Source organism: Durio zibethinus, chromosome 14 (genome assembly GCF_047325235.1).
Source record: "Durio zibethinus cultivar Kanyao isolate XHJ-2024 chromosome 14, ASM4732523v1, whole genome shotgun sequence".
In the NCBI taxonomy this organism is placed as follows: domain Eukaryota; kingdom Viridiplantae; phylum Streptophyta; class Magnoliopsida; order Malvales; family Malvaceae; genus Durio; species Durio zibethinus.
The window spans coordinates 8,728,186-8,861,331 of NC_143175.1; the positions used below are offsets into that span (position 1 = coordinate 8,728,186).

At 29.1% G+C, this 133,146-nt stretch overlaps 7 protein-coding genes across 8 annotated transcripts; 4 read left to right on the top strand and 3 right to left on the bottom strand.

The window, feature by feature from the left end:
• Positions 1–12,827: 12,827 nt before the first annotated feature.
• On the bottom strand, positions 12,828–15,477 carry LOC111294753 (uncharacterized). The gene is made up of 3 exons (XM_022888141.2): positions 15,303–15,477; positions 14,857–15,162; positions 12,828–13,397 (listed from the first exon to the last, which is right to left on the bottom strand). The coding sequence occupies exons 1-3, from the start codon at positions 15,412–15,414 to the stop codon at positions 13,069–13,071; spliced, it is 747 nt and encodes a 248-aa protein (XP_022743876.2). The 5' UTR covers positions 15,415–15,477; the 3' UTR covers positions 12,828–13,068.
• Positions 15,478–21,757: 6,280 nt separating this feature from the next.
• On the bottom strand, positions 21,758–34,393 carry HIT3 (HIS triad family protein 3). The gene is made up of 5 exons (XM_022887656.2): positions 34,218–34,393; positions 33,977–34,034; positions 26,059–26,148; positions 22,138–22,255; positions 21,758–22,029 (listed from the first exon to the last, which is right to left on the bottom strand). Exons 1-5 carry the CDS (start codon positions 34,346–34,348, stop codon positions 21,962–21,964), a joined length of 465 nt encoding a protein of 154 aa, XP_022743391.2. The 5' UTR covers positions 34,349–34,393; the 3' UTR covers positions 21,758–21,961.
• A 5,331-nt stretch (positions 34,394–39,724) lies between these two features.
• LOC111295139 (nascent polypeptide-associated complex subunit beta-like) lies at positions 39,725–43,438 on the top strand. The gene is made up of 6 exons (XM_022888517.2): positions 39,725–39,873; positions 40,603–40,670; positions 42,499–42,647; positions 42,731–42,787; positions 42,984–43,022; positions 43,118–43,438. The coding sequence occupies exons 2-6, from the start codon at positions 40,603–40,605 to the stop codon at positions 43,291–43,293; spliced, it is 489 nt and encodes a 162-aa protein (XP_022744252.1). The 5' UTR covers positions 39,725–39,873; the 3' UTR covers positions 43,294–43,438.
• Positions 43,439–60,652: 17,214 nt separating this feature from the next.
• On the bottom strand, positions 60,653–62,225 carry LOC111295528 (mitochondrial import receptor subunit TOM7-1-like). 2 transcript variants are annotated; one of them, XM_089743427.1, is made up of 2 exons: positions 62,107–62,225; positions 60,653–61,150 (listed from the first exon to the last, which is right to left on the bottom strand). In XM_089743427.1, the coding sequence occupies exon 2, from the start codon at positions 61,096–61,098 to the stop codon at positions 60,880–60,882; it is 219 nt and encodes a 72-aa protein (XP_089599553.1). In that variant the 5' UTR covers positions 61,099–61,150; positions 62,107–62,225; the 3' UTR covers positions 60,653–60,879. The 2 variants fall into 2 exon arrangements, with proteins under 2 accessions (XP_089599553.1, XP_022744791.1); XM_022889056.2 differs by having other exon boundaries at positions 62,061–62,196.
• A 13,699-nt stretch (positions 62,226–75,924) lies between these two features.
• LOC111295512 (uncharacterized) lies at positions 75,925–81,620 on the top strand. The gene is made up of 6 exons (XM_022889028.2): positions 75,925–76,251; positions 78,228–78,422; positions 78,875–78,991; positions 79,164–79,313; positions 80,740–80,798; positions 81,286–81,620. The coding sequence occupies exons 1-6, from the start codon at positions 76,066–76,068 to the stop codon at positions 81,419–81,421; spliced, it is 843 nt and encodes a 280-aa protein (XP_022744763.2). The 5' UTR covers positions 75,925–76,065; the 3' UTR covers positions 81,422–81,620.
• A 10,307-nt stretch (positions 81,621–91,927) lies between these two features.
• On the top strand, positions 91,928–94,238 carry LOC111293966 (acyl carrier protein 2, mitochondrial-like). Its single transcript, XM_022887051.2, has 2 exons — positions 91,928–92,244; positions 93,831–94,238. The coding sequence occupies exons 1-2, from the start codon at positions 92,023–92,025 to the stop codon at positions 94,005–94,007; spliced, it is 399 nt and encodes a 132-aa protein (XP_022742786.1). The 5' UTR covers positions 91,928–92,022; the 3' UTR covers positions 94,008–94,238.
• A 15,714-nt stretch (positions 94,239–109,952) lies between these two features.
• Positions 109,953–117,372, top strand: LOC111295463 (calreticulin-3-like). The gene is made up of 14 exons (XM_022888960.2): positions 109,953–110,094; positions 111,843–111,950; positions 112,959–113,151; positions 113,958–114,216; positions 114,491–114,547; positions 114,631–114,678; positions 114,931–115,017; positions 115,103–115,160; positions 115,269–115,336; positions 115,421–115,513; positions 115,593–115,649; positions 115,753–115,842; positions 116,475–116,504; positions 117,110–117,372. The coding sequence occupies exons 1-14, from the start codon at positions 109,995–109,997 to the stop codon at positions 117,119–117,121; spliced, it is 1,260 nt and encodes a 419-aa protein (XP_022744695.1). The 5' UTR covers positions 109,953–109,994; the 3' UTR covers positions 117,122–117,372.
• The last annotated feature ends 15,774 nt before the right edge of the window (positions 117,373–133,146 follow it).

A 133,146-nucleotide genomic window follows, 5' to 3' on the forward strand; every position in this document is an offset into this window, starting at 1 on the left:
GTCTTTGCCTCTAACAGTCATTTCCTTATATTTTCACAGGAATACCTTCATATTGGAGTTTGACACAAATATTTGGTATGCTAGGTAAAGGAACATTTCACATTAGCCAAGCACAAAACAATGCCACCAAGAAAAAAAACCCAAGAGGAAGGAGAGGCAATTGTCTTGGTTAGAATAAAAACTCACCTAAGCCAGCATTCTATTCGTTCAGCTCAACCATAGATAAGTCCAAGCATAGAGCAATTTCAATCCCTAACTAAACAAATATAAGCCCTCAAATAGATGCTATAAACCATAACCCAACCATAAGTCTCCAAAGTGCCAAACTTAATCACACCGGATCAAGAAGTTATTGTTGGGCAGCTAAGCTACAAAGAGACGAAAGCCTCCTTAGCCTCCAGAGAAGAAGAGATAATCGATCAAAGACCGAACTCAAATGCAAACTAACCTGTCGGTCGAGAACATCATGACAATTTTGTTCTAGAATAACATTTCTAAAAAAATACATACAAATCAGAGCCAAGCTCCAACATAAAACCAATTGATTTAGCTTATAAAAGATAATACTGATCTATTTGCTTGAACACCATCTAATATGTCCAAAATTGATACCAAGGTAATGGTTCATAGACTATATACTAATTCTGAGGCCAAACCAGTTTAGCAAAAGAAAAAAAAATTTGCCCTTGAAAGATAATAGGCCAAAAAGGAAGAGGTTGACAAATTATTACGAGCTAACTTTATTAAAGAGGTCTACTACCCTGAATGGATAGCTAATGTAGTCACGATCAAAAAGCATAGCAAAAAATGAAGAATGTACATGGACTTTACAGATTTGAATAAAGCCTATCCAAAAGACAACTTCGTCTTCCCTAGCATAGATTGATTGGTAGATGTAGTATTGAGCACGATCTTTTCAACTTCATGGATACTTATTCAAGCTACAATCAAATCAAACTATTGAAAGAAAATGAGGATAAAACATGTTTTATTACCAAGAAAGGCCTTTATCATTACAAGGTTATACCCTTCGGATTAAAGAATGCAGGGGCGACATATCAAAAGTTGGTGAATAAAGTGTTCAAAGACCATATCAACTATAACATGGAGGTATATATGGACTACATGATAGTCAAGAACAAGAGTTTGACCAAGCATTTGGAAGACCTCAAAAAAACCTTTAACATTGTAAAGAATTACAGTATGAAACTTAATTAGAGCAAATATACTTTTGAGGTTACATCGAGCAAGTTCCTTACCTATGTGATCAACCAAAGAGGGATAGGGATAAATCTTGAGAAGGTTCAAGCAATCCTAGAAATAAAGGGGTCGACCTCAATAAAAGAAGTGTAGAGGTTAACAGGCAGAATAGCCATATTTAGTTGATTTATGTCTAAATTGGTAGAATAATATCTATCATTCATCAAAAATCTCAAAAATGTTTGTGACTTCAAATGGACTCATCAATGCCAAAAAAACTTTCGAACTTAAAAAGTTTTTATCTTTCTCGTCTGTCATGTTAAAATCAAATATTGACAAAACACTGTACATGTACTTAGCCAGTATAGATCAGGCTATCAGTTCAATCTTACTCTTAGAAGAAGAGAGGAAACAACAACCAATTTATTTTGTAAGCAAACTATTAATAGGGCCTAAAGTTAACTACAATAGCATAGAAAAATTGGCTTATGCCATTGTCACATGGATAAAAAAACTCAAGCTATACTTTTAAGCTCACACAATTCACGTTTTGACCAATCAGCCACCGAGGTAAGTCTTACAGAAGCCTAAAATGTTAGGAAGACTAATCAAATAGGCAGTAAAGCTCAATGAATTTGATTTAACTTTGTACCTGGATCTATATTAAAATCATAAGTACTGGCAGATTTTATAGTATGGTGCACTTCAATACAACTGAATGATAGCTTGAAAAAAATGAAAAAACTTCAGATAGAGATGATTAGAACCTATATGTTGACGGATCTATTATAAGCCAAGACGAAAGAGCTGGTCTCATTTTGATTAGTTTGGAAAAGCTATAGTACCCATATGCCTTAAGATTCAAGCTCAGAGCATCCAACAATAAAGTGGAATATGAGGCATTGATAGCCGGCCTAAGGTTGGTAGCTGAGCTAAATATTTAACACATAATTACTTATAATGACTTTTAGCTAGTGGTCAATCAGGTAAATAAAAAGTATAGAGCTCGAGAAAATAGAATTCGAAAGCACCTCGATAAAACATTAGTATTGGTCGCTGATTTAAGAAAGTCAAGGTGAAAAAGATACCAAGGTGAAAAAATTTAATAATAGACTCCCTGTCTAAGTTAGCTTTAGAAGTAGCAGTGAGAAGTTCGGACCAAGTTCTAATAGAAGAACTAGAGCATAAAAGCAACGAAAATAAGAACAGGTCATAAAAAAAAAAAAAACTTAGATGACCCCAATCAAAGCATACTTGACCATAATAGTGTTACCTAATGAAAGAGTATGAACTAAGACACTGATTAGAAAGGCATCTCAATACACGATGATTGAAGAAAAATTATACAGAGATCTTTTAGCTTACCTTACCTGAAATGTATTGATGAAGATGAAGTAGAATATGTCTTGTAAAAAATCCATGAAAGAATATGTGAAAGTCATCTTGGACCTCAACCCTTAGCTTATAAAATGCTAAGGTAAGGCTATTACTGGCCCACCATCAAGAGGGATACGACTAAACTAGTGAAAAAATACGACAAATGTCAAAGATTTACCTATGTATAGCATCTTTCCTCAATTGAGTTAACTCCTATCATTAGCCCGTGGCCATTCATGCAATGAAGAATGGATGTCCTCGGACCATTCACCCTGATTACGGGACAAAGAAGATTCATTTTAGTGGTAGTAGATTATTTCATAAAATGGTTGGAAGTTGAAGCACTAGCCACCACTATGAAAGTACAAGTTGAGATGTTTGTATGAAAAAATATAGTCTACAGATTCGGACTCCCTCAGTCTATAATAACAAATAATGGCAAATAATTTGATAATCCAAGGTTCAGGAAATAATGCTCAAATCTTCACATTGATCTTAAGTTATGTGTCACAACAAGTTAATATGTAACAATAAGTTATTGTTATATGTCTGTAAACATTAGTCAACCCATTCTAAATATTTAAAATACTAGTGTAAGCCATTGCATAAATTGAGGATAAGATTGAACTCTTAATGGAGTTTATAATTAAATGTCTATAGCAATGGAGACATAAACAAGAAACTTCACCTATATAAATATAGAAGTGGTGTTGCTTCAACAAGAAAATTAAAAACTTTTTGGAAAATGTTTATGAATAAGGATAAGCATATGACCATAATAGTGCTAAAATAACCTCCGACAGAATATTAAATAAGTATTATGTGTATTATATCTTTAATTTTAACACTAAGAATTGAGGTTTAATCTGCGGACACCATCAACTTTGTTAGAATTCTAAGGTATATACACTAATTAAAAGTTTAAATCGAAAGATACCTTCTTGTATTTATAATATTTATTTGTGTGAAAGGTTAAAGATTAAACACCAACATTTCAAACCAATGGGGGATTGTTCGTAGTTTATAATGTGGTGTATCCTACTTTGAATAAAAAGATCATTTATATGTGGTTTAAAAGAGATTACTTATGTTATTTAAGTAATTGAGCAAAGTGTTGGAGTAAGCCAAGTCATATGGGCTTATTAGGAGTTTTCCTAATGGGTCAGACAATTTTAAAAGTCAAAGATAGGCATTTGGGCACTTGGATTTGTTTGGCAAATAGATTTAATTTTTAAATTATTATTATTATTATTATTTATTTTGAAATATTACTAATTCTGAATAAATATGTTTAAATAGATAAAAACATGATGATACGAATAAACATATCTAAACAAAAAAATATGACTGTTTAAATAAAGTTTATTTAAACAATAAAACATGACTATATAAATGTCATGACTTTTTGAATTGGCTTGATTAGTGACTGTTCATTTATTATAAATAGATCTTTCTGCCTGATCAATTTCACTACTTCTGATTTAAAAAATTTTAAGGCTTTGTTGTATCCTATAAGCATATTTGCCTTTAAGATAATGTTCTTCATGCCTTAAAGTCATATTTTTTTTCTTTCTTACTATTTTTGTTTTCTTAAATTTTCTAACATTTTAAAGGCAATTATAGATACTAAATCTACTGTTGTCTCTACTGCTGCTATGGATTTAGAATCAAGCATGAATGTTCATTTTCAAAATCAAGATGTAATCAAACTTGATCGTTTCAATGGATCAAACTACATTAGGTGGAAGGACAAAATGGTTTTTTTATTGACTGCATTGAAGATGTTTTATGTACTTGATCCAAATTTAGAACCAATTCCAAAATCAACTCCTGAAGATTTTGATGCTATTAAGGCAATTAGAAGCAAACGTGAAGAAGATGAACTAGTCTGTCGATGTTATATTTTGAATTCATTATCTGACCGTCTATATGACCTATACAAAAATATAAAAACACCAAAAAAGATATGGACTACTCTTGAATACAACTACATGAACGAAAAAAAAGGTACAAATAAGTTTTTGGCTTTAAAATACTTTGAATTTCAAATAACTAATGATAAACCAATCATGGACTAAGTGCACGAGTTGCAAATTCTAGTTTCTATGTTAAGTGAGCTAGAAATTAAAGTTCCTGATTTACTTCAAGTTGGAGCTATTTTGTCAAAATTTTTTCTTTCTTGGAATGGATATAGGAAAAAAGTTTTATTTTCAACAGATACTTTCACTATTGAAGAATTTTTAGACTCACATATGGATTAAAGCAAAAAATCGTGCAAAAGATCTTTCTTGGAAGTTTCAATGTGAATTATGTGAATGGAAAAAATTTTGAAAAAACTCACAAGTCTTCTGGATATTTTAAAATAATTTTAAAGTCAAGAAAAATGGATTTAAGAAATTCAAATTTAACAAGAATAAAATGTATTTCCATTGTGGAAAGAAAGGATATTTGATTAAAGATTACAGATTTAAAAATGTTAAAATTAAGATTGGTTCTAGTTCTGAAAGCAAGGCAAATTTGCTTGAGCAAAAAATTAATGAACTTATTGCAATAGTGACTGACATGTAAATTGGAATGATCATCAAAGTTCATATGGCTATTACAAATAAATCATCTGATTAGTGGCTAGATTATGGTGCAACAATTCATGCTTGCAACAACAAAGAGCAGTTTAAGATTTATGAAAAATGCAAGAGACCAGAAAACATCCTTATAGAAAACCATGTTCCTGTCAAAGTGATTGAAAAAAAAACGATTGAATTGAAATTCAACTCATGACAAAAACTAACTTTACTTAATGTTTTCATGTTCTTAAGATTAAAAAGAACCTTGTATTTACAAATCTATTATGTAAAAAAAGCTTTAAGATTGTACTAGAGTTTGATAAAATTATAGTGTCCAAAAATGATATTCCAATGATGGTATGTTTAAACTAAACATTGATGCAATAAATAATTTTTTGCTTATAGTACTAAACATTCTTATTCTTTATGGCATGCTAGTTTAAGATATTTAAATTATCAATATATAAATCATATGACTAAGCACGGTTATATAACATAACAAAAAAAATTATGATATTAAATGTGAAATCTGTATCAAAGCAAAAATGACGAAGAAACATTTTCCTAAAGCTGAAAGAAATATAGAATTATTAGAACTCGTACATTCTTATATTTGTGAGTTAAATGGTTTATTAACAATGGAAGAAAAAAGGTATTTTATAACATTTATAGATGATAGTTCTCATTATATTTTTGTGTATCTAATGAGAACAAAAGATAAAGCTTTTAATAAATTCAAAGAATATAAATTAGTTGTTGAAAATCAAAAGGAGAAAGAAATCAAAATTCTTCAAACTAATAAGGGTGGTGAATATTTTTCAGATTCATTTTCTCTTTTTTGTGAAGATAATAAAATTATTCATCAAAAGACAGCCCCTTATGCACCCCAACAAAATGGTTTAGCTAAAAGAAAAAATAGAACCTTGGTTGATATGGTAAATAGTATGTTGTTAAATGCTAAATTACCTCTAAATCTTCGGGGAGAAGCACTTTTAATAGCATACGACATACATAATAGAATCTTTTAAAGAAATTCTTAAAGACACCATATGAACTTTAGAATCATGGTAGAAAATCAAATTTGGATTATTTTAAAGTGTGGGGGTGCATTGCCTTTTTATAAAATACTTCATCATCATAAATCAAAATTAAATCCTATAGGTATTAAAAGTATTTTTGTTAGTTATGCACAGAATTCAAAAGCGTATAGACTTCTTGATTTAAATACTAATATTATTGTCAAATCTATTCATGTAAAAATTTTTAAAAATAAGTTTATATGTGGTACTGAAATTGATATGGAAAAACAAATTGAAATGATTCCTACGACTGAAAATAAGAGAAAAAAACGTAATGATTCTATTAAACTTAGAAGGAGAAAAAAACTAGAAAAAAGAATCTTTTGCCTTTTGATTTTGTTTTTCCAAATTCTATAGTATTCCTAGTAGAAAGAAATAGAACCAAAGTACTTAAAAAAACACCAATTTTACTAAATGTAGATGAATACCCTAAAACATTTAATGAAGCTGTGACTTCAAGATATGTTGCTTTTTGGAAAGAAGCTATTAATGATGAAATGAACTCAATCATGACCAATAATACATGGGTCTTGGTAGATTTGCTTTCAGATTCTAAACCTATAGGATGTAAATGGGTGTTTAGAAAGAAATATAATACAGATGGTTTTGTACAAACTTTTAAAGCAAGATTAGTTACAAAAGGTTTAAACAAAAAGAAGGCATATATTATTTTGATACATATGCTCCAGTAGCTAAAATAACATCTATTAGAGTTTTTATAGCTTTGGCTTTTATTTATAAATTACATGTGCATCAAATGGATGTTAAGATAGCTTTTTTAAATGGTGACTTAAAGGAAGAAATATACATGGAACAACCAGAAGGTTTTATTCTTCCAAGTAATGAGAATGAAGTTTGTAAATTAATTAAGTCACTCTGTGGGCTAAAGCAAGCTCATAAACAATGGCATGAAAAGTTTGATTCAACCATAGTAGCCAATGATTTTAAACATAATGGAACATATAAAGGCATTTACTCAAAATTTACTAAAGAATATGGAGTTATAATATATCTCTATGTGGATGATATGCTAATTTTTAGTACTAAAATGATTGGCATAAATGAAACCAAAAGGTATATGATTTTTAACTTCAAAATGAAAGATTTAAATAAAGTTGATATCATTTTGGGAATTAAAGTTAAAAGATATAACAAAGGTTTCGTACTTAATCAAAGTCATTATATTAAGAAACTGCTTTAAGTATCTTAATATAAAAGAAGCTAATACTTCATATGATACAAATGTAAAATTAACAGAAAATCAAGGTTATATAATTGCACAACTTGAATATACTAGTGCTATTGGAAGTATTATGTATACTATGCATTGTACTAGGTCAGATATAGCTTTTTCTATTTGCAAGTTATCAAGATATATAAGTAAGCCTACTATAAGTCATTGAAAAGTTATAAGAAGAGTTTTAGGTTATCTTAAAAGAACTAAAGATTTTGGCTTATTTTATTCCGGATATCCAACTATTTTAGAAGGATATTCAGATGCAAGTTGGATCACTAGTATAAATGATAATAAATCCACTTCAGGATGGATGTTTACCTTTGGAGGTGGTGCAATTAGTTGGGCATCTAAGAAACAAACTTGCATTTCACATTCAACTATGGAATCTGAATTTATAGCTTTAGCTGTAGTAGGCAAGGAAGCCGAATGGCTAAAAAATTTATTAATGGATATAGAGTTATGGCCACAATCAAAGACAATCATTTCCTTATACTATGATAATAAAGCTACTATGTCTAGAGCTTATAGTGAAATTTATAATGAAAAATCTAAACATATTAGTCTAAGACATGATTATATTAGAGAATTGATAAAAAATGAGATAATTACCATAATATTTATTAAATCTACTAACAACTTAGCAGATCCTCTTACCAAGGTGCTACCTAAAAATTTGGTAAGAAGCACTACAAGTGAAATGGGTTTAAAATTCCTTTTAGACACCAATAATAGGAACTTAACTTTGAATTAGTAACCTCTAATTGCAAAGTTTAATATGTAACAACAAGTTATTGTTATATGTATGTAAACACTAGTCAACCCATTTTAAATATTTGGAATACCAGTGTAAGCCATTGCGTAAATGAATGATGAGATTGAACTCTTAATGGAGTTTATAATTAAATTTCTATAGCAATAGAGATATAAACAATAAACTTCACCTATATAAACATAGAAATTGTGCTACTTCAACAAGAAAATTGAAAACTTTCTTGTAAATGTTATGAAAAAAGATAAGCACATGACCATAATAGTACTAAAGCAGTTATAAACCTCTTGATAGAATATTAAATAAGTATTATGTGTGTTATATCTTTAATTTTAACACTAAGAGTTAATGTTTAATCTGTGAGCACCATCAACTTTGTTAGAATTCTAAGGTATATACATTAATTGAAGGTTTAAATCAAAAGATACCTTCTTGTATTCATAATATTTATTTGTGTGAAAGGTTAAAGATCAAACACCAACATTCCAAACTAGTGGGGGATTGTTGGTAGTTTAGAATGTGGTATATCCCACATTGAATAGAAAGATCATTTATATGTGGTTTAAAAGAGATTAGTTATGTTATTTAAGTTATTGAGCAAAGTGTTGGAATGAGCCAAGTTATATGGGCTTACTAGGAGTTTTTCTAGTGTGTCAGATAATTTTAAAAGTAAAAAATACGCATTTAGGCATTTGAGGCACTTGGGCATGTTTGGCAAATAAATTTAATTTTTAAATATTATTATTATTATTTATTTATTTCGAAATATTACTGATTCTAAATAAACATATTTGAACAGTGAAAAATATAATAATATGAATAAACATATCTGACCAAAAAAATATGATTGTTTAACTAAAGTTTATTTAAACAATAAAACATAACTATATAGAATATCATGACTTTTTAAATTGGCTTGATTGGTAGCTATTCATTTATTATAAATAGATCTTTATGCCTGACCAATTTTACTATTTTTAATTTAGAGAGTTTTAAGGTTTTGTTATATTTTATAGGCATAATTGCCTTTAAGATAGTATTCTTCACGCCTCTAAGCCATATTTTCTTCTTTCTTACTATTTTTGTTTTCTTAAATTCTCTAACATAAACTAATAGGTCTGAGCTGAGTCATTTTCCTTGGGTTAGGCACTTCCGGTATGAGTACAATATGAGTCTCATTTATGCTCTTCAGGCTATTGTTCCTATTTAAAATCGATAAGTAGAAACTAATAACATCTTTACAAACAATATGCCAAAATTTGTGATTAAACAAAGTATGCATATCGTCTGGTCCCGGGGCTTTCGTTGGGTGAATCTGTTTTGTGGCCTCAAAGATCTTTTCAGGAGTAAATTTTGCCCAAAGGGTATCATTCATCACCTGCGTGACTTGTGGCCTGATGGCCTGTAACACTTCTCCCAAATTGGACTGCCCATGTGTTTGGAAGATTTCTTTAAAATAGTGCACTGCTTGTGATGCCACCTTTTTGCTCTCCCTTGTGCCAACACCCCAGCCATCCTTAAAACCAAGTATTCTATTAACCTTTTTCCGTTGAAAGGCTTACGCATGAAAATATTTTGTATTTCTGTCCCCCTCCCTAAGACAATTCAGCCTAGATTTTTGGAACCAATACATCTTTTCTTTTTCGAGCAAACAATTCAACTTATGGTTTAGTGCCTTCTACTTACGTATCGCCGCCTCATCATTGCCTAGGAATTAGGTGAGTTGTAATTCTTTTGTCAAACTTTCAATCTCCGCATGCATGCCGTGAAATTTCTCTTTCTCTTACGTAACTAAGTTGCCCATCACTTTTGCCAACTCATGTCTTATTCCTCAGTGATGTTCCTCACTCCATGCAATCTTCACAATTTGTTCACACTTGGGTTTGGTCACCCACACAGCCTCGAATTACTTCCCTCTTCCCTTTCTTTTGTGCTTCCTGTTTATTCGATTTCCCACCATGTCAACTAAGATTGGACAATGATCCGAAACCGAACTTGCGAGACGTGTCACCTTGTGATCTGGAAATAACTTCCCCCACTTTCTGTTGGCAACCGCTCGATCCAGCCTCTCACAGGTCCTGCTTGATGCACATGCACTTGTTCCCCTGCTCTATGTGAATTGCGTCCCCATAAAATCGAGGTCAGCCATACCCGTGTCTTGTAGAGCGTTTCGAAACTCTACCATCTGTCATTCGGGTCTGTTGCCCTCTCTCTCCTTCTCGATATCCCATAAAATTTCGTTGAAATCTCCACAGCATAGCCATGTTAGTTGGTTTAAATTAGATAACCGTCTTAGTGTGCTCTATGCATCCGTTCTCTTTATGGGATATCTAAACCTGTAAACCTGTAAAAACCTTTACATTGTCCCCGTAAAAACCTGTAAACCGCCATTCATTTCTACCATCATCTGTGATCACAGTATCAATATGATACTTGGAATAATTGAGCAAACAAACCTTTAAGCGTTCTTTTCAAATCAAAGCTAGCCCTCAACTCCTCCCTATTGCGTCAACTCTAACCAACCCGTACATTTTGCATTTTCTATAAACACTTTTCATTTTGGCTACCATTGAGATATTCTCGCCTATCAAGGCTACCTTGGGGTCTTCTTTCTTTAACAACTTTTGAAGAGCTTGAAATGCTCGTGGGTTCCCAAACCCACGATAGTTCCACTCTAAAACCCTCATGGCTCTCAGCAGGACTGGTCCTCAATCTCCGTCGATAGTTCTGGACTTTCATCTGACTTCCTCCAATGTCTCTTTTTACTTCTTTTCTCCCTACAATCAACTTTCATTTCTGCGACCCCATTCGATTCATGTTTTCTTTTCACTATTTCTGGATTCACACCTTGGCCTTCTACCGTTGCGACTATAGCTAACTTCTTCCATTTCTTCTTTTTTGTCCCAATATTGGTTAGGTCACGTCTTGACATGTAAGTCCCACTGCCCCCGAATCGCTTGCATGCATGGGGTTATGAACGCTACCCTCAACCGTGTTTGTAAGTCACCTTGGTGGTCCCTCTTGTCTTTCAATTGGGCCTCGTTGCTTACTTACTTGATGCCATGAAAAATGCACCCATAAACTTCTGAGATTAAAGTATCAGTCTATCGGGTCGAGTTCTTATCCAGTGTTGGGCCCATTTCCTATATGTTTTCTAAATCATGGTCCCCACTTTCTTCTTCGTCCTCTATGCCAACTTTACGAGCCTTCCATACACTATCTTCATTGCTTATGACGTTTTACCTATAAACTTCTCTTGCCGCGCCATCAAATGGATTCAAAAGTTGATCATCCCTATGTTCACCCTCCGGGTTAACCTCCATTACGCCTGTACTGTCCATCTACAGTTCAAGCGCCACCTCCCACTCTCTGTCACCAAGATTTGCCCATCCTCTTTTGCTTGCTTCCTTCTATGATCATCCCTCACTGGCCTTCCCCTCTCCCAGGATGAATCTTTCCACTTTAAAGGTGACGCCCTAAGCCGTGCGTCATATTGCTTATAATCATCTTTGTCTACGCCCTTCTATATTGGTTTATCACTGTCGTCCTCCACATGACCAAGTTTGTCATAAATGTAGCAAAAACTTGGCAACCGTTCATAGCTAATTCTCCCCCACATTACCTTCTGATTCCCTTCCATCATCATCGAGACAGCTCTACGTAATGGTTTGGTTACATTAATCTCCACCCTTATTCGTAGAAATCTCGACCGCCATCTAGTACTTTCCTTTTGTCCTTCACTATAGCAAATTTAAATAAAAACCTTTTATCTTCTAAATCCACGATCTCAACTTGTTTTACCAGACGCCATAATTGTTTGGGAGTACTTTTTATGGCCTTTTTAATTATAAGGCCTCTTTGTGAGGAGCATGCCCACAAGCCGTGCTTTTTCTTCCCGTCTCCATCTTTTTTTCCCCCATATCGGCCATCACGCCATCCTTTTCATCCTCTGTCAATTTAAGGCCATTCCACAATAGATCCAGCTCTTCTTCCATTTTCTTTTTATTCTATGTATGACGTAACTAATCTAAAAAGCACTAAAAACTCAAAACACTAAAAGAAACTACTATGATTTCCTATCAGAACCACCTATCCTGATAATCCTGAGATGAAACTAAGAAACTCCTTGTAAGCTCACCAAGACTCTTACCCTCCCACAAAGAAACTTAAAGAGACTAAATTGAGATGTTGATTTGACAATAAATATATCTTATATTCACATTGCTTGATTACTTAATTTATTAATAAACTTGCATCTTCATGTTTGAGGGATAACAACCGGAATAGATTTGGATGGAGGGATTTGGAGTGAGAATTGGGAGAAAAGGAGAGAGAAAAGGAAACAAAAAAGAAAAAAATTTGAATTTTTTATTTTTAAGAAATTATATTTTTTCAATTTTAGGCCATGTCAATTTTCCTGGAAACGAAAAATTGAGTTGGTGTTGACTGTATCATTTATCAACAATTTATTTGGATTAAAAGATTATTTAGATACATGTTAAAAGTTAAAAGTTTAATTGAGTACAATAAAAATATAAATTTATTTTAAAAAAATATAGGGATTCATTTAGTATTTTAACCTATATTTCTCGTTTCAAATTTTTAGTATATTGATAATAGCAATGAAAAGGCAATAAAAGAGCTTATTAATCACACTCTTTTTTGAGGTTACACGAGTGGAGAGATTTACAAAATGAGAGAAAGACTATCTCTTAAAGTGTAGTCTAAAATCATATATATTTAAAAAAATTTTGTTAATGATCATATTAAATAATATCTTTTATATAGATGTATACCACCATTAGACTAGCTAAGTGGTACAACATATATGATCCAGATGCGTTAGAAAGACAATCCTCTTCTACATGCTTGAAATGGAAGCGAATAGGTGGAGTAGCACCCTATTTCTCTAACAATCTCGTCAATCAAATCTCCGCAAATGTGATGTTGCAACGCCAACCCTATTCTGCCAATCTCCCGCCTTTCACCCCATGCAATATCCTTGCACACTTCATCCACGCTGTGCACCATGGCCTCGCTTCTCCATAATGCTGAAACTGCATTGTTATCCTGATGATTATTGCTCTTCGTAAATCTATCAAAGAAGTCCTCATCTCCTGGCTTCTTCTTATGTAATTGCTTCTTCTGCTGTTGAAGGTTTCGTCCTAGTCCTAGAGTCAGTACATAACACCATCATTGCACATATACATACATACATACATATATATATATATATATATAGCTTTCGTAGTAAAGAAAATTGGGACTGTATGATATGCATCCCATGATGCGTAAAGGTTTCAACAATGGATTGATCTTTTCAGAAGAAGCAATCAATCCCAGCTATACATTGCATTTCTTTGTTGGGGCTCCTTTAATTATTTCTGCAAAGCTTCCTTTTTCTCTTTTCTTGTTATATAATCATTTTTTTGACTCAGATGCTCAAAGGTAGAACTCGTGGTTCACACTGCTTGAAACAACAACAGCTGAGAAGGTTTCTTTCAAACATTTTTATTTAATTTTTTAAAATAATAATAAAAATAAAAGCATTAATTAAATCAGAAGGAATCTCACTCAATCATACATCTCTTTTAATTTTTGACTACATAAAATTCCTTTATGGTTTATACACGCAAACCAAAAACAGTGTTTTTTTCTTTTAGATATAACCACTTATGACTGCAATTAAAAAAGAAAAGTGAAACAGCTGTCAGTCATTTTTTGTGAAATGCTAGCTGGTCGTACTATATGATTGCATATGGCAATAAAGAGGTTAATTTTGTCTCCCACTACGGTGGTTTTATAATGATGGTAAGGCATGGAATCCGAGACATGAGGCTTCCTGTTCAATGGAACCACCCCTTGCCTGCGGTTGGGTTAAAGTTTTCACTTGTAACTAAAAGAAGAAAAAACTTTCATTTTTATATGTATTTTGTCCTTCAAAAATTAAACGTTCTTAGAAATGAATGACCCCATTTAGCTACCAGCGTGAGCGAATGTTTAGATGAAATGAATCTGATTCACTCAAAGAGATCAGAAATATCGGTAAGCTAAATGATGAATCAAAATGAATCTGATTGACTCAGAGAGCAGAAATTCATGTATATATAATAATAAAATATTGTAACTGATTTAATATACAGAAATTCATTTGAAAATGTTATAATAAAGATATTAATTTATGTTATGAATGATTTTTAAAAAATAATAAAATTTTTTAACAAAATATTTGATTTAAAATTTTTTTAATATAATATTTAAATTATAAATATATTAATTAACATAATAATAAATAATATTTTACATATTATATTTATTAACAGATTTATAATTTATATATCTTATTAAAAATTAAAAAAATATATTTCATTATCATTTAGCTACCATTCCTAATAATTTACCCTGTTTATATTAATTTCCCCTGGCGCATGCATATTTAATATCGTATATGTACAAAAGAAAAGGCAAATGAATGAATGAAATGGAAGTTAGCAGTAGCAGGGATACCAACCGAAAAAAGAAATGCAAAGAAACGGAAGTTAAATTAATTATCAGTAAAAAAAGGAAGAGATTAGTCTGATTTAAAGAAAATGGAGTGAAATCTTGAATTTTCAGCCTCAAAGGACTTACTCTCATTGTTGTTCCCAACGCTGACGCTTGTCTTCACAACTTCAATAACTCTTTGAAGGGCCTTCAACTCCTCATAACACTTCTCCAGTTCTCCTAGCAACTTCACTCTCTCTCCGGCAGTGGATTCTGGGGTCGGAGGAAACTTATCTATTCCCATCAACCTTGCCACAAGCGCATGTGGAGGTTTCTCATCTACGGACTTTGATCGCCGCAGCTCTGCCGGTATTGTTGGACTCCTTGGAAGGGTCACAGCTTTTAGCCTCTGTTCATGGGCTACAGTTGCAGATTGCTTTCGCTGCTTTTTCCCTGAAAATCACAAGTAACGTAATCAATCATTTTCTGCATAGAGCAATTAGTTGTGGAAAATTTATTCTCAATTAAAATATAAACTCCGAATTCTTTGCAGAAAATTAACTAGTGCCAAGCCATCGCCAGAAGGAACGAACCAGAAGTGAGAAATTTAGAGCGTTTGTGGTTTCTGGAAAGAAGGTTGAAAATGGCAGACATGCAAGTAATGGAATTTTGCCTTCGGAGAGAAGACGATGACTGTCTCTCCATCTTCTAAAATTTGACATCTAAGGTGGAAAAAAACTGGAATATTGCGTAGCAAGAGATGGTGCCAACGGCTGTATTTATATATAGAAAGCAGGAAAATTAAGTTCACTTATATTAAAGAATTGCAAAAAGTTACACCACTTATAACTAGGAAAAATAAGTATTTAGGGTTTAAAATTAACTAAAAATACTAAAAAAGTTTCTATACTTTTTTAAATTTCCTAAATAAGAGTTTATCTTTCTATTGTATTTTATTTAATTCTTAAAGTATTATTTTTATTTAATTAAATTTGCATTTTGTATGAAAATTACAAAAATTCGTTAAAAAAATAAGGATTTACTTAAATGACAATAGTATTTTAAGATCTTAATTAAATAAAAATAATACTTTAAAGACTTAATTAAACATTTAATTGAATGAAAGTAATACTACAAAAATAATATTTAAAGATTTAATTAAGTACAATAAGAATGTGAGCTTATATAAAAATTTTTAAAAAGTACAAGAATATTTTAGTACTTTAGCATTAAAAATTTCAGCAATGAAATTAAAAAATTTATCACATTTTCATTAGGATTTATTTGGAAAACGAATTAAACTTTTAAATATTATATATATATATATATATATATATATATAGAGAGAGAGAGAGAGAGAGAGAGAGATGTTGGAATCTTTGAATAACTCACCAATTAGGATCAGCCAATTGACTAAAGTTTTCCTAAACACTATGTTTGGATAAATTTTAATAAAAAAATGAAAGGAAAAAATATACATACATCTTATTTGGATAATTAAAATTAATAAAGAAAAGAAAATGAAAGAAATTTTAATAACCATTGTTTTGATAAAAAGTGAAAAAGAAAGAAAATGATTCATTAAAATAATTTTTCTTTAATTATAACATTTTATTACTTATAATTTTAGAGTATTTTTAGACCATGATATATTTGTTATCTTATTTGATCTCATAATTACTACTATATTAGTGATTTTTAATCAAGTGAAATAAGAAATTATTTTATAAATATGCATTGATGGATGATTGTAAGCTAATCCGACATCTCATAAACTTAAAAAAAATGTCTATTCATACTCAATCATTCATCAAAATTAAATTACCAAAAAATTATAAAAAAAGCTTATATTGGAAGAGACGTATGAAATTTACTTGAAAAAAGAGATACCTTTAAAAAAAATTATAAGATGATTGTGATGTGGTTAAGTTTTTTTACTAGATTTTTAGTATTAATAAAAAGATGAATATAATATCTTTTTATAAATAAAAAATTTTTTTTTTAACTTTTCTTTGTTTAGCTTTTCTCCTAAATTAGGGTATTAAAAAAGTGAAGATTACAAAAAAAATCAAAGGTTATTGAGTTTTCATCTTTTTCTTTTTTTTTAAATTAAAAGTTTATCCAAACAAATGAAAAGTTTTTCTATTTCTATTACTTTCTTTTATTTTTCTTTCCTTTCTCCTCCATCAATCCAAACATAATGAATGGGTAAATACGTAGCAATTTATCTTAGTCATTTAATTTTTGAATTAAACCCTTATTATATAATAATTAAAAGGATAAACTAATCTTGAAATCTTTCCGCAAGAGAGAACATTGCACACCTAAACAAATTAATAATTACTTGAAAACTATGCTCACTTAACTAAACAAAATTATCCTCTCATTTTATTACCAAGAGTAAGCACTACTAGTGAATAAAACTTAGGGATCGAATAAAATAGGGTTAATCGTATTTGTAATTTTTTAACTTTATCAATTGGTATCAGGTGGATGTCATTAGGTAAAATTTCACGTAATAGATGAAAGTATAAAAATAAAATTTATTTCAAAGTTTAGAGAGAAAATATATTACTATCTTGATTTTTTTTATTTTAGATATATTTTATAATAACATTAAATTTAACATAATATTTTTATTTTTTATTGTAATATAATTTATGAGTTAAATATTTCTTATTTTTATTGAAAAATAATTTTTTAAAAATAAAAATTAAGTTAAAATTTTCAAAATCCTTTTGAAACAATAATTCATATCATTTTGAAAAATTAAGTAAAATTTCTATATAGTTTGTAAAAACCAATTTATTAATCTATTCATATTTTTTCTATTGCAAAAAATTTATTTTGAATATATTATTTATTAAAATTTTATATTTATAGAAAATAAAAAATAAAAAATAAAAAACCATAACCGCTCTTACCATCATCTGCAAGAAATCGAGTTATTGAAAACAATATATAGATATATATACATATATATTTTTATATAATTATAAAATTCTTAATAGAAAATAGATTCAGAAATATTTTTTTTATATAGAAAATAGATTAATAAATTTATTTTTAAAATAATATTGAAATTTTACTTAATATTTTAAAATTATATTAAATTTTTATTTAATTTTTTAAATTGATATAAAAATTTTTACTTAATTTTTGAAAATAATATGCAATTTAAAAAAAATATTTTGAAAATTTTAAATTAATTTTAATTTTTAAAAATAAATTTTCTATTAAAAGTATTATTTTGCTAATAAATTATATCATAATAAAAATACAATTATTTTAAATTATAATATTTTATAAATATATTCAAGATGTAAAATATAAAAAAGCACTTTTTTCTTTAATTCTTTTATTTTTGTTTTCCTTTTTTCTTCTTTATACAATATACTTCATAAAATATATTTGAAAAAAAAACAAGAAAAGATATTCAATATTTTTAATAGAAAATATAATTTGTTTGAATAAATGATAATATTTTTTATTATGATTTATCAACAAAACAATATTTAAAAGAAAATAGATTTTTTGTTGTTAAAATGATATATTTATTAAAAAAAAAAAAAGAACTTGAAATGTTTAATTTTATTTTAATTTTTGGAAATTTATTTTCCATTTAAAAAATAAATATTTAACTAGTAAATTATATTACGATAAAATATAAAAATATTATTCAAAATTTAATATTTTAAAAAGCATATCTAAAATATAAAAAAAAAATTAAGATAATAGTATTCTTGATCTCTAAATTTTAAGTGAAATTTTGTTTTGATCTTTCTATTTGTCACATGAGATGCCTGTTGATTTTTTTTCATGTAGCAGTAATTGGCATTTATTATAAATTAGATATAACGATTCATGTATTCATATCATATAAAATATTAAAATTTACATATTTGTTTTATGTTTTACACAAAAATTACGTATTATGATTCATATCGACATAAAAATATAAAATATTTTTTTTATTTAGTTAAACCTATATATAAGAGTGCTATAAAATTTTATTTTGATGTTCATGAAAAAGTGTTCGATAAAATTAGGACTTGTGTGCATTTTGAATGAGCACAAATTCTTGTTTTGCATTGTTCCAAATTCTAGAGCATGTTTAATATGGGTTATGCCATATCCATTCTCTCTTAATTTGTATATATCTTATTAAAGGCATAAACTTGTGATACTAAATATTGCTATAAAATATATGAATTTAATGTAAGACCAAAATTCTAGATCATGATTTTAATTTTCCAAGCTTTATGAATTGTACCAAAGTTTTATTTCATTAGCTTGCTTGTGAATGAGATTCACATATGTTAAAGTTCGAATCATCTTGAGAATATTCATTAATAGCCAATGAATGCATAAATTGAAATCTATCGATTGGTTTGTTGGTCGCTATTTCATTGAATAAGATTCATATGAGAAAATAAGATTGGTAACGGGTCAGATTGTGGTGAATTTTTGCTTGTTTCAAATCTTATCCGATTTTATAATCATAAAACTCATACTTATACTCGACCCAAAATTTTTTTTATTTTTTTATACTCGAACCTGACATTGTATAAATCGTATCTGACCTGATCCGATCCGAAATTAATAAAATATTATTTTTTTAAATATAAAAATTTATTTTTTAAATATAAGTATATATAAATAAAAAATTAAAAAATAATTTTTTATATAATATTGGGTCGGGTTGGGTTTGCCTAAAACCTGAATCCAACCCGACCCCGATTTTCTTTAATAATATCCGACCCAACCCGAAATCTGATTTTTTTTTTAAAACAAATCGACCTTATAGAGTTAGATCGAGTCGGAACCCATTGATTTCGGATTGGGTTGCCTACCCTATAAGAAAGATTTGGGTACAATAACTTTGACTCTAACAAGCTATATTTTATGAAAAAAGCTCCTAAATTTTTATTGCAGTAAAAAAGTTTTTAAATTTTATTTTGCATTGTAATAAACTCTTAAACTTTAATTATAATTAAAAAAATTTTAATATTTAATTTATACTTAAATAAACTATTAACATAAATCAGTCTTTTGTTTGAAGTAAAGGTTTATTTAAATATAAATTAGATGATAATAGCTTATTTGAATACAATAAAAATATAAAACTTATTTTAAAAAATTAGAATATTTCAAAGATTTTTTTAATATTTTAGTCAAATGCAAAGTATTTTTGAAGATATGCTAAAAATACTAAAAGTATTTTAGTTTTTAGAACATGCTTCATATTTTAGTCATATCTTATTAAATAGTTATCATATTTGAGCATATGATATATCAAAAGAAATGTATTTGAATGTTTTTTTTCCAACTATATAAAGTTTATCTAATAATTTTTTGTATGATAAATGATATGAGTGATCCTTAAACTATAGTGAAATATTTATTGTGATATTTAAATTTTAAAAATCTTTAATGTGATACTTAAATTATGAATCTGTTAATTAATATAATAGTCACCCCTAATGTAGTTAACACCAAATTATGATTACATAATAGACAAACAATCCTCTAAATACTATATTAGTTAAAATATTCATAATTCAAATACTATATTAAAAATTTTTAAATTTCAAATATCACATTAAATATTTACTATAATTTAGATATCATTCGTAACATTAATTCTTTTTTATATTCAAAAAATTATTATATTTTTTTGTTGAAGTAAAAATTCTCTTAATGCCAAAATAATTTTAATGCAAGATTATCCATCAATTCCAATTTGTCCAAAGTTATGAAGGCGAAGAATAATTTTAAGCCGTCAAAATCATTTCATTTAACTTCCAAAATTATTTGCAAACGTAGGTTATTAGAATGCAAAATTCCGTGCTTACAAGGAATTGTATATCGAAAAAGCTATAAAAACGTTGAAATTGAAATTATGAAAAAACTTTTTGTTAAGCTTGAAATGGTAAAAGGTTGATAAAAGACTTTGTAAGAGTAAGATTTTCCAATTTTTTAAATCCATTTGTTTTTCATCTCTAACTATGGTGTTTTCAACCTAACAGAATATGCTTTTAACTTTTTCGGACATCCAAGCAATCAACCTTATGCCTCAACTTTTTGTCTAAGCTACGTTTTGGAGTTAACGACTCAAATGAAGCATTTTACGAAGCGGTGCAGGTTAATGGGCTCCGCAACTCGTTTCCATTTGGTTGCCCTCCGCTAAACATATTCTTAACGAAGTAGTAACTCTATCAATTAGGTTTGGATAGAAGGGGACCATTTTGAGCTTTTTAAAAACAAAATCTCCTTCGGATACTTAATTTCTTGTTACAAGGCTTGATTAACTTCTTTTTATAACCTTGCATGTGATAAATGCATGGAACCTTTCTCATTAATCTTGCTCACTTCTTCATATCGGACTTCTAATTCCTGAGTGAGTAAACCAAAGAGAATGGCATTACTCTCGTACAAGTGCCAGCAAAACTTCTTGCTGGACGGTTGATGAACTATCAAATGCAACCAAGTTTGCATTAATGTATTTTTAGGATTGGCTCTTTGAGTGTAGTGTTTGCATAATTCTAAATTTAATCTAAATTAATTTGATAATTCAGTCATTAACAATCATGTTACAATTCTTTTTACTTAGAAATTTTTTTCGTCTTAACCTGCTGCAATATTTTTAATCTTTTTCTTCGGACAATCTCTTGGAATAACTTTTTTTTCAAAGCTTAGTATTTAATGATTTTAAATATGGTAAAGCAATTGCGAAAAAAAAAATATTCTACTACACGATTAGAGGTTTAATTAACTTGAAAAAAATTGAAAAATTAAAGAGAATAATTTAAGAAAGTGCTAACTAAATCCTATTCAGAAGCCGATCAAAGAATGTCAATAAACAAATTGACCGAATTGATGCCATGTGGTTTTATGGTTGTCATCGATTTGATACCATGAGGTTTTATATTTATTATCGAACAAGACGGTCTGACAAACCGATCCAATTTTTAAAAAAGATAGAAGCATTCAAAACCAGTTAATATATATATATATATATATATATATATAAAAAGAAGGAATAATATTAACCAAACCACATCTTCATTCCAAGTAATATTTCCACAAGGTTCATTAGTTTTCCCCTGTTCATGAGCCGGGCGCCTCCAGCACAATGATAGTCACATCGTTTACATGAAAGCTATTTGTAACCAATGTGTCTGCTTTCGATTATTTATCAAAACATTCAATGCGCACTACCATGAAATATGGTCTCAAATATTAACTTCATTTAGCCTGGAGGCCAGTTCATTTGGCGCCCTCCAAGGAGGTGGACATGAATGTGATACACAGATTGACCTGCAACAGAATAATAATACTATATCAATAAAATTCTATAACAGTAGAAATGGGACATTGATATTTCTCAAATTAAATAAAAACATGGAAGAGAAAGAAAACACAAACATCCTTTAGGGCCATCATTAATCACAATCCTGAAGCCATCTTCCAGTCCTTCCTGTTTTGCAACAAGCTTTGCAGTATAAAGAAGGCGGCCAAGGATTTCACAGTGCCTCTCCTCAGCCTACGATGCAGAATTCACAACAATAAGAACAGAGAGGGATATAATCAGGAATTACCAGGATACTCTTTTAAAAGTTTTGGCAAAAACTGAAGCTCCTTTTTTTGACAACAGGTTGGAGGCAACAAGTTTTATAACAGGACAAAACCACAACCCTAAAACAGAAAAAGCTATAAGACTACAGAGGGATCAAATAAGGAGGGTAGAAGTTCTCAACTATAGTAATTAGGGTTACTTAAATGTTTTGGCGAACCAAACTCCTCTGGTCTACAACAGATTGGAGGTAACAAGCAAGTTCCAGCACAGGACAAAGTTTCAGAAGCAGTATTGGATAAACAAAGCCCAATTCAAAGGTCACAACTCAGCTGCAATTATATTAAATATACACCCTATGCTATAAAATGTAGGTAAACCAGTTCAGGACCAGAAGCTTAAATAAGGATCTTCAATCTTTTGGCCACTAAAGAAGCAGCACATTTTCGGTCTAATAAAATAATCACATACTGTGTGCAAGAAGCAAAATAGTGAAAAGTCTGGATGAAAATTTAAAAAATTGAGATACTTGGGTTTGTGGTCTGAAGCGGGCTTTTAATAGCAGCCATCAGTGGCTGCAGCCATTGAAACTGTTATTGCCACATTTAAGGCCAGAATATTATTCACAAATCGCACAATAAGTAGGTATCACAATGATGCATAGTGGTAGATTGCACATAACGGGAAGTTACAGCAGATTTTTATCTTCCTGCATTTCAATTAGAGTAAAAAAAAAAAAAAACTGTTCTTCCAAAAAATAAAAAATCATCAAACATGAGAACAAACTGTCAAGTTCTAAGGTTGGTATCCGCCAATCTAAAATTTTTATCTTTTCTCCTAGAAATTTTCAAACAACCCTCAATAGCAAATGAGAGAGCTTGCTTCCATGGCCACTAATTAATATTTGGTAAGGCAGGTTCAATTTGAATGTAGATGGAAGGAGATTGTCAATCAGCAGTGGTTTGTCTAGGGGAGTGTGCCAGGCTGTGGGCCATGACCAATGAGACTTGAGTGAGATGGAGATGATGAACAGGGGTTTAGATATTTAGCCAAAAATAAAATAGGAAAAACCAAGGCATTGATATGCTAGAACAGGGTACAATGTCATGCTGATGTAGAACAAGTAGGGTCAAAGTGATAGATGATATAAATTTAGAGTGAAAATCATAGACGCAATTAGGGAGAAATGGAGGAAATAGAAGACTTGGGTGAGAAACCAAAATGAATAAGAGGGCGAAAGTAAGAATAATCAATATCTCATAATCTCAAACTAACATCATCCAGAACTTAATCGAACCTAAATAACGTAAGTATTTATAACCAAACTCAAAACTCTACACTTGGAAAAGAATTAAAATGCTAATTAATATAAAATAACCAAATAATCAGAAATAGCCTAGATACATGCAAAGATTACAATCAAACATGTAAAATATAAAATAAAATCATAGATAACTTAATCTCTCAACTAGCATATTTCCATCCTCCACCACTTGCACTGATATCAACATAAAAGGTGTGAAGTCATGGTTAATGGGTTTTAGGGCATGAAAACTAAATTAATTAGAGGAAGAAATTTGAGAATATATAATTGGAGGAAATTTAGGTCGTAAATGAGATTATTCTAGTGGGATTTACAGTTGAAAATTTTTCACCTAAAGAGAAAGATTATTCAAGGGAGTAAATGGAAATATTTTGTTTGTAAATCAATATAGTTTCAAGGGAGGAAATCGAAATATTTTGTTTGTAAATCAATATGGTTATTAATTAATGTATTTTACTTGTCTGGTCAATAAAAGTAGAGGTGGCAAAATCAAACAGAACCAAAGAAACCCGCTCAACAAAGTTCGAACCAAACTTGTCCAAACACCATTTGATCAAAAAAGTAAAAGACCCAAACCCAAAACGACCCAAACTCGGCAAACCAAAAATGAACCGAACCCAAACTCAAACCGAACCAGAAAAGCATGCTAAAATAGTTATATTTTCCATAAAATCTAAAAAATGACTTGACTAGCCCGAGCCTGAACTTGGTCCAAGAACAAAAAGGCCCTAATTTGAAATGAACTGAGCCCAAGAAAATATGGACCCGAAATGACCCAAACCCAAAATGACCCTATCCTAACCAGCCCAAACCCGCTCAACTGTCACCTCTAATTAAAATTAGATAGTTTAATCATTAAACTATTTTTTTAAATATAGTAAATGTACATAAGAACTATAAAAGTCTAAAGCATAATAAATTATCCAAACAATAGAAATCATTAAGTATAAATTTGTTATTTTATTATATTAGTAGCAGTTAAAAACCAACACATAACAAAATAATGTAAAGTCATGAATGTTGTATCCATGATTAGCACCATTAGATCCACAAGCGCATAACTACTACAATTGTTACATGACGACAATTTAAAACCCTGATCTAAAGCTCTAGTTCAAGAACTCATACCTCTAATTTTGATTCTAGTCCAACCTCATTTAGAACCAAATAAATTTATTCCCATGCTAGGACAATACTATTGGCATAATTTTGTCCTTCAACTAATTATTACAGGTACTTTACTAAGAGAGATTCCCAAAGCTATCATTCTGAGTCTAGAAATCCCTAGGTAGATAAAAATAAAAAATTTTATTTTATAGTTTGCCTCATAATAAACCCCAATTTCTTATTTATATCATTTTCTTGCATGATATTTTCCATTTTGACCTTTCAAATTCTTTGCTCAACACATTTTCAATGTCCATGTTAGAATTGAACAAAAAATTATACTCCCTCCCTAACATAAATTGTTGAAATTGACTTACCGGTCAAATTTTACCAATTCAACTATGTTATTGCAAGTGATGATTTATTAAAATTTTAAAAATATATCTTTTTGGCCAAAATAAAATTTAAAAAAAAATGAATTGGAATCATTTCCAAATATATATTTATTATAATTTAATTTAATATAATAAAGATTTAAATTAATTTTGGTCATCAATGAAAAAGTTTTAACCAAATAAAATCAAACTAGGGCAATATTTATGGGATGAAAGGAGTAGTGAATTAGTAGTCACACTTTTATATGGATACTAAATTACCGCATTGTGGCACCTTTGAGTCTTATGTTTCTTTTGCTAGTCTCCCTACAATTGTTTTAGTGATTGTAATAACTTGGTGATGAGCTTTTTAATTCTAGCCTCAATTACACACTACTATTTTGTTCATTGGGAAGGTCATTTATTTTCCTACTCTGGCTTATGGAGGACGAGAGGTATTTGTAAATCTTAAAGCTCCAAAACAATTTCTTTCAACTGGGGTTAATGATGGAAGATTGCTTTAAGGTTTTATTAGGGTTTTTCCTTTTTACGTAGGGATATATTTGGAAATTGAGTTTATGTTAGGGATTTATGGCCTGTACCTATTAATACTTGAAATCAAGTGTTAAGGTTTTACTCCCATTGATTCTCTTCATTCCTCTCCCCTGCTAATCTCTTTGGGACCCTCTAATACTACTCTTTTTATCACCAAAATTCCTCTATTTCTTTCCATTTTCCATTTAATTTTCACTCCAATTTTCATTCTTTTTCTATCCCTCATTCAACATCAAGGGAAAGTGAAACGCACAAGCCAAACCAAATTGACAAAAACTGGACAGCATTAATTTAGCAGTCTATATTTTTTCCAATTTCATGCACAGCCATAATTGTAATTTCCTCCATACCAGGGCATAATGTTCACTGTTCAGTTAGATGACAGAAAACAAAAGCAAGAAAACTAATTATACCTTAGACAATCCAGTTAGGCCATCCTTGGATTTTGGAATTATTAAAATGTGTGTAGGAGCCTGGGGATCTATGTCCCTAAATGCTAAAACCTACAAACAAGAGAAAGGCAAACAAATAAGATGTTAGCGCAAATGAATGGCGAATAAACTTAAAACTAGCAGAAAAAAATTAACATATCAAACTAAACAAACAGCAAAAGAATTTTATAGGAACTTGCCCCAAAACAAAAACAGAGGAAAAAAAATGGTAATTCACACATGCAAATGATGGGATCAATGCATGAATCATTAGATATGGGAAAACAATAAAAACATAAATAACATTCAGAAATAGAAAACAAATTAAGCCATAAAAAGTAAAACTTTCAGCTTTAAATTATGTTTTTATGCATAAATTATAGATATAGCTAAGGGCTTTTTGTGCTTCTCCTAATTAAACAAGTGTGAAATTTTATTCCCACATTTCACTCAATGTTAATCAGATATCAGTGCGAGGGCATTTGGCTCACAGAATCTAACTTTTCCTCTCGGAATCTAACTTTTTGTTATCTAATTCCTTCGTTTAGTTGGGAAATTTCACCCCACACCAAGAATTTTACATTTCCATAAGCGTCAAAAAGAGAGATGGTAGGGGAATTAAAAACTCTCCTTTCCCTAAGGAATTTTTAGATTCCGGAGGGAAAATGAATTTTTTCCCCATTTGACCTCACTTAATTACATTTTTAGACTACATAAATAAACTTATTTCCATATGAAATGTAGTAATTATATATTTTGCTTTTTATGGTTTTGACAATGATTATGGTTTTAAGATTAAAAACACGATTTTTGTTGAAAATATCTTATGTAAAAAATTACTTTTCATCAATAACGACGATGTTTTTAGATAAAACACGTAGTTTTTGTTAAAAAATATGAAAAAAAATATTTTTCAGAATTAAACAAAAAAGACATTTCTAAAATAAAAAACCCGATCTTTGTTGAAATTATGAAAAAGAAATTACTTTTTAGAATTCTTTAGTTTCAACGAAAATAATGTATTATTTACGTATCACAAGTTATAAATGGCACGTGCTATTCATATATCATCAAGGATAATATAGTAAAAGATTTTATTAGATAATTTTATACTTCTCTAACCATACAAAAATCTTACATTCCCTAAGGTCAACAAAACCCAAGAATCTTACATTCCCCTTCAACATACTTTCCTCCGAAATCACTTTCCTTCCTAAAATTTAAGTATCCATGAACCAAATGCCCCTTCAAGTTAACAGAAAGGAAAAACCTAATCTTTGATTGTCACCTATTGACCCATTCAACCTGCCAAATATTCAACCCCGCCAGACTGGAAGTTACGGAAAAACACAAGGGCCCAATGCTAAGCCTACCCCAAAAATGATAACTATTTGCTAGCAAAGGAAGATAAGAAACTGTTGATCCAGATTTTGGAGACCAACCCAAAACCCAACCAACCTAAATTGACTTCAAAAGTTAATAACCCTAACGCTAAACTCGCACAACAATCAATCTAAAATGACTCAAACTCAACCAACCTGTCCATTTGCTACATACTTATAAAAAATAGACTAAAAACAAAAAAAGAAAGAAAGTGGGAAAACATGAACAAATGAAAGAAGATAAAGTTCACTTCATAGTTCCAAATGAAGTAGTTTTTAAAGGTTTAGTAGGATAATAAATTGTTGATGACCTTCTGACCCAAATCCATAAAGAATTTAATTCAAATTTTGTAAAAATATTTGTAAAATGTACCAAAAATCTTATCCGATGTTCTAGAACCTTCAAATTTCATCTAAAAATAATAAAAAAAAATACAGTTTAGAAACAAAAGTATTGCATATTGTGAGAAAACACTTATTTATAGCTGGTTCTAATCTTGTAATCTGTATATTTATATTTGTATCTCTAGAATTAAGTATTTGTATCCCTAGAATTAAGGAAGATTTAGTTTCCTAGTTTAACCCCTAGTTAGTTGTATATAAACCTAAGATTCTTGTATAATTCAATATAAGCAGTTTTTCAACATACATTCAGTTTCCACACTGATTTATTTCTTAGTTTTTCCACATGGTATCAGAGCTTTAAGCTCTTCTTGGGAAGAAAAATTTTTAGCCTTCATTACTGACTTTTTTAGGCCTTCATTGCCGAATCCTGTTTAAGCCTTCATTGCCGAACCCTTTCAAAGAAAGATATCACTATCACCCATTTTGAGAAAATGTTAACTGGGAAAATCACTGGAGTAATATAGATGTCTCAGAAACAAAGAGAGTTCAACAGGGAAGAGATTGAAAAGCTGATAAACTTATTGAAAATCCTTAAAAAGCCTACTATGGTATGTTCTTTGGGTAAAGTTTCTAGTTCAAGTAAAGCTTCCGATTCTCATGGATTAAATATCTCGGCTAAGCCTATTACGAGTTCTTGGGTCATTGACTCAGGAGCCACAGATCACATGACACATTCCCCACAAAAGTTTAGTACATATAGCCTGTGTCCTAGTAATAAGAAAATTGTTGTTGCTGATGGTTCACTTACCACAATGGCAGGATTACGAGATGTTCAAGTTAATCCCTAGTTTGTTCTAAAAAATGTTCTTCATGTTCCTGGATTGTCTACTAATCTGATATCTATACAAAAACTTACCAGAGATATGAATTGCAAAGTAACTTTTTATCCCTCTTATTGTGAATTTCAAGACCAGAGTTCGGGAAAGATGATTGGACTTGTAAGGAGAAGGAGGGACTATACTATCTTGAGACATCAAATAACACAAGTAGTATCAAAAATAGTTTACCTTTGTCATTTCTTTCTGAAAAATCTTCCAATAAATACAAAATCTGACTTTATCATTTTCGTCTTGGACATCCTTCTTTTGGAACCTTGAGAAACATGTTTCCTTGTTTGTTCAAAGAATTAAATGTTGAAGATTTTCATTGTGATATTTGCGAATTTGCAAAACATAAATGTGTGTCTTTCCCAATCAATAACAAAAGAAGTTCTACTCCCTTTTACTTGATTCATAGTGACATTTGGGGTCCCTCTACAATTTTTAATATTTCTAGTGCGAGATGGTTTGTTTCATTCATAGATGATTGTACTAGGGTTTCTTGGATTTTTTTACTTAAATCCAAATCAGATGTGAATAGTGTGTTTTTAAGCTTCCAAAATATGATCCAAAATCAATTTGGAGTAAGAATCAAGAGATTTAGGTCTGATAATGCAAGAGAGTACTTCAACCAAAGTCTATCCACCTATTTCCAAAAAGAGGGGATTATCCATGAGTCATCTTGTGTTAATACTCCATAGCAGAATGAAGTGACATAGAGGAAAAATAGCCATTTACTAGCCACAACCCGAGCCTTTCTTTTTCAAGCAAATGTACCTAAATCTTATTGGGGGAAGCTGTTCTCACTGCCACACACATTATAAATAGGTTACCTTCAAAAGTTTTGGGATTTAAACTCCTATGGAACTACTTTCACAATTTTATCCCAACCTCAATACCACAAACAATCTCACACCTAGGATATTTGGTTGTACATCACTTGTTCATGTCCACAGTCATAACAGGGGAAAGTTGGATCCAAGAGCGATTAAGTGTATTTTTGTGGGGTATTCTTCAACTCAAAAGGGATATAAGTGCTATCATCCTCCTACCAAAAAATTTTGTGTTTGCAGATGTCACTTTTGAAGAAAATAAACCATTTTTTACTCAACCTTATCTTCAAGGGGAGACTTCATTCATGGAAGATAAGGATAAAGACTTTTTTTTGCTTGATTTGCCCCCTTCTTCAACATTTACACCCATTAATTCTTTTGAGTCGAAACCTGTTTCTGCTGAGCCCAAGTCAAACACTGAATTTGAGTCTGAACCCATTCCAAATACGAAAGATGTGACAAAAGATAATATTGTTCTTGATTCTATGAAGGAATTACAGGTGTACTCAAGAAGGAAAGTTCCAGATCCTGAACCAGTGCCAATCCAAGAACTTGATCCTAACTCTAGAAATGAGATAACTACAGTTTTTGACTCTGTTTCTCAAAATAAGCATGAATCTCCTAAAACTATAACTAGTGATTATGATTTGCCTATTGCCATTAGGAAAAGAACCAAAGAATGTACCAAGCATCCACTATACCCAATATCTAATTTTGTGTCATTTGAAAAATTCTCACAATCCCACAAAAATTTTCTTGTGAGCCTAAACACTATTTTTGTTCCAACTACATTATCCGAGGCATTATCTAGTGAGAAATGGAGGCAAGCCATGAAAATAGAAATGGAGGCCTTAGAGAAAAATCAAACATGGGAACTGGTAGAGTTGCCTAAAGGAAAAATTCAGTGGGGTGTAAATGGGTTTTCACTGTAAAATACAAGGCAGATGGTACTGTTGAAAGGTATAAAGCCAGGTTAGTGGCTAAGGGCTACACTCAAACCTATGGAGTGGATTACAAGGAAAACTTTGCTCCAGTTGCCAAGATGAATACAGTTAGGATTTTGTTATCATTGGCTGCAAATTACAATTGGCAGCTTCAACAATTTGATGTAAAGAATGCTTTTTTACATGGTGATTTGGAAGAAGAAATATATATGAAGGTTCTACCGGGATTTGGAGATCATCTAGAAGCAAACAAAGTATGCAGGCTAAAAAAGGCTTTATATGGCCTTAAACAGTCTCCTAGAGCTTGGTTCGGGAGATTTGCCAAAGTAATGCTAGCAATTGGATATAAACAGAGTCAAGGAGATCACACATTGTTTATCAAGCACTCTGATTCGGGAGAGTCACGGTTTTATTAGTGTATGTTAATGATATAATTGTAACTGGAGATGATGAAAAAGAGAGAGAATCTCTAAAACAGTGTTTGGCTAGAGAATTTGAGATAAAAGAGCTTGGGAGATTGAAGTACTTCCCAAGAATTGAAGTAGCTCACTCACGGCATGGTATTTTTATCTCACAACAGAAATATGTGATGGATCTTCTGAAGGAAACTGGGAAGCTTGCATGTAAACCTGCAAATACCCCTATAGATCCTAATCATAAAATTGGAAAAGCTAGTGAAGAGGCTGCTGTAAATGGAGAGATGTACCAAAGATTAGTTAGAAGACTCATTTATCTCTCACATACTAGACCTAATATAGCATATGCTGTGAGTGTGGTAAGTCAATTTATGCATAGTCCTAAAGAAGTGCACCTACAGGCTGTCTACCGTATATTGCACTATTTGAAGGCCAATCCTGGGAGAGGTATCTTATTCAAAAGAAATCCAGGGTTAGTTTTAGAAGCATATACAGATGCTGATTATGCAAGTTCAATAACTAATAGAAGATCCACCTCAGGCTACTGCACTTTCTTAGGTGGTAATCTTGTGACTTGGAGCAGTAAAAAACAAAATGTGGTGGCAAGCTCAAGTGCTAAAGCAGAGTTCAGAGCAATGGCTCAAGGAATTTGTGAACTACTATGGTTAAAGATTATCCTAGAAGACTTGAAGATCAAGTGGGATGGACCAATGAGACTCTACTGTGATAACAAGTCTGCAATAAGCATTGCACACAATCCTGTGCAACATGACAGAACAAAACACATTGAAGCAAACCGGCATTTCATAAAGGAGAAACTAGACAGTAGGTTGATTTGTACACCTTATGTATCAACCAAGGGTCAACTTGCAGATGTGTTGACTAAAGGTCTCAGCAGTGCAACATTTCAAGAAATTATTTCCAAGCTGAGAATGGAAAACACCTATTCACCAGCTTGAGGGGGAGTGTGGGAAAACACTTATTTATAGCTGGTTGTAATCTTGTAATCTGTATATTTATATTTGTATCTCTAGAATTAAGTATTTGTATCCCTAGAATTAAGGAAGATTTAGTTTCCTAGTTTAACCCCGAGTTAGTTGTATATAAACCTAAGATTCTTGTATAATTCAATATAAGCAGTTTTTCAACATACATTCAGTTTTCACACTGATTTATTTCTTAGTTTTTCCACACATATATCTTTGTACTTATAAAATGGATAAAACATAAATGTATATACTGAACACTGAGAAGCTAAAAAAGCTTATGCTATCATTTATCATCAATAATAACATTTGAAGACAAGAAAAATTAAAATCATAATTTTTTTGTTACCAATACAATGAGATCCTTTAATAGAAAGCTTATTATTTCTTCATTAAAAAAACTTAGGCCAAAAGAGTGCTAATGTAAATGTATGAGAAAGATGAAGATTGTAGCTGAAAAAAGGTGCAAGATAAATGGTAAAGAGCAGAAATGCATGAACATTACAAGAATGTGGAACAAAGGATACAAAACTGTTAGATATGACATAAAATGTTTGACAAGGGAGAGAGGAATAGAGATGGTTGGTCAGTATTAAATATGGAAAAAGTGTTTGGCAAATAAGATAAATTGACAGATTACAAAACCTTCACCAATAATGATAGTTTAAAGCTTTGGCCAATCAAAGGAAAAGTCATAGATAAGTAATGATTTTTCTTAAATGCAACATTGAGTTGCCAGATTTCTTCATTAGAAAAGATAAAGTTGGATAAAAAAACAGGAAAATTTGCATTTGAAGCACTTCACTTCGGTACACGACACATGCTGTTTAGGCCTAGTAAATTGGGAAAACAGTGATGTAGAACAAGGAAGGGAAGACAGAAAAATAGTGAACTGAGAGAAAAAAGTAGTGAATGATGAAGAAATCACAGGAATCTAAGGGGAAATCTCATTTCACTATATCCCATGGGTCCTAAAGCTGTTAGAAACTAAAATAGCTTGATATTTCTAAAATACTTCCTAAACCTTATTAACTGGTAAATAAGTAAAACACTGATCAATATAAAATGACTGAAATTTCATAAAATTTAAGAAAACGGCAGTCAACTGCATGAAAATATATAATAAATAAGATAAATCACTAATTATATAATTTCTCCATGCAAACATTCTAGCCAGCATCAATAGGCCCATTAACTAAGCTAAAGTCTGATGCAATTTTGTTATATATTAATGAAATAACAAGTGCGTAAACAACTTAGTCGGTGAAATGAATTAAAGAAAAAAAAAATCCAATAAAGCAAAACAATCGTTCCACTTAGTTTGTTATTTTGTCAAATGCGTTTTGCTTTTCATAGAGTGCTAAAAAAAAAGGTAAATACTACTAAAAAGCAAAATCATAATTGCTTAAAATTGAGCAAATGAATAACAATCCTAACATGATAATTATAAACTAAAGTAAAATCTTGAAAAATGTTCTCCAGAAAAAATTACAGTTTGAATTTGTAATTCTTCAAAAATATTATTTGTGTTAAATCCCAACACGCTTTTCTTTTCGCTTCAAGCATCACCAAATCTATATTCAAAAACTGCTTGTAAGACAAACCAAAAAGAAAAACCTCTACTGTATTCTTCTGAGTTAGATGTGCTATCCTATATATTTGACATGAATTGTTTTAGGCCTTAAGGGGCCAAATTCTCAAAATGTACAAGGCCAAGGTACATTCTCCGACATAAAAGTACAGGGGTTGTTCGCATTTTTACCCTTTTGAAGATAAACACTGAACTACAGCGAGATAAAAGCTCAAAACTAGTGATTTGGAATTGTTACATGCAGCTTAATTACTTGAAATAGAAGACAAAATAAATTCCAAGTCGCTCCCAGAATTTTGGGCGAGGGAAGTTTGTTTTAAGAATCTACAAAAATTTACATATTGACAAACAATTGTCGATAATCTCCTGTTGTAAGAACAAGAACAAAAAAAAATAGGGGTTTAGATACCATGAAACCCTAAGTTTCAAGATGGAAAGTTGGCCATGATTTCTAAAAGATCTTTCCAGCATAGAAATTGACTCCATAGAATTTAACATCAAAGTATAAAAAGATCATTGTAGCACCTTATCATCCTCATACACCACTGTAGATGGGATTTCCTTGTTAATGATTTTGTCAAATCTGAAAAAAAAAAATTAAATGAGAAAGAAAGAACTCGGAGATTCAAATCAAAGTGAATATGGAAGAAACATTTATCGTCGAAAATGATATTAAAAAAAAGATTTTTCTAAAACAAATTTAAGATGAGAGTGAAATTGATGAGAAGAAGAAGAAGAAGAAGAAGAAAGAGAAAAGTGGGCTCACATCGTAGGAGAATCAGAGGGAACAGCAGCAAGGGCAGCTTCTTTCTCCGAAGCCATGAGGGAAGACTCCGATGGCAAACGGGTTAAATGAGACCTCAAAACTAACAGTCGGCTCCTTATCTCATCACTCATCCAGTCATCACTAACCCTACTTTCCAAGGATTCGGCTTATCTCCATTTCACTGTAAAATGGACGGAAGGATCAAGGGACACATCATCAATAAATAGATCTAAGGACAAAATTATGCCACATTATTATGCAGCGATTGTTAAAAGAAAATTTTATCTTACAAAAAATTGGGTATCAGATTCTGCAAAAGCTTTTGCGTTTGTTCCTAAAAGAATTAATTCATCATCACGTGATCGATAGCATCCAATTATTCTGCGTTCTCCCAACTCATAATTATTCTCAACGACGAACATTTAGAAGAATCCTACTTAATTTTGTTTTCATTAGAAAAAAGACTCTTTTTGTTTGTTTCAGAACCCAATTTTTTAGTCATTTTGCAATCAAATTTCTTTTTAACCTAAGATAATAGAATTGTTCATTTTCATTTTAGAGCATTTGAATAATTTAAGAGGTAAATTGTTGACAAATCTTCTAAAAGTTAGATATAGTGAACATTGATATCGCTAAAAAAAAATCTTACTACTAACATCAGTATCAAAGATAATGTGTGTTCTCACTGCTACTGCCAAATCGGGAAAGTGGATATGTGATTATTGGTGCATTGAACTCAAACTTTAAATTTTGTTTGTCTTGTGTTTTTGTCGTTCTCGACAGTCCATCGCTCCTCTGGCCAGTAAAAGATCCGGTAGTCTCTCTATCTTAGGGTTAAGGGTGAATAATTGATCAATTCTGCCAGTTTGATTTTAAAAAATTAATAATTAAATTAATTAATTTTTATTTAATAAATAATTAAATTCATTTAAAATTTTTAAATAATTCTTTATAATTGAATTGATTAAAATAGATTTAATTTTATTAAATAATTAAAAATTTTATTACTATTTATTATGAATAATTATTTAACTATAAATTTAATTTAATAAAATTTAAAATCAAATATCATTTAAATTAAATCATTAATAATTTAATAATTTTTATAATATTTAAAAAAATAAATAAAAATACTTATCTCAATTTTTTTATCTTTATTTATTAAAAAATTAATTAATTTGATCAATTCGATTATTAGTGTTAAAAATTAAAAACTAACTGATTTAATTATTTTAATCAATCCAAAAATCCACTATAATCAAAATCGAATAGCTTAAACTAAATTAATTTTTTTATTAGATTAGTTAAATTGATTTGAATTTATTTCTACTCATCCTTATTTAAAAGTTTATTTGAATAAATGATGAGATTAATTTTGAAATTAAAAATTATTATAATTATTATTAAAAAATTTTATAAAAATTTTTTTATTAAAATTGATATTTAAATTTAACTATACTAAATATGCGGTGATATCTAAACCCTCACTTAGCTAGCCTTAATCAGCTCGCGCGTTTTGCCCTCATACAGCCCCTCTGCCGCACGTTACACCATCCGCCTCCACTCTACTCAGAGTTGAACGTCCACCCCTCTCTCATACTGAGCAATATGTCGAATCCCCTCTACCCGAGCAACCAGAAAATATATGTGTATTTTTATTTTTTCAAATCATCATATCGCCCCTCCTTCCCTAAAGCAAACTTGTCCGATCCTCTCTCTCCCTCCTTTTGCATGCACTGGTACGAGGAAAAACTTAAACAAAATTTACTCGACGTTTTTTATTAAATAAATAAATCAAAATTAAAAATCAAAATCAATATATTAAAAATTTTTTGTTACACAGATTAGGTACATATAATTTGAAAAAAAATTAATAAATTTTGATAAATTTTTTAAATAAATTTTTTTAATAAAAATTTTGACAAAATTTCTATAGTTTAATAAATATTTATCAAATTTAAATTATAAATGACATTTTTAATAATTTTTTTAGATATTATTTATTTTCATATTAAATTTTATTTATTTATCAGTTTAAATTAAAAGAAAAAAAAACACTTCATAAATTTGACCTAAAAAAATTTAAGTTTTATCCCTGGTATAGACCTCTTCATGTCTAGTTTGTATTTTTTTTGTCAAATTATGTAAAAAATCTCTATACTTTGTAAAAATTTAAAATTTAATCCATAGACTATAATTAATATAAATTTAAATTTTATATTTTTTAATTTGATAATCTTAATCTAATCATTAACTACATTAATCTTTTACTTTTAAAAATGCTAATGGGGCTATTGACTTTATGATATAACGTTGACTTTATCAATGTGGTAATTTAGATAGCTTAAATCAATTATTATATTATATAAATTATTCATATACTCATACAAAAATTTAAATTTAGTTTATATACTCGCATGAAGTTTAAAATTTAATCCCTCTAATGTGAAGAAATATTTTAAATTTTTTAAAAATTTTTTAATGTTTTTTTAAATATTAATTTTACTTTTTCAATATTTTAATTTTTTAAATAATTTTTTGTAATCAATTCACCCAAAATATTTATTTCACCATTTGAGCCCTTGTTAGAAGCAAAATGAAATTTTTTTTATCCAATTGATGATTTAATTTGGTGAAAATATATATATAAGGGTTTAACTAATTTAAAATAGAAGATCTAGGGTTTAATTAATTGCAATAATATATTAAGAGTTTAAATGATTATTAAATTTTTTGTTTAAGAACTTTTTTTATCCTTTTGCCTTTTATGTTTTTTAGAAATTTTCTATATTTTTTAACATTTAAATGAAAAAATAAGTAAATAAAACTATAAAGAAGACATGGGTCTCTAAAATTTATTCTATTAGGTATATTTGAAATGAAAGAGCAAAAACTTTAGGTAAAATAGACAAATAACGAAACATGAAAAGTTTCTAATTTTGATTTATTCTTCACTTGAATAAGATAAAAAAATATGTAATTTTTTAAAAATTTATACTTTTTTTAAAAACATAAAATATTTTTAAAATTTTCTAAAAACATTAAAATTAAAAAATACAAAAAAATTTATAAAAATTCCAAAACTTAAAAATAATAAATTTAAATATTTTGTTTAAATAAAATTGTTAAATTTTGAAAAAATACAAAAACTTTCAAAAAATTAAATTAAAAAAATTAAAATATTAAAAAATTTAATATTTCTTAAAACAAAAAAACTATTAAAAAATTTAAATATTTTTATATAAAAAAATTAGATTTCAAAATTTACGTGAGCATAATGATTAAATTTCAACTTTATATAATTTAATAATTGATTTTATTCATCCAATTTGTCATATTAACAACTCTATGCTTATATCATCAAATCAATAATTATATCAATATTTTTAATAATAAAAATTATTAAAATTAATGATTAAATTAAAATTATCAAATCAAAATAATTTATTGACGGTCATACTCAATGATATAGGCTAGAAACTTCAAAGGAGGTGGGCCAGCATATCATCGCGGCTTTATGAGTGGGTCCAGTCCAAAAATATAGTATTAATTTAAATAATAGTTAATTTAGTTAATGTCAAGATTAGTTATGGGATTGGTTAAAAATGATGTCAGGGTTGCTACAACGTCGCAATTTATTATAGATGTTTTAAAAGGAGGAACGATGATTGTATGGGCATCATTCAATACAATTCTTGAATAATCTCTCAAATTCTCAATCTCTTTTTTCTTTCTCTTCTCTAATCATAGATGGGAGATATGAAAATATTAACAAAAACTCATAAATAATACCTTTTAAATCATGTAAAAGGCAATGGTGCAAAGCCTCACATTTTAACATTTTTCATTCAATGGGAATTACAATCTTTAAAAATGTGACAAACACAAATTAAAAAAAAAAAAAAAAAAAAAAACCAAAATAATATGCTAAATGCTAGAAAACCTAAAAACCATAAAGAAGTCATTGAAATATTTAAGGTTGAGCCTTCTATTTATAATAGTGAATAAATGACATAATAATTAAAGTTTTAAAATGAATATTTAATGTAAACTAAGTTATTTGGTCATAACTTGTTGAATCATTGATGGAATAAAAAGGGTCGTTACTTACTAAAAGATTTAAACGTCCAATCGTCCATCTTTAAAATTTAGATTTTGATTAAAAGTGTAAATGATACATTAGTATTTATAAGTTATTCGGGTTCGATTAAAAAAAAACTTAAATTCGATTCGATTATTGTCGAGTCAAGCTCGAGTTCGAGTAATTCGATTTATCGATCGAGCCGAATTTGAGTATTTTTATATCTGACTCAAGTAGCTCGCGAGTCTAATCGAATTTTTATATTTAAATATATTTTTATTATTTTAATTAATAAAATATTTTGAGTCCGAGTTCGAGTCTGAGTTCGAGCATGAATAATCGAACTTTATCGAGTATACGAATCGAGCTTATTTTTACATATTAATCAAACTTAATCGAACGAGCTCGAGTAACTCAAATTCGATCACGAATTGAGTTCAAACTTAAAAAATAAAATTTGATCGAGTTCAAATCAAATATCGAATCTTGAATTATGAGTCGAATTTAAACTTAAATTTTTCACTATTCGACTCAATTCAGTTCGTTACAACCTTAATTCTGACACGAGGTCATTGTCTGCAACCATTGACCACCATATGTAACTTTTAGCTGTTACTCGTCGACGTCTTTTTCACTTCAAAATTTTATCATTTTTTCATCTCAAACCTCTCATCAAATCTCTCGAATTAAAATTTTTTTTTTTTAAAGTGCCTAGAATTTCATTGATTTTTAAATTGAAGTCATAAATAACCAAATAGAAACGATAGAATTTTATTGTAAGTAGTCATGAATAAATAAAACCAAGGAATTAAGAGAATTAAATTTCATTAAAATAGTTTCAAGGTACTATAAGACAAAATCCTTAATATAGTTATAATTTTTTTCTTTTTTTTTCATTTATTTAATTTTTAATCAATTCCAAATGTATTCTCTTTCATGATAATTTTATTCTTTCATAATTTAATTCAAAAATAAAATATATTTATTAAATTATATTATTAACCAAGTTAATTATAATAATTTACTATAATTTTATATTTATTTATTTACTTATTTATTTGATGTTTAAAATTTTGGGATATTAAATATTTATGATTTTAAAAATATATATATACTTGATTAAAATTTTTTATTTGAGATTTTAATATATTAAATTTAATATTATTTATTTGATATTTTAAAATTTTCTTATATAAAAATTCAAAAAAAATCCAATGAACACGAAAAGATAAGTCAAAACACATTCTAACATTTATATATTCTTTTATATATTGTATTTAACCTAAATAACTTTTTTTGGGACGATAAATAATAAAATCAGACAGCCCACGTGCAAGGGCCTCAAACGACCCCACCGCATTGTATGTATCTCTGGCTGTTTGGATTGAATTTCGTCGTTTCGGCGCCTGATACCGTTGGATCAAAAATCTGAAAATCAAGGGAGGAGATAAAAGCCCTAAAGGCATAAACACTGCAGCTCGTTCTCCGCCTGGCTTCCAAAATAACCTCATTTTTCATTGTTCATTGTTTCATCCTTTTATTGCAGTCGCGCCATTCATATTCATACTTATTAAGGTGGGTTCAATGCTTAGTTCTCTGTTTATTTGATTAAGTTGTTACTTTCTTCCGTTTCTGTCATTTCTTTTTCCAACTCTTACTTGGATTTGCTGTTTCTTTTTCTCGTGATTTTGCATCCCACTTAGCCCCTTTGTCTTTAGATCTGGTAACTTGGATTGTTTGGTTTAGTCATATTTTTGGGAAATTTTTAAGTAAAAATTTTTATAGCTTTGAAGTTTAGCTCAGTGCTTGATGAAGATTTCATGTTTACATGTATTCTTCCAGCAGCCTGAATTTATCATTCTTCAGATTTCAAGCTTAACTTAGATTTTAGTGTTTTTCACCTTTGCCTGTTCTTTCCTTTTATTTTGGTCTCAACCTTCGTTATTCTGTTAGGGCTGAGAAGGGTGGTTTGATGAGGAGTTCGTTTGCTTATTGTAATTTCTTTTTTTTATTTTACTTTAATTTCTGCAATATTAGTGGCTATGAACAATTATGGTTATTTGATTTTTTTTTTGAGCCTTCCATGGCTATTATGTCTTGTCAGTGCATGGATGATAGATTGCTGTGTCAGAATTTTACAGTTTTGCTGTTGTCAGAGGTTTTTTTGTTGGATGGATTGTTTCTTATGCTTCATCTTTAGTGTGTTTTATTTATTTCCTTTTTTACTTCTGTTAGGTTTGTTTCTTCAAGTCTTTCTGTGTTTTGATTCTTGTTTGCGGACTTGCTTTTTACTCCTTTGTGCAGATGAATGTGGAGAGGCTCATGAAGATGGCCGGTGCTGTCCGTACTGGCGGAAAGGGTAGCATGAGAAGGTATATTCATGGTTTGAAATTTCCCTAAGGCTAGCTATATGAAGTTTTATGGGGTGAATTCCTAAACCCCCCTATAGATTAGTAAAGCACACAAACAAACCCCCTCCTATTTGAAAATGTTGTTTTACATCCCTTGACTGTTGTCTTTGTGAAACTGTTACTGTCCTTGGACCCATGTTTAAAATTTGCCATCAAAAGTTGCCCTCATGGCATCATCTTAACGTCCAAAATTAATCTAAATTTTTTTTTTTCTCAAAAAAAAAAAAAAATCAATTCAAGGATAGAAACTGAGTAATAAAAGGAGTTGAGGTAGAATGAGAGCAAATTTCTGAGCTTCAAAATTTCCTTCTTCATTGCCTTTATATATATATATATATATATATATATATATATATATATATATTTGGGAGAGAATTACTTATCCTAAAAGAATCAAACAGAGAACAAATTTGATGAATCTCTAGTATCTATGCATGAATCAAACAAAGATTTAGGTGTATAGCATGTATTGACCAAAAATTAACAAATCAAAGAGATAAAAAAATGCAACTATAAAGATCAATAGATAAACGAAAAGAATAAGGATTTATCCAGCATGAATGCACTCGGTACTGGTTATCATGATGAGTTGAGGCTTGGGACTAATTGCATTGCAATTGAACCCATAGTTTCTCTAAGCTTGTAATGAGCGATCCTTTTTATATATTTACATTTGTCCTTACATTCTACCTTTTTGAAGAGAAAATAAAACCCTTTTGATAGTGATAGAACAATATAAGAATTCTTTTTGCTGTGAAGAAAAGAAAGAATTAAAACTATGTTTTTTTTAATATACATATATAAGAGAGAGGAAAAACAAAGTTGAGAATTGGGTAGGGGAAATCTTCCGTGTTTTAGATATGAGATGGGCAACAGAGATTGAGATGGTAGTGGAAAAGAAAAAGAAAGATGCTGCGTCCATTGTGAGTGGAGGGAAGTGGGAGAAGTGAGAAAGGTAAAGAGAGTAAAAAGTGAAAATCCATCCAAAGAAAGAGAAAAATATAATATAGAAAAGGGAAAGCAAAAAATTAAAAGTGATGAGGTTGGCAAAATTTAAGTTGACAAATCTGCAGTTGCTAAAATTTAAGCTGAATGGGCAATGGGTGTTAGGAGAGTAACGATTTGACTACCCAAAATAACAGTAAAGGGGGGTAAAATAACATTTTCAAACAAGAAGGGGTTTTGTGTCTTGTTCTAATGTATTTAGGTTTTGGAATTCAAGTCGGTTATCTTCGAAAATGTGGGGATAAGTTTTTTTTTCTTTCAATTATTTAGGAGGGACTCTTGAATCAACTTTTTTCCTTACCGTGCAATGTTTGGTTAGCGAACATGTCAAGTGCAAGGTTTTATGATATTATTTTCATCTATCCTCTTTGTCATTTGTAACTTCAATTTCTTGGTCATTTTTAACTTTCAATCTGAAGTGCCATTGCCCCCATTGAAATCTTGAAATGTTTTGGTATAGTATAATAATATTTTAAATTTACTTCAATTTTAATTTTCCCACTAAATTGGAAGAAAAAAAATGTTTTGATCTTTAAAAGAAAATTTTGGGAATTTCATTAGTCGATCACTCCTTAAAAGTTTAAACTAGTGGGTGATATTTGCATTAAAAGATCTTTTTTTTTTGTGCAAATTTATTGGGGTAAACGTGAATAAAACAAAAACAAAGATTATTTATTTAATATGACAAGTACCAATTTTCAGGATCTGCCCTGATTGTAAGCCATCTAAAAAGTGGCTGGCTGAATTTTGATCATTATCTTGTTATTTTAACCTCTGTTAATAGAAAGAAGAAGGCTGTCCACAAGACAACTACCACTGATGACAAAAGGCTGCAGAGCACCCTCAAGAGAATAGGAGTAAATGCTATTCCTGCAATTGAGGAAGTCAACATATTCAAGGATGATGTTGTTGTCCAGTTTAGTAACCCAAAAGGTAGATTGCTTAATTGACATGGACCGTGTAATCTATTGAAATGTTTCGCAAGATAAACTAATGTGTGATGGTCTATATTTCAGTTCAAGCTGCTCTTGCTGCCAACACCTGGGTTGTTAGTGGTTCCCCTCAGACAAAGAGTATACCTCTCTTAACTTTAGAGCGTCTGAAAGTTTATCAAATGTTATTTACTATTTACTCTTTGACAATTCTCTACCATTATCCCTAAAGGCTTCAAAGACTAACGGTTTTTCCTCAGCAATTATATGTTTTTCCTTACATTTTAAGCTTAGTTATGCGTCATATTTTGACATGTACTTTATTCCCCGATTCCAGAATTGCAGGATATTCTTCCTGGAATCATCAACCAATTAGGTATGTGCTCCTGGCTCTATTTGGTTTCCTTTTTTTTTTTTGTGATTGTTTAATTTCAAATGGATATCAACTTTTGACCCTTGTAAAATTTTTAGGGCCAGATAATTTGGATAACTTGAGGAAGTTGGCAGAGCAATTCCAGAAGCAGGCACCTGCTGCTGGTGCTGGTGCAACCAACACTCAAGAAGAGGATGATGATGATGATGTACCAGAACTCGTAGCTGGTGAGACCTTCGAAGCTGCAGCAGAAGAAGGTCATGCTGCTAAATAGAGTTTTTAGTGATTTAGTTTTCTGCTGTTTTATGATTCTGATGAATTACTTTTTTTTTTTTTTGGCTTACAATTTACTCTTGATCTGGTTGATACCCTCACTGTGACACTTGATAGTATTAGTATAGTGTTTTGGTTCACAACAAGTCTTCTTTTTTAAGAACTCCGGATATTTTGCTGACAGAATCTTTTTATCAATACCAAGGTTCTTTAAACGTTCAATATGTTTAGTTAATCAAATATGCCAGAATGAAATTATATGATATCAGTTGTTAATAAATCCAATAGAATTACAAAAAACACTTGTGTAAGAAAAAAATTGATACTCCTTTATTTGACTCGGTGTGGAAATTAAGTAAATTATTTTTTACTTTTACTGTTATTTATATTTTTTAAATAACAAACTTTTAACATAGATAAATAACAGTTTTTTTATCCTAGTTTTCATAATGCACAGGTCTAAAAATCCGAATGGTTTGGAATTCAAGTATTCAGAATCCAATGGACCTCGGTGATTTATTATAATGGACTTGTTATCATTTTTTTTATTTATTGCTCACTTAATAAAATTTATTTTTTACTAATAAAATTTTAAATTTAATTTAAGATTTATTTAAAATGATAAGATTTTTATTTATGAAAAATAAAGCTTAATGCAATGGTATGATTAAGAATAGAGAATGTGTTGGAAGAATTGTATCATTAATCACGTGTTATTGTCAATGGGCTTTGATAAGATGGCCTTTCATTTTATTTTTTTTAAAATTTTTTATTTATAATCAATTTTTCTACCTTATTTATTTAAATATAGGAGATTTTTCTTAAGTTATTTTGATTTTTTTGTAATAATTTAAAATTACCTTTTTATTTTAAAAGTATTGAAAATATTACTTTTTTTTAAGAGAATTTGTCGTCAAATTCATTGAATGTTTTATCCAAAAAAACCATTAATTAAAATTATTTTATTCTTTTTTCATTTCAATGTTTTAGAGTTTTCTTTCTTTCTTTTTCATTGAGTTTCACATTTTTATTCTTTTTTAATTTAACCTAAGGTCTCTTTTTAGAAATAAAAGAAAACTATTGCTATTAGAAAATTTTCTAAATTTTCAAATACTATTAGCAAAATCAAGAAAAATCTTTTTGCTTAAAAATTTTCAAAAAATATATTCTTACGACTTTTTAAAAATTTCATCATTAAATTAGTTATCGTTTTCTTGCATGATTAAATGTGATGGATATGATACAAGTAAAATCAATATGATGCAAATGAATTTTCATAATTTTGTTCTCTGTATGTTCCAATTAATTTTTTTTTAGAAAATGTAATCCTTAATTAATTATTTTAAAAAAATCTTCTTTCTAAAAATAATTTTTGAGATTTCTCAATACTTTTGGTAGGATCTCATAACCATTTCTACATAAAAAATTTTTAGAAAAGAATTGATACTTTCAACATTATTTTTTTTACAAATTCCTTTTAGAAAATCTTTATCAAATAGCTATTGTATTTATTATTTTTCATTCATCATAATTTAACCATTTTTTTAACTCAAATATTATTTTCGGTCAACTTCTCAAATCTAAAATCTTGTAATAATAATATAATAATTAGCCCACAAATTATTATCTTATACAATGTTCATGAAATCTAAAATTTTACAAGCGGACTGTTTTATTTATTACGTGTCTTTTTAAAGAAAATAAATGTCTTTTTTTTTTTCAACTTTGACGTTAATGTCTCCTTAACTTTGGGAAAGATGTAACATAACCCAACGAAATAAACAAGAGAGATCAAAGATGAAAGTTATGTAGAGAAGCTTAGAGCTTTGGTGATTATAAGTGATGAAACGAAAAACACGTTTATTTTCTTTAAAGACACACATGATGAATAAAAAAATTTGCTTGTGAAGTTTTTACATTTCACTGATAATGCTTAAGATAATAATCCATAAAAAAGATAGTACTTGACCCCAAACGGGCTTATCCCAAAGAAAATGGACTATGAAAGCTATTCTTGTGCAAATACAAGTTTTGGTTAGCTTATCGATTGGATTGTGGTAGCAAACTATTTCTACATCTTATGCTATTTTGATTTTTCTTCTTTACCTTAAATGATACTATTTAAATGCATGATATATAAACCTTACTTGAAAAATCCTCAATCATTTTCCTCCCATTTTCCTTTCTCTATCAGCATACACTTTCTTTAACCAAAACCCCAAACCACTGCTCACCACTGCCTTTGCGTTTTTTTCTTGTACGTATGTTCGAGCATAGGAGTCATCACTTTATTAATTTATAAATCAAAAATTAAAATTGATTTCAAGGTCTCAAGTCTTATTTTTATTAAAAAAAATTAGATTAAAAATTTGGATACAAGTTTAGGAAGTATTAAAGCTTTTATCCTATTTGGGATAAGTCATCCTTTACTCCACATATAGATTTGTATTATATTATATTATCTTGATTTTAATACAAATATACAATTTATGAACAAATGGATGTTTAACTAGTCATACATACATCTAAATAGATACAAGTGGATTAACAATCTTGAATGGCCTAATAATCATTAAACATGATGCAAGTATACACTTATAACATTAATAGCATAATTAAATAACATAAAATAAATAATTTCAAAAAATAACATAAAATAAATTATAGGAAGTAAAATCATTAATATATCACATAATATAAGCATAAATACTATAAGAGTTAATGTTATGAATAACTCTTAAACTATAGTGAAATGTTCAATATCGTACTTGAATTTAAAAAATTTCTAATGTAGTGTTTAAATTATAAATATATTAGCTAAGGTAGTACTTGTGGGTTGTTTTCTTTTTTCACGTATTATTATTTGAAGCTAGCTACATTAGAGCTAGAAATATATTAGTTAACAATTCATAGTTTAGGTAAATACCATATAATGTTCAGTCATAAGGCATACATTAATAATCTTTCACTCGTACTGATGCCAATCGCCTTGGTATTCAATACCAAACTCCTCCATTTGGCAATCTGGAATGTGACATAGTAAAAAAATTTGTTAGATTATCTTTTGTGGGAACTTGCTATACTTTTGTACCATTTTTTTTAATTATTTTTATGATTGAATGGTAATACTTCAACACATGTTTGGATCATTGATAATACCTTGGCTCCTTTTGCTTATGCAATGGCTCTATTATTCTTAATGTTGCTTGTGACCATAAAATTCAACATTTATATTCTTAATTCAAACTACCACTATTGCCACCTTAAACAAAGAGTTGGATTTAGGTTAGGATTGTAGAATCCATGATCAAGTCATGTTTAAAATTCTTTCCAACAAATCATTTTGTCATGTAAAACAAAACATAATCACTTTGTAACTTGTTATCACCTTTGTCGAATTAATAGCTAATGTTAAATAACCTTTTATATGGTTTTTGACCTTTCCATATACTAGAAAACATATATTATAGTGAATAACATTTGCATATGATAGATGCAATTATCAAAACATATTGTAATATATCTATATGATCTCTCTCATCTTGTGTCCTGAGACACATGATTTCAAAAAGATTCATGTAATGTAATATAGACAAGTATCTTCTTGTTATAGTCTTTTAACATATTGTCTATGTTTATCATATATAACATAGGCAAATATCTACTTTTAGATTCTTTTATGTTAAATCTTTTTTAGCATCTTGACTATACATGTGGATTAAGAGAGTTTAACAACCTTTTAGATATTTTGATCCTTTTAAATCTTTATCCGATTAAATGGTTTGTCTCTTTTATATTCATTATGAAGATTTGCTTTGGATAGCTAAATCTTTTATAGATCATAGCATAAATGCTTGTTTCATATAAGCTATAAGTCATTTAAATAAAGCACCATCAAAACGATAATACTTCTACAAACTTTCTTGTATACACAAAATTCACCATTATCTTTCATGAAATCAAAAATTATTTTGATAGTCTTATAAGAAACTAATGTTCCAACTTTTTATATGTTTACTTAAGTCAACACATGGATCTTTGCAAGTTACGTCTAATTGAAATTCTATTTGAACGTAAAACTTTTAAATTATGTATCAAAATTCCTTTTAAAGAATGTGGTTTTGATAGCTAAATTCCATTTTTGTGGTATGAAAAAGTAGCAAGCAAAACCTCAATAAACTTTAGCATAGCTATATGAGAAAAGGTTTCTCCAAAATTAAAATTTTGCCTTTGTTTGTAACCTTTAGCTATTGGCTTTACTTTGTACATTTCTACATTCCTATCCGTGTCAATTTTCCCTTGAAAATTCACTTGCACTTTTTGAATTTTATACCTTTAGATTGGTCCAACAAAGTTTATACTTAGATTGTTTAAATGGAATCCATTTGTTATTTTATGGCCTTAAGCCATTTATTGAAGTCAATGTTTAAAATTGGTTTCTTATATGTAGTAGGGTTATCATCTATGAGCAATATAAATCTTTGTCCATTAGAAATCTATAATCTTTTAGAGCTTGATGTATCTTACTCAACCTTTGAAGTTCTTATGTACTTTAAGATCTCAGTCGTAAATTCAATGCTTTAGTCAAATGTCATTGTTCCATCAAAATGTTTAATTTGTCTTTCTTAAACTATTTCAACTTTTACTTTATTCCCACAACTTTTTCTTTTAGAAAAATCACATATTTTAAGACAAAATCTTTGTTCAAAAGAATTGTAGAATGTTATATAAACATTTCTCTTTTGGATATCCACAAATTTACTTTTATCTGACTTAGCTCAATGCTTGTTGAATGATGCATGCTTCGTATAAGCCATGTATTCTTGAAATTTTAAATATGATATGTGTGGCATCTCTTTCATTCCATATTGTATATGATACCATGTCAATAGATTTGAATGAAACCTTATTTAGTAGATAAGTATTAGTTTTTAGGCTATATCCCTAAAGAAAGTAAGGAGATTAGAATATTTATCGAGGATCGAACCATATCCAACAAGGTTTGGTTTTTTCATTTGGTAACACTCTTTGGTTATGAAGTTTAAAATGGAGTTTATCATAAGTGAATCTCATTCTTAGCTTAAGTTTTCTCCATCTTGATTGGATCATAATGTTAAAATACATTTTTTAGTTTGCTTCTCAAGGATTGAACCACGTCCAACAAGGTTAGGTTTCTCCATTTGGTAATACTCTTTGGTTATGAAGTTTAAAATGGAGTTCACCATGAGTGAATCTCATTCTCTTTTAAATAACTTGAGAATTCTTAGCTTAAGTGTTCTTCATCTTGATTGGATCATAGTGTTAATATACATTTTCTAGTTTGCTTTTCAATTTCACTTTTAAATTCTTTGAATTTTTCAAAAGATTATATTTATGCTTCATTAAATACACATAACCAGACCTTGATTGATTGATCATAATTCAATGTAATCAATTTAGACTATCCTCCTTTAGCATTTATATTCATTGGACCACATATATATGAGTGCTTAAGTCCAAGTAATGTAATAACCCTATTACCTTTTCTAATAAAAAGTGGCTAGGTCATTTTTTTAGTAAATATGATTCACAAAGTTTTAAAAGATTCATATTAAGTATCAAGATATCCTTATTTATGTAATTTTGTGATTCTTGTTTCGTTGATATGACCAAATATATAATACCACATGTAAGATTGATTTGGTTTATCTAATTTATATTTTTTGGCATTTATTTTTAGAATTTAATTTTTGTATTTTTTTTTAGTTCTTTCATTTTGTGATGCAAATGAGAACTACATTTGGTATCAAATACCTATGAATGAAAAGATTATCTCAATCATAAATCTAAGTGAAGTAGAAGCTTCATTAATAGTTTTCTCATTCAAGATTCCTAATGTGATGGTTAGTACCTTTCATTTTTGTCATTGTTTATTGCACCAATCGACCTTATGGTTTTAGCAGCTTAAATATTTTTGCTTTCTTATTCTTAGAAGAACTATTTTTAATCTTAGATAACGAAACGAAAAGAAAGGTGCACTTTTGGTGTTGCTTTAGAAATATAGACATCATAATAGCCTATATCATCTATGTGGCTTTATAATCATCATCTTTTTGATGTTTAATAAACCTCTAATACCTCGTGTTAATACAACAAGGATAAGTCGAATCAAACATTCAAGTTGTTTTCTTAATTGAAAGCTATTATCAAGTCTTAGTACCAATTTAAAGAGTTTTAGACTATTTGACATCATATATGCCTTAAAGTGATAAATTAGTATTCTACATTTTAATAACCATACAAAACATATATATAAAGAAATAACAAGTTTAAGTTATATTGCATTAAATAAATTTAAACAAGGTTTTAATCTAATAATTGATTACTCCTACCATATTCTTCAAATTAATAACCCATTTTATTAATTCTCGAAAATCTAATTTTTTTTAGTGTACTAGAGAACTCTATTCAGTTTACCATAATCTTGGCTTTACTCAACAAATTATGAAAAGTATAATAAATAGATAACTTTGCTTATTAATAATATTTTTAAATTACTTTAGATCAATTAGGTGATAACTCTTTATCTAATTACATCATATCCAATTCATCCAATCATTATCTTTAGCACTATATGATCAAATATGTTCACATTCGAATCATATAAATTAGTTAAACATAACCCATGAGTTATAACATAAACATATTTTAATAAAATAGACTTTGAGTTTACTTAATGTTTTAAAAAGGGAAAAGTTTTGTTTTTTTATGTCATATGGAAGGCAACTTAATTATGTTGAAAAACATGACTTAATTTTTTATTAGAGATTTTGGTTATTAAGATTATTTAAGTTTTATTGCATGCATAACATATATCATTATCAAACATACATATAAAATCATATCATGCATATTATATAGACATGTTTAGTATTTATCCTATATCAAACATAAATATATATATATAAATCTAGCATGTATACTAATTTACAAGATTATGAACTTTTATTAAGGTAGCTTACTTTGAGCCATTGAAAAAGTTATACGGCCAAAACTTAAAGGATTGCATTAATTAGGCTTCCAAAGCTTTAAATATCCTCAGTGTTTCTACCTTGAATTTTCTTTCTCATACTTACAACTTATTTTTTATCTTAGTTCTAACCTATCTTTTTCTTTTTTTCATGGGACAGCTAATCATGTGTTTTATTAACATAGGGTAAGTGTCTCGCAATGCAAAATTACACTTTTACATTTTCTTTTAATTAACCTTTTAATTTAGTTTTTATTGTGAAATTTTCAATTCCATAACACCAATTCCATTTTAATTCATAATGTCATCTTATTGTGTGACCTATTAGGCTCCTAACATGTTAAATATAAATATAAGATACATCAATTATGAATTTTCTTTATATTTATAGATCATGAGCATATATAGTAATACATCATTACCACCTAAATGTTAAGAAAGTCAAAATGTTTAACTAACCTTTCATTCTATAGTATGTTAGTGTATTTTGATCCTTTTATCATATATCTCAAAAAATTAATAAGCATGGTACAATTAGTCTTACAGTTTCTATATTAATCTTTCAAATCATATTTGTCTTAGCCAAAAATTTCATGGTTAATGTTAGCAGCTAGGAATAAATGAAATGTGTCTCCTCTAATCACTTAAGGTGATGACTTTTATTTGGATAATCCCTTCATCTTTGCATACTTCATGCCATACCTAAAAACTTCATTTTTAGGCATTAAACATCTTGACCCATACAGATGCAATTAAAACATGATAATTCACATATAAAGTGATATAATATAACAAGTCAAAAGTTTACTTATCTTATTGACACATGAGAGTATATTTTATATACACTTGAGTGAAACACCACATGGGACTCTTATAACAAATCATATTCAATAAACTTATTCTTTAACAAGCTCCCACATAGTACCTTAAAACTTCTCTATATTTGATCCTATGAGATTAGTTAATTACTTCATAAGTAAAAAAGTTTAGCATGTACCAATTTTAAGTATTATTGATGCCTCGTTCTTAACAATCAAATGATCAAGAACATCTTTAGGAACAAAACTTTGATGCATAAAGATCTCATAATTATAATACTTTATAATTCTTTTGCAAGACCTATAATATTTCAAGGGATTTATCTATATGAGAGCATTTTACTAAGAATTCTTTTTACTATAATTCTATAATTGCTCAATTACAATTAAGAATTATATAGAGTTCTAACACTTATAAGTGTGGACTTCACATAATATTTTGGTGGATTTTACATAATTTTAAATTTTAGTAGGTTAATTTTAATACAATTATTATAGGGGATATGCTTCATTATCTACATAATTCATTAATATAAATTATTCAATCATTATTATGGATGAAGAAATACCTCATATATTAGTAATAAATAATGTATATTACATGAAATTAATGAATAAGTGTTCTTACAACCAATCACGATTGGCTTGCAAGGTTTAACTCACACTTGGTGCCTCAATGGTGCCCTTATAATGCCTTGAATTTTTTTTTACACTTACAAATTATTTTTTATATTAGGTTCAACCTATGTAATATTAAATCATTTAGAAAAACCTTGAATTACATTCAATGGGAGTAAGATAAGAAAATAATGTTACAAGTTCAAAATTTTAACGATGTGGTAAGATATGCAAATCTTATTTCAAAAATACCATAAAGAAATTAACCATGCATTCAATCATAAGAGATCTTATGTCCATAACCATCTAACCGTACATTCATATTCATAATATAAAAGTAAAACTTATTCATTCTAGTTAATGATCTTACGTGACATTTAAATTAAGCATAAATATAAAAAGGGTGTTGAACTAAAATTACATAATTAGTCAAGCCTTTATCATTTTATTGCAACCAATTAGGCTCTCAAACATTTATTTTCACCAATTAAGCCTTTATTAAACGAATTTTGGTTAAACGACAACACCCATTTCAATCCAATTGATGCTTCAATTGGATGAAAATAGATGTTTAAGAGTTCAATTGGGTAAAAATAAATTTTTATGGGTTCAACTAATCTAAAAAAAAAAAAAATTTATTGCTTGATTAATTGTAACAAAATGTTAAGATTTAAATGGTTATTGAATTTTTGTTCAAGGGTTCTTTTTACCGTTTAGCCTTTAAATTAATATCAATATCATATATTTATCATATTAAATCAAACTTTGTGATGTTAGGCTTTGTTTGATCCAAATAACTCATTATTTACGTCCAAACAAGATTTGGTGTTCATAACTAATTATATCTCATATGTTTAGGATTAATGGTTTATATTGTAATCATTAGTCTTAAACCTTTAAGGATTATTAATTTAGTTTAGATTCTTAATTCATATAAGGCCTAAACCATTTAAGATTATTAATTAATTAAAATTGAAATCCAACTGCTAATATTTGAAAATCCTATCAAACTAAGATTTATAGTTCTTTGTACAATTAGTAATCTTAATTAAACTATTTATGATTATTAATTCAACTAGGGCTCTTAATTTAATCTAGTCATACACATCCTAACTTAATTTAGGTATCAAATTATTAAGATTCAAGTCAAACTACAAATCATGAGAAGTTTTAGTCAAACTAGGATTAGTAGTTGTAAGTATAATAAAAATTTTAAACCATTTAAGAATTTCAATTTAGTTTAGAACCTTAATTAAATATGATTTATTAGCTCCTAATGCAATTAGAAAAATCAAGTCAATAAAATGAGCAAGGTTGATTTAGGATTTTGATAAGTTCTAATCAAATTAAGAGATGCAAGTGACATCATTTTAGGATTTATTGTATTTTAGGTTTGGCAGCTTATGCTGCATCTTATAGCCTTCAATTTTAGGGTTTAAACCCTTAAAATGCATTGATTTGCTTCTGATCAAGTTCTTTAAAGCACAATTAAAAATTCATTTAGTTTTAAGCAAAACAACTTACATAACTTAATGAGCAAGAAAGCAAATCTTAAAATATTGGAAACAAGTTTCTTTAGATTTCTAACATTGATTATCAAGTTCATTTTCATTAAAATCTTAGTGAAAAAGTTATTAGTCTTAACAATTAATAATACTAGTTGCATTTAGAAAATCTAATATCATAAAATTAGGGTAAGTTGTATAACCTAACCCAATTAGGACACTATTGCATCATAACCTCAAGCATTAGTAAAATTTAGACTACTTGTTTGAACAAGAAAATCAAGTAAAGAAATTCATCAATTTTATATCAATGATCATCATATAATATACAATCACAAGTTAAAATCTCATAGCAATCAGAAAACCCCATATTGAGATCCAAAAACGTTTTTTAGTCAGTAGCTACATAGCATCAAACATTGCTCGAATATTGACTTCATGTTTGAACAGGAAACCAAGTAAAAAAAATTATCAATTTTTAAATCAATGATTTTATCCAGTATAAACTCATAGATGAAAATTTAAAGACAATAAAAAAAACCTAAAGTCAAAATCGAATTTATTTGCATCTACATGATAGAATCACATTTGCCCTATTTAGTATGCAAATTGACTTATGTTTATGCAAGCAAACCATGCCCTTAATTCTCAAATTTTATACCCATTATTTTTTGTCAATATCGTATCATAGGTTAAAATTCAAAGCAATCAAAGTACTTTTAAAGATTGAACCAAAATTTGTTTGCAACATTATGATGGAGAACATTAAACAACATGCTAACCGACTTTATCCAAATCATGCTAAGACATTAAATTTGATATTATTAAAGAATCAGATAAAAAATTCTTGGAAAACTACTTTTTTTTTAATCTCATGCAACACAATTGGTACATTGTAATAAAAATAATTTTGATATTAAGAACAAGTAATTGGTTTGTTAAATTAAACAAATCATTTGAGGCTTTGATACTACTGTTAGAAATTGATCATGCATTTAACATGTAAACACAGTGGCATCTAAAATTTTTCAATTCCTGAAATAAAGGACCACATGTTGATAACATAGTATAAAACAAAAAATTATTTACTTTGATTCTTAACTTGTGCCAGGCACAAATTAATCTTCCAAAATCATTATGTTAGATTGTCGTAATTCTTTAACTATCTAAGTGCCTAACCTCTAATGAAAATCCACATAAATAAAGAGTGAAAGAGCCTTTCTGAAAGATAAGATGTTGAAAGATGAGAAGAATTTTGCTTGAATACTAAGCTAATAGTATTTGTTTGCTTCTTTTAATTTTCTTAGGGTTTTTCAACACATTAAGATGAATAATTTGTATAATAAGAAAGGTGTCCAGGCCTTCTTTAAATAGAAAAGCTGTCAATCTAAGCTTATTCCAAAGAGGTTTTGTTTTTTTTTACTATTTTCCTAAGACTTTTAATTTATATAATTTAATCTTTAAAGTTCTTAATTTTTTTTAAATTAAGTCTAGTTTAATTTTACCTATTTTAATGTTTTATAAGCCACACTTCTTGTGTTTGTGATCCATTAGATCTTAACATGTAGACAATAAATATAAAAATTAGGGTTAACTTCAAAAATATATCGAGTGGTTAAGGCCGAAATGAAAGTATCCCTTGAGGTTTAGAACATGACATTTAACTACCTTATGATTTGTTATATTATTCTTTTACCCGAATCTATTACTTTTTTCATTTTTTTAAGTTTTTTAATTTATTTTCTTTTTTTTTTCATCTGAATCATATTCTCTTTCTAAATATTCATACTCTCTCTCTAAAATTTTTTTTTTATAAAATCAAACCAATTCTCTCCTTAAACTTAAACAAACCCATAAATAGCAATCTTCAAATCACCAAAATCTTCACACCACCACCACAATTACAAGTTCACATTACTATCAAACTTAATTGAATTCATACTCTTTCTCTAAATATTCATACTTTCTCTCTCTAAAAATTCTTTATCTCTCTCTAAAAATTCATACTCTCTGTCTTAACCACCCATAACCATTGCCCTAGTTGCTTAATGCCACCACTAATTCGACCTAAATTACATAGGAATCAACAACATATGTCTTTACTAAGCCTCTACATCCAAAATCTAATCACCATTATTGTCCAACCAAAACACAGACTCAATTTCCAAACTCTACCCAGCCATGAAATCCATATTCCTCTAGTAACCAAAGCGTAAAACTGCCTAGCAACCAAAGCAAACATATTTTGTTTAGGCAAACAACTTCATAGGCAGACATAATCAGAAATTTAAAAACCCATTTGGCTGAAAATTGAGGAGATCAAACCGTTTTTAGAAATAACTTTTGGGCAGACATTAGAATTGGTGGATGATTGACGATGGTGATTGGTGGTGGCTGATAGCGATTGTGACGATGAAGGTATGCCAAGTTTTGAAAATGCATTGAATGAGTTAAGGATAAAGTCTGGTAGTGATGTGAACTTGTAATGGTGGTGGTGATGTAAAGATTTTGATAGTTTGAAGATTGTTGTTTATGAATTAGTCTGAGCTTAGAGAGAGAATTGATTTAGTTTTAGAGAGACAGTATGCATTTTTTAAAGTAAGACTATGAATTTAGATGAAAAAGAAGGAAAAAATTACAAAAAAAAAAAAGAAAAAAGTAATAGTTTTGGGTAAAAAAATAATAAAACAATCATAAGATAGTTAAGTGTCACATTCTAAATCTTAAGAGATACTTTAATTTTGGTTCACATCGTATATATTTGAAGTTAATTCTAAAAGTTATAATCCTTATTTAATTTGGATAAGATGAATCAACCCTTTTAAATTTGTCAATAATTCTCTAATTAATTAATTTTATATTCATAAATGATAGTTGCCATTTATAAATGAGTCATGACCAACTAATCATAAAAAAAGTCAATGAGATTTGATTAACTTATATATGCTTAATTTTGTGGTACAATTATTATGCTTTCATAACTTAAAATATCATGTTAACATTGATATAGATTAGTATATCTATTTTTTATTTATTAATACTTTTCTTACTTTTTGACTTTTTCTTTTAATTTTCTTGATTTTTTTTTGTCTACGTTCAATTTATAGATTTTTTTGATAATTTGAGGATCTTACTATAATATAAATTATTAATAAATAATTAATATAATTTTTGTGATTTTTTATTTTACTACCAATTATCCATTTTTGCATTTTCATTCATGTCGATTCACAATTAGGAATAAAATCCAAACTCGATTTCACAATCAATTAAAATATTTAACTCTAAAATAATCAAATCCTAAATAAATTATAAAGATAATAAATCAAAATTTCTTTTTCTTACTCCCAAAACAATATCGTTTCTACCTAATATTTAAACAAAAAACATCATTTTCATCATTTTTTTTAAATCTTTTCTCCCTTAACCCTTTCCTTTGTGGTTGCAAATATCCAATTTTCAATCATTAGGATCATTATCGATAATCATCCGCCATCATCGTTTGAGCCTAACTGGTGTCAAATTTCATCCGAGAAGCACCTAATTGATCTTCTCAACCTCCCTTGCAATTCTATAGTTTAAAATTAAAAAAAAAAAAAAAAGAAAAAGAAAGAAAAAGCCCTTCTTTCTCATGAGAAACTTGAACAACTCAAAAAAAAAAATAAAATCTAAATCTACTATTGTTGCTGAGCGACTTTTTGTCCTTTCCTTTTACCATTTACTCACTTTTCCACCTAAATGTCCATATACCTCTTGGAAAACTGAAAACTTAAAATGGTAAAATCAAAATCCACAAATTAAAATTTTAATTATTTGGATAAAAGTTTAAAAATAAAAAATTACAATTATCTCAAAATATAAAAAAGAAATAAATAAATGAATATCATGCAAAAACAAAAAAAAAAAAGTAAATAAAAATCAGTTTCAAAATTCATTTTCTCATTCTACTTAAAAAAACTAATTTTTAATTATAATTTTATTAATATGTATATATACTTTTTACTGTATGAATTAACATTTAATTAATAATATCACCTTATGACATGACACCAACTCGATGGAGGATTTAGTTATTAGTATAAATGAGTGACAGAAATAACCAGAGTAAACAATCAATTTTTAAACCTTTTACCCAAAATTAGATTCAATAATTTAGAATATGACACAAAAATAATATGAAAAAAATACATGAATATAATATGATTTAAAATTTTAACAAAAATTATATATGTATTTAACAAAAATAAAAAATTATATTTTATATTTTTTGTGTGTACATGATTTATAACATGTAATTTTTATATAAAACACAATATGAATATACGAATTATTTGTATTACACGATATAAATACACGAATTATCAGATCTACTAAAAAAAAAGGTATAATATAAAAAACATAACAAGCTTGGTAGTCTAAAGATCTATTTGGATAGACGTTGATATTAACACTGATGAAACTAAAATTAATGATAGATGTGAAATTAATTATTATAATAATTAAATTTCTTACTATAACTGTGAGATTAAAATTAAATCAAAGATAAAATATATGTTTAAATGTAAAAGTAATGATGATGTGATGAATTGCAGTGAAAAGAAAAAATAATTATTAAAGACATTAAATTAAAAATTATATATAAAAAATTTAAATTATTTGATATTTATAAAATTAATAAATTATTAAAGAAATTATTAAACTATTTTCTATGAAAAATAACAATTTTATTAATAAAAATTAAATATTTAATTTTACAAAATAAATCATTTAAAAATTTAAGTAAAAAATTTTAAAAAAAAAGAAAAAAATTGTTGAAAAAAATAAAAAAAAGGATAATAATAGAAAATGCGCCGTGATTGTCTTCACTTGACCCATAATGGTACAATCTTTAGCTTAAGATTTATTTAAATGAACGGTTAAATTAGTTTCTATAAAGTTAAAAATATCGGTGACCGTAAAATTAATTATTGTAATAATAAAATTGAGTATTATAATAATAAAATTAAATCAATAATAAGATATATATATATTTTAATACAAACACAGGTAATTATAATAAAAACAAAAAATAACTATTAAATATATTAAATTAAAATTTGTGTATAAATGAACTTATATTATATATTTAATATTTGTAAAATTAATAAATAATTAGAAATTATTAATTAATTATATATATATATATATATAATCAAAGTAAAAAAAAAAAGGAACAAAAATGAAATGTAAATTTTAGATGTAATAAGAATATTAGTCATGTAAGAATAAAAGCAAGGGCAAAATAAGAAGTAAAATGTAAACAATGAGTGCAACATTATCCATGAGCATCACGGTGAGTCACTGGATATGTTATGCTCCAGTGTCGATCGAAGGAAATGGTGCGATTAAAATGTTCATCGTACAATTGGCATGTTTACCAAACATCTTTTTGTGGTGCATTTAGCCCAACAAATAACCAAATGTCACAGTACAGAGCCTGTGTTTATATCCAAATGAAGCCTTAAGATGCAACATGCTCAGAATGTTTACACAGCGCTATCTTCGGTTATCCAAACATGTCTACGAAGCGATTACTCCATCACGCCGCACCAAGGGAGCTTTTAAATCGAAACGAGTACAGATAACACTTGATATAATTTTCAAAATTATCATGATAATTTAATTATTATAGTGATCAAATAATCAAAGTGATTTGATTATCAATAATATTAAATTATTATATTTGATACAATATTATAAATCACTAATATTTTTAAATCACTTTTTTAGTATTATATGAAAAAATAAATTATATAATACAAAATATTTTTAAAGAATATTTAATATTTATTGAATCAACAATTTATAAAATAATTAAATATTATTTTTTAAAAATTTATAAAATATTAATAAATTTTGATAAAAATAATTTTTTGAAAATTATTAAATAGATTCATTATCTTTTTCAAATCAATATAAATTTATAACATAAAACTTATTTTAGAATAAGTGATTAAAAAATCAAATTTTTACAATTTTTAGTGACTAATTTCTTAGGATAATGCTAATTATTTTTTTAAGATAAATTAGTCAAAAAAATAATATTAAAAATGACTTTCCTACGGTGATACAATTTTCCATCTTTTAGTTTGGTAATCAAATCAATCCCCAAAGCAATGATTTTATAACCCAGTAATTTAAGATCAATCACTTACAAAGAGAAAAACCAGTTTCACTTCACAATTATAACCAAGCATCATAATAAGATATTCGTAGGAACATCCTCATCTTGCTTAATGCTTACGCTGTTTGTAAATCTGTTAAAACAAATCCACAATACGATACCATCAAGGTAAAGAAAATTTCATCTTTTCCAAGATGACCTTATAAACAATTCATGATGAAAATAAAACAAGATTGTAACAAACAATAAAATGGAACCCAATTCCGGAAGAACAAGAAAATAATCCAAGGGAAGAAGCTGAAGTTGAGGAAAAACTACAAGTAGATTTGACAAATTTAAACTAGATATGGTGATACAAAATGAAAACAATATGGAAAAAAAAAAAAGAAGCAACACTATTTAAAATTTTAGCAAAATTCGAATAAGGGTTTATAAGAACAAAAAATGTAATTAGTGTTTGATGTATCAACACGAATTGTGACAATAATTTTCATGTTTTACATGCATTAAACACAAAATCGACAGACATGAAAATAGGAATTTTCAGATCTACCTAGAAGAGAAGAAGAAAACAAGGATCATGAATCTAAATGGTAAATCTAAGATGGATCACATTAAAAAAGGACATTAGTCTAAAGTTTATTTGCTAAAGATTTCATTAATGCATCTTATAACATCTTACCGTCTAACAAGAATAATCAAATTTGGCTAGTGGTCGTTACCCTGAAATGGAGTGCCATGGTCTAAAGTTGAAGTTCTACTTTCCCTCACCTTATCTATGAACCAAGAGTCGAAGCCCAGGATAAAAGCACAATATGAAACAACACATACACAGAGAGAGATCTTATGCCAACTACACTATATTTTAGAGAATAAGACAACAACTAAATGAAACAAACACAATAAAAGTTGATGCGTCTCAAGAGAATAATCTAAAAAAAGATAAGAAAATCAATGTAGTATTCAAGTGGCTTTTTCTCAAAATAAAAAAAAGGACGCCTATGCCATATCATTTCATATAAGAAATCAGACTAATAAAATAAAGCTTACAAAAATTATAGGACCAAATAGAGCAATTTGACTAATATATGACAGTACAAAGAAGTAAAAAAAGACTTATCCCTAAAATTGCAAACACCAAAAGAAAAAAGAAGACACCATCTCATCTTAAGCTTTGATTAACTATTTAAGTTATGCACATTTGCATGCATAATGTCATGAAGCTGAACATGAGTAAAGGAATCAAATTGAATAACTCCATCTCAATCCTTGGGATAAAAATAAGATTCAAAATTTCCTCAAATGAACCGTTCATAATTATTAATCCATAGGCTTATAAAAATAAAACAAAGTGAACATCATATAAAACACAATGCCTCTAAGCATGATACCTTGTAGTTTCGACAGATAGGCACCAATCCCTTACATAAAGTGCGAAAATAAGATCTGGGTTGTTACAAAAGAACCAACTGAATTAGACTGGGCTTAGGAGTTGATAAAGTTGGGGCTTTGGATCAGAGTTCATGCCGATGATGATCACCAGAGGAATGAAGCCATAGTGAGTTACCACTTTGGCCTTCTTCACAGCCCATGTGCTCCACTCTTTCAAGCACTGCACAGTTGATTTCTCATCAGAGCCTTTAGATCCCTTCCCTCCTTTGCCCTTGCTCTTTAGTGAAACCTTAGTTGCCATAAAAAAATTTGTTTGTTTTTCCTCAGCTGTTTTCAGATTTGTTAGGATAAACCTATTACATTATACAAAGAAACAAGCAATTAGTTCAATAATTTTAGAAACTTTTCAGTACACAAATGCTGTGGAAAAAGTAAATATTATCTAAAACTTTTGACAAACAAGAAAACCAATTATTAGGTACTTCTTGTAAAGTTATTCTCCATCTATTCTACTCAGACTTGTTTAAAACCAATTATTCAAAAGTCAGCACACGTTTTCTTAGTATCAGTGAGGAATGGCAGCGGGTAAGGCACTGACTACTTTTTTTGAGGTTGCCTACCCCAACCTAATAAATACTTCATGTCATATTTTATTTTGCTAACAAACCCTTCCGGTAATAGATAGAAAAATACCCAAAACCCATTAAATACTCGATAATTAAGTGAAAGTTATTTCAAACAAAAATTGAAATTGAAGTTCACTCATTATAACAATAAGCAAGTTTCACCATAAAAACCTGAAAAGGAACATCAAACAATAAGTTTTAGATCAACCTGAAGCATCCAAAATTTCAAATAATATTCAGACTCCCGGAGAGTGAATAACCGATAAATTTTATATCAGGCCCATTGTCAAAATCCAACAAAACCAAAAAACAAAAAGATGTAAATACCCAATTCATAGCCTCTACCAAATGACTTTACCAGATTCGCAGTTTGTTATTTACAACTTTAATTCATAGCTGATTTCATCTAAAATAAGATTAGTTTCCAGAGAGACAACAACACTTGAAGCAATTGCATGTTAGCAAAAAGGACATAAACTACTAATCTCAGATGATAATATAGAGTACTATAGCATCAAAAAATTGGAACATCCCAATCCTTAAAACCAACGGCTAATCTCAATCCTTAAAAAGGACATGAACTACTAATCTCAGATGATAATATGGAGTACTAAACTCAGACGTGTTCAAAGCTTACCTCTAACACTGAAGAATTCAACTGAAAAACTCTACTAAAATCTTACCTCTAACGAAGAAGTAGAGTCGTTAGGGAAGCGGTGGGTGAGACGAATAAGAAGGTTTTATTAGGGTTTGGTTGCATAATTACTTTATTATCCTCAAGTGAACTACAAATCACTTGAAAAGTACCATGCGTATTGTTATATTCAAGGGGATAAAACGGATTATAATTGTGGGTAACATGATTGACTATGCTGTGGTAAATTGAATAAATTCAATATTGAAATTAAGTACTAAAATTTTGGTTTTGAAAAATTTAAGTATTGAATTTATAATATAAAATTGTTTGGTATGTTGTTGAAAATTAAATTTTAAATAAAATTTTTATTGATCTTTATTAAAAATGACATATAAATTTATAATTATTTGTAATTGGGAAAAATTACAAAGAAAAGAATAAATTGTTAAAAGAAAAAATTGTGATGCACTTAACTAGCATTTTTTTCTTTAAATAAAATTAACTTAATGCATTAAATAATTAAAAGCTACTTAGCATTTTCAACACTTTTTCATTGAAAATCTTCAATTAAATAATTTTTGAAAATAATTTATCAAACACATTGAAAATATAAAACCTTTGAAAATTTTAATTTTCAATGATTTGAAATTTTTTAATGGTTTATTAAACACACCCTAAGTTAAACTTGTTTAAGATTACAAATTATTATTTAATAAATAATTTGTTTTAAACATTTTATTGTTCATTATATTAATATATTTAAATCAATATGTTATAATAAGTGGACCTTAATATGTAATTTTAATAAATTATACATGTTATTATGATTATCCTTTTGTACATTTTTATGTTTGTTGTTGGTAATGTTGGATTACGATGAATGTTAGGCATTACTTGCTTATAAGTGCACATTGTCCATCATTTTTTTTTTTTTTTGTTTCTATTTTTATAGTCATAAAAAATGTTATTTAGTTTTGTAAGCACAAAATTTACTCACAGATCAACAAATAATTGGAATAAAATTAAGCAAGAAATGATCTATCGTTGATTAGCTATCATATTTGTCAATCTATAGGCTCATCTAACCTCAATAACGGTTGGATTTGGACCAATGGGCTCAAAAAGAGACCACCGATCAGTACAACTATCTATTGATTGGTTGGAAAAAGTTTAATTTAAGATTTTTTTTGGTAAGAAAAATTTAAGGTAGATAAGTTGCTCAATTCCTTAGGTCAGGATAAGATATATTGTATCCGACAGCCTAAAACAAGTAGTTACAAGTCGTGCATTTAAAATGACCCTAACAAACGGTTATTGACAGGACTCAAACCTAAAACCTTTTCGTCGAGGAAAATGAGTCTTAATCAATTGAGCCAACTACTTGTAAGTAAAGTTTAATTTAAGATAGACATAAACTTGGACGGAATTTGAGACCTTTCAAATAGGAAAAAAAGACTCAAGTCAATTGGCAATACTTTTTGCCAATTAGTTGTCACATGTTAAATAATTATCCAAGTGAGAGTTTTGATGAATTATCTCCCAAATACATCTTAGGATAATTATCTTAGAGGTTTACCATACGGGATATAATCATCTGACTATTCCCAAAATGCTCACGACTAGCTATAAATAGCCCATTTCATTCTCTCATTCAACACACCTCAAGCTATATTCTCTTCTCCCTATTTGAGAAACTCTTTTCCAAGCTTTCCTAAAACATCCTTTCTAATACCCAGAGAAAATCTTTTCATTTCTCCATTTTCAACTTCTAAACAAACTTATTTTAGCTGTCCATAACCATCAGAGTACCCAAAGCCTTGGTCTAAATCTCCAATATGTCTTAAATCGTTGCCTGATGATCTATTGATACCATTAAAAACCCGAAACACAACCCTTAGTTGATCAACACACATTTTAACCTATCAATATTAGGCTATTTGAATCTTTTTTGCCTTTATTTCATCAATTATTTTCACTTAAACACTAGATTGAAAACCATTAAAAACTCGAAATATAACCCTTAGCTAATCAACACACTTTTTAGCCAATCGGTATTAGGCTACTTGAATCTCTTTTGCCTTTATTTCACCAATTATTTTCACTCAAACACTAGGCCCTTTCCTCACCCTTTTAGTACACCACTCATATTTTAGACACCAAATCAGAGCCTATCAACCACTGCAACCCCATGACATCAAGACTATATCATCTATCAAATAACCTAAAGTTGTTTTTTGGCCTTCAGCATTATCATTCGTTCACAACACTCTAAATGACCCATTTCTATTCAAACACTACGCAAACACCTTCTAACCCCCAAACCCTTCCATCAATAGCCCAAAATATCCATAAATTTCTTCTAAACCACTTATCAAATTTTTAAGAATGCATTTGGATGAAAATTTTTGAAATATTGAAGAAATTCAAAATGAAGACATTTAAAATACATCATTTTAGAATATTAACATTTTTGATTATTTTTTTGGATAAATATTTCTTGAAAAGAAATTTAGTCTATTAGAGTTTAATGAGAAAAAAATAATTATAAAAGAAGAATAATGATATTAGAGATAAAATATATATGTATAAATAAAATATGCAATAAGGGTATCATTAGATTTGTAAAAATATATAGATATTATTAACAATATAAAAATAAAAATATATAATAAAGTATAATAAAATGATATTTAATTTTTGAATTTTGTATTTTATGTTGGGTTATGTTTAGTAAAAAGAGAGAATTTGAAATAATTTTGAAAAACCACTTATTTAGGTAGAATTTCAAGCTTAAATTCCCTTTTGAAATTCTACAAAAATTTTGAAATTTTCTCTTATTTTACTTCAATAAGTAAATTTGTTTTTAGACCTTTAAAAGCCTTTATTGAAATGAAATTCTTCCTCTAAATACCTCATCCAAATAGACACTAAAAGTTTGAAATTCCATCTCGTCCTTAAACTAAGCTCAACAATCAAATTGATCCGTGATAATTAATTTACATATCATCTAATTGATTAGTCTAGAAGCCAAGAGTTGTTGTTTTCAACCAGTCAACATTCCTACCAACCAATTGGTCCGTTGTTACCCTCGTTATAAATCACTACTCAATGTTATCGATCAGCCCATAGTACAAATTGCTACTATTGGTCTATTTATTCCACCATGCTACTTTGAAATGTCCCAAATCTTATACAAGGAAATCTACTTAGGTATCCTTCTTAAAACTTAGGCATTTTAGATCTCTCTTACTAATTTATAAGTATGTGACATTTCATCGATCATCTCCATCATTTAGTATTAGGAATGCATGTTGATATGTTATATAGTTAAAATTAAGGTTTTATTTTATTATCAAAATGCAGTGGATATTTTCTATGTAAATCCATGCTTAGTATGTTATTCACTACCATGTTATTTACTTTAGGTATGAACAATGGATTGTGTTAAATATACCCTTGAGGCATCCTTTATAAAATGTGATTGTAATATGTTATAAAAACTAGGTTGCATTTCAAGTTTGTTTGGTTAACTTCTTTACTTTTATAATATAGTATGAACTATTTTATCTAATACAATTCTTTGACAATACATAATGTTTGCATCATTAATATGGATAAACCATCTGGGTTGGCCATATGTATCTTTTTATATACATGTGTGACAACTTGAAACATATGAATTATTCATACAAATTGCTTGTTACCAAGAACAAAGAGAGAGGCATGCTTTTTAATCTATAAGCCAATTAAGGTGTTGGTTTAAAGTGGATAAATAAAGGCATGGTTTATCCCAAACATATTTTAGAGCTTTAATTCCTTCAATATCCTTTTACTATCTCTAAACCAAGTTCTTTGATTAAGATTTGGTTTTGACCTTCAAACCAACATCAAGTCCTAAAATATAAATAAATCGATTGGTGAGTCCTAATTAAACCATGAATCTCAACACTAAGATAAACATTGTGGTGAAACTCACGTACCGTTCACAAATTTATTTAAAGGAGATAAAGATAACAATATATATATCAATATGTCAAGATTTATATATTATAAGTATTTTTTTTATGGCTTTATATATTATAAGTATTTTTTTTATGGCTTTATATGGGCTCAAGTATAATTCAACTTGACCCAACTCCATTCAAAAGACACTTTAAAAGATAAATTAAACATTATCTATATATTTATATTTATCTATATAATCTATATCTACATCTATATATATATATATAAATACAGATGTAGAGAAATTTTTTAAATGATGAAATCATATATATGTGTTTTATCTTTAATATTTTACCTTGGATATTTAAGCTCTGCCTTTGCCTTAATAGAAGTTGCTAACATACGTACCCACCCCTCACCATCTCGTTATTAATATTTTTTCATAATAATCATTTTAATTAAATTGTTAACAAAAAAATTATATGTAATGTATTTTTATTTAATATTAATAATTATAATTTTCTTTTCTAAATCTTACTAGTTAATTTACACAATAATATATAACAACCATTGTTTTTAGAAATATAAGTACCATATTTTTTAATGAAATAATAGTGCCTAATACAAATTATGATATATCAAACTTAATTTAAGTTAAAAAAATACAAAAATAAAATAATAATCTCAACTAAGTTTTGACTTTTTCAAATTTAACATAAAATTTGAATTTAACTAATTGAAATCTCTAAATAAATGTTGTTACACTTGATTGTCAAGTCAACATGATTGATTGCCATACATGCCAAATTAGCACACATTTAATCGCCATGTCACCTACTTGAATTGCCTCACTTGCCTACACAAACCAATAGCCTACCAAAGATAGCTGACCTCACTACTTCTATTAATGCCTCATCAACGATCATCTCACTATAAACAACTAGTCTAAGATTATTAAATGCCAACAACTCATAACCTATGTGAAATTCTTGAGCTCCGTACTGGCTTCTCATCAACTGTCAACTGCTCACATCACATCATCAAATATATCACATATATAATGTAAAAAGAAGACTTAGGTATACGATTTTGAACTTATTTCACTAAGCTTCCTCCATTACTCTTTATAACTTTGATCTCTTACCTTAACATCATCCTCTTACGCCTTGCTAACTTGAACGTCAGAATGTACCATGAAGACTAAACTCTGGTGTCCCTTGAGCATTTTTTCCTTGCAATAGGTCCAAATCCCTTCTGTCTCACCATCCAGCTAAGGCTAGTTTACCATTACCCAAATACCCTCAACAATTAGTGTCGTGTGTAGGAAACAACAGTCATATCTCTATTTTATTCCTTTAAAATTATAATTCCCACCATGCAAGCATTTTTTCAACCTACAACTGCTTCTAATACTACTGTTATATTACTTATATTGTCATCTTTTACATATTTTCAATCACTTAACTTACTCTCCGGACACTAAGTTATGATAGTGCTTCCCCTTATATCAATAGCCCATGTCATTGAACATTTAGACAACTCATCTCGTTAACTATTTCCAATGTTTGTTAGGAGTTTTTACTTCTGATGTTATTTATACCTCTTTTCTTCGTACATGCTACTGTTGAAACTTCAAACCTAGCTTCCACTCATTTATTACCACATGCACCAACCTTATATCCTTAACATAGCAAGCATAATTCTCCATTTAGTAAATGTTGTTGGTCCCTAAAATATATCCTATGCAATCTCGATTGTGGAAGTAACACTTTTACCTTCACAAATGCCCCTATTAGCAATAAACTTTCAACAACCACCTATTAAACTTTGCCAGACCTTGTTGGCATAGATATAGCTTAAATGCCTAAATACATTCCTAACGGCAATTAATATAATACTACCAGTATGCTCTCAAACAACTATAACCAAATAAACCTTACCTTAAAAAAAGCTCTATCTCATCCTTCAGAGAGCCCCATCAGACACTTTCATATGTCTAAAGAAGCCATCACCCTCTTTAATGAGGATATCTCTAACCCATGAAACATTACAGGAAATTTGGCCATGACCTATTTTAATCTAAACCTTAAGTTGGCAAGGCAGGTCATTACCTTTTGTAAAAAATTAATTGACTTAAAAAAGCTCAAGAACAAAAACTTATAGTGGCTTAAGGATTACCATAATTGATAATTCTATAATTTAAGTTACTAGATCTTAATACTCTACATTGTTACTAACATGTATGTACAAAATTACTAAGATGAATGTAATTACTACCTAATAAAAATGATAAAAAAAAACAAAAGATTAAACATTTTTCTACCAAAATAAATTTAAAGACAATAAATTAAAATGCATAAAAAATAAATTGGCAAAAAAAGAAAATTAAAGATTGGCAAAAAAGAAAATTAAAGAACACCTAAGCCTATTTTGCATTGTAAGTAAAAGGTAACAAACAAAATGAACACAGTAGTAAATAGGGGCTAAAAATCAAACCTAAAATAGCAAAAAAATACAGTAAGTAAACCTAGCTAAATGACCAAGAAGCAAAAAGGCAAACGTTTAGTAAACTATATGAAAATGAGCTTAAACATTAAGCTAACATGTAGAACATTAACTAATACTATTTAAAATGCAAATAATGTTTGAAATCTAGCATCAAGAAATTTAAAATTAGAATTTAGACATACTCTAAATAGCCACTAAAATAAAAATGTAAATTAGCAAAACATAAACACTTAAGAAGCTATATGATCCTTACCTAAAGCATGCTTACTTGACCTTAATCTAACATCATTTTAAAAGTAAAATGAAACTTAAAAATGCATGGAATAAAGGTTGGAAATAGATAAATAGGATTAAGATCAGATTTAAAAAATTAAGAGTAAATAAGCTAATATTATGGACCTACTTACAAAAATTAAATGGCATGTAAAGAACATTTAAAACTAATAACAAGACATCAAAATAAGATAAAATAGCAAGCAAATAAACTAGGAAAATCAAGCTCAATAAATCAAAATAGCAAGATGAAACAAAATTGAAAATGATAGCAAGTATAAACTAAATAACTTGAAAATTAAAAAAAAAAAAGAATCAAGTTACATGAAACCTCATATAGATGATTTCTCATACTAGTAGCATTAATGTAATATCCTTATCTTGCTTAAAACTAACATAAACATAAGGAATGGAAAGTAAAATAAAAATTTAAAATGAAGCTGAAAATAGAGTAAAGAAAAACTGTTATTAATTGAAATTTAAAGGAAACAAAGCTTAAAATATAAATTTAGGTGCTAGTACAAATAAGGTAAAAGAAGGTAAGTAAAAGCTATGTAACTACAAGAAAATAATGTAAAAATGGAGCCTAAAGGGCCATCAACAAGGTTAGCAGGTATGTTGCTTGTTAATAACATGATGGAGACTAGAAAAGAAAAAATGTAAAAAGAGGATTTCTTATTCTTTACACTTAAAGTACTGTTTATAGAATGATTTTAGGTATTTTAAAACCAATCAAAGGGCAGCAAAAAGCCAACTCAACCCTTAAAATCTCAACTTCAAATTGAAAAAGTATGGCCCCATCCAAAATTGTGATTGTTTTTAGCTGTTTTTCACTATAATACAACATTTATGTGAGCTTGTACCGATGGACTAATAGGAGAATTTGATGCTGCCACCTAATGGATATGTTGATAGCCTTATAAACCCTTCAAATAAGAAAATTTTAGGTGTGACAAAGGTGAACATCATGGCTAGTATTAAGTTTGGCAGCATGCAAGCTGACTTGGATATCATGCAACCTATTTTCTTTTTTATAGCCTAAATGAGTTTTCCTAGTTAAACCAATGAATTTCCTTTAATGAGGCAAGCAAACATCTATATCATATCTAATATTTTAGCCTAAATTACTTTCAAAAACCATGAAATATAGTAGTCAAGAAGTGGTAATGCTATCACTTTCATTATGGTCTAATTTTATCTTTTTATGTCATTGGTCCCTCTTTCCATGTGTCATGTATTCTCCATTGCATGTGCACTTATAAATGGCTTGATGACTCATTTTGCATCTCATTTAAGCTCTGAAACTCAGCTTCAAGGTTTCTAAATTAGCTCAACACTCTTGCAAGTTGTTTTATGCACTAAAAAAAGCACACTTAAGCAACATCAATGAGCTCTTGGCTCGGACACTTTATGAGCTTGGCTTGATAGCTTTTCAACCTTTCATGGCTTTCTTATGGTATAGAATTCAAATAGATTTTAACTCTTAATTAACTCATGCATCACTCTAGGTTCGACTAGCATCCATTTTGCATGTACTCCTTCTAATTCCTTACTATGGTATACTTTAGAAATTAAGAATATAATCACAAATCAATAGCAATAGAAGAAGAACAAGAAATAGTATTTTGAAGTGTCAACTTATTAATAAAATTGCAAGTCTAAGAGTGGTTAACTTTCATTTTGAAACAACCACATTTAAGGTTGTTTTAATGTGTTGCTAGTAGAGGCAATCGACTACTATGTGAAGGTAATTAGTTGTCTTTCAAGTCTGAATGCCATGCAAATCATATTTTCATAAAATGCACTAGAGTAGTTGATTGCTATGCATAAGCAATCGATTGTTTCTTAAGTTAGTATGCCTGCTATATAAAAAAATCAAGAAAATAATTAAAATATCTTATTCTAATGAGGTGGCAGTAGATTGCCATGAAGGGCAATTGATTGTTTCTTTATTTCTTATACTCAATTATGCTTTAATTGCCTCTAAACTTTTTCATCTTGTCCAATTACTTACACATGAAGGGACTGCACCAAATTATGAAGGTATTTCCATAAAAATTTCTAAAGAGTAAGTAAAACTAAGTATTAAAGCACTGTGATAACTCTCTAAATGAAGAGTTATCAAGAATTTACTTGAGGTGACTCTAAAGAAATATTTATTTAAGTTAAGTTTTATATTAAACTTTTGTAAGGTGTTGAAAATTTCTTTCAAATTATTTAGATGTTTATCCAAGTTCTTACTTTTGACTACATATACCTTCATGTTAATGTTAATTTGGTTATTTAATAATTTATTAATTAGTTTTTTATAGGTAACCCTTATATTTTTTAAGCCAAATGACATTATTCTGTAGTAATACAAGCATTTTTCAATCACAAATGCTATTTTTTTCTCATCTTTTTTTAACATTTTGATCTGATTATAGTTTAAGTAAGCATTCATGAAGCTCAGCAGGTCATGTTCGACCTTATCATCTATCAACCAATCTATGCATAGCAAACGAAAGTTATCTTTAAGACAAGCCTTACTTAGATCAATAAAATTTACACACATCTTTCATTTGCTGTTATGTTTCTTCACCATGACTACATTAGCTATCCATTTAGGGTTGTAAATTTTTTTGATAAATCTAGCTTTTAGCAATTTCTCAACTTTTTCTTTTATTACTTTTTGTCTCTTTGAGGTAAAATGCCTCTTTTTTTTTTGAACTAGTTTCATATTTGAATAAGTGTTCAATCTATGCACCATTACTAAAAGGTATATGCCTGACATGTTTGAGGTGGCCCATGCAAAGAGATCAGCATTGCGTCTAAGCAATTAAGCCAATTTATATTTTTAATCGAGCTTAGAGCTGACATGCATACATTTTTTTTTGTTATCTTTGAAAAAAAATGAACAAGTATATGATCTTCAACTAGCTCAAGTCGGGATAGGATTTTTCAAAAATAACATTTCTCAACATATATTTGCTTACTTTATTAATTTACCTATTAGCTTTGGATGAGCAGCATGCGAATAATGAAAAAATAAGCAAATGCATTGAGATGTTAAGTATGGACTATGCCTAATTAGAATTTTTTTTTAATTAACATATCATATTCACAATGTAATTTTCAGTTCGATGTTGGCTTAGTAGCTTAACCTTATTCCAAAATTTTTACTTAAAAGTCTTTAAGCTTTAAGATTATCCAGGTCCTTTGCTTTAAAAAAAGCTTTGTTTGCATTTTTTTTCCCTTTCTAGTTGGCTATTGTCTTATTACCATCAAATTGACTTCTTACTTGTAGTATTTTGACCTCAAGATCTACCTTGTCATGTATCTCTTCGGTGGCAGCTGAGCTTAGAGTTATAGAGTCCCAAATTTTTTTTTCATAATAGTCACATAGTATTGCTTGGTCATGGACTAGTCCCCTTATGATCTCTCATATTCCATAAGGAGTAAGAAATTTGATTTTGAGATAAGGTGTTGACTTTACAATTTTGATGACAGATTGGCTTGGTCAACCTATTATCATGTTGTAAATTGAAAGGACATCAACACCATAAATTCAATATTTAAAGTGATTGTTTTGGGCTTGATTCTCAAAGTGATCAATAATTTAATAGTCTTTTTCACATGGACTTGTTCATTTTTTAAACCGATTTAAATGGTGGTAAGAGGCCTTAACTTTCCTCAATAATCCTTAGTTTTTTCATTGTCAAGTAGTACAAGACATTAGTCTAGCTCCCATTAGAAAAAGTATTATTTTTACCACGTGACTATATATCATGGCTTTATAACTATGGCATCATCATAAGGAAACCAAATCCTTTTCAAGTTTTTCAAAATAAATAAGATTGACTCGTCCTTCCAACATTTTTGCTTCTTGATCGTGGATCCAATAAGCATTATTGTTCCCAAGTAAAAAAATTTCTTAGTTGATATTAAGGTCCAGCTAGTAATCTCATTGATTATTCCTATTATAAGTTAGTTGCCTGCATCATCTCCCTGCTCATCTTTCGGGCTGGACCTATGATTAATATAACCTTGATCATTGTATGATCTCGTATTCTTTTAGTTATTTTTAGTTATTCTCTTTCTTTTTCTTTTTTAAAATTCTTTTGGTGCTGCCTAGTTTCATGTTATCCACAAACGTATTGAGCTAACTTTTTTTTATTAGATTTTTAATTTCATCCATTAAGTCAATAAAGTATTTGACATTAAGGCTGTGATTCTTGTGAAATGCATATCTATTGGTCAGGTCTCTTTTGTTATTTTGCCTTAGTGGCTTAGGCCATCTAAGTTGAGACTCATTTTTTATTTACTTCAAAATCTTTTCTTAAAAGGTATTCAATGTAATGTAGTTATTATATCTTTTTTTTGGGCTTCTTACCTTAAGGTACCCTTTATTAAATTTTTTTCGTCTTAGGAGATTCTTAATCTTTTTGCCTCTTTTCTTATCAAGGTGGAAGAAAGCCCTCACCTCAGCTATTCCTTATTGTAGTTTTAGCATTGATGTATTTTCTTGCTTTTAAGAGCAATTAACAAGTCGAGCAAAGTATTGAGGGGTTCCAGAGAAAGTTTGAAGTGATATTCTTTTTCATCAAGCTTATTGATGAGTAGAACCACAGTTGTGACCTATTCTAAGTCTTTGACTTGAAGAGTCTTAATGTTAAAACACATCACATATGCTTTTAAAGATTTTTTATGTTCTTGTTTGACTGACTTTAGGTTTAAGGTCATTTTTTATGTTTGGTGATTGCTTATAAAATGTATCAAGAATGAATGGTTTAGTTGTTAAAAGAAAGATATCGATCCGTGCTCAAGGTTGAAATACTAAGACTGAATTACCTCTTTGAGCATGGTAGCAAAACCTTCATTCAATGACATTGTGTATCAATATGTTTATCTTAAAAAGTTTAAGGAGATCAAAAGGATCAGTAATACCATCATAAGTTTCAATGGCTGGCATTTTAAAACCTTTAAGGGAAATAGCTCAGTTCATGTTCTCGATGAATGGTGAGGTATCTAGGAATTTGAGTTGGTCATCAAATACAAAAGTCTAATTCCTCAGCTCATTTTCCATTGTTTCTATTCGAGCTTCCAAGTTTCTATTAGCTAGGTGTTCTGAGGGGGCTTGTTTAGATGCTTTCGTGGTTTAGGTTTTGGAGTTATTGAGTAGTAACTTTTTAAGGTATCTTCATCGTCTAAAGCCAATTCACCATCTTCATATGACTATTGGTTTTTTAGAAGTTTGTGAAGGTGTTATGTTTTGGATAATTTTTTTGAGGGATTGTAATTGTTGGGTTAAAGCTTCAAATTATTCTAATGTAGGTGCAACTTGTTTAGGTCAATCTGGCTTGGGTTGGCTAAGTTGAGTATCTACTCTAGCCACAATGGGATGATCTCCCTCTTTGGTGGTTTTTTCCTTAGAGGCATTATGAACTTTGTTGAGTGATGTCCCCTTACCTGGCATGCCAAAATGTTGTTGCCTAGTTCAACTTGAAGGATAAAGACCTGGAACCAAATAAGACTAGAGATCGGAGATTGATCATGCATAAAGATTGGAGGCATCTCCAGCATTTTTACTCCATCGCTTAAGTTAATACTAAAAAAAAAAAGAAAAAAAGAAATCTGGAGAGAGTGTAAAGAATTTGTTGTTCATATCTAGATTTGGGATACTTATACTTGAGACAGAAGGTGCCTGGACCTTAATAATTCGAGCTTTTAAATTTAGGTTTGGGGGTGACGGGGCTAATTTGACTTCACATGGCAAGAGAATGTCTAATAGGAAAATGACAAGTCTGCATGTTTACATGTTGTCATGTGAGATACAAAACTAGCAAAACTGATATGGACTCCAAGAAATAATGTTGGCCTATCATGTTAGTTCGGACCTAATGACCAAAATGTTTTCGGATCGATAGTGAATCGTTCTCTTGTTGCAAAAGACTATTATATCATTTTGACCATAAAATATTCCTAACAAATGTATATAGTATTTTAATTGAATGCATATGTGATTTAGCATATTACATATAAGATATATTAAATAATTTTGTACATATTTTAATCATCATAATTTTAGAACTAAAAAAAAAAAAATCATCATAAGTTTAGGATGCTTGCATTGCGAAATAATAGCTCCATCCTCAATCTAGTTTTTTTGAAGCAAATTGGGTTCAACTAAATGTGTAATCCGAAAGTGAAAGAGAAAAGAATAAGATCAACGGTGGATAGAGGTTGATCTTACACTCATTCTAGATTTTGGGAGATAAATTAGTTTCAATGAAATGTATGATTAAAACTGGAAGAGAAAAGGAAAAATCAACAAGAGATTCACGTATTATTTTTTTAAGCTAATATTTATTGATTAAGTTATATTTATAATTAAGTATTATATTTATGTAATAAATTGAATAATTAATTATTGCATCATAATCAAATTAAATAATTAAATAATTGATTAATATATTATTCATTTTTTTTGAAGTTAGTATATGTGTTATTTATTTTTTAAAACTTATAATTAAGTATAGATTCATATAATAAACTAAATAATTAACTATTACATCATAATTAAATTTTGTTTTTTTAAAATTAATATATGTGTTATTTTTTAAAGTTTCACTAATAATCAAGGATTACATCTATATAATTGATTAAATAATTAATTATTACATCATAATTAAATTACATCATTAAATAATTAATTAAAAAATTATATTTTAATTAATTAATTAAACTCATATACGATGAAATTTGAATTTAAAATTTTAAAATTTTAAGGATTCTTCTTTGCCACTAAGCTTAAATTGCATTGACAATATATGTGTTAGTTAATTGTTAATTATTCCATAAAATCATTTTTATCTAAATTTATTTTTTTTCATACACAAAATCAAGAGCTTTGATTTTTTTTCCTAGATTGAATCGAGGAGCCAGTATTAGCTTTTTTTTTTGTCTCCAAAAAAATTTTTGTATTACATTTAAAATATATATAAGTTGCCCATATGGCACAAATAGTACTTATAATCAATAAAACCGTTGACCATTAATTTGTTTACATTCCTCGACGCTAAACGAAATTTTCCCAAAGAAAAATCCTTCTTTTTTAAAAAAGCCAACCCCTTTTTTCTCTTTCACAAACCTTTTTATGGAAAAAAAGCGATAAAAAGGAAAAATCTCAAGGATTGTACAACACTGCTGCAGCTACGGGTAGGCGGAGGGACGAGGGAAAGAAAAGCCGCCCAGAAACAAAGAAAATAAAAAATCGGTTGGTAAACATAATAATAAGCAAATGAACATAATAGCATTACCAATGAGGCTGCCTTTGCCTTTAGCCACTCCCACCAGAACTCCCTCTTCTTCTTATTGTTATTGCTCTTCTTTTCTCTCTTCTCCCAACCCTAATTTCACTTTCTTCTCTCATTCTCGTCTCCCATGTCCTGCCAGAAGAAACCCACATTCTTTCTCCAAGCACAAGGTATTCTCAATAAAGTTTTTATCATCTCAATCTCTTCTTTCTGTTTTTTTTTTTTTTTAATTGGAAAATTAACTTGTTTCTGAAGGTGGGGCTTTCAGTTTCTGCTTGTGTCTTTCTTAAAATTATTAGATATTGAAGCTTGTGTTATTTGTTTAATCATAATTCTGTAGCCTTGCTCTGAGTTAAGCCTATAGTTTTTTTTTTCTTTTAATAAGGGGATGAAAGTTTATTGTTTTTTTTTTTAATTGTATAAGGAGAATGTTAATCATTTATTTCTTTAAATAGTAAGGGGTAAAAGTTTTTAATTTTTTTATACGTTTACTTCTTCATTTTTGTAGTGTTTATAGTATTGACTGTTGCCTTATAATGGACTAAAACTAGCTGAATTATGAATATATGGAGTCAAATATGTAACGACTGATGCTTAGAGAAAAGAAGCAAAACATGTCATTTGGATCAATTATATTCGTAAGGTTCCATTGAAAAATATTTTGAAAATGGGGAGACAAGTATCTGCATATGAGCCTATTGTAGCAGTAATTGTCTAGCAATATGTTGTCGAAAAACAAGTTATGAACACTTAGGTTATTAGTAGCTGTAACTCCAACTAGATTATCGCCTAGGTAAGTTGATTGTCAATGAATGTGATTTTACTTAGATCCCTGTAGTCATATCATTGGATAGGAAACGGTAAGGGTGATAATGGTGTTCAATGACTGGTAGGCACCTTTGCATATGCATCTATATATCGTTTATCACTACCTAGATAGTAAGATGGTAAATCGTATCAATGGAATTGGGTAGGTTTGGGACATGTTAAAATTATAATATGTAAAATATGTTAATAAAAAAATACTTTTTTTTTTGGAAATATCGGGGATGGAATCCTTTGCATTCCTGGTGATAAATGATAATCTGCAGCCCCACCAAATTCCCTTGAGAACCATCCTTGAACTGAACAAGGTGGGGATGGCAGTTTACCATTGGGAACAGGAGAAATTGCACCCCTAATAAGTTAGATACTAAGTTAAAGAGAGGGAGATGTTAGGCATGATCTTCTATGATTCTATGGGCTTATGACATCTTTATCAAGGACTGTGACATAGGTTCCATTTTACTCCAAATATTTTAGTTGCTATTGGAAGGTAATGACATAATTATGTTTGTAATGCGGTGTGCCTAAGTGACAAGCAAGATAAATATTAAAATAGAAAACAGGGAAGTGCTTTTTTTTTTTTTTTTTGTGAAAAATAAGAAAAAATGATTTTTGTTAGCAATTCTGTGGTTGATTAACAGCAAGAAAAATCTTTTTGTTGGTGCTCCTTGCTTGCCTGTTTATTGCTGTTGAATTTGCATTTTCTCCGAATTAATAGAAAAGAGCATGTAAAATCCTAGGTCTATATTATGAGGATTCTTTTCCTTTTCTTGAAAAAGCAAAATTTCAAGGCATCAGATCTTGCATATTGTATTTAATTAAGGTCCTGTGATAAGTTTTATTGAACATTAAAATGATACCCTAATTTTTAGTGCAAATGCTCCACGGGGCTGCTTGCTTTTTAAAATTGAATTAATAAGTTGCTTGGGCAAGAAAGTTGAATTGTTTGTCCAATTCATTCGATTGGTTCTCTAACTTTGAAAGTTTGTGTCTCATTACTCATTCTTCTTGTATCCAGTAAGTATTGTAGTATTACCTGGCAACACCAATCTAATCTGCATCACATTATTTCTTTTCACAAAATTTCATATTAAGTTAACAAGAACAATTTTCCATCCAAGTTGTTGAATTTATGTCTAAATTGAATGTTTTGCATATCTAGATACCTCTTTCATATGCAATTATATTGATTGAAGGATACTTGACTTTCAACATGTCTGAAAATTAATCTGAGGAGCTCTTGGCTGATTACCACTCTTTGTGGGCAGTTGGTTTTCACTAATGATTTACTGTCAGGGAATGTTTTTATGTACTGGTATAGTGGCTTTTTGGACATAGAAGAGGGGATCAAGAGATTGATGGCTATAGATATGACGAGGAGAGTAACATGTGCTTATTCAGTTCTGATGAAGATACAGGGACACAGATTCCAACACAAGCCCAATCTATTGCTGAAGGATCTGGGGCAGTTACTGTTTCAGAGTTGAAACCTGTTCCTGATGTGGATTATTTGCAGGTATGTAAGTTGTCTATGGGACAGTATCACTTAAGTTGAAAGTTGTGTCTGTTTTGATTTATGGGGATGGCAGTAAAGAACTGAGCCCGTCCTATGGATGCCACTACCATGCCTGTAATTTGTTGGTTATAATGGATTTTGCAAATGTCTTTACCTTTGTCTCTTTGTGAGAACCTTGTTTCATGATATACAGCTCTGCAAGAAAATTAGGTTGCTTGTGAAATGAAAGTTTCAGAACACATCTATTTTCTTTAACTTAAATGTATCTGGTTTAATTATAACTAGATGATCAGAGGACCTTTGGCTATTTGATTTTAACCTTTAATCATAAATGGTATGCAATTCATGTCTTAGCCAATGTCTTTGTTGCAGCTAGCAACCATTTGCTGATTTTAGTACTTTCGAATTTGTTTTGATTGCTAACTTCTATTTATGGTCATATATTTATGCAGGAATTATTAGCAATTCAGCAACAAGGGCCTAGATCCATTGGGTTTTTTGGGACACGGAATATGGGATTCATGCACCAAGAGCTTATTGAGATTCTTAGCTATGCATTAGTTATAACTGTAAGATGCCATGACTTCAAGTTTTCATTTATCATTTTCTATATGTGGCACCATGGATACTTATTGCTTGCTGAAATGCTTGGAGTCTCACTATCCTTGTTCTCCAAGAAAAATTATGTGTTTGCACCTAATATTGTTTTGTTCCTGACCTTGCTGCTAACATTGCTTGCAGAAAAACCATATTTATACATCAGGTGCATCAGGAACTAATGCAGCTGTTATCAGAGGTGCTTTAAGAGCAGAGAAACCAGAGTTGCTTACAGTAATATTGCCCCAGAGCTTGAAGAAACAACCACCTGAGAGTCAGGAATTATTAGAAAAGGTAAGTATGTCATAATAGCATTTAACTCATCCTTAGAAAACTTGTTGCCCGTGCCATTGGTAATTATTATGGCTTTGTCTGATGTTGCTAATTTCCTTACATTTGTTAGATTCGTTTGTTTAATGAGTAAACATGTTGCTTTTAATATCCATCGAATGAGATTCTAGTGAAAATTCATAATTAGGTCTTGAAACCTGAAAGGCTGTGCTGTTTTAAACTCAGTTTGCTCAAGCTATATCATGTTCATTTCTTATGTTGAAGCATTACTGATGCAACACCACAGGCCTGTCTATTGGAAGTTCTAACTTGAGTTGCTTTTGGTGTCCTTTGGAAACTATCATATACCAAGGATTTGCCTGTTGCACTATCAATGTGGAATGTGGCTTGTGGCCACAGATGATCTCTCAAGTATCTGTTCTAATCTTTTTTCACTAGTACTAGGCTTGCAGTAACTTAATGATGATATGGCTTTTGTATCAGGCACTAAGTAATAGATTATTATTTCATTTAGTAATGAGGAGAAAATTTAGTTCTTAAGGCTCATAGGCATTTGAAATTTTTATTGAAAATTTCATTTTTAGTCCTTAATGTTCTAGAAGACACATTTTGAGTGGATTACTTTATCACTAGTAAGGCAAATTCAATATTTTATTTTTCTTTTCTGCATTACATATGTAAGAATGTGATTTTTTTTGACAATTTTTGTTTCATATTCTCATTGTTGTAATTTTGCTATAAAACTTGATCAAAGAGATCCTTGGCTTAGGTGTTGGGGCATAAATGCAACACAAGTTATAAGGATGTGTTTGGTACACAAGATTATGATAGGATAGGATAAGATGATATTATGAATAGGATTAGATTAAATAATGTCATCCTATCTTGTGTTTGATGTGTGCAAGGATTAGTATAGGATAATTTATTTATTGGTCAAAATTATTCTTCCTCAAAGTTTATACAATTTAAATTATTGATATAATTTTTAAGGGTATAATAGGATTTGTCAGTTCAATCTCATAGATTAAAAATTATCCTCTCTACTTTGAGAGGATTGAAATATCCTATACCAAGAAGATGATTAATTGTCCTCGTAATCCTACCCCTTTCTTTAGATACAAATCAAACATAATATAGGATGATTATCATCTTATCCTATCCATCATCTTCTGCACCAAACATGACCTAAGTTTTTATGCTTGGATTTTATTGCTGTATAGAAGATTGTTGCCACCATGGTCCAAGCACAGGGAGCCAGTGGTATTAGTGAAGAGTTTCGATGCCTTCTGTGTTGTTAGATCATTAAGCACTGTAAATTAGATGTTTTAAACATGTTTTTACTAAAGATCTCAAATTAATTCTGTAGGCGAAATTGAAATTACATAGTGTTGTTTGGGGTGAATTTAATGTTCTATTCTCAATTTTTCAGGTGAAGACTGTGATAGAGAAGCCTTATAATGATCATCTACCTCTGATAGAAGCCAGCAGGTTTTTTATAACTTTGTTCATCCAGTTATCTTTTCAGTGCACCTGTAGAGTAGAATCATCTTAAGTTTTAGGTTTCAAGGTAAATATAATGAACCAGTGATAAGATCTAATGGGGGAAGCTGATTCTGGACATTCTATTAACTTATTGGCAGTGAATTCTTGAGCTGCTTATTTACATGGTTGAATGATAAGGCAGTTCTTTTATAGAACAAACTATTCTGTATTACACTGCCCTTGTTTTTTATATTTGTGAAACTTAGCAGTAGGGTTTATAGTTGGAGATTCTATATCTTGGATTTCACTTGTGAAACTTAGAAGTTGCGTGCAACCAATGTTCCTAATGTTCCTTCACTTAAGCTGAGCTTGTTAGCTTTGATAAGCTTGGGTGACAAGCAGAAACTCATCATTATCCCTAGTTTGTCACTATGCAATAGTTTCTTGCTACTGGATTCTTTATCTGACATGGTGTCTATGGTCAAATTTGCAGGCTGTGTAATAGGGACATCATTTCACATGTACAGCAAGTTATTTGCTTTGCCTTCCATGATAGCAAGTTGCTCATGGAAACATGCCAAGAAGCCAAGAGTCTCCGGAAAATTGTTACTCTCTTTTATCTGGACTGAAACGATGTCTTCAATTGTCCATACATTATTTAGGGATAGAGAGAGAGAGAGTGAGCTTTTGTTTGTAAATTATACAAATTGGTTTTAACAATGAGAATGGGGCCAATTTGCTCCTTTCATTGCAAGTCCAGTGGTGTTCTTATTGGTTCACTGAATACTGAAAGTAAAATAATTGTTATATGCATGTTGTTCCGCATTAATTGTAAAACAAAATTGGATCATTGGAAACTAGGCTTCATTTAAATGGGGCTACTGCGCGTCCATAGAGTTGGCAAATCTGATCTGTGACCTAACCCGATAAAAACTGAACTAAAAAAATTTGGAAATGCCGCTAAATGTCTGTATTCTCTCCCGAACTTGATAGAAACTGGATTAAAAAAGAAAAAAAAAATTGAACTCAAGGCGATCCAAATTTGAAAAAGTACAAAATCAATGCTCCAATACATAGAGATTTGAATTGAATTCGAGATTACTTTGATTTGAAATCTGAAAAAAATCAAATTTATAATAAAAATTCAATCTGTAATTATATGATTTTTTTATATATAAATAAATATTAAACTTTTTAATTAAAGTTTTTAAATTTTTAAAAATGTTTTATAAGTGTTATACAATAATGTATTATCAATAAAATTAATGTTGAGTTTTAAAATTAAATTATGAAATAAACTTAATTTGAAACACTTTAAATATGAATATCAAATCAAACTGAAATCTAAAAAATCCGAATTTATAATTCAAATAAACCTAAACTATAATTGTATGATTTTATTTGAAAATAAATAAATAATAAAAAAAATTTTAACCAAAAATTTTAAATTTTTAAAAATGTGTTATCAATAACATTAATGTTGAATCCTTAAATTAGATTATGAAATAAAATTAATTTAAAGCACTCCCTTTTTTTTTTTTTTTGAGAAAATTTTAATTTGAAACACTTTAAATATCAATATCAAATCATTTTTAACAAAAATCCTTGTTATATTTAAATAATTATCAATAAAAATTTAAAATAATATTGTTAATATAACATATGATTTTATTATAAAAATAAGCATTTACAATATATTATTGTAGTTACTCCATATTTAAATTTTAATTCTAATACAAAAATAATTCAAATATTGAAAAATTATATTATAATTTTAACATATGATTGAATTTGATGTTTTGTGCAAAACATTAATAACATTATTAACAAAATTAACTTTACATCATATTTTTCATCATATTTTTCTTAGTGTTTCAAACATATAAAAATATTAAATCTATTTGAAAATAAAAACATTACCTTGTAAATTAAAATATAAAGATTAAAAAAGTTGAAGAATTAAATTAAATAATAAAATATTCTAACAAAATATAATGAAATAAAGTGTTCTTCAATTCTTAAAATAAAATAATAAAAAATTTCAATTTCTAAAAACAATGCATCAAGTCATACCAACATCCAAAATTTAAACTTGCAAATCATAATTAAAAAATTGTCACCATGCATTAAGTTACCTTAACATACAAAATTTGAATATACAAATTGGTATACATGAAATTTTCACTTCAACGTTCTAATGACCACAGGAGATTAAGATCTAGTTCTCTCATGATGATGTAATAATAGTTACTACTGTAGTATACAACCACGTGGTAAAAAAAATCCTATTTGATAGTGAAAGTTCAACTAACGTATTGTACTATGTCACTATGTTAAAAATGGATATAAATGAAGAAATGTTGAAGCCATTTACTACCACTTTGAACGGTTTTGAGAATTAACAGGTGCTAGTGAAGAGGACAATCAAGTTGCCAATCATATTGGGCATTGAGTTGAAGAGCATCACCTTGGTTATTGAATTTATAATGGTGAATTTGCCCTTAGCCTTCAACATGATTCTAGGTTGACCTAGGTTGTCTGTTATACGACTAATAGGCTTAACTCCTCATTTAAAGATTAAGTTTTCAACATCGAACAAGATTGAAAAGGTTAGAGGAAACTAGTCCATAGTGCGGCAATGTTATGTTATGATGATGAAGGGTATGACTGAGAAGTAAATTGACAATTCAACCAAAGAAGAAAAGCCAACAAAGACAAAGGTGATGATGTAAAGATTAAGGAAGTGAAAGAAGCAAAGTAAAGCAACCTTGGTAAGAAGTGGCAAGAAATCGATGAAAAAGAAGCGCGTTTTTAAACTGCACTAAGCTCTTAAGCTATATACTTGTACAAGCCATAAACTTTTTCAATTTTTGAATAGATTTACAGAAGTCAAGCTCTCAAACTAGCATACACACTTGTCAACAGGATTGAGCTATTAATCCAACCATGAGAAAATTTGAAATACAAATGTACATTTTAATTTAGATATACTTTTCCATTACATGCCATTTTACTACCAATAAAAAATTAATTGTTACGTTAGGATCCATCCTTCTTGCAAAATATAGTCTCGACCTAACTAAATAGAAAGGAATAATTGACTAGAGACTTGAAGTCAATGATAACAGACCAAAACCGATAGAGGACCTTGTCTCTGTATCATTCTGGGTGAATAATCCTAAAAAATATATGCAAATTTGGGTCAAGCTTGACCATAAGGGATAATTAATTTAGCTATAAAGAACTAAAGCTGACTTGTTTGCAAGGACATCATTAGATATAGAAGGGATTGATCTCGAAGAGATGGTCCATAGGTTGCACACCAACCTAAACATTAAGCTAGTTCAACAAAATAAAAAGACCTTTGCCTTGTATAAGCAAAAGGCTATCGTGGAAGAGGTTGGTAAAGTGCTATAAGTAGTTTTCATTAGAGAAGTATGTTACCTCAATTAGATAGCCAAAACGATCATAATAAAAAAGTACAATAAAAAATGAAAAATATTCATCGATTTTACTAACCTCAATAGAGCTTGCCCAAAAGACAACTTTTCTTTCCCTAACATAGATCAGCTGATTGATGAAAACACCAAGCACAGCCTACTTAGTTTCATGGATGCTTATTCAAGCTATAATTAAATCAAAATACTAAATAAGGATAAGAAAAAAATAACCTTTATTACTAAAAAAAGGTTTGTATTATTATAAGGTCATGTTTTTTTGCCTAAATAATGTAGAAGCGACCTATCAGAGGTTAGTTTATAAGCTTTTCAAGGATCAAATTGATCGAAACATGGAAGTATATGTGAAAGACATGATAGTGAAGAGCAAAAGCTTGACCAAACACTAAAAAGATCTAGAAAAGCCCCTTTAATGCCTTGAGAAAATATAATATGAGACTAAACCCAAGCAAATGAGCTTTTGGCATTATGTTACGAAAACTCCATTGTTATATGATCAACAAGAGAGGTATAAAGGCAAATCTAGAAAAGGTTCAGGCCATCATTAACATTAAAGCATCGACCTTAGTGAAATAGGTGCAATGATTAATTGAAAGATTAACTGCCTTAAGCAAATTCATGTCCAGGTTAGTAAAATGATGCTTACTATTTTTCAAAATCTTTAGCAACATTTCACACTTTAGATGTACACCCCAGTGTCAAAAAACAATTGAAAAGCTCAAAGAGTTTATTTCCTCTTCTCTTAGTCTTTCCAATCTTAAACCCCATGAGATACTATATTTATACTTGGCTATAATCAACCAAGCTATCAGTTCAGTATTGGTTAGAAAAGAATAATGAAAGCAAAGGTCGATATATTTTGTAAGTAAAGTGTTGACATGATTGGAAATAAACTACGCCAAAATAAAAAAAATTATCCTATGTAGTAGTCATGTTGGCCAAAAAACTTAGATCGTATTTTCAAGCTCACACAATTTACATCCTCATTGACTAACCATTTAGGCAAGTTTTACAAAGACTAGAATTGTCAAGAAGGCTAATCAAATGGACAATAGAACTCAGTGAATACGACTTGCACATACTTCTCAAGTTAGCTCTAAAATCATAGGTGTTAGCAGATTTTGTTATGGAATGCACTTTGGTCAAAACTAATGAACAGCCTTATAAGGCTAAAAAAGTTAAAGAAGAAGAAACGTGGAAACTCTTTATTGACAAGTCAACTACCAACCATAAAAGTAAGGCCAACCTAATTTTGATTAGTCTAGAAGACTTACAACTTCAATACACCCTAAAGTTTAAGTTCAAAGCTTCCAACAATAAGGCCAAATATAAGGCCCTAATCAACAGCCTAAGATTGTTGACTGAGCCGAATGTGAAGAATATCATTATCAACAGTGACTTCTAACTAATGGTTGACAAAATAAATGAAGAATTTTGAGCCAAAGAAGAAGGAATAAAATACCTAAATAAAGCACTAATTTATCTAGCCATCTTCTTTAAGGCCAAAATTAGAAAGATACCAAGGTCAACAAATACACTGGTTGACTCATTGTATAAGCTAACCTCGAGAATGACGATGGAGAGCTTAGCTCATGTTTTGGTGGAAGAGCTAGTGCAGAGCAAATTAAAAAGAAAAAATAATGGATGATCTCGATTAAAACATACTTGACAATGAGAGAACTGCCCGAGGATATGGTTCAAGTTAAAGCTTTGATGAGAAAAGTTCCTTGGTATGTCATTATCAACGAAAAATTATATAGGAGATCTTTTAGTTTGCCTTACCTTAGATGTGTGGATGATGAAGAGGCAAATTATGTAAAAGAAATACATTAGTGAATTTATGGCAATCACCTCGAACCCTGGCCACTTGCTTACAAGGTACTCAGCTAAGGTTACTACTAGCCAATTATTAGAAAGAATGTGATCAACCTGGTAAAAAAATGTGACAAATGCTAGAATGTTGCCTATATACAACACCTTGCATTAATCGAGTTGGTCCTTATTATCAATCTTTAGCCTTTTATGCAATGGAGAAAGGATGTATTCAACCCATTCACCCCAGTCATAGAATAAAGAATATTTGTAATCATAATGGTTGATTATTTTACAAAATGCCTTCAAGTAGAGGCCCTAGCCACCATTATAAAAGTCAAAGTTAAAAAATTCATTTGGATGAACATAGTATGTAAATTTGGCTTACCTCGATCCATAATAACAGACAATGAAAAATAATTTGACAATTTGAGGTTTAAGGAATGGTGTGCAAATCTTCACATCGATATGAGGTTCACTTTAGTCACCCACCCTTAATCCAATAAGTAAGCTGAGGCGGTTAACAAAACTATATTGGAAGCCTTTAAAAAGAAGTTAAATGAAACTAAAGGTAAATGGGTAGACAAATTGCCTGGTGTATTATGGGCCCTTAAAACCACTACTAAAGTCCCTATTGGAATGATGCCATTCCATTTTTGCATTTGGGGTAGAGATCATAGTACCAGTAGAGATTGGGCTCCCGAGCCTGTAAGTTAAGCTTAGGTCAAAACAGGGAAATGAAAAAACCTTTAGGGCCAATTTGGATTTGATTGAGAAATAAAAAGATATAGCTCTAACTAGAATAACAGCCTATCAATAAAATGTAGCTAATTTTTACAATAAAATGGTTTGACGTAAAAATATAAATAAGGATGATTTAGTACTAAAAAAAATGGAAGCTTCAAGAGTCAATGACTAAGGTGGAAAATTAGCCTCGAATTATAAGGGTCCTTATATTATTAAAAAGGTTGTTCATGATACGACCTACAGATTACAAGACATAAATGGCAGTCCTATTCCAAAAACATGGAATGCGAACAACCTTAAAGTTTATTATCAGTAAAAGATGTAAAACTGAGCTCGCACTTGTAATTTTGAAATATACTTGTTGAATATAAGTTTCAACTATTAACTATAACTAGTATCAACGAAGTTAGGGGAATGCCCAGCCTGGTACTTGAATAATTAAATCTAGTTTAATAAATTCTAAACTGAGCTAGCACTTGAATAATTAAATTTAGTTTATCAAATTGAATGTTCAAATTAACCCAATACATCTTTAGGTTAATTTCATAGGTTGATTTCATAATCTTATTAGAGCTTAAACTTAAATAATTACTCTGATTATATCTTTAAAGTAAACCAAAAAGTGAAAAGGTAGATACAGATCTAAAGCTTTGAGCAAAAAATATATGTATTTATTCAGTTCATGAGAGAAATTTTGTTGAATGATTACAAATTATGATCTAACGAAAGTTTAATAGAATGATCTAATCCGAGGTTCTTTAAAAAAACTTAACCTTTCACTTAAACAAAAACAAGTAAAAAAAAGATAAAAACGAAAGTACTTTTTTCATTCTTTCCCCTTCTCAGTAGTAGCAGCAGCCTCTTTCTCGACCACAGGCTCAAGAGCAGCATTGAAATCAGTGTCCATGGTAGCATCCTCATCATCTTTCTCTTTCTTATAAGACAATGATGATGACCTAGTCTTGAGGTTGCCTAGGTTTGATATCACACATGTTGAGGTTTAGACTAGCAAATTTAAATTACACCTTATCTTTGCAAAGCTCAAAGGCACCGAAAATGTTCTCTCAAGAAAATTTGACTTGAAGATCAAAAAATCTCTAAGAAGTCGTGAACTCCTGAATGATTTTGTCTTTGATCTCCCATTTGGCTTCCTCTTTGGCTTTTTGCTCTACTTTAAGCTTTGACCTTAGCTTAGCAATTTTTTCCTGAGCCTCATTGAGTTTGAACTTGGATTTTTCCTTTTTGGACTCAGTTGAAACTTTTTAGACCTACATCTCTTTCAACTTGACCACAAAGTCATCAGCCCTTTTTTTCTATTCTTCTTCCTTTTTATGCAGGTTAGAGACATTGGTTCTAAGCTTGGTGATCACATCATTGTTCTTGTAATTTTCTTAAGCATACTTCTTAAGTTATACTCAGTCTTCTAATAACAAGTCGAAGCTTAGTAAACATAGAGTAGTCTTTCGTTAACTGTTTGGGAAGGATAAGTTAAAAACTTCTCTGAAATTACAAAAAGAAAATCAAGTTTAGATTTTAAAAAATAATGGAATTCATGAAACAATACAAAAATTGATTTAAAAGATAACTAACCTCTTTGGGGTATAACGACCTTTGTGAGTTTCATGGCCATATTAGTGTCCCCCAAAGGATTTTCATTAGAGTCATATTCCAAATTGATAGAGAAACGTTCTGAGGTGGGCTTCAAAATTTTGACCTCATGCATTATTGTGGAGAAGAAAGTTTCAATCTTTTGCCTTTTAGAGAGAGGGGCCTCTAACCCATTGTTCCATTCTGCTTACCTTTAGTAGTAGTAGAAACCTAAGTTGTGAAGCTCGATGGTTGAGGAACAAAAGGGTCCATTATTTTTATCTTTTTTTTATAAGGAAACCTGAGCTAGATAGGCTACTTTTGACCATTTTTTAGCCTTAGCTGATGGAAACACATGTGAAAATTGAATTTCTTAGAAGGCTTGATGTTGTCAGACATATCTACGAGATAAACTAAGTATTAGAAAAAGTTTACAAAGGTAAATACCTTGTGAAGTCACCTTAAACCTACCATAATACTTTGTCTCCTTCACTATTTCAAAAAAGGTCAACCCATATGCATCCATAACCAGTTTTCTCTTTTTGGTGAAATCCAAAATCTTGTCATAAACAGTGAGATCATTCATTGTTAGAGGAGTAAGCTTATCTTCAAAAATCTTAGGCTCATTCAATAGTTTCTATATCTTAAGCTCATTATTTTTATTCTTATTTTCCTTCTTAATGCAAAGGAAGAGTAGCTTTCAATTCTTTATTAATCTCGAACAATTTGTAAAAAATTTTTTAGCCAAATGAACTATGATGTAAAACTAGCTCTTATCATAGGGATTTTTTACTAAGAAGAACTCCCTGAATAAAGTGATAGAGGAAGAATGTATAAGTTTTTACAAAGAATTATAAAGGTTATTATGTACCAAAGAGAATTTGAGGTAAGCTAAGTGATTGTTAAATTATAAGAAAGAAAAAAATTCAATAATAAAATATGTAAAGAGAACCTCAGACCGGCCATTATGGAACCCCAATACACCTAGATTTGGTGAGCCTTTAAGGGAGATGTGCCTGATCCTTAATGGTCGATATTAACACATTGTACTCTTTTTTTGAAAGGCCAAAGCTAACCTTCAAAGATTAGACATAATGAGTAGAGCATATGTTAGGGCAATCCTTAAGATTAGCCCTGCCATTCAAGCTTTTCATCACATTCTTAGGTTTAGACTTACATAACAAAAAGTGAAAATGGAATCTAAGCCAAGGCCTCCAAATATGAAGAAGACTCTTACTTATTTTTTTTTTCTTAACTTAGCTAATCTCCCCTTCTTACTCATCATCAAAACCTTTTTCATTATCAGAGTCTTTATCGCTAGAAGACTTAGACTCTAGAGTAAAAGTAAGATTTTGAGTAAGAGTAGTAGTAGAGACCATCATGATGTCAGAAAAAGATGAAGAAAGGTAGTGAGACTCTTTGACAGTGAAAAAAATGAAAATCATCAACTGAGGTTAGCTCAACAGTAAAAAAGATGAAGGAAAAAAGAATAAAAAGTTAGACTTTAGAAACAGAAAGGGTAAAGAAAAAAAGGTTAGATAAAAAAGCCAAACTGACATTTGACATTGGGACAAAATGATTCTCGAAGTCAGAATCCACCATAGCTAAAAGCTTATCCATCTTATCATGAGGCTGCTCTCTTATTCTGTGGAAAACCCATTCTTTCTTGGCATGAGCACTTTCCTTAAGCCTTCTTTATTTTCTTTTAACATCTAGTTTAACTAAAATGTTGCTATGCTATAATCCCTTCCTACAATGATAGAATGGACTCTATTATCCTCATCCCTACTACTAAATTGACTTCCCCTTAGAACCATCTTGTAACTTACTAAGCCCCTATAACTTGCATTAAAAGACATTATAAAAAAAAAGACGCATATCGAGGTAAAAAAAAGAATAAAAGATTGGTTGAAAGAAAATAAAATCTTTAAGGTCGGTAAATGCAGATTAATTGAGAGCAAAAAGACAATAAAGTGAAAAATGAAGGCTCCGAAAGGCTCTTTATATAGTCAATGTTGAGATCAAATGAACGCTTAAAATTATGCCATGTGTTCTAAACGTTTAAAAAGGATGATGCTTCGCCTTCATAGCTTTGGGTTTTTACCACCCAAATACCTCTCTCATCATTAAATGTGATTTTCAAACAACAAAAAGGTAAATCAATCATTACACCTATTCAAACCAATTAAACTAGTCACAAAACCTAAGTCAAATTGGCCAAACAAACCAATTGCTAGGTTAATCCTATATTAAACCTGAAAATCAAACTTCAACACCAAGAAAAAACACAAGTCTCACATTAGTACACACTACGTCAAACACATAAGTCACGTCAGTAGTTATTCATAAACTTGCTTAACCCAACCTCAATTCGCCTCGACATAAGATCACTCGCCTTGGCAACCCTATAATGGACCAATTAAACGTATAATCTGAAACACACGCTCAAAATCAAGCTTGACACCTTTGATCACATATCATGTCGACACACTTTAGAATGGCAAAGTTCACACTCTACCATCTAATACTCAAACTGCTTGGTGAGAGATAGAGTGTTAGGGGTATTTTTGGGTTTAAAAAGTAAATTAATCGTTTCCCTTATTAAAGATTGTCAGCAGACGGTTAAGGATATTTTTTACTTTTGAGTTGATCTGACATGTATAGTACCACATTAATTTGAATATGTCACTATTCTATCTCACAAGCTTCTCAACTTCTACCTATAAATAGATTCAACTAGGTGCTATCTATCTATCTTATTTTTATTCTATTTTTCACATTTTTCACTCTTTTCCCAATCTCCAATAGCATATTTCTAATTTGAGTGTTGGAATGTAAATGTAGGGAACAATCCTTACTTTTACCTTTAATTGTTTTCTTTTTGTATTGTGATTTTAAGAATTTGACTCTCAATTTGAAATTCGATATCAACACTTTTGGATAAGATTTTTCAAATTCGAAATCAGTTTGATTTAACTCATGAAGTTATTTTAATGTTAAATATTATTTTTTAATTAATTTTAATTTTAAAATATATTTAAAATAGTCAAATATTTTAATAAAAATTTGTTTTTACAATTTAATACTAAATATAAACTAAATGGACTTTTACGAGCTAACAACCCGATTCATAGACACATCTTCTTTACTATTATATTTTTATTTGTAATTACTTATTTTGTTAACTTTTATCTAAAGATTTTTTAAAAAAATTATAGACCAAAAAGTGATATAATATTTGTGAGGAATGCTAATTTTTGTGTATAATATTTTAATTTAATTTAATAAAATTAATAGCATACGGGGTTATAAACTAATTAAAAAATATATAATGATAAAACTACAATCCGTAGTAAACTTATCCATGAACATTAATAAAGTAGTAAATTTGGAATTTATCCCAAAAATCGTGCTTTTTCGCATAGCGATTTTTTTTTTAATTTAAAAAATGCAAAAGAAGGAAAGTGCGACGTCGTATTCCTCATTGATTTTCACTTTTGCATTTTAATCGCTTCCCAAAGCTGCCAAACGTTACCATTTCTGACAGTTTGATAGGGAGCGAAATCAATAAGAGAAGGCGTCTTCTAATTTTCAGCACAGATAAGAGAAGAGGGTTAATTATTGAAATGGCGGCGGTGAGAGTAGCTTTGCTAAAGCATCTGAGGGTGAACGCAACGCCCCTGCCCCGTAACCCTAACCCTATCAGTAACGGGCTGTTCGCTCTTACCTTCAACGCCATACGCCGCCGTTTCTCCGACGAGGTCAAGGGCTCTTTCCTCGACAAATATGAGGTCAACGATCGTGTCATCTCCGTCGTCAAAAACTTCCAGAAAGTTGATCCTTCGAAGGTCTTTAATTTTTCACTTCACTGTTTTTCCATTTGTTTTTTTTATTTTCTTGAATTCTTTTGGGTGTAGATTATTTGTGTATCATATTGGGGTAATTAAACGTATTATTTGTTAATTCAATTAAATGAATGGTTATATTGCAAGTTCCAATGATATCGCTAAGCTAATGTTAAGTGGTTGTTTAATGTGTTATTGTTTTCCGATTGGTTTCCTCATATTTGCTTAAAAATTAGTAAGGATACAGCCAAGGGTGCCCTCATTAACAAACTTCTTAATATGATACTGGGTAAGTTGCCTTTCGTCAAATGTGAAATTAGCTTGGGTATAGCCCTGATAGGTTTATCTGGAAAACATGGGTTTAGGTTTTGGATTGTCTTGGCTTACTTTATGATTGTTCAAGGGTAAAGCTTTTTCATTTGTCCTAAATCAGTCGGATGACCTGCCTTTCAATTATTTGGCTATAAATTTCTCTATTTTGGTTAGTCTGATATGATAATTTCTACTACGCAAATGCTGATAACCAATAAAAAGAAGTCCTTGTTTCTCGCGATAGTTAAATGCCATGAAATTGATGTCTTTAAGTTGGAAAATCGATATGAACTTGAGGTAGATTCTGAATGGACAAACCTGCTCATAAGAAAATGGGAGTCATTTGTGTTGGGTCTATGATGTAATTTCAGTTTTTTGGAGCTGATTTCTTCCTGGTTCTTTTGACATTCATCTCAAGAGCAACCTTTTTTGTTTTCTTACTTGGGATATATGTGGGAAGGGGATGTAAAGATTCTGTAATTTGTAAATAAGCAATTTGAAGAGATAGTAATCATAATTTGCGGTGCTTGAGTGAATGATAAACAATCATTTAGGTTATTCAATTTCTTCCAGAGGAGCAGGAATAGGAAATAGGTCCTTTATAGGCTAGAGCTGATGCTGATTGCGGATATGATATAGAATTAAAATAGTAAATTAGCTTTGGCTGCATTGCTAGTCAAAGTTTTTGTAATATTAGTGTTGTTTAGTTGGTGATTGATATGCAAACAAGAATGACTTCTATACGCATTATATCAATTTAAATGGTAGTTGTAGTTGTAGAAGAAGTGTGATTTTAGATTTACTTAGAAAGAAGCTTTTGTCTAATACAAGTGGATCACTGCAAATGAGACGACTGTGTCTGGTGGGTATTCTACTACTCGGAAAGAAGATTGTAGATTTGGAAAATGCCAGCCCCTATCTTAGCTATGCAGCACAAATCTTGAAAATAGTTATCAAGTGTAAGAAGCAATGTAGTCCGGGTGCCTACACATTGGGGTTATTAACATTCTTGGCAAGCTCACTGGCACATATCTTTTTCTTGATGTGTCTTTTTGTGAGGAAACTGGAAAAGGCACACAAGGCACTCATGCTATCTTCCCAGTTTTTTTGCCCTCATTTCTTTTCCTCAATATATTTTGACATGAAAATAAGTATAATTTTTTAGGTTATTATGAGTGCAACTTCTAGCAAGTTCTTCTGGTTGCATATAGAATTTTGCTCTTGTAAGTGTTTCATTCTGTTTAATATCTCATTATTTTTTTCTTTCTAATTTGCAGGTTACACCCAGTGCCCATTTTCAAAATGATCTTGGATTAGATAGTTTGGACACTGTGGAGGTTGTTATGGCCCTTGAAGAAGAATTTGGGTTTGAGATACCTGATAATGAGGCAGACAAGATCACCACAATCAATCTTGCTGTTGAGTTCATTGCTTCTCATCCTCAGGCAAAGTAGAGGGGAAATTATGAAACTCTACTATTTTTTGCTTTGTTTTCGCTTTGTTCATGTGAGGCCTATAGCTTTATAGGATAATTCCCAAATCTTCCTGCCTGGACAAATGTCTGTAGTGCCCTTTGATTTTGAGTTCCTATTGAGGAGGATTGTTTGGATATTTACTGCTCATTTTCTTTTATTGCCTTAACAATATTTCATTTTAAGTAATAAAAGGTCATTGGGTTAAGAAAATGATTACTTGATCGCAGCTTTCATTTACTTGGCATTGCTTGACTTCTTTTTGGAGGAAAGTTGGGTTTGTATAATTGTCTTTTTGGTTGGCAGTTCTCAAATATAAAACCAAAAAATGGTTCGGGCTTTGCTATTGTTAAGCAAAATTTTAAAGACTGCTAAATGCTAATGAATAATGATGTTTTTTTTTTTTTTTTCCCTAAATACTGGAAAAGATGATCCCAATAGGATATAGTACGTTTACATGGGTTGTATTGTATCGGCATCATGGTAAGAGTAGGGGTTTAGTTGAACTTGTTTGAGTTAATATTAGAATTGGACATTGTGTATTCATGCCGTATAACATATTGAAATTTGTATATTTATATTATATTTTATATAAAAATTATGTGATAATTTATATTGACACGAAAATATAAAATATTTATTTATTTTATTAAATTTATATATAATTATTGTTAAAATCTTAAATTATATCACCTTCAAATTTATTTTTTGTAATTTATTTGTGTTGTGTTATTGTGTCATGTTTTAAATTGTGAGGTTTAGTTAATATTTTGCTAAGTTCGAGTTTTGACTTATTAGAAAACTCTAGGTTCGAAACTCATTTCGAACTTGATCAAAAACTCATTTTGAGTTTGACTAAGTTGCATTTTTCATGTTCAAATTTGATATGTAATTTATTTAGTCATTCAAGCTTATTTTGATAGATTCAATTAGTTAGATAAAATTGTAAATATACACATTAAACCTAAGATTTTTGTTATTTTTAGATTGAAATACTAAAAAATCCCTTAAACTATTTAACTTTATATAAATAAATCTTTATACTTTTTGTTATACTCAAATAAATTTTTATCATTTCATTTGTATTCATTAAACCTTCACTTCAAATAAAAGATTGATTTAAAGGATTTATTTAGATACAAATTAAAAATTAATAGCTTATTTAGATAATAATTAAAAATTAATAACTTATTTGGATACAAATTAAATGTGAAAGGTTTATTTAAATATAATAAAAGTATAAAAACTTATTTAAATAGAGTGATAAAATTTAGGGTTTTTTTTTATTAGTTTAGGCTTAGTTTTACTTGTATATGCATATTAAGTGTTGTGATGGATTTAGAATTTTTTTTGTATTATTATTTATATATATATATTTCGATGGATTTATTAATTTTTTTAATAAAAATTATATTTTTTCTTTAATTTTTTTTTAACCTCTGGGGTGTCCAAAAAAAATTTTAACGAGTTTTTAAAGAAATTTTTTTAATTTTTAATATTTAAGAATAGTCATGACAAAGGATGGATTCAATGTTCATTAAATATATTTGTCATAACGTCTAGATCTGAGGATCTATTGCTAAACATTGACTTAAGGAGTCGTCACAAATCTTTTTTGTTTACGTGCGATTGGCTACTTAAGGAATCTATCATTTCAAGGAACACCTAAGCTTGACTAAGAATCCTTAAAAGAATAGGTTCGGCTCTATCAACTAGAACAGGGTTTGAGAGTTCGATTATGAGTGAGGAAGGTTATAGTGTTATGGACCTAAGAAAGAGTCCTAAATCCCACATCGAACATAATAAGAGGGTCACTGGGGTATAAAAGGGTTCATATCACCTCTGCCTTGTGAGACGCCTTTTGTAGGATAAAATCGTGAGGTCAGGGGGGTCAAAGTGGACAATACCTCACAAGGGTGTGAACCGTGGCAGGAAGGCTGATCTGGGACGTCGGAAGGGTGAATGCCTGGGTCCCGGAGTCGCGTGGGTTCGGAGCTTAAGTCTCGACCCGTGACAAGTGGTATTAGAGCCAGCCCTAAACCGTTCGATCCACGCCAAGCGCCTCCAGGGAGGTAAGCAGGGTAGCTAGCCTCCGTGATAAGGGCGTCACAAGGTTGGGTGGAGGAGAATGTCACAGACCTAAGGAAGAGTCCTAAATCCCACATTGAACATAATAGGAGGGTCACTGAGGTATAAAAGGGTTCACACCATCTTTGTCTTGTGAGGCGCCTTTTGTAGGATAAAATCGTGAGACCAGGGGGGCCAGAACGGACGATACCTCACAAGGATGTGAACCGTGGCAGGAAGGTTGATCTGGGATGTCGGAAGGGTGAATGCCCGGATTTCGGAGCCGCACGAGTTCGGAGCTTAAGTCTCGACCCGTGACAATAGTACCCTCATAATGACCATCGAAAGATGATACCAGCTCAAATTTGCGTTATCGAATAAGCCTTAAAATTTACAAAGTAATTAATTATTAAAAATTATTATTAATTAACTCTAATACTTTTAGCAAAAAATTAAGAAAAACCCTTTACCTCAAGAGTATGCAAGAAAACTATTGTTTCACTTGTAGAGACTTCATCGTCGAATTATTTAACATAAAAAAAATTTTCAAGAAAGAAAAAAAAAATAAAATAAAATAAAACAAAAAAAAAATAATGATTCAACTTTTTGATACAAATCCTTTTCTTTTCATTTTATAAAAAACTCATTGCTTTTATACAAGAAAAATTGATACTTTTAACTTTTTCTTAAAACAATTAAAAATTTTTATTTTAAACATTTTATTTTTAAGAAAAATTGATACTTTCAACTTTTCCTTAAAAATATTTTTTTTGAAAATTTTATTTTAGAAATTTCATTAAAAAGAAAATTAAAATAAAACAAAATTAAAATTAAAATTAAAATTAAAAAAATTTTAAGGAATACCAAATAATTCTAATTTAGAAATAATAATAATAATAATAAAAATAATAAAAATAAATAAATAACTAAATAAATAAATTAATAAAAATAAAACAAAAAATTAATAAATGGAAAAAAAAACCTTAACTCGTTCGGCTCAGTGGCTGGGATTCAGCTCGGCTATAGGCATAAACCACGGCTTGGATGATGCAGCTTGGCGGCTCAGCTCGGCTGAAAAGATTGACTGAGGCGTAGGTCAAACTCGGGTCAAAAGCAGGTTGTGCTACGGGTCGGGTCGCCTGAATGAAAAAAGCGCGGATCCTGGGTCTTAGTAAGGCCAAAACGACGTCGTTTTCAACAGGTATAAAAGACAAAAGTTTTTGATTTTCTTCAGATGCTTTCTTTCCCTCTGTCTGTCTTCCCCTCTTTTCTTTCCCCTCTTTCTAGCATAACCTAGTTTTCAATTGAATATTTAATCTGACTGGAATCTAAGTTTTTTCATCGAAAAAGTCACTGGAAAACTTAAATCTCGTTGGAAAATTTCGTCAGATTCTGAAAATTTTCTAGAAATTTTTCAAAAAAAAACTCTAAAAAATTCAAAAATTTAAAAAATTTTAAACTATCTCTAAACACTTTTTGCTTCTGTTTCACCTCTTTGTTGTGTTTTTTCTGTGTATTCTTTCCTGCATGTTTCAATATCTATTTATAGCAATTGATCAGAAGAGTTTTTGATCAATCTCAATTCTATTTGGGATTGAAATTCAAACTTTGAATCCAATCCCAACTCTGCCAGCCCTCAAATTCACGTTCAAATCCACTTTCATCATTTTTTATTATTATTTTTAATTAATCTAATCATTATCTCCTAATTAATCAAAAAAAGATAAAATCAATAAAAAAATAAAAATAAAAATAATAATATAATAGTATTAATAAAAATAAATAATAAATGAAAAAAAATAAAAATAAAATAATAAAAAAATAGATACATCTTATCTATTTAAATCAGACTCAATTGTTTCAAATCTAAATTAAATTAAATGTTTATAATATTAAAAAATTAAATATTCAATTAAATTAAAAAATTTTTCGAGTTAAATATTAAAACATTAAATTTGATTCGACATGTTACTCAAATAGTTTATAGCTAAATTCAATTTGATAATAAGCAAGTCAAATTTATTATATTGGAGTATTCATTGAACGAGATTACATTTTCCTTGCATATAGAGGAGAGACGATCCGAGCAATTAATCAAAGTAAATATGCTCAAGGTAAATTGTGCATTTTTTGCTTAATTTTGTTGGTTGAAACAACAAAAATGACTAAATTGGATATAAGAGAAGCCCAATATTTACTCCCGAGAATCTTGTATCAAACGTAACTCAGGTGTAATTGAGTTGACTATAAAAAAAAAAAAAAAAATGGAAGGCGTAATTGAGCTGAGTCCAGCTACCATAGCGTTTTTACCACGCTCAAGCTATAATTCAAGCTCGGCTGAACTCTATTTTTATACTTAAATTAGGAGTTGTTTGATAAATTAAACAAATTTAATTTTAAAAATTAAATTTTGAATTTTGAAAAATTTAAATACTAAATTTATAATATAGAAATTATTTGATATGCTACTGAAAATTAAAAAATTAAAAAATTAAAAGATTTTTTTATTAATCTTTTATAAAAGAATTAAAGATATGATTTGATAAATATTTTCAATTGAAAGAAGTTAAAAGAACAAAAAAAAATAGTTAAAATATAAAATTAATTTAATTCATTAATTTTTTTTAAAAAAAATTGAAGTAATAAATTAAATAGCTAAAAATTACTTAACATTTTAAATAATTTTCATTGAAAATCTGTTCTTAAGTGGTTTCTAAAAACGAATTATCATACATATTAACTAAAATCAAAGAAAATTAGTTTGATTAGTAGATTAGGTTGTTTTTTATTGTAAACATGATAATTTATGTTATACATTTATATTATATTTTATATGATAATTATATGTTAATATAAAAAAATATATTTTTTATTTTTATTAAGTATATATATAATTTTTATTAAAATTTTAAATAATATTATTTTTATATTTTTAAAAAAAATTTATGCTGTATGATATATTATATTTTAAATTATTAAATCCTCTTTTACATCATTATTTCTGTTCTAACAAATCAGGAAACGTAAAAGAAGGGAAAGGACCACACAGAGCAGACTTTGACTTAGAAAGAGTCAACAGTTCACACACCCAAATAAAAGCAAAAAATGAACCACTAGAAGCCTTTTGGAAATTTGAACGGTTTATCCCTACCAACCCTTCAAAAATCTGCCCAACTTAACTTAGGGGTTGGGCTCTTTAATATAAGTACATAAAATAAATAAATAATATTATTTAGTGTGCAAATGAAAATTACACATCTGTTCTTTTTCTAAAGCGTATTCATGGGGAACGAAGGATTCCTAGTTTCTGAGAAACGAGTGATTTTTTGTGCGATGTACCTCAACTATTTTTTCTCTTTCAACGCTTCAACCAATGTTTGCTGGTACGAATGTAAATGACGTGATAATTAACGAATATTTTTATATTTATAATTCGTTTGTTTAATTTTAAAATTATTCAAGTTTAATAAATAATTTTTACATTATGTTGAAACTTAATCATTTAGATATTAAAATATTTGAGTTCGATTTAAAATTAATTCATTTTAATGAAAAAAATTATTTGTAAATATTAAATAAATATATTTATAAATATATAAATTAATAGAAATTAATAACTAAAAAAATTAATTTTACAAATCAATAATTTAAGCTCTCAAGATTGAAGGAGACGTATCGATTTATAAAGAGTTTCTTTCTTTACATTAGTTTTTCAAGTTATGTAAGATAAAAAATAAAGTATTAACAAAAGTCTCGTTTATAACATATTTATTGGGTGATTAAAAATTATATTTAGAATAATATTTTAAAAATATTATGAAAGATTTTTAATATATGTTAAGTGTACTTTTTAATGTATAAATATTAAATTATGATTAAAATTTTAATAAAAAATATTTAATCATAAAGTAATCATCTTATAAGAAATAAATATTTATTGAATTTGTTTACAAATGTTAAAAGAATTTATTTGTGAATATAAATGAACGAAATTTATTTCTATTTGTATTTAGTTTGTTTATTAAATAAATATTAAAATATTATTTAAAATTATTTGTTAAGTTAAATAAATACACATAAAAAATATAAATTAAATATGTTCACAAATAATTTATCAAAAACTTTATTCTATTACATTTTTACTTGCTTTCTTTTGCTAATACTACTATTAATAGTGAGATAAAGGGAAAAAAATGGAAAATAACAAACATTTACTCCTTTTAAAGAGAAAAAAAAAAGGATAAAAACTAGATATATTTGAAATTTGTATTTTCTTTTTGAAGCATACTAAAATCTCGTTATTTTATATTTTTTGTTAAATCTCTTACTCCTTTTACTTTGTACTAATAACATAAAAATATTAAATCAATATTATATAGGATTTTACTATAAAATACTAAAATCATTTTACTTTTTCTCATAGTTGCAAAATATTAAATATAAAATATCAATTTTATTTAATTTAAATGATTCGTGTTTGTAAATGCGATATTTAATAGATTTATTGTTAGTAATTTAGAATGTGATATATCTAATATTACATAGAAAAAATTATTGGAGAATAAACTTGATTTTATATTAATTTTACTTATATTCTAAATAATTATATTTGAACAAAAATAATTATTACATGACAAATGATCATAATTATTTAAATATAAATATATGATTGTTTATATAAGTCATGATTATTTAAATGACCATAACCATTTGAATAAAAATTTATGTCAATTCATTAATTATAAATGAAAATTTTGGTATAACTAGAGAGTTTGAGGTTTTATTATATTCTAAAAGTATAATTGCTTTTAAAAAAATATTCTTTACGTCTCAAAACTAAAATTATTTTATATTATTTTTATTTCATTATTTATTTTTTTAATAATTTAAAGGCAATTATGAATTTCATATTGGTCATAAGGAAGATACAAGGAAAAAAAATTGGCAAAGTTGGCAAAATCAACTTTTGAAGCAAACATGCAAAGCTTCAATTATCCAAATGGTTTCTTGGTAAAATAAATACTAAATAGAAGATAGGTTTCTTGTTATCTTTCTAGTTTTTATGTTCTACTAAAAAAATTGATGATTAATAATTCATAAAAAACTTTGAGTCTCATAGTATTTTGCTTTCTTTATTAACTATTCTTTTAATCTTTTGATTCTAAATTAAATTATTTAATTTATGATTTATGATTCATGATTTTATGGTATGTTATAAGTGGATTTTTTTAATCATGACATTGAATGGTCATGAGCATAAAATGGATATGAAGTATGAAAAGAAGAAAATGATGAAAACCTTATTGTAATAACTTGTGTTTTACAATAAGGCTTAAAGCTATAGAGGTAAAATGTTACAAAATAAGAAATATAATAAATAGAAATAATGATTAAATCAATTCTTATAATCAGCTAAATCAATATCTAATATTTTTTAAATAAATATCAAATATTCTTTAAATTAATATCAAATTAATCCAAAATATTATTGGAATATTACTAGAATAATACCATCAATTTAGAATATTACCTAAATATTACTAGAATATCATTGACACCCTTCACAAACTCAAGATGGTAATGTAGAGTCTAACTTGAGTTTAGATACTTGGACAAGAGTTGGCCAGATGGATGTGATTTGGTGAAGATATCTATTTTTTGATCAACACTTGTAACAGGAACAAGTCGAAGAGTTTGAACAAGTAGATGGTGATGAATAAAGTGATAATTAATTTCAATATGTTTAGTATGCTTATGAAAAATATCATTGTGAGCTATCCGAATGGTAGTAGCCATCGTAACCATAGAAGTTCTGATATGGCATTTGTAAGAGCTCGACACTCAGTTTCAGTGTTAGAGTGGGACACCACAGTTTATTTTTTACTTCACCAAGAATTAAGAAAAGAACCAATAAAGAAATAGTAACTTATAGTAGAATGACGATCAGTAGGATCTCCTGCCCAATCACCATCACAATAACAATGCAAGTCCAAAGAGAAACTAGAGAAAAAATACAAACAATGAAACATAGTACCTTTAACATATCGTAGGTTTTGAAGGACAGTAGCAAAATAAGTAGATCGAGAAGTAGACGAAAATTGACTAACCAAATGAACAACATAGGTAATGTCTAGACGAGTAACTATTAAGCATATGAGACTACCCGCTATAGTTCAATACAAAGAAGGGTCTGAAAGTGGTGTACCATCAGAAAAAGAAAGTTTTAAATTTTGTTCAAGTGGTGATGATATAATCTTACTATCAGTTAAACCTACTCGAACAATAAGATCAAGCATACTTTATTTAAAACAAATGTAAATCAGTAGAATCACTAGTGACTTTAAAGCCTAAAAAATAACTCAAAGAACCAAGATTTTTTATCTCAAACTTAGAATGAAGAAAAATCTTTAGATTTTGAATACCATTTACGTCATTACCCGTAATGATCATGTCATCTACATAAAAAAAGATAAGGGTAGTACCATTTTCAGTAGTGTAAGTAAAATGAGTAAAATCATGATTACTAGATGTAAAATTAAGTTATGCAACAGTGGTACTAAACTTCAAAAATCAAGCTTTAAGGCTTGCTTAAGATCATATAGAGTACATTGAAGATGACAAATCATATTGAAAGGTATAGATGAATCAAGATATGATTTTTTTTTTTTTGGTAAGATCACTATTTAAGAAGGTATTTTTAACATTTATTTGAAAGTTTAACCACATTCTAGCTATGGCAACAACTAATAGTGAATGAACAGATGGAAGACATGTAACTGAGGTGAAAGTCTTTTGATAGTCAATGCCATATTCTTGTGTAAATCTTTGAGCAACAAAATGAGTTTTGTAATGTTTCACTGACCTATCAGATGAAGTTTTGATCTTGTAGATCTACTTATAATCAATTACTGACTTATCAAAAAATCATTTAACAATATCCCAAGTATAAGTTTTTTCAATAACCTGAAGCTCTTCTACCATTACTTGTTGCCCCATAGGATTAGATACAAATTCATGAAATTGTGAGGTTCATGTAATATGGCTAAAACATAATAATAATGAAAATCACAAAGTTGAATATTGAGTTCCTTTACGTAAGTAGAACGATGAAATAGAGGTGTTATGTATGGTAAAGGGATAATTGTATCAATAGAAGCCTTAGTCAAATTAGACATAATAGGAGTAAAAGAAAATAGATCATTGTTTGAGTAAAAAGTACCTATAATAGTCTCTTCATTTGAAGAAAAATCAAAATATGAATTTGTAAAAATACATAAAGAAAAATATGGTGAAAGTAATAAAAACACATTAGTAAACCTTTTATGTTTCTAAAAAACTATATGTTTTGAGATGTGAAGACATTTAGACACTAGATCATAATGCCTATACCCATTGTGTTTTATACTATAACCCAAAAAACTATAAATCTATCTTTAGGTTCAAGTTTAATCTTTTTATAAGTAAAAAGTAGAATAAAGCAAGCACATTTAAAAACTTTGAGAGAAAGGTAATAAGGTACCTTATTGTATAAACACTTATAGAGAGACTGTGTGCCTAATACTGATGTAAGAACATGATTAATAGTATAAACAACAGTGAGAGCAATTTTACCTAAAAAATATTCAAGAAGAAAAGAGGAAATGAGAAGGGCACGAACTGTGCCAAGTATATAATGATATTTTCTTTCAGCCCGATCATTTTATTGTGAAATATATGGGTAAGACTTATGAGGAAGAGTTTTATCATCCTTTAACAAGTTATGAAATTTAATTTTTGTATATTCAGTAGCATTATTAGACCTGAAAATTTTTATTTCCCTAGAAAATTAAGTTTGTATCATATTATTGAATTCACAAAAAATTGATAAAAGTTTAGTTTTTTATTTGAATAAATATATTCAAGTATAACGAGAGAAATCATCAATAAATATGACAGTGTAACGTGAACCTTCTAAGATTGGTGTGGGAGCTGGACCCCAAATATCATAATAGACTAAATCAAAAGGAGCAGATGAGAAAGAATCATTTTTATTAAATGGTAAAACACTTTCCTTTTTAAGTTGACAAGACAAACAATTAAAATTATTATGAAAAATATACCTAAGATAGAAGTAAATGACTTTATTTAACAAATAGATGCATGTCCTAGCTTAGAATGCCATAAATCTAAAGAAATTGAAGAGTTGGTTGTTTGATATGTAGCAACAGCAATCAAATTTTATGAAAATTTCAAAGTTTCAAGCTCAAATAGTGTTCCAACCTTATGCCCTATCTCAATTTTCTGATCTGTTTGAGGATCCTGCACAATATAGTCATATCGTTGTGAAAAAAAAAAAATCAAAGCCAAGGTCACAACGTTGGCTAACAGAGTAAATTTAAGGCAAAATTAGGAACAAGTTAAACGTTAGATATACACAATTTTGAGATTTCAATATTACTAATATGGCTAGCTTTTAAGATAAATCTGTTTGTTGTTTTAATAATTGGACCATTAGGTACATGTATCTTGCTTTTGAATAAAGAAGGATCAACAATCATATGATTTCCACAGGCAGTATTAAATAACCAAATATTATCGGACGTAGCAATAGACATGGCAGAAATATAAGATCGAAATAATACTTAATTGAACAAAAATTAAATATCAGTGGTGGAGATTGTAATGGTTTCAGCAGAAGACTCAAAAGTATTTGATTCAGTGGTTATTGCCACAATAGTTTTGTTAGTGTAAGGATTATGAATTAGACTACCATTATGATGATATTTAGCTCTACATTTTCTGAACAAGATGATTAGTCCTTCTATATTGTGAACAAGACTTGTGAAAAGTAGAGCTAGTATTTTTTTGAAAAATAGTAGCAACAATAATAATATCAGCATTATGAGTCTGACTCATACCCAATCGAGTTTCCTCATATATCAATTTCATAAAGGCATTATCTATAGTTGGTAAGGGATATTGATGCAAAAGTGAAGATCTAGTATTCTTAAATTCATCTCGAAATACCATTAGAAATTGAATAAGATGAATTTGATTTTAATAAGTAATAAAATTACTAGCATCACTTTCATCATTGAATTTTAGCTCAAAATTTTCAAGCATGTCCCATAAATGTTGTATTTTAGAATGAAAATCATCAATTGACTGACCTGGTTCTTGATGAAAGTGAGACAAAGTGTTAAAATATGATATTGATGAGCAAAGGTAGTAGAGCTATACCATGTGACAAAAAATTTCAAGCATCTTTAGCAAGTTCAAATCACCCAAAATATACATTAATAGAAGAAACAGTGGTGTTAGTGAACCATATAAGAATTTGATAATTCTCAAAATGTAAATTAATAAAAGAAACACTGGTGTTAGTGAACCATGTAAGAATTTGATGATTCTTACTTTCCATTTTTATAGTCGATCTGTTAATTTATCAACAGATTCTTCTTTTTTTTCTTTCTAGTGCTTTGCATTCTTCTGTAATAATAAGCCATAATTTCATTCCTTTTAGATAATTATGCATAATTGTAACCCATCGATTGTAGTTATTTTCATCAAAGATAATCGAAATTGGTTGTACATTTTCTCATTGAATACTACCATTAAGCTCTTAAAAAAATGAAATAGAGATGTGAGAAGTTATAAGTATTGACATAAAAGATGAATCTTGAAAATGGGAAGAGAAACCAAAAAAAAAAAAAAAATTGAAGCACAGAAGCAAAAATAAAGTTAGAAATGAAAATTAACCAAGGATGAGAATAAGCAAATATTGATTATTCAAAGGTGGTTCACCTTTAGAATGAATCATTAAATCGCTCTAACACCATGAAAAGGAAGAAAATGATAAAAATTTTATTGTAATGACTTATGTTTTACAATGAGGCTTAAAGCCTATTTATACAAAGGTACAATGTTACAAAATAAAAAATATAATAAATAAAAATAATGACTAAATCAATTTTTATAATTAGCTAAATCAATATATAATATTCTCTAAATCAATAAAGTACTTGCTACCTTTGGTTGTAAATCTTTTATAACCTAGTTATATTTTGGTAAAACCATGGTTATAAAATCAAAATGATTAAATTCTTGAGAATTATTTTAAGACATAAAAGAAATTGTGAATTTATAAATTTTTTCAAAAAAGAAACAAGCATATATGTTCTTATCATAAAATTATATTTTATGGTCCATATTCCATAATTGCATTTTATTGATAAGAGAATAATGCATAATTTTTATTATTTGATTTATATAATATTATTTTGACAAGGAATAAACATATTGTCTAAGATCACCTCAATTGAATTGGAGAAGTTATATAATTTCTTGTAATAAGATAAAATTGCTTTCTATTTATTGGGTAAAAAATTTCATGTATTTTATAATTTGGACACAAAATTTATAGTACTATTTGGTTATATATGCAATTATAATTGTTTTTAATGACATGGACCATGGTGAATATGGCTTTAGTGTCCATGATAAAATGATTTTTGACTATCTAAAGAGTTGGAATGAAAGTCTCAAAAGAAGACTATAACAACTATAAGTTTACTAGTTTTGATGGTGATTATATTTGACATCATACTTATTAATGCATATTCTCATATTAAGTTGAAATAAAAGTTTTAAAACTTTTATGAAAAGTAAATATTAAGATATAAAATATTTACTAGTTATCTTTCACTTAGGATGAATTTGGAGGCCTTTTACTTAAACGAAAACAACCATCAAATACTAAAAAGATAAATGAAATGGCAACTTAATTAAGTATGTATGATATCTTGATAATTAAATAGAATATTCTTTAATAAAAGAATGGAAATTTGCATATAATGGGGGTGATAAGAATCAAAAGAAATAAAAATTGCTATCATAGTGTTGTAAGATTTTAGTTTAATTTTATGAGTAAATTATACAAGCTAATAAGTTTAGTACAACTTATTAAAGTAAAATCATAAAATGTCCTTAAATATCTTAAAAAGACTAAAATGGCTTGGTTTATTCATTGAGTGTATCCAATTGCACTAGAAGTATAATTGTATTAAAGATGTATAAAAGTATAGATGTAGAATGGTTGAAATTTATAAGTATAGAGTTATAGCCACAACTAATACCAACTATTCTTAAAATGACAAGAATAAGAAAACAATGTTTAGAGCATATAAATGATATGCAAAATGAAAAGTTTAAATATATTAGCCTATAAAGTGATTATATTAGAGATTTAATCCTAAGTGGGGGTAATTACCATAAAAGAAATTTGAATTCCAGTATATTTAGTTAGTAGTACAAATAAAATGGGTTTAAGCCCCTACTATTAGGCACCAAAAATGGAAACTAAACTTTAAATTAGTAATATCTAATTACAAAATTTAATGGGTAAAAACAAGTTATTATTATGTGTATGTTAAATACTAGTAAAACCCATTCAAATTTAAAAACTGGTGTGGTCCATTACATAAGGAGAATACGTTTTTATACTCTTAATGGGGTTTATTATTTAAATGTCTAAAGTAATGAAGAGATTATGAACATTCTACCTACATAAATATAAAAGTGGTGCCGCTTCAAAAAGAAAAATTAAGGTTTCTCTTGTAAATGTTTATGAATAGGATAAACACATGATCATAATAGTACTGAAGTGATTATAAATTTTTGACAGAAGAATAAGTAAATATTATGTGTATTATATTTTCATTTCTAACACTAGGAGTTGGTGTTTAATATGCAGATACCATCAACTTTGTTAAAATTCTAAGGTATATATGCTACTTAAATGTTTAAATTGAGAGATACTTTCTTATGTTTATAATATTTATTATGTGAAAAGTTAAAGATTAAGTATCAACATTCCAAACTAGTGGGGGATTGTTGATGGTTTAGAATGTAGTGCATCCCACATTAGATAGAAAGAATTAATTATTGGTAAATAGACTTGGTTTTTGCATTCATTTTATTCATATTTTAAATAATTATATTTGAATAAAAATAATTATTATATAACAAATGGTTATAATTATCTAACATAAATATATTTTCATCCCTTGTTACTTAGAATTATGACATGTGGACTGCCACATATGCAACCTTCGTTTGCCATGTAGGACTATTAAGTTGCCATATATTCATTGTAAGTTGCCGAGTCATTCAACCTTAATTATCCATCTTTTATGTCTTTCATCTTTTAGTGTCTAGAGCCAAGAACGCTTCATCTTCCATTCTTGATCTACTACCTCTTTAGTATTTGTATTCTTCTTTCGATTATTTTTAAAAAAATTATTCGTTTTTCTTATTCAAAAGACAATGAATCTTCTTTACAACCTGAAAGGAGATGAATTGGTACTATTCAAATTCTTCATGTAAGTAACCGATTTATATCCCCTACTCATTATTATTTATTTATTGCTTTCAATTTTCATTCTAAAAAAAAAAAAGTCATTCATCTTACCTTTTATTGTAATTATAAATATTTTTTTCACTTAATTTTATAAAAAATTCATTCTTTATATTGAAAAGTTGAGTGAGTACATTCGTCCATAAAAGTATTCTCTTAAATAGACATTGATTGCCAAATTTTAGGTCATAACTCTTTCTCTTCTTCTTCCAAATTATTTTTTGTTTCTTGCTTTTATCTTTTTTTTTTTTTAAATAAAAATTTCCCCTTCTATTGAAATCTAGAAATAGAATAATCTTCTCATGATTTGAAGAATCCACTTGAACCAAAAAAAAAAAAATCATTGTCTTATAAGGAATTATCAAATTTAAAATTTGGATAATAATTATCTTATCACCTATTTTTAATTTAGGTTATTTGCAATCTCTTTTGCAATGCAAGTATTTTTTTTTAATTTTCTCAATTATAAAAATTATATTTTATTATATTATTATCATTGTGTTATTTTTTTATTTAATAATAAAGATTTTAATGAAATAATATGAAATAAATCACAACAATTGATTAGTAACTTTGGTTTTCTTTTAATTTCTTTTATTTTTTTGAAGATGAAATGAGTAAGAGATTTTATTTGGGATTGTGAGTTAATTCATAATTTAACTAAGATTCATTTACTTTTTTAATTGTGAAAAATATGACATTTTTTTTATTTCTACCCATTATGACTTTTTCATTTTTAAAATCTATGAGATATTTAAAATGTGTTAAAAAAAGTGTTCATAATTCTTTTATCTTTTGAAATATATATTTTTTTGTTATAGTATATATTAAATAATAAAATGATAAGCCGCAATAATGCACGAGTTGTTATCTTATTTAAATATAAATAGATAGTTATTCATATAAGTCTTGATTATATAAATTGTTATAATTATTTGAATAAAATTTATATCTATTCATTTATTATAAATAAATATTTTAGTATAATTATTTTTATTACTTCTTATTAGAGAATTTGATGCTTTATTATATCTTAAAAATATAATTACTTTTAAAAAAATATTTTTCACGTCGTAAAATCAACTCTATTGTTTGTTTTTTTTTTTTAACATTTAAAATTTAAATTTCACGACCTATCTCACACTATGATCTCTTTGTATATAAAAAAAGAAATATATATATATATATTTTCATTCCAAATTCCAAATGTCTAAGAGAATTGGACGTTGCAACGTCGACCTTACTTCTTATTGGCCAGAATACCCACAAGGTCCAAATTATTACAAATATGTGGGGTCATAACGTAATTAAGTGGAAAATACTGGATTAATTTTCTTGTCCCAACTTCATCTAACCTCCCACCAGAATGATGTCCCAGAGTCAAATTTGAAATAATAATGGCATTACCGTAAATACTTGGAGTACCTAGGTCAATGATTTATTAAACATTCTATAACTAGACCAATGGCGCTTCCCAGCAGGCAGTGGTGGTCACCCGTTCTCAGCTAATGGCGCAACATTCTTCAACTGTCACGCTTAAGCTGCTGCTTCTATTGTTTTTGTTTCGGTCTTCTATTTCGGAGATTATTTTTGAAGAGCGATTTGAAGGTACTGCTTTTTTTTGCTTGCTTTTCAATATTGCTACTTCTTTCATACTTTTCAGCTTTTTTATTACCGTTGGAAAAGGTGAAGGATATTATTACTATTATCCAACTTTCACTGGGATGCTTTGCTTTTTTTTTTTTTTTTTTTTTCTCTCTCCAAGGGATTGCTTCGTTTGGTTATTGAGACAAAAACGAAAACAAAAGAATTTTGAAATTTTGGTTTTGCAACGTCATCAACCGAAAAATCTTTGTCAGGCTGTTAACCAACTGCTTTGTATTGTCAGCTGTTCTCTGACTGTTTTTTTTTTTTTTCTTATTCTCTGTTTGGTTGTGGGAAAATTTTGGAAGGAAAGAAGCAAGAATTTTGAAGTAAAAATGTGGTTGGAACTGAAATGACACCCTTTGCCATGCTATTATTGCTAGCTGAGGGGAAGCAACACTGATTTTTTTTTTTCTTTTTCAGGCATTGACTAGTCTAGTGTCTAAGTCAATCAAATTTTGAACACTTACTTTTTCATTTTTTTTAGTTAATTTTAATTTCCGGGGTCTATTCTCTTATGGTATCGAAGATAAGCAGTCTTTTTTATTAAAAAAATAAGAATTTCATTGAATCTTGTAACAGCTCAGTGATTTTGCTTGAAAAACTTTGCTTTCGGTGGATCATAAGAACAGTGCTAGGAAAGGGAAAGGAAGAAGAAAAGAGAATAGCGAGACGATCCCTTTATCTTTATATCTTCCTCTTTTGTGTTTTTGGCACCTGAAGAACACTGAAAAAGATGACCAAAAATTTAAAGCCAACTTTATCTTTTTTACTTATTATTTTTTTTCTTTCTAACGGCATTAGGAAAATTTGTTGTTTTTTTTTATTATGTAGTTTAGTTCTGTTGCTTCATACAGTTATCTTAAGAGGAGGCATCAATCAGATTTAAAGTTCAAATTTCAGCACTTACAATCCATTTCTATATCCCCAAACTGCAACAATCCTTTGCACCAAAAAAATTGTGCTCTTTAGTCTCTCAGTCAAAATGATTTGTAGTTTAAGCATCATTTTTTATACAGGAGGATTTATCCGTAATTTGTGGCTGATTGGTTGACTAGAGTGTCTAAATAAAGTAAAGAGAGAAAAATAGAAGAGAGTGTTTATAGATGCAAATCATGTTGAAAAAAAGGTACTTTTCCTGGTTTACCACAGATACGAGGCAACCATTGTTTTCAAGGGAAGGGATTATTAGTTCTTTGATTTATAAGATAACAACTTCAACTTTGAACTTGCCTTCCTTTTTTAGTTTTAAGTTTGTTTTTGTCTTTCCCAAAAGAGTAAGACTTATCAATTTTGAATCATAGTTTCAAGTGACATTCTATTTGGCTGATGTTATGTTTAATGAGACAACCAACATTTTGCCCCCCTCCATTCTTGCATTTTGTCTCAGCAACAAAAAAATGGAGCTTTGAAATTGGTTAATTTATATTCACCATTTATTTGTTCATCATCGTTTGGCCTGACTTTTTGTCTTGTAAAAAACCTTGTGTCACCACAATTTCAGTCTTCTCAATGTTTGTTGTTTTTCCTGAATGAAATGCATAACAGCAATACTTTTGTGGTTAACTTTAGAGTACAATAGCTTGCAGTCTCTGAAACTCATATATATATATTTGATTGTATATGATACTTCTATACATTAGAACTTCGACTCTTAACATATTTTTTTGCTTGTTGTACCCTACATTGGTATCATCTGATGTTGTGAACAGATGGATGGCAAAAGCATTGGGTAAAATCGGATTGGAAAAGAATTGAAGGAAAAGCTGGAGCATTTAAGCATACACCTGGAAAGTGGTCTGGAGATCCTGACGATAAGGGTATGATCTCAACTTTTCTTGCTGGTTATATTCCAAAAGGACTGGTGTTCTTTCAAAACTAGAGAACATTGGGAAATAAATGAACAGCATAGCTATTTTGAATATCATTATAACTTCAGTCAATATTACACAAACAGGAACTCTCTTGTGGTTTTGATAGCTTTATACAGAATTAACCTCATAATTAGTTGCTCTTAACCATGCTGTCACCTTGGCTGTAAAACCTTGCTTTTGAAATAAGTAAACTACTTTAATCATTATTTTTCTCTCATTTTGATTAAAAGTGATAGCATACTTGGTCAGAAACATTCATAGTTTGCTTTTTTATGTAGATCTCTCTGTGAATGAAAATTGTGTTTTCTAATCTGGGAACTTACATTTACATAAGATTTCATTCTGAAAAATGGCAATTTCCAGAAAAATTTGCAAAATGTTATATTGTTCTGGTTATTATGTTTTGCGATTAGAGGTAACAAAATGAAATTGAACTGGAAAACCAGGATAAAACCCGAATCAGAATCACCCGAATTGATAAAAAAGTCAAAGATCCAACCCTGAAAAAATATGAACCTAGAACCATCCGAACTGGATAGTACCAGAAGTTTAGATTTATCTGATCAAAACCGGTAATAACCCAAATTTAATACTAAAAATGCAAGTTTTAATTATGAATTTTATTCTCAACCGAACTTGAAAGGACTGGAATCTGGAACGACCTAAGCACGAAATGATCTAAACCCAAAATTCAATCCAAACCTGAAATACCGGATTTGGACCAGCCTGAACTTGCCTGTTTTACACCTCTATTTGCCACGAATATTAACTTAAATGATTGATGTTTACTTTACCAAGCTGTTTTATGATAATCACTCGGCTCTCAATCAAATCCACGTGACTGCTAAATTGAACTTTTCCCCCTTTTCTATTGGTTTTCCTTTTGATAATCTGCACTTGATGGCTAAGGCAAGTGAGCTAGCTTGTTTGTTGACAATGCCTGTAATTCTGTAGGTATTCAGACGTCTGGTGATGCCAAACACTTTGCAATATCTGCAAAGATACCTGAGTTTACAAATAAGAACAGGACATTGGTCCTCCAGTATTCTATAAGGTTTGAGCAAGACATTGAATGTGGTGGCGGTTACATAAAGCTTCTCTCTGGATTTGTCAATCAAAAGAAATTTGGAGGGGACACCCCATATAGGTTTGTATCAAAATTAATCAATCAAAGATCTTTTAAATGCAAATTTCTAGCACTTGGATCTCTTTTTCTTATATTATATTATAAATATGCTGTATCACTCGTGCCATTTGGTATTCATGTGGTTGTCTTATCTGCATATCTTTTACATGATCTTATAGTAATGTAAACTTCCTATTCAGGATGAAAACTATGCAAGGTTATCCTTTTTTATTTTCTAATGCAGTATGGGTTGATGATGATAAAGCTGTTATTTGACTTGTAATCTTGAACTTGTAATTTAGGGTGATTGACCTGCATAAAACAACTTAGATAAGTTTTTTTTTTTTTTTTTTTTTGGGGGGGGGGGGGTAGTGTGGGGCTGAGGGGCAGAGAACTTATTTTAGTGGATGAGGTGAAGGAAAACTTGTGAGATAAAATAATGAAAAAAAATAGATTTGAGCGATGATTTTACTTCTGAGATTGGGAATTTTGAGGTTTGATTCCTAAAAAAGTTCTACCTAACAAATTGATCATCAAGGTTTCTCGGAGGTCCAAAACTCTGAATAAAGTAATTATGTGCAAATATTCATATTTTTTCATGTTTGCTCCAAGTTACTTAATGTATTTTTGACTTGTTCTATTTCTTAATAGATTCCTTTTACCCTTGAACATGAATATTTTAATTAATTGCTGGGATGCTTTTCTCACCAGCCATAGAGCGAACTTCTTGAGTGATGGCTTCTACAATTTTTTCAATTCTTTTCTATTTTTTTACTTGTTTGAGAATTTTTTTTTGACTAACCTCACTTTTTCTTTATTTCCTACAGCTTAATGTTTGGGCCAGATTTATGTGGTACTCAAACAAAAAAGCTTCATGTTATACTTTCTTACCAGGGCCAGAATTACCCTATCAAGAAGGAGTTGGAATGTGAAACAGACAAGTTAACTCATTTCTACACATTTATTCTTAGACCGGATGCAAGTTATAGTATCCTTATTGATAATCGCGAAAGGGATTCTGGAAGTATGTATACAGACTGGGATATTCTCCCCCCACGGAAAATCAAAGATGTCAAAGCTAAAAAGGTTACAGTTGAGCTTAGAAACCATCATAATTTAGTTTGGACTATTTAATTTAACACTTTAGTTAATTTTTTCCTATGGAAATCTTATTTCCAATATTGACTGTAAGTTCATCCTTTCTCCATGAGAGAGAACGGTACTTTCTTCAAACATATTAGTTAGGGCTGCTTTATGGTTGACCTTATTTACAATTGAATATGATTTTAGCCTTACTCCATGAAGTCTGTTTTTTTTTTAACTTCAAATTTTAAAAACTTCAAATTTCCATCTTTTGCAGCCTGCTGACTGGGATGATAGAGAATATATTGAAGATCCTAATGCCACGAAACCTGAGGTAATCATCTTTTATCTTAATGATTTTCCACTTGATATATAATTTCAATTCAATATATACCTAACCTCCTCTTGGTGTTGCAGGGGTATGATTCAATTCCAAAAGAAATTCCTGATCCTAAAGCTAAAGAGGTTAGTTTGTTACTTATGAAGCGACAATGTTAAGCCATTAGCCATGCACCTAGATATGTTTACCTGGCAACAGCTCCCTCTCTCATGCTGCTGGCATAATCATAGTGCTCCTATCTTTTCCATCTTTTCTCTTATTTCCATTTTTTACAATCAGTTATTTATTCGGCTATTTAAGGCATAGAATTAGAAGGGGGACGGATGGGGAGAAGGAAAGAAAACCATATTGTGACTCATTTTATTTTCACTGTTTAGCCTGATAATTGGGATGAAGAGGAAGATGGTATTTGGAAAGCACCAAAGATACCAAACCCAAAATACAAAGGACCGTGGAAACCCAAGGTATGCTTTAAAGCTAACAAGTAAACTTGAAGTCTAATTTTTTAACTGCAGCTTCTCATTAGTACAATCTTTCTGTACACTACAGAAAATCAAGAACCCTAATTATAAAGGGAAATGGAAGATTCCTTACATTGACAATCCAGGTATTCTGTAATACATCTTTATATTTCCTTGTGTCTTTTCAGGATAATAATCTTTTGAATTGAAGAATTTGCAACAAAGATTTTAATGATAACCTTGTCTCTCTCCAGAGTTTGAAGATGATCCTGATCTTTATGTGCTTAAGCCAATCAAATATGTGGGCATTGAAGTTTGGCAGGTAGCTCTGTCAAACATAACTATCAGTTTACTAGGTTGGGATAGCCTACATATATATGATGCAATCTTGAAAAACAACGTGCAGGTGAAGGCTGGTTCAGTTTTTGACAATGTTTTGATCTGTGACGATCCGGATTATGCAAAACAAGTGGTAGATGAAGTGTTTGCCAACCGGGAGGTGTGCCCTGCTCTTTCTCCTTATACTAGTAGATGATTCTCAATAGCGTGCCTAATTTTCATTTGTTTTGAGCTTTCAGGTGGAGAAAGAGGCATTTGAAGAAGCTGAGAAAGTAAGAAAAGCACAAGAGGAAGAGGTTATTGACGAAACTTTGCTCCCCATAGTTATCCATAAATTCTATGATGAACTTTGGTTTTCTTGAATAGCGTTTTTAAGTCATTCGAGTCCAACATCTACAGGAAGCTCAAAGAGCAAGAGAGGAAGGAGAGAAGAGAAGAAGAGAAAGGGGTTATGATCGACGATACCGGGATAGGAGGCACTATACAAGGGTTTGTATTTTACATACTATAACCTCTTTAATTCTTAGATGTAGCATCAGTGTTAAAATGACCAAGAAACTAAAAGAAACTTAGCAACAAATTCTCATTTCTGAATTTCTATTCTCAAGCTTGATTATCAATTTGCAAAATCTCAAGTATCCAGACAAGAAAGAGATGGAAACCATGTTGGACTGCCAACTAGGTATTTCAGGCATACACATCTTAGGTGAAAATTTGGAAAGTAGAACTTATACATGTGGGATTTATTTGGTTGTTTTTTAATTTTTGAATTTTGTTATGAGTAATTATTTGAAACATTAGCAGTGAAATTTTTTAACTCCACAAGCGCGGTTAAGATGATAACACATGTCCCACTTTTTTTTTAAATTAATTGTTTTAAATATATAAGGGACATGTATCATTATTTTAATCTCGCTTGTAGAGTAAAAAAAATTCAATTGTCAGTATATTTGATAATTTAAAGAAAAGAGGTCTGCTTTGAGGATGGAAAATTAAAAGTGGATATTTGATATAAATTCAACTGGATGTTGTAATTTGACATTGAATGTTTATCTTATCTAACTTTTCAATCAAACTGCCATGAAGAAGTACAACTTCTAACGGAGATGTTGTCTTTGCAGCATCCACGTGATTACATGGATGATTATCATGTAAGTATCAGCCTCTACTTTACCCATTTTTTCCTGACAAAATGCTATCTTATATGGAAATGCTTCCTAATTATTTTCACATAAGAGGTGTAAACGAATCGAAATGATTGAACATTGCTATGTTTGTGATCTGTTTGTTTGGTCAACGAATTTTGAAATATTATTCGTGATTGGTTGTTAGACTTAATAAACAAACATGAATGAATAGAAATTGAACTTGTTAATAAATTGTTCGTCGAACGCTCTGTTATCCAATAAGAACAAACTTTGCTATGTTCGTTATCTGTTCATTTAATTAACGTCATTTAATTAACGAATCCTGATGTTTATGAATGTTTATTAAGCTTAATAAATGAACATAACAAATAAACACCAAATTTATTCACAAACTGTTAAATTTTTTGTACATTTACACCCTTACATATAATTCACTTCCGTTCCTAACAATTCTTAACTCTACATATTTTATTGAAGAAGTAAATCAAACATCTTTTATTTGTTTATTTATTTATCTATTTATTCTATCGAAGGCAGCATAACATCCTTAAGAAGGTGCAGAAAACACCTTGATCATGCAATAACAAGTCCTTTTATTTGGTTTGCAGGATGAGCTTTGAAGGGTTTTTCTTGCTCCTGCCTCCCCCTTGTTTGGTGTTAACTTTGTCTTTCATGTCCACAATCGTGGCTACCAAAGCTGAACCAACAGAGTTTCCCTGAGAGTAGCATTTTGTGTCCTAAATTATTGTAAACTTTTTTGATCTCATTCTGCTTGGAAATTACATAAACGCGAGAAAGATATAATAATAATAAGGTTAAATTATGCAACAGATATCTTTACTTTAATTAAATAATAAAATTAATTTCTTTATCTTAATGTGTTTAAATTAGAAACTTATATTTTATTTAATAGTCGAATTTAGTAAAATTGTTAATGATTTAAAATTTTTTTGTTAAAATAATTGATGTGATATTTTAACTTTTTTTGACGTAAAAATTTACTTTGCTGACGTATAAAGTTTATGTGGTAAAAAATATAATATGATAAATATAAATGTAAAAAGATAAAACAAAAAAATTAAATTATTTTTTTTGTTTTAAATATTTTTACAAAAAAATTTATAAACTATAATAAGTTACAAAATTTACATTTGATCAAATGATTAATAAAAATACAACAATTAAAATATAGTATAAAAAATTAACAAAAAACTCTAATCGCAACATATGTAATACAATAATTTAATATTGTTATTTATTTTATTAATTATTATTTTTATATTAAAATAATTTAAAATATATTTAAAATAATAAAAAATTCATAAATAATAATAATAATAATAATTTTTGACATAAAAACGAGGAGGCTATTTCTAGTACAAAGAAAGCAAATCTCAAAGTCATATCATAGAGAACAAGTAGTGAAAACACCCATTGTTGTGTAACCATTATTGTTAGCTTAAAATATGCTTGAAATATGTTATCAAATCACTATCTTACACTTGCAAATTTAAAAATAAATAAATACTTTAATCAATATGCAAAAACTCAAAATAAGCAATAACATTTAAAAATGAAATTAAGCATATCCATAATAGAACACATATACGTTATAGAAGTGAGATAAAAAGATAAGTGACTGCAAAAGAATAACTCATTGTCAAACACATATATAAATTATCAGGTAAAAAAAGACATGAGAGTAATAGAAGCCTCATCACCATTAACCAATACATTTTCAACATGGTGATCATGAGTGTACTAATGCTATCAACATTATCAACAACTAATTATGGCTTTTTTCCTTTATAAATATAAAAACCTTCCCTTTCATTTATTGGTACATGCATAGGTACACTTGAAATAACTTTCAAAATCACTAATAGGATTATGTAGTGTAGCAGATTGATGTAAAAAGATCAAGCAAAAATTATGAGTTGATAAAAATGGCAATGCAGGTTAATCAAAAGAGAAATAAAATTAAAACCATATTTTTAAGACAGAAAAAAAGCTATAAAGAGGCGTGCTCACTTATTCAAGGAAACATTTTAAATAAATGAATTTCTTGCAATAAAAAAAATAAAATAAGATAAAGATATTTAAAATACCTAAAATTTTACTCTTTCAATTAAAGCCCATGTCTACACTTGGAAAATAATTACAAAAAAATAAAATTGAAGGCGTTAAGGGCATGTTGAGAATTCTGTTATGCCAAACTAAAACATCTTTAATCTTCTTTTGGGAGAGGTTGAGAACTTGAAGAACTTTTATTATTCCACCAACAATAAGATTTGCCAAAAAATTGTTGGATCGTCGTGCTTAGTATACCATAATAATTCGAAATTTTTAAAATGAGGCGTATTCTAACAAGAAGAAAAGTGGCCACAAAGTTAGAGGAGGTATAGTTTTTGTCATTTCAAGCTAAGTAATCATCACATTTATAAACCTCATATAAATTATTTAAACTTTATCTACAATATTTCAGCTTTTCAAAACTCAACATAAAATTTCAATTGAAAAAAAAAAAAGAAAAATTTTACTCACCAAAGCAAATTTCAACAAACTCAACCAACATAAATTCTCTTCCTACAATTAAAGAATCATATTATTGAACTTTAGGAAAAGGAAAATTACATAAAAAAATCGAATTTGTATTCTATGTAATTAAAATGTCAAACTTATGAAATTTACAGATTACAATAACTAAAAAAGAACAAAAAAGAAAAATAGATTGGGATTGGTTGAGGTTTACCTTTGGTGGAATTGGGAGGAGCAAAGACCAAGGCTTAATTTGGATATAAATACAGCTCTATATAGTGAGATTAGGCCACTTTTTGGCCAAATTGCACCATGGAAAGATGTTTGGCATGCGGTAGTTTATTGCAATTGGAACATTTTGAAAGCAATAGAGTTGAAAAATGGACTATAGCCTTATGGGTCTAGTGAAAATTTTGTATCTTTCCCATACCTTTATGCCCATGCATACCTGAGAATTAACATTTTTCTTCTATACATGCATATAATCAAGTAAGGATGTGTATATCATGACTTATGTATATGCATGCATGTTAGTTTGAGCTCGAGTATCTTATAAAATATTGACTCTGATAATGTCATCAACAAACTGATAAATCCGATAGTAAGGATCTCTAATCTTTCGGCTATTAGCATCTCTTGGTGGCTTAAAAATTAGAAGTCCTTATTATTGAAATTAAGTCATACTTCAAAGAAATCATTAGAGATGTTTGGAGATCCTAACACATCCTATTTATTTATTTTAGTATTATTTATTTTAAGATTAAATGTATTCATTTTATTTAAATTAAAATTAAATGTTATCAAGAGTTTATAATTAAATATATATTTAAACAAAAATTTATGTATTTTTAGAAATAGATTTTTAAGAATACAATATGACTCTCAAAAATTTATTTATAAAAACACAATATAATTCTTGAAAATCCATTTTTGAGAATCAAAGCTTAAACAAGATAACACATAATTAATTTGGTATCAATTTTGGGCGTAAATGGGTGCTAATACATTCTCTGTACATAACCGACTCATGAATCTTAGTTTGATGATATAGACCAAAACTTATTCTTTTTAGAGACCTTTAATTTAACCTTAGAACAACCTTAAAAAGGACAGATTCACATAGGTGGCCAATCACACCTAGCTAAAAAAGGTTGGTGGTGATTCTATGATTTTTGTGTCTAATAGGTAGATTTTTTCAACCTAAATGTTATGACAATTTAGCGATTCTACTGAAAATATTAGAGAGTCAAGTCGTTAGTTAGTTATGTGTTATCTTAAGCCTTACTTTGATAGTTTTTATTATGTAATTACTTATGATTATCATGTGGACTAACTTATTTGTTTGTTTGTTTGTTTTACAGATATTATTTTTTATTCAAACCTATTTATTTGATTACTTGGCATGTCCTTTTACATACATTACACTTGCATTCATACATAAACTCTATACCTAGGCTTTATCCTTTATTAGGAGGGGGCAAATACATACACTCTCATGAGATAATAACTTTCATGTGAGCTAGTGAAAACTCCTGCACAAATTGCTTTCCATTTGAGCCTATAATGGTGGGCGAGGATTGGTGCCCTACTAGTCTATAATGGATGGTGACGTAGGAGCAGTTTAGGAGCTTTTAGATTGTTAAGCCTTTGAACCCAACATGTACATGAACCCTAAGGATCCAAACCTAGGCATGAGCCTTGCCCTTCCTTTAATTAGAAAAAACCTAAATAGGACATATGATAAGATAGTTATTATTTTTGTAAATTTATGTTATTCCTTATATGTATTTTCCCACACTAACCTTTTATATTTTGTTATTCCTTGTATCTATTATATTATGTTAACCAACTTTTTTTTCTACTTTATTGTCCATGCATGTATCATTAGATTTACATAAGGAGTGATTGCCACAAAACAATTTTACCAAAAAGAATCTTAATTACATCTATGGAGAGCCTATCAAAGTTTCTTATGTGCCTGAGAATAAAGTTTGAGAAAGCTCAACTTAAAAAAGATGATTGTTTGCCAACCAATTATGTAACTACTCTACCTACCAAAATCTATCTCAATCTTAAACAAAATGATTTTAGGGATTTGGTTAGTATTTGGAACTGATGGAGTGTCACTGCTAAGGATACTTTATAAAAGAAGTTTAATGATCTTGCATTACTCTTTTCAATCCTTGTTGATGATCAACTTATTAGGGCCATGGTTCAATTTTGAGACCTTCATATTGCTGCTTAGTGTTCAATGAGGTTGACATGGTGTCAACTATTGAAGAACATTCAATTCTCTTTCACTTGGATCTCCCTAATTCTAATAAGATATATTAGAGAAATAAAAAGACTAGTTACCCAAAAAAGCTTGCTTAAATAATGAACATAAATGTCCAAACTGTCGATAATTGGGTAAACAAGAAAGTGAAAGTGTTGGTATTCCTTGGTCCATTGTTTTTGACTTTATATACTAATATTTTGGCATTTAAAAAGGAATGGATTTGATGGCATCGACTTTATATAGGATGATGGTATTTTCAAAAGTAATTGGTTATATTGATGTTACAGTGGTAGATTTCTTTGATCAACTTGGTTATCAAATCAATCCTATTCTTACAATTTTGGTTGAGACTATTAGATCTTTAAATCATTGTCACCGAAATGAAAATGATTGTTTTATTAGATGTGCTCAATTTTTAATCATTTGGATGAAAATCCCTGAAGAAATATTAAAACCCCTAAAGAAACAACTCCAAATGGCCCAATGAAATCACCACCTCTTGATCCCTTATTGGTAGTGAAAATTGCTAAAAGAAAGCTCCAAGTTGAAAAAGATGAATTGAAACTTGAAAATAAAAGGCTAAAAATGGAGTTAGATGGAAGAATGGACAAAAAAGTTCAAGCATTTGGATAAGAAATAGATGAATGGAAGAATTTCTTTTTTTTATCTCAATATCAGATAGTCATCTACCAATTGTGAGTTAGCATAACTTTTGAAAGAAAATGGACAATTGCCAGCAAATATGCAAGAAAAAGATGAAGCACTCACTGAAGAACAAAAGCACATCCAAATGCTCAATGGGGTAATGGTTGAAATTGGAACACAAATAGGTATTGTGAATGAAAAATATGAATAAGCTAAGGAAGCATATGTGAGAAAGCAAAACCAATTAGAATGATTGCTTGACCAAATCACTATGGCTACCTATAAAGCTAAAGAAATGGTAGAAAAAGTTGAGAAATGAAATATAAAGGTGCCACCAGTGGGAGCACATGGCCAAGAGCTACTAGCATTCCTCAATGAAGTGCAAAGATAATATTGATAAATTAGGGATTTCTTTCCACAATAAATTTTAGATCTTTCATGGATGTAATATTAGATTTGGTTAGAAATAACTTTCAATTCGATAAATATTTTCTTTGTTAACAATTGTTATATGGTAAATCTTTCTTATTGCATTTATACATAAATATCTTTTTAAAGTGCATGATAATAAGTCATCCTAATTTTTTTTTTAAATTGTAGTAAATCAAGGTTCAATGATACTTTAATATTCAAATAATTTGAGGGGTTACAATACTAGACATCAGGTAAGGATCATGGAAAAAAAAAAAACACACTTTGCCTCCAAAAGCTAGAAAAGTCACAACAAGAATTGAAAAGGCAGTTGGAAATTATTATAGAATTATTGAAAAACATGAGTAAGAAGAAGAAAGTGGTGAAAGAAGTGGTGATACATAATGAGATTGATCCATTATATCCCTCTGGTTTTGACCCATGTTCAGCACCTGCATCTTAAGGGGTCCAGCACTAAATACCATTCATTACAAACTAGCTTTATTTATAGATTGACATATCGATAACTATTGCTCTTGCTCCCCTTACCTTTGCTCTTGACATCAAAATACCTAATCCTAAATAAATTTTAGATCTTGTTGATCCTAAAAAGCAAAAAAAGCTAAAGATTGGCCCTATTAAAGCTAAATAAAAGTTGTGAAACCTAAAATATGGATATTATTGAAAAAAAGCATAGGGCCATTGAGGGGATAGATTTTTATAGGTAAGTGGATGATGTTGGACACTACTTAGTCCCTGATATGGTGATTCCATCAAAGTTTAAAGTGCTTGAGTTCAAAAAGTATGGTGGGACCAAATGCCCTATTATACATGTTACAATGTATTATCACAAAATGGTTGTATATGCTCACAATTAGGGGTGTAATCGAGTCGAGTCAAGTCGATACAGTGAGAAGCTCGAACTCGAACTTGACTTTCAACTCCTAACTCGCGACTCGATACTCGACTTGAACTTGATCGAGTTTTATTTTTTTAGCTCGAGCTTGATTCGTGATCGAATTCAAGCTACTCGAACTCGCTCGATTAAGCTAAAAAATATGTAAAAATAAGCTTGATCTTATACTCGACAAGAGCTCGATTATTTATGCTCGAGTTCGAGCTTGAATTCGAGATATTTTATTAATTAAAATAATAAAAAAATTTAAATATAAAAGCTCGATTAGGCTTGCGAGGTACTCAAGCTAAGTATAAGAATACTCGAACTCGGCTCGATTAATGAGTCGAGCTACTCGAGCTCGATTCGATAATAATCGAACCAAATTTGAGTTTTATTCGAATCAAATCCGAGTAACTTACAAGTACTAATATATCATTTACACCCCTACTCATAATCAGAAGTTATTCTACCATGTTTTTCAAGATAGTCTTACTAGTTTAATAGCTAGGTGGTATGTGTAACTAGATAGATATCACGTCTATGGATGGAGAAAACTTGCAAGGACTTTCATTACACAATATAAGCATATTATAGACATGTCACCATATCGTATGTCTATCCAAAACATGAAAAAAATGAGTAAAAGTTTTAAAAAATATGCTCAAAGGTAAATGGATATGGATGCTTAAGTTCAATCTTCATTGATTGAAAAAGAAATCATAATTTTATTTATCAATACTCTTAAGGTTTCTTACTATGAGAGAATGATGGACAATACCATTAAAAATTTTACTAATATGGTAATTTTTAAGGAAATCATTGAAAATGCTATCAAGAATGAAAAATTAGAAGAGGATGACACGTCTAATGCAAAGAAAAAAGCTGCACCCAAAAAGAAGGAGGCTGATGCTTAGGCTATATTTTGTGAAGGGCCACAATTTAAAAGGTACCATCAATATCCTCTATACCTTATGTACCAAGACCTTTACCATTCCACTCATAACATTTCACCAAATACATATCCTTACTATCTCGTACCACCTATTTATCAATCTAGTTTTTGATCCATAACCCCCATACATTTCCCTACCTCTTTTCCCACAGCCCAGCCAAATACACAAGCCAATTATTCAACTAGACCTTGAGCTACCCAAGAGAGGATCTAGATTAATCCTATCCCTATGACCTATACTGAATTATTCCTCTATTGATAAAAGGTCACCTTATAATACCTCTTCATTTAGCACCATTAAAGCCTTATACCCTAAATAGTATGATGCTACTACTAGATGCGACTATTATATTGAAAATATAGGTCACTTAACTAAAAATTTCGTTGTTTTAAAATACAAGGTGTAACATTTCATTGAGTAGGGTGTGATAAAATTTGATACCTTTGAGGGACCAAACATCAATGGGAATCATTTACCAAATTAGGCTAGAACAACTAATGCTATAAATGGTGATAAAACTTACCACATTAAGAGAAATGTTGATGATGTCAAAACTCTATTGGAACAAGTTTTTGAAACTTTAGTTAAGGTAGACATGATTGGTCCAATACCTTTAAGTCACAAAAACTATTGTGACAAGATAGATTTGAATTAGTCTTACAAATATCATAAAGGGGCTTTGGGGCATTCTATCTAGTATTGTGATACATTTTACCAATAGCTATAAAAAATGATAGATGCTTTTCAAATAGAGTTTTATGAGAAAGTTGAGAAAGATATGGTGAATGTAATAGGAAAAAAAAACTTTACAAGGTTTGGATCAAACCTCTCATAATCTACTGCAAGCCGATTCAGAATCAAGAGAAACCTACTCCAATACTTATTTTGACAATCAAAGTCCCAAGTCTTTTTCCATATCAAAGTAACAAAGCAGTGCTATGAAAATACAATTGTGATGTGGTGACTCAAGGATTGAATAATAATCAAACTGTAACTAACTTTACAAATATAACTAAAGTAGGAGGTATGACTAGAACAATGTTATTTACCTGAAATGGTGATAAGGTTAGAAAACAAAAAATCAAAGAGAGCGAAGGTGGCCAAAATAACCCTGTTGAAATTCCCAATAGGGGATACAAAAAATAAGTCTTTGAAAAAGAGGCATGCAAATTCTTAAAATTAATCAAGCACAATGAATATAGCGTGATGGAACAATTGAACAAGATGCTTGTAAGGATTTCACTTTTTTTCATTACTTCTTTCATCAGAATCCTTAGAAATACTTTGTTAAAAGTGCTAAACCAAGCTTATGTCTTTCATAACATATATGTGGAAAAAGTTAGCAGCATTACTAAAAATCTAGTAGTCTCAAATTACATAGCTTTCAAGTATGATGAAATACCTTCTGAAGGATGAAAAAGTATAAATACCCTTCTTACAAAATGCAAAAGTCATACCATTGCCAAGGTCTTGATTAATAATGGCTCTTCAATAAATATAATGCCTACTAGTACTTTGGTTAAACTCCCAATCAACATATCTTATATGAAAGCTAGCCACATGGTAGTAAGGGCTTTTGATGGTTCACGAAAAGAAGTGTTAGGAAACATAAAGATACCATTATTAATTGATTTTTGTACCTTTAATATCAAATTTCAAGTGATGAACATCTCTCCAACCTATAGCTACCTCTTGGAAAGACCATGGATTCACATGGCAGGTGCTATTTCTTTTTCTCTACACCAAAAAGTCAAATTCATTGTTAATGGATATTTGGTTTATATTTCTAAGAAAAGAGATTTGCTTGTAACATAATTTATATCCACTTCATATATAGAAGTAGTAGATGAAGCATTGAAGTGCTCATTTAGATATTTTAAAATAATTAATACAACATATATGAAGGAAAGATCTAAATTTTATGCCTTTCAATTGTTTACAAGCATTAACATGATGATCAAACAAGTGATTAAAAAAGATTGGCATCCTAGAAAAAAATTGGAAAAGAATATGCAATGGATAAAATAACCTCTATTGATACCAAATAAAAAAGATAAAAGTGGTCTGGGATACAAGCCAACAAAGACAGACAAGATAAAAATAGCAAATGCTAAAAAAGAAAAAAGAATAGCTGATCTCAAGAGATGTGAACCTGAAGATGAAAAGTTAGTCATTCCCTACCTTTATGATATCTTTCATTTTGGAGGATACATGTATTCTGAATCCTCTTAAATTACCAATAGGGATACGGCATAGAATCCAAAAAAGATCTTTTCATAACTCTTTATTATAATAATGAATGATGAAGCTATTGAAGAGTAAAAAAAAAATCTATTTTTGTATCTTACCTTGCCAAATAATGATGTGAAAAATTAGAAGATGACAAAATTACCTACTATCCTTAAACCTCTGAAAAAATAATGCAGTCAAACTCTAACTGATTAAGCCCAAGCATTAGAGGTATCTTTTATGTATGGGCTAATTTACTCATTATTGTTATGATAAAATGATTTGCATAATACATTATCATTACTTTCCTCTTTTAATTCTTTCATCCTTTCACATATACACTTGCCCAAATTTTTTCATTGCACTCATTTTTTAGGTTTCTAAATAATGAATGTGAAGATAGTCATGACAATGATTCATGATTTAATTTCAAAAATTCTATTAATATTGATGGACTTGATAATGAAGAAGTTTTAGATGACTATACTTTGTCTTATGAATTAATAAGATTAATGAAACAAGAGAAAAAACCAATTGAATCATATCAAAAAGCTCTAGAAATGGTTAATTTAGGGAAAAAAATTAGAAAGAAGTTAAAATTAGTATAACCTTGTCACCAAAAATATAAAAAAGGTTAATAGATCTACTTTATAAGTATATGAATATGTTCGTATGGTCCTATGAAGATATACCATAGCTTAGCACTAACATAATAGAGCACAAACTGCCCTTGAAGTATAAATGCAAGCTAATACAATAAAAGTTAAGACATATGAAGCCTGAAATATTGCTAAAAATAAATAAAGAGGTCAAAAAGCAATATGATGTTAGATTTCTTGAAGTACCAAATATCCTGAATGGATAGCTAATATAGTCCCAATCTTAAAAAAATAAGGTAACGTCAAAATGTGTATGAATTATTGAGATCTAAATAGAGCAAGCCCCAAAGATAGCTTTTCACTGCCCTATATCAATATACTTATGGATAACACTACCAAGCATTTTATGTTCTCATTCATGGATGATTTTTTAGGCTACAATCAAATTAAGATAGCCCCTAAAAATATGAAAAAAGCTATGTTTATAACGATGTGGGAAACTTTTTGCTACAAAGTAATGCCCTTTGGATTGAAAAATGCTAAAGCCATATATTAAAGGGTAATGGTAACTCTCTTCCATGATATGATGCATAAAGAGATCGAAGTATATGTTGATGATATGATTACCAAATCTCATGAATGAGAGGATCATGTTATCAATCTTAGAAAACTACTTGAAATATTAAAAAAGTTTTAACTCAAGCTCAACCCAGCTAAATGTACATTTAGAGTAAGATATTGAAAATTGTTAAGATTCATAGGTAGTGAAAAAGAGATAGAGGTGGATTCAGATAAAGTACAAGTTATTCAAAATCTATCTCTTCTTCGAACACAAAAGAAAAGTTAAACAACATTGCTCATTTTATCTTTCATCTTATCTTGAAATTTGATCCCATTTTTAAATTGCTCCATAAAAACAATCCAAGTGAATGGAATGATAAATGTTAAATGGCTTTCAAAATAGTCTAAAAATACTTATCAAGCCCACCAATATTGTTACCACTGGTCCTTAAAAAACCTTTGATATTGTATCTAACAGTGAATGAAAATTTCATGGGAAATGTATTGGGGTAACAAGATGAATTATGCAAGAAAGAATAAGCTATCTACTATTTAAGCAAAAAATTCACTAATTATGAGTCAAGATACTCACAATTGGATAAAATATGCTACGCACTAGCCTAGATGACTAAAAGACTCAGGCAATATATGTTATACCATACAACATGGCTTATTGCAAAATTAGATCCTCTCAAATATATTTTTGAGAAGCCTTCACTATATGGGAAACTAGCTAGATGACAAGTTATGCTTTTAAAATATGATATTATTTATGTGACTTAGAAATTGATCAAAGAAATTACAATAGCTAAGTTCTTGGTAGGCTGAGCTTCTGATGATTATAAATTGATGAAACTTAATTTTCCTGATGAAGACTTGATGACTATTGAAAAATAGATATCCATAAAAGAACTATGAAAGATGTTTTTTAATAAGGCTTCATATGTTTTCAGATGTGAGATTTGACCAATTTTGGTATCTCTAGATGACCATTATTACCCAATTACTACTAGACTAAATTTCAATTGCACTAATAAGTAGCTGACTATGAAGTATTTGTAATGGGCCTATAAGCCATAATTGAAAAAAAAAATTAAAGACCTAGAAGCATATAAGGATTTAGCCTTGGTGATTTAGCTTTGATGATTTATTAGTTGTGAGAAGAATGGAAAACAAGAGATGCCAATCTAGTTCACTACCAAAAATGCATTTCTAAGTTGATCAAGCAATTTGAAAATATCCAATTTGAGTATTTGCCTAGAAAAAAAATCAAATTACTGATGCTCTAGCTACTTAGGCTATTATGAAAGTAAATGAAAATTCTAAAATCTAACCCATCAAGCTAGGAATAAAAGACTTACTAGCACATTGTTCAAATGTTGAAAAAAAAGTTTATTGATAACCTTGGTATCATGACATCATTTAGTATTCAAAATGTCAATAGTATTTGGAGCATGAAATAGAAAATGACAAAAAAATCATTCAAAGAATGGCAATGGGATTCTTTTTTGATGGAGAAGTACTTTACAAAAAAAAATTCAAAAGTATGTACTTTTAAGATGTGTGAATGCCATTGAAGCTAAAAGAATATTAGAAGAAATACGTGATGGAGTTTGTAAGGCCCATGCTAATAGTCATATGATGGCCAAACAAATAATGAGGGTAGGATATTATTGCCTATCGATAAAGAATGATTGCATCAATTATGTAAGGATATGTCATAAATGTCAGATTTATGCAAACAAAATTAATGCTTCACCAACAAACTTGCATGTTCTGGCACCATCATGGCCATTTTCATTGTGGGGCATGGATGTGATTGGACCTATTACTCCAAAGGCTTTAAATAGTCATAGATTTATTTTTTATGATGATAGATAATTTCACCAAGTGGGTCGAAGTAGCTTTATATGTAAGTGTCACAAAGACAGTAGTGTACAAGTTCTTGAAGAAAGAGATAATATATCGATATGGGCTTTCAAAAAATATTATCCCTAACAATCTAAAAATTTGAATAGCAAGATGATAAAAGAAGTGTGTGCTCAATTCAAAATCAAGCATCATAATTCTGCACCTTATTGACCAAAGATGAATGGGGTAGTAGAAGCTACTAATAAAAACATTAAAAGAATCTTAAAAAAAATGATTGATACTTACAAGGATTGGCATGATAAGCTATTTTTTGCTCTACATGCTTATAAGACCTCAATGCGAATGTCCACTAAAGTTATTCCATTCTCTCTAGTTTATTGTATAAAAGCAGTATTGCTAATTGAAGTAGAGATTCATTCCTTAAGAGTTCTAATAGAGGCAAAATTAGAAGAAGCAGAATGGATTAAGAATTGTTACGACCAATTAAACCTTATTAAAAAGAAAAGAATGACAGCCTTATGGCATAGTCAATTGTATCAAAAGAGGATGATGTAAGCACATAACAAAAAGGTTCACCCTCAATAATTTTAAGAAAGAGAATTGGTTTTAAAAAAGATCCTCCTAAACTAGCTTAACAATCAATGAAAGTAGACACCAAATTGGGATGGGCCATATGTGATGAAAAAAGCCTGTTTTGGTGATGCATTAATTTTATCTAAAATGGATGAGGATGAATTACCAAACCCAACCAATTCTAATACTATGTAAAAATATTTTACTTAAAAAAATAATAAAAAAAGAAAAAAAAAAAAAAAAAAAAAACTCAAGTGAAAACCTAACAAGGCCAATTTGAGTCAAAATGGGGCCTAAGTTGAAAACCTAAAAAAATAGCTTAAATGTAAGGATAAAACAACATCATGAAAGTCTCATCACACAAGGGCAAAGTTGGTTTGATAAAAGAGAAAAAAGAGAGATAAAAAAGAAAAAAAGATAAAGAAAACAAAAAAAGAACTCAAGGTGAAAACCTAACAAGGCTAATTTGGGTGAAAATGGGGCATCTAAGTTGAAAACCTAAAAAAACAGCTTAGATGTAAGGATAAAACAACATCATGAAAGTTTCACCACACAAAGGCAAAGTTGGTTTGATAAAGCACGCTATGATAAAGAGCGTTGATGAAATAGGCTTTGAAAGAAGAATTTTGGATTATTTACTCATGATTGTTGAAATATTCATTGCTTGAATATTTTATTACCCATTAATTATTGATTAACCATTATCCTTTTTTTTTTGGATATTTTGATACACATTCAATTATTGATTTACCAAATCTATGCCTTCAATAAATATCCTTTTGACTTTTCACATAGCTTTATTTATCTCCATTTTGATTAAGGAAATACATAATTGTATTATATTTGTTATGATATTGTAGTAATGATGAGTAAATGAAAAATTCATGAAAGATCTTTATATTGCTTTAGAAAATGGAAGGGAGTAATAAGGGTAATAATAAGGCTTGAAATAATGTTAATCCCCAATAATTCAGAATAAAATCCTAGGAGTGGATGAGATTATTTAGGAGTGCATGATATCCCATCTTTGAATTTGGGTGATAAAATGGATGAGATTACTTGATAGGGTATGATAGCTCATGTTGAAAACCACAAGTATTGAAGAGTTAAAGAATGTAAGAAAACAAATCAAGAGTTTTGAGAATCCTCTAATTTACCACAATTGAAAAGATAAACGAATTGCATGGCATGCATTGTATTTTTTCACATGCATTACATTGAAAACATTGCATTCATTTTATGCATCATGCATGTTTATAAAGATAAGATAGTTAAAGATTGAATCATAAAATTGAAATGAATTTTGATAGATCTTTTCATTCATTGTCTGCATTCATTGCATACATTGAGAAAGTATAAAGGAAAGCAGATGTTGAAATACTTTTAAAGAGACATTAGAAAGTAATCAATGATGGTTCGATGAAATGTAGAAACTCAACCTAAGGTAAGATTTTTTTTAAGTTTCAATTCCTTTATCAAGGAGAGTTTTTTTGAAGGTAAGAATGATCTCATTTTATTTTTTCAAAGTTTCAAAGCCTCAGTTATGGGAGAGCATGTTATTTTTCAAAAAGTTTCAAAGCTTTAGTTTTGGGAGAGTATTTTATTTTTCAAAAATTTCAAAGCTACAGTAGTGGGGGAGTATTTTTCCCAAAAAAAAAGTTTCAAACTTCTGTCAAGGATGAGCCTTTGTAATTTTTTTTGGCCTTTTCTTGACTCGAATAAAATGGATGTCTTTTATTTTTATACAATTCTTGTTTTACAGAAAATGCACATAGATGGATAACTGTAGACATTCCATTTTATCCGAAAAATTTTTCAGTAATAAAATGAGCTTCATTCATGAAATTAGGACTTAATAGGAAATTATGGACCCAACAATTAAAAGCCTAAACACAAAAATTCTTGAACCTTGATGTTAATTTCTAATTTTAATTGAGACTTTAACTTTTAATTTTGATTGTTAATTGAGATTTTGATTCTTAATTTTAATTTTAATTTTTAAGTGGAATTTTGATTTTGATTTTGATTTTTAATCTTGATTTTGTTTTTGTTTTTAATTTTTAGGAAAAAAGAAAAAGAAAAAAAGGAAGTCCAAAATAAAAAAGAAGACAAAATAAAAAACGTGTGATTTGTTTTCTAGAAGATTTTGGGATTCTAATTTGCCTTGGATTCAGTTTGAATTTGTGAAATTTAATGATGAATTAATTTTGGAAAAACATAATTCTTAATTCAATGAAAAAAAGGAAAGATTACAAAAATTGAATCTTAGGAAAATTTCCTAGATTCGGTAGAATTTCCAAGTTAAAAAGGGATTAAATCCCTATAAAAGAGGACCTGGTTTGTGAATTAAGGGAAGAAACAATAGGAAAGCAATCGAAGAAGCATCAAACAAGCCAAAAGGAAGAATCAACATAGAAGAAGCAGTTAGTAATTTCTAACAATTTCTTCCCATAAACAGTTTCATTCGGCAAATACAAAGGTCAACAATCAAGAATTGAATAAAGTATCTGAAAGCAGAGGAGTTTAAGTTGCTATGAAAAGAGCTAGCGGGGCAGCAGGCTTTTGTCTATGTAGTAAAAGCAAATTAATAAAGGTGGTTTTGTTCTTGGTTTAATGAAAAGTAAAGTATTAAAAAAAATAATAATAAGGAAGAAGGCAAGCAACTCCCAGTAGCAAATCCATAAACCGTGAAACCCAACACAAATTTGGGCCAAACTTGATTGGATCCATTCACCTTAGCTTGGGTCATTAGTTGTGCAAAAGTCATTCAATCTTTGGATTAGTGGTACGTTTGCTCCTTTATGGTTGATTTTATATGTTATTTTTGTATATTATACATATATATATTTTTATGATATATTATTTGCTTGATTAATTTATTATTGTATGATTATATATTTATTATTTGTATGGTATATTATTTACATGATTATATTTTAATATTATTGCATGTTAATTCATGTCAATAGTATGATTATATTATTGTTGTATGATTATATTATTTTTGTATGATAATATATATTTATTTACATGATTAATATATTTATTTGTGTGATTTATTAATATATTTTCATGATTAATATATTTG

What these genes read in the sequence shown, in the direction of transcription:
- LOC111294753 (XM_022888141.2), bottom strand. Translation starts at nt 15,414, where the DNA reads ATGGAGAGACAGTCATCGTCTTCTCTCCGAAGGCAAAATTCCATTACT. An exon ending in CTCTAAATTTCTCACTTCTG is followed by an intron (nt 15,163 to 15,302) that starts GTTCGTTCCTTC and finishes TGTGATTTTCAG; the next exon opens with GGAAAAAGCAGCGAAAGCAA. An exon ending in CGTTGGGAACAACAATGAGA is followed by an intron (nt 13,398 to 14,856) that starts GTAAGTCCTTTG and finishes TACTGACTCTAG; the next exon opens with GACTAGGACGAAACCTTCAA.
- LOC111295463 (XM_022888960.2), top strand. Translation starts at nt 109,995, where the DNA reads ATGGCGCAACATTCTTCAACTGTCACGCTTAAGCTGCTGCTTCTATTG. An exon ending in CTGATCCTAAAGCTAAAGAG is followed by an intron (nt 114,679 to 114,930) that starts GTTAGTTTGTTA and finishes TTCACTGTTTAG; the next exon opens with CCTGATAATTGGGATGAAGA. An exon ending in TGGGCATTGAAGTTTGGCAG is followed by an intron (nt 115,337 to 115,420) that starts GTAGCTCTGTCA and finishes AACAACGTGCAG; the next exon opens with GTGAAGGCTGGTTCAGTTTT.
- LOC111295139 (XM_022888517.2), top strand. Translation starts at nt 40,603, where the DNA reads ATGAATGTGGAGAGGCTCATGAAGATGGCCGGTGCTGTCCGTACTGGC. An exon ending in CCAGTTTAGTAACCCAAAAG is followed by an intron (nt 42,648 to 42,730) that starts GTAGATTGCTTA and finishes TCTATATTTCAG; the next exon opens with TTCAAGCTGCTCTTGCTGCC. An exon ending in TGGAATCATCAACCAATTAG is followed by an intron (nt 43,023 to 43,117) that starts GTATGTGCTCCT and finishes TAAAATTTTTAG; the next exon opens with GGCCAGATAATTTGGATAAC.
- LOC111293966 (XM_022887051.2), top strand. Translation starts at nt 92,023, where the DNA reads ATGGCGGCGGTGAGAGTAGCTTTGCTAAAGCATCTGAGGGTGAACGCA. An exon ending in AGAAAGTTGATCCTTCGAAG is followed by an intron (nt 92,245 to 93,830) that starts GTCTTTAATTTT and finishes TCTAATTTGCAG; the next exon opens with GTTACACCCAGTGCCCATTT.
- LOC111295528 (XM_089743427.1), bottom strand. Translation starts at nt 61,098, where the DNA reads ATGGCAACTAAGGTTTCACTAAAGAGCAAGGGCAAAGGAGGGAAGGGA.
- LOC111295512 (XM_022889028.2), top strand. Translation starts at nt 76,066, where the DNA reads ATGAACATAATAGCATTACCAATGAGGCTGCCTTTGCCTTTAGCCACT. An exon ending in GCTATGCATTAGTTATAACT is followed by an intron (nt 78,992 to 79,163) that starts GTAAGATGCCAT and finishes CATTGCTTGCAG; the next exon opens with AAAAACCATATTTATACATC. An exon ending in GTCAGGAATTATTAGAAAAG is followed by an intron (nt 79,314 to 80,739) that starts GTAAGTATGTCA and finishes TCAATTTTTCAG; the next exon opens with GTGAAGACTGTGATAGAGAA.
- HIT3 (XM_022887656.2), bottom strand. Translation starts at nt 34,348, where the DNA reads ATGAGTGATGAGATAAGGAGCCGACTGTTAGTTTTGAGGTCTCATTTA. An exon ending in GCCTAACTGGATTGTCTAAG is followed by an intron (nt 22,256 to 26,058) that starts GTATAATTAGTT and finishes TCTGCATCGTAG; the next exon opens with GCTGAGGAGAGGCACTGTGA. An exon ending in TAATGATGGCCCTAAAGGAT is followed by an intron (nt 22,030 to 22,137) that starts GTTTGTGTTTTC and finishes ATTCTGTTGCAG; the next exon opens with GTCAATCTGTGTATCACATT.